Source organism: Saccopteryx leptura, chromosome 1 (assembly GCF_036850995.1).
Source record: "Saccopteryx leptura isolate mSacLep1 chromosome 1, mSacLep1_pri_phased_curated, whole genome shotgun sequence".
Taxonomy (NCBI): domain Eukaryota; kingdom Metazoa; phylum Chordata; class Mammalia; order Chiroptera; family Emballonuridae; genus Saccopteryx; species Saccopteryx leptura.
Window position 1 is genome coordinate 292,892,452 of NC_089503.1, and position 134,137 is coordinate 293,026,588.

Genomic DNA, 134,137 nt, shown 5'->3' on the forward strand with positions numbered 1-134,137 from the left:
TTCTCAAAATTCCCTTTTTGACTTGTATGTCAACATAGAGCTCCATGTTTTATAGGACATATTCCATGCTCCCTGGAGCTCACTCCATGCTCCCTGGAGCTTTAGCACAAGGAAATGCCCTTTTTTTTGTTTGTTTCTTTTTATTTTTCTTTTTTTTTTTTCTTTTGTATTTTTTTGAAGTTGGAAACGGGGAGGCAGTCAGACAGACTCCCGCATGCATCTGACCGAGATCCACCCAGCATGCCTACCAGGGGGGGATGCTCTGCCCATCTGGGGTGTTGCTCTGTTGCAACCAGAGCCATTCTAGAGCCTGAGGCAGAGGCCACGGGCCATCCTTAGTGCCCCGGCCGGCTTTGCCTTTGCTCCAGTGGAGCCTTGGCTGCGGGAGGGGAAGAGAGAGACCAAGAGGAAGGGGAGGAGGAGGAGTGGAGAGGCAGATGGGCGCTTCTTCTGTGTGCTCTGGCTGGGAATTGAAACCAGGAATCCTGCACGCCAGGCCGATGCTCTACCACTGAGCCAACTGGCCAGGGCCTAGGAATGCCCTTGTTGATCAAGCTACCCAAAAGATAATTATTTGGAGCAACCATGACAGATCGAGCAATTCAGTCTCATACTATTCATCACCAGAACGCTGCAGCCCTGTGTAAACAGTTTCACCTTTCTCGGGAAGCAGCACGGCAGATTGGGAAATCCTGTCCAAGGGGTCCTATACTACAATCTGCCCCTTCATTTGAAGTTAACCCTCAAGGACCCCTACCAGGACAACTTTAGCAAATGGATGTTACTCATATACCTTCATTTGGCAAACAGTCCTATGTCCACGTTACAGTGGATACATATTCTGGATTTATAGTAACCTCTGTCAGAACAGGAAAGGCTGCTAAGCATGTTATAGCTCATTGTCTGTATGCATTGTTCTATTATTGGATTTCCTAAACTGGTTAAACTGACAATGCTCCTGCATATGGAGCAAAAGTACTTACTGTATTTTGTCATTCTTACAATCTTTAAAGTCAAGGTATTATTAAAGTGTACCCAGCAAATATTTTAAGGTCAATTTAAAAAAAATTTTTAAAGGGGGTAGTCATATCCTGGAACTCCTACGGGTCTACCATATCATGCTTTTTACTTAAAAAATTTTTTTAATTTCTTCTGAATGCTGATGAACAGGAGATGCCAAATCTTTTTCTCCTGCAAACTACTACCTTTTTTATTTGATCCAGGTAATAACACTGTTTTGTCTTTGTCCAAATAGCTCCAGATATATGGAAAAGATTTATATAGGCGGATGGGGATCCTCAAACCCCTCAGCGAGATCTTCTGAGCATGGCTTTTAAGATACCAAGAGGCAGAAAAAACCCAATAGAGATCAGGGGAACTACCAGCTTTTAGGATACACCCTTAAAGGCTCCAACGCACCAAAGGGGTCTCATAGGATGCCATCTGGGTCCGGCTTCAATAGTGGAAAGGAAGGTCATTGAGCTAAAGCCTGCCAGGCTTACATGCCTCTGTTGTGAGGAAACAGGGACTCTGGAAGGTAGGTTTCCCCCTTGCTCCTCTAAAGGAGGGTTCAGTCTCTTCCAGCCCTGCTCCAGCCACCTAGGACCTAACCTTGCCCAGAAAGCTGGGGTTTGCCACTGAAGGCTGAAGGTGCCCAGGGCCGTTGGTCCCATCTACGACACTGTGGACGAGCCTAGGGTATTTCTTCCAAGAAGCAGGTAAACTGATCTCATTTGCACAAGGGCCACTTAACTATGTCTTGCCTGAATAGTCAGGTTTTTTATTCTTCCCTCGAAGATCTCTGTTGTGGGTGTTGATAGTCCTATTTCCTGCTGCTTTGTTTAATATATAGTGTTTCCTTTATCCCTCCTACCTCAATGCCCCACTCATATTTCAGGCTGGGACCTACTCTTAATTTAGAGCTCTCTTTCCCCCTTTTGCCAACTTCTATTATGAATCTACCTTTGCCACCCAGCTTAGTGTATCCCAAGGTTCTCTTTACCATGCCACAATCGCAGAACTCCTGGGAAAAGCAACCTGGTCTCATCTCTCCAGGCAGAGGAGAACAGAAGCTCCATCTCCACACATGCTGCAGATGGCTTTTTCAGTCTACCTGAATCATTACCAGATAGAAGCAGTGGTCATTGGGACTTGGGCGTGAGCTGCAAAGTATAGAATTGTGACAACAATTCCAGTGCCATGCGGACTTTTCCTGGATGTGGACTTTTCCTGGACTCCTGCTCCTTGTGACAGCTCCTAACAGACTGAACTGGGGTTGGGTTGCATTTTTCAGGGATTTGGCATGGTGTTGGGGCCAACTTGGACTTGGTGAACATGTTAAGGACACTACTCTTTTATGGATTCTTGCTGTATTGGCTAAGAGTTTGCTTAAAGGCCTTAATCACTGTAAAAAAAAATAGAAGACTAGATAAAGAATATGTGGCACATATACACCAAAGTATACTATTCAGCCATAAAAAATGATGACATCGGATCACTCACAACAAAATGGTGGGATCCTGATAACATTATACGAAGTGAAATAAGTGGATCAGAAAAAAACAAGAACTGCAGGATTCCATATATTGGTGGTTACGGGGGGGGGGGGGGGGGGGGAGGGGAGGAGGGGGGGAGGGGCACAAAGAAAACTAGATAGAAGGTGATGGAGGACAATCTGACTTTGGGTGATGGGTATGCAACAGAATAGAATGACAAGATAACCTGGACATGTTTTCTTTGAATATATGTACACTGATTTATTGATGTCACCCCATTAAAATAAAAATTTATTTATTAAAAAAAATTCCCTTTTCATAAATTTTCATGAAATTCTGTGTCCCTTTGAGTTCATGTCTTGCTCTCTTACCCATTCTGAAACAACTAAGACAAAATTACTTTTGTTTCCCATAACAAAAAAAAACACATCACTAACTCATATCTTTTTCTTTTAATCCAAATTACATCTTATCTTTCTTGTATTCAGACTTGTTTCCCTTTTTTATAGTTTTAATTATGTATTTAATATTATTAACCCATTAGCAACTTTGATTTTAGGTTAAACTAAGAACTAAACAGCCCCAGCTGGGGGTGCAGTGGACAGAGCTTGCCCCAGAGTGCCAAGGTTACCAGCTCGATTTGGAGGGCACTAGCTCAACCCAAGGTGGCCACTTTGAGCCCTGGTCAGGGCACATATGAGAAATGATAAATGGGTGCACAACTAAGTGGAACAAGAAGTTAATGCTTCTCTCTCTCTCCTTTCTCCCCTATTCCTCTCTCTCAAATAAATAAAATAATATAAAATAAAAACTAAGAAACAATTGTGAACTGCATGATTCACTGGTGTTCTTTAGATAATTTAAAAATAAGCATTATAATCTTTAGAAATGCATACTTTTTCATAGTACAATCTATGAAAAAGATTGTGTTTCAGTGAGACACAAGAAATGATTACTAACCAATGCAAATTTATTTTAGTTTCTCTGTAATAGGAAGCCAAAAGTGGGTAAATCTATTTTCAGTAATTAATGTTTCATTATTTTATCTCATTTGGAAATTATCTAAATATTCAATGACTACCTATCATTTAATTTAGCTAGCAAAAATTTTAAAGTTTCAAGTTACCAATGAGATTTAGGAAGCCATTCTTAAGTTCACAGAAAATATAGTTATTGCTAAAGAGTTCACCTAAAAATTTTTTATTCTATTTACATTTAATTTACTTGTTAACAATGAAGTCTAGATTATCTACAAGTTTCATTATGCCTTAAACAACATCAGTCAACATCTGAAGCTATTTTTTTCTTGATGACATGAACTTATTTAATCAATAAAGCCAGGTAGAATAAAAGTATTATATTTAATTCTCATAACTCTAAAGACATGTCTGTTTAATTAAACCAACAAACTTAAATTAACATTATTCCAAAATATTTTCCTCAGATCATATGAACCTGAAAAGCATTTGGATTAGTTTCTATCATATTTTTATATGTCTTTGCTTATTTAAGCCAATTAAATGGAGTTCTTTTACAAATTAGCCATACCATCTACAAGTAGAAAATACCACAGAACATACATGAACATGCAGACAGACACAAACAGAGACTTCTTAGCCTTCATTTTAAAATTACTGTCATGAGACGTCCTGGCCGGATGGCTCAGTGGGTGAGAGCATCATACCGAAGCACAGAGAGTGCTAGTTCCATTTCCAGTCAAGGCCACATACAGGAGCAAACTGATGTTCCTGTCTGTCTCTGTCTGTCTGTCTGTCTGTCTCTCTCTCTCTCTCTCTTCATTCCTCTCTCAATAAAATCAATAACTAAAATTTTTTAAAATAAATAAAATTACTGTCGTGAGGCAGGTATGTTAATGTAAAAATTCACTAGTTATAAAAGAATATTTGGAATAAGTTTATCTGTTCATATGGCTAAAGCTTTTTCTTATTAACATTTTTGGAGAAGACAATTAATATTTGTATTTGTCCTTGGCAAGAAAGCCTTGGGCCCAGAGCAGCAGTATGCACTCTCAAAGAAAAGAAAAATAGGGGGGGGGAAACTCTCATTTCCTATTTGTTTCTTCAGTCTTAGGAATTAAGGATGGTCAAGGTAGGAGAGCTTTGAACTGCTTCTAAACCCACAGTTATGGTTTTGCAAAGATTTGTAAGATAAGAACAATTGCTCCCAATTTCCAAAGAACTCCATTGTAACTAAAGTGACATCATAGGTTGATCTACCCATCCAACTACATCATCTCTAATTAGCTTCTTTCCCTCTGAGTACATAGTTTTATTTCTGATCATAGTTATTAAATCCTTTTGAGTGTCTTGTCAGGTTTCAGCCTGACAGTAAATATCTCTGGTGGTATTAAACAATGCCATGGACCCAATAAGGGTGCAAAGGTTACTAGCTGCCAGAGTTATCCCCTCTGACAGCCAGAGAAAGGGCTGACAGCCCACATGTCCCAGGCCGACAGAGAGCCAAGCCAGGCCCTTAGGACACAGACAATAGCTCTCCCTTAAAGAAAAAAGGATCAATAATCAATTGGTTTGGATTTGGGAAAGGAAAGACCATAAAATTTTATTTCCTTCTCTCACTCAGCTCAAGAGATAATCCATTTACAAAAAATTTTGAGGCTCTTCCCTGGGTTTAACAAACCCACTCTAATACAGACTTTAGAGTGGCCTTAGACCAGGAAGTAAAATATATCTAAGGACTATTGCCTGTAAGGGATAATGTCGGTCTTACTGTCTTTTATTTTAGGTATCTAACTATTATCTAATTAGCCTTTTAAAACAAATCTTTCAAAAAAACTATTTTTGAATTTTTGAAGCCTTATAAAGGCCCTTACATGCCAATTTAAAAAAGGACATCTCACCTGACCTGTGGTGGCACAGTGGATAAAGCATCAACCTGTAATGCTGAGGTCACTAGTTCAAAACCTGGGGCTTGCCTGGTCAAGGCACATATGGGAGTTGATGTTTTCTGCTCCTTCCCCTTTCTCTCTTTCTTTCTTTCTTTCTTTCTTTCTTTCTTTCTCTCTCTCTAAATTGAATAAAATAAAGTCTTTAAAAAAAAGTAGTGAAAGCAACTGCTGACTGCTTAGTAATAATACTTTATCACTAATTTATAGTACATGAAAACAGAAAAAAAAAAGGTATCTCATTTCTGTTTATTTGATTTAGAAGCCCTTCCTTTTAAGTGTACTTTTAAATGATCTAATCTAATTGGAATGTTCTTCATAATTGCCATTGTAATCTTAGGTTATACTTTCCCAGTGGGCTGACAGCAGTTTGGTCGGACCCTCGCTGGAAATGGAGTTTATAGCTCACATTTCTATCTGGTCCCATTTTGGAACCTACATCCTGATGATTACCAAGCCAAGTTCTTAGGACATAAAATATATAGGTTGTCTTTAATAAGATTTTGCCATTTTTTTCTTTTTCTTCCTAAGTACAGGACATTGGTACTTCTGATGTCCCGATTTCTTACAATATCTGCAAATATCTGAAGGCAAATTGGAAGGGGTCTGGTTAACTTTGATTTTTGTTCTCATTTCTGTCCTTCCATCTTATGAAAAGAAAAAAAAATTCTTTCTTTTCAATTTAAAAGTTTTTTCAATTCAAAAAATTCATCATTCTGTCTTTGATGAGTAGGATCTTAACAGCAACTCAAACCAATAAACCTTTTTATGGCTTAAACAAAGACAAAACACAAGATCTAGAAAATTCAGTCCTAGAGTTAGGAACAGCCATTCCAAAACATGGGGAATTATGTATTCTCTCCCCCACGCCTACTATATCCCCTTGAGCAGAATAGGGTGTTTAGATTCCCTAAGCTGCCCACCAGATACATGGGCATCCTCTGACTGGCAGAAAACAATAACAAAAGGGCCCTGTTTTACCATCTCTGGAAGAGGTTGGATAAACACGGAAAACTCTCTTGAGAGCCTGGCATTGTCAGACAAAAAGACAAAGAGATGCCCATCACAAGCTCCAGGTAGCATGCTATGCTTCTGACTTACTGGCAACAGCTGACTCAGCCGTAAGCCCCAGGGAAACCCCTGTGCTTCTGTTCCACTGGTTATGGTTGCCCAGAGTCCCCAGTCTATTTGACTGGCCAGCAAGGTGCACCCCAGAAAATGTACCCTCCAAATGGTGAAAGCCAGAGAGAAAATATCCTCACTGTGTACAAAGGCCAAGTTCTCTGCACATGTGACAAGGCAAAAGGGGAGACACCACACAGAAACAGAGAAAAACAGAATTAACAACACCCATTAGTATTCATACCAAGAGTCAGTCAGCCCAAGGAACTATTTCCACTAATATTTTCTTCTGCTAAACCAGGGGTCCCCAAACTTTTTACACAGGGGGACAGTTCACTGTCCCTCAGACCATTGGAGGGCCAGACTATAAAAAAAACTATGAACAAATCCCTATGCACACTGCACAGATCTTATTTTAAAGTAAAAAAAAACAAAACAGGAACAAATACAATATTTAAAATAAAGAACAAGTAAATTTAAATCAACCAACTGACCAGTATTTCAATGGGAACTATGCTCCTCTCACTGACCACCAATGAAAGAGGTGCCCCTTCCGGAAGTGCAGCGGGGGCCGGATAAATTGCCTCAGTGGGCCGCATGTGGCCCGCGGGCCGTAGTTTGGGGACCCCTGTGCTAAACCAAATTTAGTAAAGGATTCCGACTACTCTAATTTTACCAAACTATGCAGGTGTTGGTCCAGAAATCTGACCTGGAAATAATTCTTACCTTTTTTTTTTTCTTTTTGACAGCCTATGTTAGAGTCCCAGGGCAGTGAGCAATGTCCAGACGGTGATGTATCCTGCCTGCGGCACCAACTGTGGGAGAGAAAGAAACTTTCTTCCACCCTTCAGGGTTTTTTCTGCTGGTCTAGTAATTAAATCAACATGAGAGACAGACTAACAAGATAAAATGACCAAATTTAATTCATATGTCTGTTTGGGAATCCCACATACAAGAGAGGTTCTAAGACAGAAAATTAAAATGAGGTATATATGGCATTCTGAGCTAAGGCTGAGGTAAGACTCATTTAGAGCTGCACAGGAGAGAAAGGACATTTGCCAGAAATTAAGAAGAGCAATGTTCAGTAATTCCAAGTTTGCCCTGCTCTGCAGATAGTACATTAAAAGTTATTTCTAGTGATAACTCTTAATATGTCTAAGGCCCCAAATTCAAACTTTTTAAGAGAAAGGTATAAGTTTCAGGTGAGTCCACAGGGTCTCAAGTGTCTTCAGCTCAAAGTCATTCACCCCCTAACCTGGCACATCTTGAGGAGCCCTGTCCCGTACCCTTCACGGCACTCTATCTTACTTGGAAGTTGTCTAATCACCCAATGAGAATCCATGAATTAACTCAATTTAATATCTGTCCTAAAGATCTTGGAAGTGAATCTTTTACCTGACATACTATAAAATATAACTATTGTCAAAATTAAAATTTTGGAATACACCAACACAAGCTTTTAAGCATTAAATATAAAAAATGCTAGCTTACTTGATCAGTAAGTTTAAAAACATACCCAAGTAGAATAAAATCTTTAGCTTCTGTCATATTTTACTACGATAAGCCAGAGAAGAAATACCTTTTGCAGTAAACCAAAAATAACAAACTAGTTTCATGAACAAAATTTTACCTAAGGTATCTGAACTTGGACTCTTAAACCATTTGAGTTAAGAGTCTAGCAGAATATATTTTTAACAAAAGCATTAGTTTGGCTTTCTTAATTTCTGGAATTTTTTTTGAATATTCAATTGATATAAGAACTTATTTGAAATAAATCAATCAGTAAATTCCTTTAAAATTTTTTCTATGATTTTATTTATTCATTTTGGAAAGGAGAGAGAGAGAGAGAGAGAAGGGAGGAGGAGCAGGAAGCATCAACTCCCACTTGTGCCTTGACCATGGAAGCCAGGGTTTCAAACCGTAACTTCAGCGTTCCAGGTCAATGCTTTATCCACTGCACCACCACAAGTCAGGAAATTCCTTTAATCTTGAGAGAAATTTCTGCTCAACAGACCCTCGGAGCACCTTCTCAGTCCATCATTTTCTTTTTTACATAGTTTCTCAGTTTTCTTAGCCAAGACATGGCAGTTCTTTTCCAATGTCCTTTCTGCTTATGATATCTATAACCATCTTTATCAAGAGATTCCATTCTTGGAGTTGAATGACTGAGATGGGAACATCAAAATGTTTTATCTGCAAGGCCATAAATTTATTCAGGTTTCTACTTCATTTTCATCCTAAACTATTTTTCAAATGCTCAGCAGGTGTCAGAGTTCTGGCAGTGGGGTTATTTCCTATTCTAGTCCACACTTATGTATTAAATACTCAACTTCTGGCTTAACACCACTTATTTTTTTACAGAGAGAAAAGAGGTCTCCTGTCTTCTTGATCCCCTCCTGAATGCTGTCTAACGCTGTAATGAGCCTAATCCTAAAGTCTCCAGAATACTCACCCTTCTTTCCTTGCAAATGGATTAGAGTCTAATCTACATTCACAGGGAAGATGTTGGGGAGAGGCTCCAAGAGACCTTATTCAACATTTACAGCTTTTCTAAACCCTTCTGATTTCCCATGAAAGTCTGAGTTCTTTAAATCATCCTTGTGAGCTTCCAACACTATTTTCTCCATTCATTCCTTAGCCTCTCCATCCACCTACTAACACACTGATAGAGACCCATGAGCCCGCATTACACAGTCATAAGATTATTCTAAATTCCTCTGAAAATTTGTCCCCATCCTGCCTGGGCTCTCAGCTTAGAGAGAGACCAGGGCTTGCACCCAGTAGGAAGGGGTTTTGTCTGATCTGAGGGAGTTTTGACTTTAAGAGACAACTGAGTCTAAGAGAATTCTGGTAGGCCAGCAAGAAAGAGGAGCCAATCGGAGGGAGTACGAGGTGCAGGCAAAAGTGGCTTAGAGTTGGGAAAGAGTAGGAAGACAAAGGCTGTGATTAGCATCAAACTGTGAGTCAGGAGGATCTAAAAGAGAGATGGTTCTCTTTTCTACTTTGGCCAAGGAGTCTCTACAGGAAGAGATTTGGAATCTGAATGCGTTTGAGTGCTTCTTTATGCCAATTGAGAAGTATGGACTATTGAAAGTTCAGTATTTGCTCCTTTTTTTTTTTTTTTTTTTTTTTTTTTGTAATTTTCTGAAGCTGGAAATGGGGGAGACAGTCAGACAGACTCCCGCATGCGCCCGACCGGGATCCACCCGGCACTCCCACCAGGGGGCGATGCTCTGCCCACCAGGGGGCGATGCTCTGCCCCTCCGGGGCGTCGCTCTGTTGCGACCAGAGCCACTCTAGCACCTGGGGCAGAGGCGGAGGAGCCATCTCCAGCGCCCGGGCCATCTTTGCTCCAATGGAGCCTCGCTGCAGGAGGGGAAGAGAGAGACAGAGAGGAAGGAGGGGGGAGGGGTGGAGAAGCAGATGGGCGCTTCTCCTGTGTGCCCTGGCTGGGAATCGAACCCGGGACTTCTGCACGCCAGGCTGACGCTCTACCACTATTTGCTCCTTTTTTTTATCTGAACTTCTCAGTCCCCAGACCAGCCTGAGGGAAGGGCTTACTTCAAGGCCTGCACTCTTCTTCTTCCTTATGAACTTCCTCTTGTTGGTAGACAACAAAATAACAAGGAAAGAGACTATCATATGTCCACCAAGGAAATTTAAGCCTTGCCTTTAAAGTAGGCGTTCTTGACCTGTTTTGTGCAATGGACACCCCTGGCAGTCCGGTGAGGACTAGGAGTCACTTCTCAAAATCCTGTTTTTAAATACTTGGAGGGAAAAAATCTACAGAATAATTTTTTTAAACCAATTACATTGAAATATTATCAAAAACATTATATAAAAACAAATTTAAAATATAGCAACAGGTACATGATAATTAACACATTAAATAATACATTCCATTAAGCAGATCTGATCACTATTACAATATAAAGCATATAGCATATTTTGAGATGGCTACAAAAATGTAACCCTATGAAAATATCTGAGAATCTTGCTAATACAACTACGGTTTTTTGTCTATATATTTTTTCATTTTTCTAGATTTTTATTTTTTTAATTTTCAATTACAGTCGACATACATTATTATATTAGTTTCAGGGGTACACCCCAGTAATTAGACATTATATAACTTACTAAGAGATCATCCTAATAAACCTTGTACCTATCTGACACTGTGCACAGTTATTAGCATATTATTGACTATATCTGTCTATAGTCTTAGTCAAAAGACACACTGAATTTCAGTTACAGGTGAGTGATAATCAAGACACAATTATTTTCCCAGTCTAGTTCATGGACCTCCCCTCCTGATTTCTACCCATCGATTTTTAGCAGTTCCCAAGCCCCAGTTAAGAATCCTTGCTCTACAGCCATGGACAGCAATGAGAAATCCAATACATTTTTAAAAATGAACTTAATGTTAGTCAATTAGAAAGCATGTTACACAATAATATACATAAAATAACCTCACTATTATAAAAGCAAAATGTTCTATGTGTTTGAATGAGGAAAAGAAAGTTGTGGAGACATACCTACCAACTGGTCACCTGGCTGGACAAGCAGCAGTTAGAGGAGACAATTAACATTTTCTGTTATAGTTCAATATTTTTTAATCTTTTTATAATAAGTGTTTGCCTTTGTAGTTACCATGGACTGAATTATGTCCTCCCAAATTTCATATTTCAAAGCCCTAATTCTCAATATGACTGTAGTTAGATATAGGGTCTTTAGAGTGAAGTCATAAGAGTGAGCCCATAAACCTATAAGATTGTTCTTATAAAATAAAAGGAAGAGACCCCAAAGATGACTCTCTATCTCTGGGGTCTCTTTATTGCCTCTTGCACAGAGACGATATGAGGACACACAGAAAAAGTGAACATCTACAAGCCAGGAATACAGGTCTCACCAGACATCAACCCTGCTAGCACCTTGATCTTGGACTTCCAGCCTCCAAAACTATGCAAAAATAAATATCTGTTTTTTAAGCCTGAGACATTTTTTTTTATGGTGACTCAAACACAATGCAGTAGTTTGGGAGGAATAAAATATAATAAAACTGATTTTAAAGAATCTCTGTTAAGACAGCTTTGGTGTCATAAGCGAAAGCTTCCAGAAGGCCAGTCTAGCAGAGCCATGGCCTCCACCACCTCAACCCCTCACTCCATGTCAAAGTCAGAAACTTAACTGTTTTACTTCCAGCAATAAGGTTCCAATCAGCAGTTCACCAGCCTTACTGATGGCATCACAGTTATTTCAAAAAACAGCAACCCATTTTTCCCAGAAAAGAAAATAGTGCAAAAACCCTTCCCAACAAAGAGAACAGTGGGGAGAAAAAAAGATTTGCCAAAGAATTTCAAAAAGCCATGAACCTATTGGGTGGTATCATTTAATCTTTGTGTGGTCTCCCCCTTCCCACCCAACTCCTGGCTTTCTGGCCCTAAGTACTCTTGACTTAAGATATCTCGAAGATCACCAGAAAGAGTCCTGGATATCATGCGTGAAGTCTTATCTTTCCTGGTTATGCTTTTATTTCAGAGGTCACCCATCCGCGGCGCTCCGGGGGGTTCGCGGCATTAATGAGTCCCTGGCTGAATTTACAGTAGCAGCTCTCAGCCCACACATTAGCGCCACTTAGAGATCAGATTTCCTTTCTAAGCAGAATCCTCAATAGCACACAGATCAGCCGGCTGAACTCTTCTCTCTCTCTCTCTCTCTCTCTCTCTCTCTCTGACTTACAATTTGAACAGGAAGGGGTCTTAGAGAATGGAAAATAAAAACAAATTCCAACACTTTACACATTTTAAATCGTTCCTAAGAGCAATTGTGAAATAATTTCTGTTTGCTTTGCAAAGGAATGGGGGCTCCAGGTTAAACATAGAAGGCTCTTAGGATGGTTGCAAAAGTGTACGATCCCTTATTTGCAATTAAGTAATGGTTTACTAGCTGAGAGACCTTAGGCGTTTCTTTCTGGGGACATCAATTTTTTCCTGTATAAAACGGGAATAAAAGTACGAAGTCGGGTTACCTCCCAGGATTATTGTAAAGATCAAATGAGATAATAATATACTATATGAAAGAACTGAACTGTCAGCACTGGTGGTGTTTGAGACTCATGAACTATTTTGTTGGTAAACTTAAAGCCATGTAAGGACCTGTTTTAATAATTTGGGGGAATTATGTCAAGTTAATGGTTGAACATGATCCCAAAACACCTGAGTTTCTAATAAGACTAGTACTGGGATTTTTTAAAATCAGATCTGCAACCTGACCTGTGGTGGCGCAGTGGATAAAGCATTGACCTGGAACGCTGAGGTCGCTGGTTCAAAACCCTGCACTTAACTGGTCTAAGGCACATATGGGAGTTGAAGCTCCTGTTCCTCCTCCCTTTCTCTCTCTCTTTCTGTTCTCTAAAATGAAGAAATTTAAAAAAATTTGGCCCTGGTCGGTTGGCTCAGTGGTAGAGCGTTGGCCTGGCATGCAGAAGTCCCGGGTTCGATTTCCGGCCAGGGCACACAGGAGAAGCGCCCATCTGCTTCTCCACCCCTCCCCCTCTCCTTCCTCTCTGTCTCTCTCTTCCCCTCCCGCAGCCAAGGCTCCATTGGAGCAAAGATGGCCCCGGGTGCTGAGGATGGCTCCATGGCCTCTGCCTCAGGCGCTAGAGTGGCTCTGGTCGCAACAGAGCGACGCCCCGGATGGGCAGAGCATCGCCCCCTGGTGGGCGTGCCAGGTGGATCCCGGTCAGGCACATGCGGGAGTCTGTCTGACTGCCTCCCGTTTCCAGCTTCAGAAAAATACAAAAAAAAAAAAAAATCAGATCTGCATGGAGGTAGTAAAGGTGAATGGACAAAAATAATTCGCTGGAGAAATGAACCCAGTCAGCTGCCTTTTTCAGAAAGAGAAGGGGAGAAAATGGCTCCTAACTGGGCCCTTGTTAATGGTAATTCCAAAGATTCCTGGGTCTTTGTGAAGCTTGGGGACAGTCATATATCATATTTCAAATAGGCTGGAGAGCACATGATTTGAGAGCAATTTGAGAGAGGTAGACAGGAATGCCACCATGAGAGAAATGCTTTGCAATGATGAGTTTTGGCTCTGTTATCACTGAGAATTCACATTGGTCCTTGGGAGGGGTGTGTGTGTTTCAGATGGGTATGTGGTGTTTTGGGGTGGGACAAGGTGCCAACAAGAATGAAAGAGTCTAAGCTATAACTCACACTAGATTACCACCAGTACTTCACTTGGATACCCAGGACCATCATGGACTTCACCACGAGGCTTAAAGTGTCAAGACTTGGCTGGCTTTACCATACCCCACTCTTCCTGAGTCTGTATCAGAGACACAGAGCAAAAGGTCCATTTGGAGAGCCTGTTGGGTTTTGCTTTTGTAACATCACCAATGGTTATCAACCTCTTTTTCATTCCAACCTTTTTCTCAGCTGCCCACTTTAGGCTTCATCATTTCACACCTAAACTACTGCAATGTTCTCCCAATGAACTGCCTTTGGCCTCTCCCCATTCTAATTCATCCAATACATCTTAAGGCCAGAATTCCTCAAAGTGCCATTCTACCCACACACACAAAAAATAACTCATCATTGCCTGGGTTCTTAAATGCTTAGTGGGTACTCATTTAACATAGATGGACAGACAGATGGATAGATGGGTAAAAGAAATGGGCTAATTCAGGATAAAACATACTTATTCTTCTACAGTGTTTTTGAATGCAATGGAGAGAGGTTGGGTTGTTTCTTTTAGCATTGTTTGGCTTATAAAGCTATTTTGCATGTTAGTATTCATGATACTCATGTAGGGCTGTCATATGTGCCCTGAACATTTCAGATGAGAAAACTAACCCTTGAGGAGGATAAGAATTTGTCCAAAGACACACAGCTAACAGGGGAAGAGGTAGTAATACAACCAGGTTCACTAGTTCTAGACCTTTCCAACCCTCAGTCCCTCTTACTGTGTTCATTCTATTTAACCTAACCTCTCTCCATTTTCGACATAAGCAACAGATAACCTATTGTTGCTTCCACATTTTTTCTTAACTCATCCCATCAGCAAGGAACGGCCTCACATTTCTCCACTTAGAAGTACTCATAAGCATAACAACTGTCACTTATTGAGAGGAGGGAACACTGGCTCTTAAATGTTTCAGTTGAGAAGTGACACATATCATTGCCATTCATATTACATTGGTTAGAACCCGTTCATGACCCAGGTGAGGGCAAAGCAGCTGGAAAGCACTTGTCCCACGTACTCAGGACAGAGAGCAGAGCCAGACCAGACTGAGCACTAAAAGGCTCTGGCAAGAGACTAAGGCCAAATATTTGCCTTGGAGCCCATGGTGAATGAAATCCAGAGAAGAAATAAAAGAACACTGAAGTACAAAAAGCCAAGGGTAGGTCTCCTATAAGCAAAACAGAGCATGTCAACACAGTGAGCAGGACTCAGCCACTAGCACAGGGGACCAGCGGTCCACAGCTGATACCCACCTCAGGACAGGTGACTTAGATTCTCAGGTAGGGGATCAGGTCATTATTGGGGCACTGCTTCTTTGAGTCAACCAGCAGTGACTATGATTTTTAAATTCCCCAGCTTCTATATGAAAGGTCATCTACACTGTTCCATAGGATAAAAAGACAGTGTGACAGCAACTCAAGCAGACAGCTAGCCTGGGTCCTGGGACAGATGTGTCTCTCCCCATGAATGCACATGCACACACACATGCACACATCCCAGAGAGCAGAAGCCGGGATTTACATATTCTCTGTCTTTAGCTTTCTGCCGGGAGAACCTACAGGAGGGCCTTATTGCAAGGATCTCATCTTTTGTGAGGTCAAAAGCCCAGACAGACCATCAGGTGGTATAATTTAGTAACCAAGCTTACTAATATGGCTTAGCTGGAAGCAGGCTGTATTTAGCTTGGGAATTGGGTTAAGATCACACCTATATGTTGACCAGGTGATATGAGTAGGTGAGAGTTGCTAACATTCATATCCATAACAGACATCCAATAATATTTGTTGACAATGTTGTAGGTCAGGGGTCCCCAAACTACGGCCCGTGGGCCACATGCGGCCCCCACTGCACTTCCAGAAGGGGCACCTCTTTCATTGGTGGTCAGTGAGAAGAGCATAGTTCCCATTGAAATACTGGTCAGTTTGTTGATTTAAATTTACTTGTTCTTTATTTTAAATATTGTATTTGTTCCCGTTTTGTTTTTTTACTTTAAAATTAGATATGTGCAGTGTGCATAGGGATTTGTTCATAGTTTTTTTTTATAGTCCGGCCCTCCAACGGTCTGAGGGACAGTGAACTGGCCCCCTGTGTAAAAAGTTTGGGGACCCCTGCTGTAGGTTGCAGTGACCTTACAATATTTCTGACCTTGAACTTAACATCAAGATACACATGCAGGATAAACCAAAGCCTCCTAGTGTCACCAGACAGCCAGAACATTGTCTGGCCGGCCCCGAAGAAGCCTCCGTGTGCCAGTTCTTAGTCCTACACAGATAAACTTATTTGAAATTGTACTTCAATATTGGGAAGTTAAAGATTTTCAAAATAATTGATTAAGTGAAATGGTTTTAAACCACTGTGTGTGTACAGGTACAACATGTTATCCCCACCCAATGGACAACAGTAATTTGGCAATTTCTAGGTTGAGCCCAGTTATGCATTAGGTACATGAAAATCCTAATATTGATAGAGCCAGTGGTCACAAAATGATGGCATTGAGTGGTCACTTTTACAGTGAGTGGGTACATCTTTGGGATTTCTGGGAGCAAAACTGCATGAATGCTCTGTTGGGCAAGAAGTCAATGACCTTGTAATTTACTGTAATTATTGCTCTAATTTACTGTAATTATTGCTCTAATTAGACCTGACTAGGCTTCTTTCTTTTCATCCATGTAAACCCTTGTTCAACCCTTACATCCTCCAGCCCTCACAACTGGATTCAATTCTATCCCATTTCTATTGACAGGCTACTTACTTACGTTCAGTATAGTATTCATAGCTAAAGCTACAAAGATAATGATAATAATGATAAAGGTCATCTTATCGTATTTATTTTACAGATGAGATAACTGACAAGAGAGGTGACCCAAGCTGTGGCAAAGGAATAAACGGCAGAATCGGGATTTAGAGAAGGGCCGTGTGACCCCACAGTGTCCACATTCCTGCAACCCTGCACACTAGTCCTACCCTCGGAGGACTCGCAGTCTCTTTCTCAGATGGACACACCTCCCGAAGCATCAGCACTACCCATGAGTTAGGTCTGTCGCAGCGGTCCTGTTCCCACCTGGCCCCGCCTCCTCTTCCCTGCCCGACATTCCGGTCCTCTCTGAGAGACGGAGAGCTGACCCCACCCCGTCCCTGATCAGAGCCACTGAGCCTGATTCTAGCCAGCTTCCTGCCACACACCAGACTGCGGCTCCCCCAGAAACCAGGTCCCTCTGCCTGACTTCAAGGCCACCCAGAGCAGTACAGAAAATGCTTCCACGTATGCTCCCTTCCCTGAGGCTCAGCTTCCTCATCCACGAAATGGATGTCATATTAACTCCCCCAAAGTTGAACGCAATGCTCTACGTAAAGTGCTCACTCAGAACAGGGCTCGTCTCCCCCGGACTCCCATCTGCCTTGAATGTCTCAAGACTGTGCTGTGCCCAGAAGATTAGACCTCTCTGCCCACATAGCATTAAGGGGCTTCCCTTGGATGCGTCCAGCCTTGGGTGCTAAGCACTGCCAGGCCCAAGACCTCCCTCTGAAACCAAGCCAGTTTCCCCCAACCCATATCATATTGACCAAGGGGACAGAGCTCTACTGTCACCCCTGACAGCACTGGCAAGCGTCCCAGCATGCCGGCTCCTGCTGCCAGCCACACTTCAGAGCAGCGCTGGTCAACAGAATTTTCTGGGGTGACTGAACTGTCCTATAGCCATGCTGTCCAAACTGTGAATCAGCAGCCACAAGTGGCTACTGAGAATTTGAAATGTGGTTAGTATGACCAAGGAACAGATAGGTTAATTAGTTTTAATTAGTTGTAACTAAATCACCACATGTGGCTGGGGCTAGTGACTATAGCAGGTATAATGCCTGAGCATCCAGGTGTGTCCCCTGTCTCCCTGCTTCACGGCACTTAGGGTCGTTTAGCTGGTCGTGCTGAATGAAGTTCAGCCCCACAAGCAACTCACCACACACCCACTGGCTCCTATAGCTGAGCCTGTGATAACACTGAGTGTATTCACCTCCGCCTTGAGGAACCCAGCTCCCAGGTAAGAAGCTTTTTAGGGGTCACCGGAAGGTAAGGAGGAAACAGACAAGCAATCCAGTGGCGGTGCTGCAGCAGCCAGAGCTGGGAAGGGGTGTATATAATTACATATCTCAGAGCCAGAGAGGATTAGAAGTGCTCCAGAAGTGAACGTCAGGCAACATGATATTCCACAGGTGCGAAAGTAGCATTTCTATAGGGTTGGCCAACACTCTCTAAATCAGAAATATCTGCTGCCGAAAAAGAAAAAAAAAGGGGGGGGGGATGGGGAGTCCCAACGTAGAATGAGATGAGATAGGAGAGACTGCACGGGTTACTGAGGCCAGCATACCACAAACCTGAACGCTCATGAACTGCTCGAAAGACTGAATCCTCTATCAAAGGAATGTATGGCTTAAATTGTAAATAGACATTGGAAAGAAAGCAAAATAGATGTTACAGCTAAAGAAATTGAGACTTAGAAAGGTTGTTAGTGTCTCAAGTTCATGCAGCTTATAAGACCTGAACCAAGCTAAGACAACCAGGCAGTGGGACTCCAAGCCTCATCCTCAGCGACCCAGAATGAACAAGAGGACTGAACCTGCACATAGCAGAAGAGTTTGTTTTAACAATCAAGGCATCAAGAATGGAAATGAAGGCCCTGGTCACTTGGCTTAGTGGTAGTGTGTTGGCCTGGCATATAGATGTCCTGGGTTCAATTCCCAGTCAGGGCACACAGGAGAAGCAACCATCTGCTTCTCCTCTCTCCCCCTTCTCTCTCTCCCACTCCTGTAGCTATGGCTCGATTGATTTGAGTGAGTTGGCCCCAGGCACTAAAAATAGCTCAGTTGCAGAGGAATAGAGCAACACCCCAGATGGGCAGAGCATCACCCCACTGGGCATTTGCCAGGTGGATACCGGTTTGGGTACATGCAGAAATCTGTCTCTCTGCCTCCCCTTCCCTCACTTAATTTTTTAAAAAAGGTGGGGGGGGGGTGGAAATAAAGACGAAACCAATGTAACATGAGCACCCGATGCATGTCTGGGACCCAAAGGCAGTAATGAGGCACTCAGGAATGGGGAGCTGATGTGAAGGTAGAGACCATGAGTAGGGTTTTTGACATGTTGAACTATAAGTGGCAGCGAGAAAACTAAGTGAAATGATCAAAAGTCAGTACAAAACCTGGGACTAAAACTATGAAGAAAGGTTGGGACCAGAGATAGAAATGTAAATTAGAAAATTGTTGCCAAGCAGACAGAATCTCCACAGAACCAAGTATAAAAAAGAAATCAGCAGCCAAAGTATTGCCAGAGAGGAGACATTGGCAGAAAACACATGAACTGTCCAGCATGTTTCACTGTGCCCTCACTATCTCCCCACAAACCTGTGGGAGAACTGCTACGACAGCAATCATTTGTCTTTTGCTTCCCAACATCTATTCTCTCTTTTTCTAGCAACATCTAACAGTTTTGACTTGGGAGCATTACCTCTCACCTTCGGTCCAGGGGAGTCCTACTCCCATTGCAGGCGTGAGTCATGTGATTCCTCTAGCCATAGTGATTGGTTCAGGGATAGGTGCAAGATCCTATCAGCTGCAGTGACACCCAGTAAAACTTTTGCTGGAAATACTGGGAGAAAAGCAGACACACTTCCTTTGGGATAGAAGCTTGCGAGAATGAACCCCTACAGCCATCTTGCTAACACCTGAAGTCTGAGAACAGAGTCAAACCTGAAGAATCAAAAGAGAGAGGAAGACATTGGGTCCTTGGATAGCCTTTGAGTTGTGATTCAAAAGATGCCTGAAAGGCAAACCCCCAGCCTGTCCACTCTGTGAGCCAGTCAATTCTGTTTGGAATGAGTCTTCTAGCATTTGCAACAGAATTCTCACCCAACACAGAAATAATCCCCATTTTCAACGGGGCTCCCAGAGATTAGTTAACTTGCCAAAGTTCACATCTTTATTAAGTAACCAAGCCAAAATTTGAAGTCACTCCTTTGCCTTGCTAAAAGAAGCTGCTGCGGTGAGGGGGGTGTGGGAGGGGAAAAAAACTAGATATTTTTCCTTGAATGAAATGTGACAAATATGAAAAAGACACAAGAGAAAGACAGGAGTGAAAGAAGGACAAAGAGTGAAGGACACTGTAAATGAAGTACAAGGCTCAGTGATTCTGAAGACTCTGAAAATCGGAGAAATTTCTGGTTGTCCCATTATTCCTGGTGGCTCAGCAAGACAGAAGATCATGAAGACTCTGATTACCTGATGGACTATTTTAAACTCCAGCTGTTTATAGGGCACTAACTGGAAATCATTTCAAGCATAACATTTGCTCACTGATTTGCTAAAACACTGAGACTGGCTATCTCTAAGAACAATTTGCATTTCATTGCTAGGAACAGTCATTAGTGCTAAGAAACTGTGGAAAGCAAACCCAGACCCACAAAGGCTCTGTTTCAGAAGGCAAACCACTGTGTGAATCACTCTACTTATTCAACATTCTCCCATCAGAAGAATCCAAAAGGAGCCCACACTCCTTGGGGATCGAAGCATCTCAGCCATCGTAGCTTTCAATATATATTCAATTTTTGAATTTTCATAGTTTCAAATTCACGTCATTTTACATTTTTCTCCATAATATCTGTTTGCATATAAAAATGTTTTTATGTACTTACCAGTTGAAGTCCTTAATGTTTTTCGACAAAGTCTTACTAGGGATATTTATTCTCTAATTTGATAGGCCACATGCATCTTGCAATTTCTCACACATTCAGCTCACCAGTCAACACCTCAGGATGCAGAGAAGCTGGTTAATGTTGCCACAAAATGATGGCCTAGCCTGACCTGTGGTGGCACAGTGGATAAAGTGTCAACCTGGAATGCTGAGGTCGCCAATTCAAAACCCTGGGCTTGTCTGGTCAAGGCACATATGGGAGTTGATGCTTCCTGCTCCCCCCTTCTTTCTCTCTCTCTCCTCTCCCTCTCTCTCTCTCTCTCTCTCTCTCTCTGAATAAATAAATATCTGGGAAAAAAAGGATGGCCTAGGGCTTGCTGCTCACCAGGCACCTGTTCTGGTGCTTTCCATACATTAACTCATTTGTTATTCCAGCCACCTGAACGAAATACTAGTTATAGTATCATTTTATCCTGGAGAAAACTCAATCACAAGAAGTTCAGTGAGTTGCCCAAGTTCACATTAATTGTGGGGAGTAGAATTAAGATTTGAATGCAATATTTGGGTCTTGACCACTAGGATATACTGCTTTTAGTTCATCAGTTCTTGACATGGAACTTACCTGTCATCTGTGGACTATAACCAAGTGTGTTAGAAGACAAAGGGATATAGACGGGCTGTCTTCAGAAGCAAATCAGTAGTATCTGTCAAATTTTTAAATACTCTCCTCCTGTAACCTGGCAAGTCCATTTTTAGGCACACATCCTAGTGAAAGGCTCACTAGAGATGGACACCTTTGCATTGCTGCTTTTGAAAGGGGGAAATTGGAAAAACTCTAAATGTCCATTGACACTGGATTTCATCAATTAACTCTGGTACATCCATACAATCGATTATCATCAGGTCACTCTGAAGAACATAGTCATTTTTTCATGTGGCATGGGAAATTCTCTAAGGTATGTGGTAGTGAAAAGGGCAAAGTACAGAACGCTAGGTATAGAATAAGGCAGGGCTTTAAGCATAGACGTTGAAATCAACATAAAACTATTTTTGTACATGAAGCTAGGCTCCGTGGTAATTAGCAGTAGAGACTTCTGTGTTTAATAATCGTTAATGATGGTCCCAAGAGACTCCTAAGAGGCCAGATCACAAAAAGGAGGACAGGCTCACTGGGAGTGCAGGAAAATGCCCTCCTTTGTCCAAGATGCTAGAGAAACGAGGAAAATGTCCTGCAGGACAGCATGGGGCAAATCAAGAAAGACTTTTGGGGGGACATGGCATGGAACACAGAATAATAATAAACCCTACCCTGGCTCTTTGCTCCTGACTGTTTAAAAGGTTGTCTGCATCCCACAGAGAGATGTCCAACTGGTCGCTCAGTCCCCCAGCTAGTCAGAAGCTGAGCTGCCATCAGACACCAGAGGTCCTGCAAATCCAGCGCTGCCCCACTCCCCACTCAGTTACGTCGGCATTGTTGATCTTTAAGTTGCATTCCAAGTATTTCCAAAGAATGTCTTCCTCTCTGGCACAAATTGTACAAATGAGCTAGGGCCCAGGTCACCTGGCCCTTGGGGCCCCCATGCAGTGCCCAAAGAGAGCAGGTGTGTCGTCTTTAGTGAGAAGCTTTTGTTTTGTATGCTCACCTCAAGTTGGCTTTCTGAACTTTCAATTCTTAGTATTTTCCTCTGTTCTGCCTCACAGCAGCCACCCACCAAGAAACATTCTTTTTTAAAATTCTGCCCATTTTCCTGTGCCATCACATCTCTTCCGCCATTTAGTCACTCTGCTGTGCTTTGTATACCTTGTTTTCTCTGCCCTGAAAGGAAGGCTCCCCGTCACATTAGCCAGGAGTAGTCAGATTACTGCGGAAATACTGCCCTCTGCAGGTCACTGACATGCATGGCCCGGGAAGAGGAAAGCAAGACTAGAATTCAAGCAAACAATAGCAGCTGTTCTGTTCTGACTACTTTACATGGATTTTCTTGTTTAATTCTCTTAGACAATCTCATAAGGTTAAGCATTATTATTATCATCATTTTTTAAAGGAGAAATCTGAGTCGCAAAAGGGTCAGGTAATTTGTTCAGGATTACACAGATAACTAGTAGCAGAAACAGGATGGAGCCCAGGTGGCTTCTTCCCAGTGCCTGCCCTGTCAGCCACTACTTTATACTGCCTCTGAAAGGGAAGATATCTAACAATTTTTTGAGCAATTTAATCATTACAGGCATGGCATACCTTACCTCATTTACTCCATCTGTCAGCCAACGATGAGTCAATTAACTAAAAATAAAACTCATTAACTTACCTGCAGTCATGAAACCTGTAAGCCGAATCTTCCCAGGTCCAGAGCACTGGCTCGATACCTCTGTCACTCGTGCAGGTGAGCTGTTCACATCTTCCTTCGGGAGACACTGGCTGGCAGCGGGCACAGGTCACTGCCAGCCTCCAGCTGCTGCCCCATCAGAACGGCGGCAGGATTTGCACCAGGGTTCTCCCAGCCAGTGACTGATCACGAGGGGCAGACCAGAGCCCGGCCCTTTCTGCCCAGTTCGGGACTCCTCTAACTTTGCTGGGGACTCCTCATCAGCCCGGCCCAGGCTCCCTCATGGGGGCACCGCAGTCAGAGGCTCTTCCAGTCCCCCTTCCTTTCTGCCCTCCCTTTGCTGGTGTCAGACCAGCACTGTGGCCTGAGGGTCTCCACCCACTCCTGCTCCCTCCTCCTTTATCTTCCACAGCTTATCCCAGTGAATGACTGCTATATCTCATCTCGTTTCTCAGAGGACCCCAGCTGACCCCATTAGCAATTCTGATCATCCAAAAGCACTCTTTCCTTCAGTGGAGCCAGCAGTACTAACTATTGGTCATTCCTGTAGACTCTGAAGGGACAGGATCACGAAAAGGAAACATCAAGATTCCATGCACATGTTGGCTCTCTCAGTGTATACTGTAGGAGTTAACGAGGGGCCCGTGGAGCACCCAGGACCAGATCAATCACTCGCGTTACGAGGTGGCCACCGCCTGTAGCCCATCGCCCACTACCTGACATGAGACAGTCCTGGCAAAACTATGAAGCGTGCAGGGTTTGTTTCCACAATCTACTTACCCGAGAGCCCAGTTCCTTTTGCAGTTCCCTCCTGATCAGTTTCCAGATGTGAAATCCCAAGTGGATCTGTCCACCTGGCACAGAAATATACTTCTATCTTCCATTCACCTACCCATGTCACATGGATCAGAAGCCCCAATGGTCAGGCATCAATCTCGGCAATCTGGGGACCCACCTGGGTGAATCAGACACTGACCTAACCTACCTTTGCTTGCACCGAGTGGAAGAGATTAGTTGTGAACACCATGGCTATCTGTCAGGACAAGCATCCAGCAGAAGCAGCAGTATAGAGGGAGGAGTCTGGGATTTCTAAGCAGAAGGCTAACTCACTAACTCCTACAGTACACACTGAGAGAGCCAACATGTGCATGGAATCTTGATGTTTCCTTTTCGTGATCCTGTCCCTTCAGAGTCTACAGGAATGACCAATAGTTAGTACTGCTGACTCCATTGAAGGAAAGAGTGCTTTTGGATGATCAGAATTGCTAATGGGGTCAGCTTGGGCCCTCTGAGAAACGAGATGAGATATAGCAGTCATTCACTGGGATAAGCTGTGGAAGATAAAGGAGGAGGGAGCAGGAGTGGGTGGAGACCCTCAGGCCACAGTGCTGGTCTGACACCCGCAAAGGGAGGGCAGAAAGGAAGGGGGACTGGAAGAGCCTCTGACTGCGGTGCCCCCATGAGGGAGCCCAGGCCGGGCTGATGGGGAGTCCCCAGTAAAGTCCTGCATTTGCCATCTTGGGCAGGTTACTCGTCCTCACTCAGGCTTGGTTTCCACCGCTATAAATGAAGACCAGTAGAACAGCATGTTCTCCCCACAGGCCACATGCTGTGGCAGAAAAGAAGGCTTTGAAGTCAGGCAGACCTGGGCTCAACTCCTGGCCGGATAAATTTGAGCAAGAGCTCTAGCATCTCTGCACCTCAGTTTCTTCATCTGTATAATGGTCACACCCACAGACATCTCATGGTGTTGCTGTGACCACGAAAAGTAATGTGTGTGTAAAGTATCTGTTCTTAGTAAAGATGAAATACAGGGAAGCTATTCGCCACCATCGTTGGGTAAGAACAAGTAAAGATCACATATGGGGAAGTGCAGTATAAGGTAAACTAGCCAGACAGAGGTTAGCGCTGTTGCTGTAAATGCCTCAGAGGGAATGGGATTAAGGGGTCCGGAGTTCCAGGGAAAGGGAGACTTCAGCGAACCAGGCTTTGGGCAGGGAGAGGAGAGGGTTGCAGCAGTGCCGATATGAGGACCAGCAAAAGCGAGAAAGCACTGGACCTGCTTGGAACCTGCCTGAAGCCCCTTCTCTTGGAGGGAGCCTGGTTGGGTGAGGACAAGAGAACCAGAAAAAGGAAGCCAAGACACCATGTCAATGAGAGGAAAGTGTGAAGGAGGCTGGAGAGGTGCCTCCAAGGTCTCAGGCCTCGGACAGCTTAACCAGGAGTTCATAATCACACAGCAGGAAACAAGCTCACGCTGTTGGCACAGTTCAACGACACCCAAGGCTCTGTGCGAAGGAGGAGAGAATGCGAGTGTGGTTACCAAAGCTCCAAAACCACTTCTCCGGGGACAGGAGAAAGGGAACATGCCATTCGACAAGAGAGAGAAGAAAGGGTGACCCAGGCAGAGAGAGCCAAAGGCTGGAGGCGGGCAGAGCCCCAACCAGACAGCTGTTTATACTCGCATCACACTTTCCAGACATTCCCATACATCTGCCTGACCACCAGGCCGCTGAGGTGAGGAACAAGAAAAATGACCATCCCTTCAGCGGGCTCTCCCCACCCCACCCCTTCCCGCCTGCCCGGGTGGGGCTACTGTTGATTGTGCAGCTGGATGGAATTTGAGAGCAACACGTTCCGTGACACCAGTGTTCCTATTTGGGAGCTATAGGGAAGGGCGGTTTCGGGCTGAGGCCACAGTCAGCATTTTTTTATGTCTCCCCGCCCAGCTCCGCATGCTTAACTATGCCACGTGCAGGTGCACATAAATCACTTCACCCCCTCCTCGGGGGACTCGGCTGGCTCCTTCCCTAGACTCCACACTGCTTAAAGCATGCTTTGCACTTGCAAGGTGTTCACATGCAAGATAAAGGAGTAAATAAACCGATGAAGAAATAAATGAGAAATATCACTCCTTCCAGTTGGTCTGTTAAGTTGCAGGCAGACACTGCGCTCCTGTGTCCCAGCTTCCTAAGAGGGACACAGTTCATAGTTAATGAATAAAAGCCCCCTCACGTATTAGCTGTGTGGCCATGGTCAGGATACTCAGCACAGCTAAGCTAATAATGTCTGCCTCATAGGCTGATGTGAGGATGCAGGTGATGCTGATGTAGGTAAAATTCAGCCACCTTCACCACCAAGTCTTGAGGAAATGCCACTAAAATTCACAAATCGTTTGGTGTGAGGGGATCTCCTGTGAAAGCCAGAGAGGGGGCTACGGTTAGCTGTCTTAAACTGACAAGTGAAACAGAGACAGCAAATGTGGACACAGACCACAAGAGTTGATGTCCTCAAAACTGGTGAAACTCTTGGCCCTGGCCAAATGGCTCAGCAGTAGAGCATCAGCCCAGTGTGCAGGAGTCCTGAGTTCGATTCCCGGCCAGGGCACACAGGAGAAGCGCCCATTTGCTTCTCCACCCTTCCTCCTCTCCTTCCTCTCTGTCTCTCTCTTCCCCTCCCACAGCCAAGGTGCCATTAGAGCAAAGTTGGCCCTGACGCTGAGGATGGCTCCATGGCCTCCACCTCAGGTGCTAGAATGGCTCCGGTTGCAATGGAGCAATGGCCCAAATGGGCAGAGCATCGCCCCCTGGTGGGCATGCCGGGTGGATCCCAGTCAGACACATGCAGGAATCTGTCTCTGCCTCCCTGCTTCTCACTTCAGAAAAAAAAAAAAATCTCCCCCCCCAAAACTGGTGAAAATCTTGATAACAGCCGCCTATGTTCAGAGATTGTAGAGGTGGCAGGGGCAGGGGTGGGTGCTAGGGGTGTGGCTGATCAAACTTCAATCTTGGAGAGACAAGAAGGCCCAGGCTACCTGGCCACACCTTTCAGGAACACCATAACTTCTGTGCCCCCTCACTTTCCCTGCAGCCTGACCCGGAAAAATTAATCCAAATGGTCCCAGACAACAGGCTCCTACGTCCCTGGGAAGAGGAGGAAGAGCGTGAGCCCTGCTCAGGCAGCCGGCAAACAGTTTCTTCCACAGACTCAGCTGCTTCAAGGGGCCCCGGGCCCTGGCGTGGGGGCAGTGGCAGGCACCCTTAGGGGCTTTCTGCTCTACTGAGGCGAGAGAGGAGCAAGGACTGCAGAGCAATGCAGAGAGCTTGGCGACAAAGAGCACCTCTTTGCAGGCCCCTCCCTTTACTTACCCACTCGTGCCTGTTGGGTTCGGGGCACTAGACATGGCACCGGGCCCACACTAGCCGAGGAAGACACTGAGCACTGCACTGCTCCTGGGAGAGCCACTTTCATACGAAAGGTTCCTCCCGGGGCTTTGGAAGGAAGGACTGCGCTCTGACAGGAGGGTTACTGAGAAAGGCTGCAGGGCCCACAGCCCAGTGTGTTCTTGATTGTGTGAGAAGTGGAGCAGACCCCGAGGCCTCAGTTTCTGGTTGCGTCAGACCCGTCATCTGTCTTCCCATGTGTCCGAGGCATGGAGGGTGAATCTGGTGTGTCAATTTGGCTAGGCTGGGGTACTAATCCAGACGTTGCTGTGAAAGTATTTAGTTGACGTGATTAACAGCCAAAATTGGCTGACTTGAAGTAAAGGAGATTCCCTTTGATTATGCATGGGCCTCATTGAGTCGGTTGAAAGTGTAAGAGCAAAAAGTGCAGGTTTCTAGAAAAGAAGGAATTCTGCCTTAGAGCTAATACAGAAATCCTGCTTCAGTTTCCAGCCCGCTCTCCAGACTGGAATTGCCAACCTCCACAAATTCCTTAAAGTAAGTGCCTCTGTGTGTACAGACATTCTATTGCTTCTGTCTCCCTGGAGAACCCTGACCGATTCGCAGCAGGTGCGAGGTAAGCAGAGCGTCAGGTCCCGGATAAAGTGGGGAAACCAAGAACACTGCGCTTAGACCCAGGTGCCCCAGGAGGTAGGCTGGGGCTGGAATCAGCCCCACCTTACACATGAAGAAACTGGCACTCATGAATCTTGTGCCCCAAATCTCACACCTTATGAATGGTAGAACAGAACCAAAATCCCAGTCCTCCTCCTTCAAAATGCCTAGCTCTTCTGCTACATCTTGCAACTGCTAGTCACCAGCTCCCTCCTCGTGTCACGGTCACCTTCCAGCACCAGCCGTCAGCCTCACCCTTCACAGTTCCTGCCTGAGGGACTCTGGGGCCAGCTGTGCATACAACACCTCTCCACTCTCCGTGTTGATGGCATGTGAGTTCTCCAGCACCCGATCCCAAAACTACGAAGCCAGTTTTTATGTTCATCGTTTCCTCACTGGGCACTTACGCTCTAGAGAGTCAGCTTCAAAAATGTCTCCGTTATCTGCCTCTTTTTGTTCCTTTCCACAGAGGCCACAGTGCTCAGGCCCATGGTCCTTCTAGTCTACAGGACTAGACCCCAAAAACAGACGACGAGAACAGTTGAGCTCCTATGGGATGTGTAAAAACTAGGAAAAGAGACTGCGTACTGAATTTTGACACCAAAAGCTGGAAAGCCTTGGTCATTTTTAAATGCGTTTACCCCAACAGTTCCCATTCTTACTGTCAAACAACCAACAATTTCTCATTGTCCACATTTAAGACCCTAGGTGGGCTTGTGAGAGCGTTTCTAAATGGGTCCGTTCCCTCCTTCCCCAGGAGGCCTACTGGGAATGTGTAGGGGCATGTTTTTTGTTACAATGTGCTGGAGTGGGGGGAGGGTTGCTACTGGAAATTCGTGACATAGGACAGGTCTGCACAACAAAAATATCCCTGTCCCACACAGCCTGCAACTGTATTGCGGGTGACACGTGTCAATGAAACGCCTGTTCACAAGTTTCCTCGTTATGATTTTGTTTCACAATAAACACCAAGGCACCCATTGTACTTTTTTTTTTTTTTTACATTTTTAACAGGCTTTATTTTTTACATCTACAGAAAAACTAAGTCAGTACTGAGTTCCCACGTACCTGGCATTCATTTCACCAATGATTAACATCTTACACTGGTGTATTTGTTATAGTTAATAAACCAATATTTTAAGTACATTATTATTAACTAAAATCTATTTTCACACTTCAATTGCAATTACATGAACATTCAGAACAAAACAATCTATTTTTCTAGAAACATACAAGGTCAAATATACGTAGAAAACACAGTAAGAGAAACTGCCTATGCAGCTATGAGAGGAGGATGCACGAAATGCAACCACAAGGGGGTAAACAAATCGATGAAACAAGAGCTTTGCAGGAGCAGATCACTGGTTACAAAGTGAAAAGCACAATTAACTAACCCTGAGGTACAATAAAAAAGAAACAGGTTGAAGTGAGAATGAGTTTAGGGCAGTGGTAGTCAACCTGGTCCCTACCGCCCACTAGTGGGTGTTCCAGCTTTCATGGTGGGCAGTAGCGGAGCAACCAAAGTATAAATAAAAAGATAGATTTAACTATAGTAAGTTATTTTATAAAGATTTATTCTGCCAAACTTAGTGAAAATCCGACATAAAGTACTTGGTAAGTAATTATTAGTATATGCTTTAACTTGCTGTAACTCTGCTTTATAAATTTTATAAAGTAAGTTACTTCCCTACTTTACTACTAACAGAGATACAAAAGTGGGCGGTAGGTATAAAAAGGTTGACTACCCCTGGTTTAGGGTAAGGGACTGTTGTCACACTCATGTCTCCATTGTTTAAGTCCCATGGGAAAAGGGGATGAAATCTGGGTTATGAATTACTAGCACCTTAGTGGACCTGTCAATTTGCCCCCATCCTCTTTTACTCTTTTACTTCATGCTGTATTATCTTTAATTAAGTACAGAGACCCTTCAAATCATGTCATTTTTAATAAACACTCAAATCTCTAGAAACATAACAAGTTTAATCCAGGCGATGCTATGCTTAATTTGCTGATTGTTTTTGGAAAATCGCTGACGTCAGTGCCCTCAATAAAGAGCCTAGGATGCATTGCCCCGGGCATTGGCTGCCGCTGTGGCATTCAGAGCAGATGCGGAACTCCCGCCTTGGGTCTCTATGCAGTCCAGTGCCAGCCTTGACACTCTATTTAGTTACAGAGGACTTCCCTATTTTTCTCTTTTATAAAACAGTGATGCTAGTGGGAATGAAAATGGTGCAGGCACTACAGAAAACAGCATGAAAGTTCCTCAGAAAGTTATACAGGGAATTACCGATGGCCCACAATTTCACTTCTGGCTATATACCCAAAAGAATTGACAATGGGACTCGAATAGGTAACTCAAGTTTGTCCACCTATGTTTATAGCAGGGGTCGGGAACCTATGGCTCGCGAGCCAGATGTGGCTCTTTTGATAGCCGCATCTGGCTCACAGACAAATCTTCAATAAAAAAAATAGTGTTAAAAATATAAAACATTCTCATGTATTACAATCCATTCTCATTTCCTACTGCTCATGTTCATGGTTGCAGGTGGCTGGAGCCAATCACAGCTGTCTTCTGGGACAACACCAAATTTTTATTGGATAATGCGTAACGTACATGGGTCGTTGCATGGCTCTCATGGAATTACATTTTAAAATATGTGGCGTTCATGGCTCTCTCAGCCAAAAATATTCCCAACCCCTGGTTTATAGCAACATTAGTCACAGTAGCCAGAAGGTAGAAGCAATCCAAGTGTCCATCCGTAGATGAATGAATAAAATATAGTGCACACATACAGTAGAATAGTATTTAGCTTTAAAGAGGAAGGAAATTCTGACACATGATATAACATGGGTGAACCTTGAGGAAATGGTGCTAAGTAAAATAAGACAGTCACAAAAGGACAAACACTGTGAGATTCTACTTATATGAGGTACCTAGAAAAGTCAAATTCATAGAGATGGAAAGTAAAATGTTGGTTTCCAGAGGTCAGGCGGAGAGGGAATAAGGAATTATTGTTTACTAGACACAGAGTTTCAGTTTGGGAAGATGAGAAAAGTTTTGCAGATGGATGGTGGTGATGGTTTCAGAACACTGTGAATGTGCTCAGCGCCACTGACTCATGTGCTTAAAAATGGTTAAAATGGTAAATTTTGTGTTGTGTTTCTTTAATGACAATATTTTTAGTTATGCATTTTATTAGTTTTTATGTGTGTATCAGCAGGATAGTAAAGAGGGCATTTCAAAATATTTGTTTTTAAAAGGAAACATTACATGAAGAATAAGGTGTCTAGAGTTTTATGCCCTTCGTGTTTTATGGCATATTTTATTTTGTCTGGAGACTTTCTGGCACCCCTTGAAATACGTGGAGACACCTAGGCATCACTAATGAAAGGCTGGGGACTGTTGGGCACAGAATGGAAAACCCCAGGGGACTAAGAAAACATATATTGGAGCTTATGAGGATCAGGGCTGAGCGAGGAGCTACCCAGACTCCACTTCGGTTGGATCTGAGCTCGCACGTCTGGGGCTACAAACATTTTATGTTTATGGAGCTTCTCACACTTTATGATGCAAAAATGCTCTCCATGTATAGTCCATTAGCAGGAGGCAGCACGGCAGAGTGGAAGGGAGCAGGCCTGGAGTCGGAGCTGACTTGGCCACTCGGTCTTTGTGATTTAGGGCAAATGTCTTAACTCATTTGAGTTCCATTTGCCTCCATCTGTAATACATGAATATTTTACCCATCTTATAATGAATGCCCTCTATTTATCGAATACCTGCTCTGGGCCTGGTACTTGTCAGACATTTAATCGTTTTAACATTAATTATTTAACCTTCACAACCGCCCTGTGAGATAGGCATCATCCCCATTATACAAATTGGGAAACCAAAGCAGATGCCATCGGTCTCCCAGACATTTTCTCCTGGCTCACTGGAGGACATCCACTATATGTGGCTTCCTATGTCTCTCTGGCTGACTTAGTTGCTTCTGTGCACATAAAGGCAGCCAGGAAAGGCCAGGGAGTTAACCCAGGAGCAACCTTCAGCCAATGAGGGGTGGGAGCGAAAAACACCCCAGCCCCCTCACCCTGAAGCAGTATAATCCAGGGATGTGTCCTACACAGTCTCCGGGGGCTGATAAGACCCACAACTCACTTTCCTCCCTTTCCTGCCTCACTCCCCACTCTGTTTCCTGCAATCAGCTCCCATATAAATCACATACACTTAGATACTTGTCTCAGGATCTGCTTTTGGGGGAACTTGAAGTAAGACAGCAGCTGAGGCTCAGAAGGCTAAGTCACTTGCCCATGATCCCACAGTTAGAGAGGTTGGCCAAACCACCACTGACAACCCACCGAGTCCCAAGGCCCTCTGCATGGTATCTGCACTGGTTGTTAAAGCACTGAATGGGATCATGCTGACAAAGAGGAGGTTCGCCCTGCAGAGTAAATGATGATCTTCACGGATAGCCCCGTGGGGTAGATGAACAGGTTAGTTTTATACCCACTTTATAGGAAACTCAGAGCCTTGCCCAAAGTGTCTGGCTAAACTAAGCGACAAATGACAAGATGATTCTTTGCCCCTCCAGGTCCATTCTCCACTTTTCTCTGCCTTTCTCTGTGCTCAGGAGGTCAGCGTTCTGGAGTTCATCACCCAAACCCCTCACTCGCTGGCTCCCAGGTGGGTTCAGCCAATGGAAATCACGGGCAGGAAGATCTCTGATGGGCTATAACTTTAGTAGTGGCAGCAGTCCTCCACCTGAGCCACAGTCCCTATTCAACCACCTTAACTTAAACAAACCAACCAACCAACAAACAAAAAACTTGGGTTTGCCTAGGTTTTATGTGAAATCTAGAACCCTGGGAAAGAGGACAAGAAATGAGCTAAGTCTGCTAAGACCTCAAAACACTTTCTCAATGCCAGTATGTGCTCCGACCTGCATCATGGCTGCAGCTCTGACCAGGTGGGGGTGGGCCCACACCCCTGCACTGCCCTGCAGCACAAGCTGTGCCTTCTGGCTCTTGCTGGTCCCAGGGTGGTTCTCCTCCCTGGCCCACACCTCAGTAAATCAAGACCTATTCCTTCTGTCACACTGTCTTCATTAAACACTGTGAGGTACCATTCTCTTCTTGCTGAGACTGACTGGCTGGAAGGACTTAGCCACCAGTAAGAGGGGAGAAAATACAACATTTATGGAGCAAATGTCATTGTCCAGGCAGGACGTGGGCAAAGTCCTTTCCACTCACAAGCCTCACAGTAACACTGCCCAGTGAGTTTTCTTCCGATTCCCATCTCACAATAAACAAACCGAGGCTCGGTCATGGTACAGACACCCATCTCCAGGTCACTTAGCACTGACAGTCCCAGCTTGCTCCCTGTCACCACAAAGACCACACTGTTCTGGAGCCTGACTTGCCATTATTGTAAATAACTATTGGGACCAGAGCTCACCCCCACCCCCCCAAACTTGCCCTGAGCATGTCAGGAAACCTGAGAACACTCTGCCTGTGGCGAGGGTGTAGCATCTTTGTGGCCAATGAGCATTCCATGAATGGAAACAGCCTTTCCCTTCTGTGAGGAGAGGCAGGATTTCATCTGAATGTGTGATGACTGGCAGGGAGCCAAGAATAAGACCAGGAAATGGGAGCCCAAGTGAGATAACTGCCCGAACACTGACGGGCGGGAGCAGGATAAACAGAGGGCTTGCAATTCTGCAAAGTATTCGAGAGCTCCTTGGCTTAAGGACAGTCCCTCGGGGACAGCTGGGAATATTAGGAAAAGGGGTAGACGGTCTTGGCAGGCAGGGAGACTAAGTGCTGGTGGAGCAATTAAAGGGCGGAGCAAATGAGTAGGAAACCGCAGCATAATGCAAAACGCAAAGGCAGGCATCTGAAATCTGCACAAAAAAAAATTATAAGTTGGTGCTTAGTAGCTGAAAATATTCAAAACAACATTTTGAAATGAGAAACATAAGGGATAAAAGGCAGCTGTCGTTCGATTTAGCAGCTTGAGAAATGTGACTTGTCCCCGTGGGGGGCTGGAGGCAAGAATAGTCAGAAAGAGTTCAGAATTCTAAACGAAGATGTGGAGTTAAATGGCCACAGAGGGATTCCCCCAATATTTAACAATTATTCATAAAACCAGACACACTAGATTTCATGGGGTCCATTAGAATATCTAGGTTTTATTCTCCTTACACTACACCAGTCTACCCCTTACCCATTATTAATAATTTCCAGCTATTTAGAACCTACATTCCAGGCACTTTACATATATTACCCCTAAGTCTCCCAACAACCCTACAAGTAGTATTACTGCTTCACTATACAGATTTAGAAACTGAGGCACAGACAGTGTGAGTAACTTGCCCAAGGTCGCATACACAGCACTGGCAAGAGGCCGAGTAAGGAAATATAAACCAAGACCACTCTTTCTCCAAGGCTTTCCATCTGGTCCAGTCCTCTGTTTTCAGAGGGAAAATTGAGAAATAAAGAGGGATCAACATGTCTATGGACATGGTGGCCCTAGGATCTGAGTAAGGTTCTACAGGTTCTGGGAAGAAAAATCTTTAAGATTACTAAACCCCATTCCTGTTATAATGCCATTTTGATCCTCCCACGATCTCAAAACAGGGCAGCATGGATTTTTCAAGCACTGTAGCACATATTCCTACCATTCATATATTCATCCATCCATCCATCCATTCATTAAGCAAACATTTTCCAAGTGTCAAGAACTATGTACAAAGAAAATACTTTTCCAGTAAACAACACAAAAGTGCTTGATTCACATTTTCTTTTGACTTTTTTATTTTTATTTTAGCACATGTCAACGTAATTCACTGCCTGATGTTCTCAAATGCTTCTCCGGAAACTCGGTTCAGCAAATCGTCAGCATACTGCCCTCTTTAGCACATTAATGATCAAACGGCAATCCTTGGTTTCTGCAGTAGTGATTGTTTTCTGTTCCGTAGCACTGGCAGCACTAAAAGCATGTATTTTCTTTAGCAAATATGAATGGTAAAGGCCTCTTATATTCTCCTTTCTGAGCTGAGTTGGATAATTGAAAGGGTGCTTTGTAAAGACTCTGAAAAAAACATGGGTTTGGCTAGAGTTTTACCAGAAATCTAGAAAGCTGGAAAGGTGGAATAAAACTATATAAGTTTGCCAAATCCCAAAAGATTTTCCCCATTTGTTCAGACCAAATGTCAGATTCACACTGGCCCACTCATCAATAAATTTTTGCTCTGTAACAAATGACACCTGAAATTTAGTGGCTAAAAATGATAAACTTATTCTTTCCCATGATCCTTGGGGCCTGTTGGTGGTCCATCTGGGGCTAGGATGACACATTCACATGTCTGGGGCTCCCCTGAGGGGAGCGGGGCCTCTCTCCTCTCCAGTGAGCTAGCCTGGGCTTCTTCACGACCGTGCTGGTGGAAAGTACTAAATAGCAAGAGAACAGCAACCCCGATGGACAAACACTTTTCAAGAGTCTCTTGTATCAAAAATGCTACTGTCCCATTAACCAAAGCCAGTCACAAGGCCACGACAAATTCAAGGGAAGGAAAAACATATTCCACTTCTTGATGAGCAGATCTACACATTACTGTGCCCGTTATTTTTTCTTTATTCCCTCAGCTGCTGGGAGTTTTGCTGGCTGAGGGCCCTGAACAGCCAGCCCTCTCAGAAACTGCTCCTTGAAACTGCTCCTTTTTTCCTAAAAAAAAAAAAAAAAAAAGCCCCCCACCCCACTCAAGGACACTCCGCCTTCCCAGGGCATGCCCACAGTGGTAACTGGTCAATGCTGGGACATCAAGAATTCGCTTCTTGCCCAAACTTGAGACAAGTGTGAGGGGTCCTCCCAGCTTCGGGGCTCCCCAGCAGTCAGCGGAGACCTTCCTTGAACCTGAGGTGCGGTCTCACTTCTTTCTCAGCTCAGCCCTGCTGACGCCCTTCCGCCACAGGTCTCCGTCCTGAGCACACTGCCCATTAGACCTGCTGTGGTCTGAGCTTGTCCCAGCGGCCGCTTCCTGGGGACCCACCCTGCCAGGTGACAGCAGGAGTAGTCTGAGAAAAGAAATGCTTAAACGGAGCTGGAGCTGGACCACCTGCCAGTCGACAGGAAATGAGAACCCTAATACTGTTGATACGTGGAATTTAGAGGACAGTGGTGAGACTGGTAAAACTGCCACCAGCAATAAAATAGAACAGGATGCAGGTAGAAGAAAATGTACATATCAACCTTTTGAAAAATATGGAAGAAATAATCCTTATAAAGGCAACGGAATTGAACAGCTGTTGCTGGAAAACAATGTTCACTTTGGGGCAAGATAACCAAAGACTGAGAGTGACTAATATAGTCAATTAAAAATGAAGTGTAAAAGCACAGTGCCTCTTTGGCCCCATATAAAAAAATTCTCATTGGCCCTGGCTGGTTGGCTCAGTGGTAGAGCGTCGGCCTGGCATGCAGAAGTCCCGGGTTCGATTCCCGGCCAGGGCACATAGGAGAAGCGCCCATCTGCTTCTCCACCCCTCCCCCTCTCCTTCCTCTCTGTCTCTCTCTTCCCCTCCCGCAGCCGAGGCTCCATTAGAGCAAAGATGGCCCGGGCGCTGGGGATGGCTCCTTGGCCTCTGCCCCAGGCGCTAGAGTGGCTCTGATCGCGACAGAGCAACGCCCCGGAGGGGCAGAGCATCGCCCCCTGGTGGGCAGAGCATCGCCCCCTGATGGGCAGAGCGTTGCCCCCTGGTGGGCGTGCCAGGTGGATCCCTGTCGGGCGCATGCAGGAGTCTGTCTGACTGTCTATCCCTGTTTCCAGCTTCAGAAAAATAAAAAATAAAAAATTCTCATTTCCTATAGCCAAAGATTAAATTCTGAACCAAAAATGGAAGAAGCTATTGCTCCTGATGCTTTTGTGAAGCAGAGTCACTACCTCAGCTCCGATTTTTACACGAGAGACATTTCTTTTTTTTTTTTTTTTTTTGATTTTTTTTTTTTTTTCATTTTTCTGAAGCTGGAAACAGGGAGAGACAGTCAGACAGACTCCCGCATGCGCCCGAGCGGGATCCACCCGGCACGCCCACCAGGGGGCGACGCTCTGCCCAACAGGGGGCGATGCTCTGCCCATCCTGGGCGTCGCCATATTGCGACCAGAGCCACTCTAGCGCCTGGGGCAGAGGCCACAGAGCCATCCCCAGCGCCCGGGCCATCTTTGCTCCAATGGAGCCTTGGCTGTGGGAGGGGAAGAGAGAGACAGAGAGGAAAGCGTGGCGGAGGGGTGGAGAAGCAAATGGGCGCTTCTCCTGTGTGCCCTGGCCGGGAATCGAACCCGGGTCCTCCGCACGCTAGGCCGGACATTTCTGATCTAACTTAATATATCATTATTTGGGGTCTATTTCATCTACCCTGCAATAGACTGAATGTTGTGTCCTCAAAAATGCATATGCTGAAGCTTAATCCCTAACGTGATGGTATTATAATGTGGGACTTTGGGGAGGTACTTAGGTCATAAGGATGGAGCCCTCAGGCATGGGATTAGTGCCCTTATAAAAGAGGCCCCAGACAGCTCCCTCATTCCTCCCACCAATGTGAGAACATGGAAAGTCAGCGGTCCTCAAGCTAGAAGAGGGCCCTCATCAGAACTTGACCATGCTGTTCTTGACCATGATCTTGGACTGTAAGCCTCCAGAACTGTGAGAAATAAATCTCCGTTGTGGATAAGCTACCTAGTTTATGGTGTTTCGTTATAGCAGCCCTAGCACACTAAGACATACCCTAACCATCAGCCTTGAGCTTACTTCAAATCAAACTAAAAGGAACAGAGTTGGGGCTTCCAGTATGGCAGGTATGTGGCACTAACAATTTCGGAGTCCGTTGCACACACGTGCACCCAGCTGCAGGACTGGCTGGGAAGTACAGTACAAGCTGCACAGTCTTCAACTTCCTGAATATAAAAGGTTTATAAATGGAAAGACTCTCTTTGCTTCTTAGTAGAATACTTGCCTCACCTGTTTAAGATATGTACTGGATGATTTGCTTGTTGGGTTTAATACCTGACAGCTCTTCTTCTAGGTAATATCTGCATGTTAACAAGAGCCTTCTGCATCATTTTGGGCAAGGTTGGCTATGGCAAGGGTGGGACCTCAAAGCCAATGACTAGGGGCAAAGGAGGCAAGCGGTGGCATGTCTAAGCTGTTTATTTAGCATGCTCCTTTTTCTGTTGGATGACAAGTCATGAGAAGCAGAAAGAGGAGTTCAATAAGGACCAATGCTATCTGCTTTATAGGTTAGAGAACAAAGCTTACACATGAAGCCTAAAGCAGGACTCTACTCCTTCCTACTAAATTAAATTTACACACTCATCCTGTAGCTTTCCCTACATTCCTCCCTCACTCCCACCAATTCCAGGCAACCCCTTCCAGATGCTGGGTCTGCCCTTGCTGCTCAGCTCATGCAGGAGGCAGGTGCAAATGGAACACACACAGCGTGTGGATGAAGCCCACCTCTGGGAGAGGACAGGAGGGGCTATACTACATATGCTCATTTCCCCTGGTCTCAATCTCACCAAGGAGCGAGTAAGAGGAGTGGAGATAAGAACAGAGGTACATCAAAAGAGAGAGAGAGATGGAACTCCCTCCACTCCTTTTTCTCCCAGGAACTCATGGCTGGGTAGGGCAGGTATTCTAAGTTACAGTACTGGCCCTGTGTGAGAAGGTTAAGATCTCTATTAAATAATCATAACATTCACATCTACCATTTGTTGAATACTCACTAGGTGCCAGACATTGTACTAAACACACATATGGCCTAATAAACTTGGGCTCAATCCGGGCTCCTGTCAATATGCCGGGGGCAGGAAAGGGAAGTTGTTAAAAAGATCCAGAAGCCAATTTAAAGAGGCTTCCACTGGCCAAAGGTGATAAAAGTTTGATCATGATTAAATATAATAACTGAAATGAATTGAAACCTATCAAATAAATTTAATTCTATGAGTCTATCAGTTGGGGGTTTTTTTGTTTTGTTTTGTTTTGGTGACAGAGAGAGGGACAGATAGGGACAGACAGGAAGAGAGAGAGATGAGAAGCATCAAGACACCTTCCTTGTGGCACCTTAGTTGTTCATTGATGGCTTTCTCATATGTACCTTCACCAGGGGGCTCCCACTGAGCCAGTGACCCCTTGCTCAAGCCAGCGACCTTGGGCTCAAGCCAACGACCTTGGGCTGGGGCTGAAGCCAGCAACCATGGGGTCATGTCTATGATCCCACGCTCAAGCCAGCGACCCCTTGCTCAAACTGGTAAGCTCACGCTCAAGCCAGATGAGCCCACATTCATGCCGGTGACCTCAGGGTTTCAAACCTGGGTCCTCTAGATCCCAGTCCAATGCTCTATGCACTGCACCACCTCCTGGTCAGGATAATTCTATGAGTTTTAATGATACCACTCAAAAACCCTAATTGCTCAATATTGGAGGATGCTAATAAACTAACTCCATATTCAAAAATATGGTAAATAAAAGGATTCAGTATTTACTGAGCTTTTCTATATGGACTATGTCACTGGGTGACCAAATAATAGATGAGGTGGTCTCTTTTTTAAAAGTATTCTACTTATTAAATGAAAAAGGAATCAGAGAACTCAAGCCTAACCATTTTGTGAGCTCTAATAAATTAATTTCAGCATAAGCATCAACACCTGCTACACCAACAGAAAGGGATAATCAGATATTTCATGTCTCTGGTGGAGAACACAGCATCACCTACAGAGTGGTCTTGCCGAGAGAAATCAAATCTAAATACGATCAAGACTTTCTAATCAAATGCTTATACATGGATGTCCCATCACCAAGTCCCAACTGGGAAACTACATAACAAACAACCCAACTTCTGTGTGTGTGTGTGTGTGTGTGTGTGTGTGTGTGTGTGTGTGTATGTATGTATGTATGTATGTATCAGAGACAGAGACAGAGAGAGAATCAGAACAGATAGGGATAGACAGACAGGAAGGGAGAGAGATGAGAAGGATCAGTTCTTTGTTGCAGCAACTTAGTTGTTCACTGATTGCTTTCTCATATGTGCCTTGACTGGGTGCTACAGCAGAGCAACTGACCCCTTGCTCAAGCCAGCGTCCTTGGGTTTCAAGCCAGTGACCTTGGGGTCAAGCCAGTGACCATGGGGTCGTGTCTATGATCCCACACTCAAGCCAGTGACCTCACTCTCAAGCCTTGACCTCAGGGTTTCAAACTTGGGTCCTCTGCAACCCAGTCCAATGTTCTATCCACTGCACCACTGCCTAGTCAGGCAACTTCTTTAAGAAATAAATTTCAAGGGAAAAAATAGATGTGGGAACAGAAATCTGGGGCTTTTTATTAACAAATCACAATATGTGGACTTTACTTGGATGCTGACTCAGGCAAACTGTTAATGAAAAGAACCTTTAAAACATTTATGAGACAACTGGAAATATAAACACTAGCTAGATTACTTGATGACATGAAGAAATCATTGTTAATATATTTAGGTGTGACTATAGAATTGTGATTATGTTAAAAACAAACAGTTCTAATATTTTAGAGATGTACATTAAAATATTTACAGATGCGATAATGTGATCTGGGGTTTGCTTTAAAATATTAGAAGAGAGATCACATGGAAGTATAGATAAACAAGTTTGGCCATGATTTGATCATTGTTGAGGCTGGGTGATGATCACATAAAGGTTTATTATATGAGTCTCTACATTTTTGTGAATATTTGAAATTTTACATAATGAAAGTTAAAAGAAAAATATGCAAAGGGGCCTGATTTGATGGTTGGGTGGTGGAAGTAAAAGTTGGTGCCTCAGAGCCTTATATTTGGATTAGGGCAGGATATTGGCTAGTGGTCAGGGCCCCACGGCGTGGGGAGGCAGTGCTAGGCAAATGTCCAGGCCCATCAAAGAGGTCTAACGACAACAGTAATATTGGGGTACAATCCCAAGACACAGACACACCTAGCAAGAGGTGGGGGGGGGACCAGCATGGTAGACATATAGACACTTACTGTTTATGATTGCCAGACTAATTTCCAGACCCTACCCCCTGGCAGACACAGGGCACTCAATGTACTGCCAACACTGTGTAGATTAATTCCAGAACTGGGCGAGACTTAGCTTGAAGGTCCCCCTTGCCTACAGCCAAGTTTGGCAGGAGAAAGGCAGACAGTAATCCTGCAGTGCTTTAACCCTCCAGGGAGAACACTGAGACAATTTTTTAGTTTAACGAGGGTGTGGATAATAGAGAGGTTTGGTTGCCTACCTTCCCTTTCTGGGAAAGGTTCTCAAGTCTCTATGTGGTTTAGGTCACCAAGTTGAAACCACACGACTCCACCCCTCCGGCCACAGCTGACTGATCCAAGAATGTACACCTAACCCAAAGGGGGAAAAATCCATAGACTGGGCTTAGTGCATCATAATCCTCCGCAAGACCTGGAACTAGTGAACTAAGAAACCGAGATTCAGAACTGCAACCACACCACCAGAAGTAGAGTCACTGGATTTAGGAGGTCATGGCAATGAACTAAGTTTTTGTCTCCCACCCCCCACACTAAAATTCCTACGTTGAAATCTAACCCACAATGTGATGAATTTTGGAGGTAGGGCCCGTGAGAGGTAATTAGGTCATGAAGGTGGGGTTTTCATAAATGGGATGATGATTATTAAAGGGACCCCAGAGAGCATCTTCACCTCTTTCTGCAATGTGAGGACACAACAAGAAGTTGGCAGTCTGCTACCTGCAAGAGGGTCCTTACCAGAGTCTGACCAGCACCCTGAGTCTGACTTCCAGCCTCTAGAACTATGATAAGTAAACATCTATTACTAAGCCACCTATCTATGGCATTCTGTTCAAGATTCAAGCAGCCTGAACAGACTGAGTCATGTGTTCCCAGAGTTGCAGGTGGACGGTCCCAGTTTACCTGTGTGATTTTGGGTGAGTGACTTAGTCTCCTTGAGCCTCAGTTCCCTAATTGATAATGTGAGGAGAATAAAGGTAACTATATCAATGTGATTTTCTTGAAGAAAACATTTATAAATATTTATATATTTAAAGTGTAATAACTATAAGCTCTTATAATTATTTCTAGTAAAGTTAATACTGCCTTTGACTTTGGCTATGTTTGGTGACAGGAGAGCAAGAGAAACCAGTCACAAGGGACAACAGTACCAGCACAGGCTGAGCACTGCCCAGTATGGTGCCCTGTGCAAAGAAAGGACTCAACAAGTACTGAAACCTCACAAGCCCAGACTCTGGCGATGCTCTCTTCACCAATGAGGAAACTGAGGCACAAAGAGATTTGCCAAAAGTTCAGGAAGTGGCGATGGCGGGAATGAACGTCAGCATTCTGCCTCTCGGATTGCACCCTTAACCACTCTGTGACCACTTCACTGTGCCAATGAGGAGACAGAGGCTCAGAGATCACACAGCCCTGAGAAATGACAGGAGGAGGGGACCCTGCATTGTCTGAAAGCCAGAGTGTGTGATGTCACCACGAAGTCCAATTCCAGTCCCTATGAGACCCCAGCATCTTTGCTTTCCGGTGAAATAGCCTTTGAGTGAGCACCACTCACTTGAACAAAGTTTGCTGTTCTTCGTTCTGACAAGAACAACAGGAATCTTGATGTGCTTTGGTCACCCACATTAAAATCTGTGTACTAGTCCTCTGCTTAAGTGGTCTGGTGCCAGGAAAAACATCGTGTAATGGATATTACAACCCAAATGTCTGCTTATTTTAACGGCAGTTCATTGTGTCCCTGCCCCATCTGACGGCTGCTTCTATACAGCATCCTCATTAACCAGAACAAATTCTCCACTCCCGCAAACAAAGAAGACCTTGACCAAGAGAGTGGTCAACACGTGGCCAGAACAAGATGTGGTGTGGAGAATTGCCTTTTGAGAAAATATCCCTGCAGGCACGAGTCACAAAATAAACAGAGACGGGGAAAAACCACTAACAAGAGAAAATTTGGAAAGCCAAGATGTTAAGAACAGAGTGAAAAGAGCATTTTAAATGAGACCAGACTAAAAAATAAAGACCTTTTCCTTTGCCCTGCCTGTTTTTCCACCCACATCCTCCAACCCTCACATTAAAAAAGTCATTAAAAGAAAAACTATAAAATTTTCCATATGAGACAAAAGTTGTTAAATGGAAAGAGAAACTGTGTTGTCAAATGTCTGCAGCTAACTGGTCAACCTTAGCATCTCCAGTTTGATCCCCAGAGAAACCACCAGGCCAACGCCCACACCCAAGAACCAACAACTGGAAAACTATAGTTTCCCATAAAACTTGGAAAGTTGACATGGATTTTAAAAGACAAAACAAAGAATGATCCTCTTTAAATAAGGCAATCGCTAAGAATAAAGAAGGAATGCTATTTGAGTATATAGAGGGAAATACCTAACTCCAAAATCAGACAGCAACGGGACCATGTCAAGACACTGCCACATAGCAGCTAATGACCTTAAGTTACTTAGCTTCTTGGTGCATCAGTCTCTTCATATGTGTAATGAGGGTGATAAAATAGAACCTACCTCAGAGCATGGCTGTGAAGATTCATGCATGGTGGCATATTGAACACACCCCACAGATGTTCCCTATCATTCTTTGTTGTGTGTATTTTTAAAATTTTTCCATTGATTTGAGAAAGAAAAAGAGAGGAGTAGAAGAGAGAGAGAGAGAGGGAGAGAGAGAGAGAGAGAGAAGCACCAGCTCATTCCATTTAGTTGTCCCATTTAGTTGTGCACTCATTGGTTGCTTCTCATCTGTGCCTTGCTGAGGGATTGAACCTACGACTTCGGCACTCTAGGACAATGCTCTATCCACTGAGCAACCTGACGAGGGTCTAGCACTCCTTATGAGAAATGTAATTCTATAATTATTACTCTGATTATTATGACATGATTATAAGTAAGAAATCCAAAGTTGTCCCCAGAGTTTATGTGACCATAGGTTCTATGGAAAACTTAAAAACAAAATGCGGGGCAATTCCCAGGTCCCCAGATTCCAGAGTGTGGGCACTGGGGAGAGGGAGGTGTGAGCTTTCACTGTCGATCCCTTGGGTGCTTCAGAGAGCACGCCACGGCACTGGTGCTGAAGAAGAGAGTGCCGGAGAAGGGCGGTGAGAGGGCAAGAGTTAATAGTACTGGTTGAGCGCTTCCTCAGTACCAGGAGCTGGGCTGAGCATTGCAAGCACACACGCCCAGATGCAGATGCACCTGCGCACACACAATCTCGTTTAATTCTCCCAATGAACCCTCACAGTGAATCAGGTACTATCATTATCATTCCCATTTCATAGGTGAAGAGGTTGAGATTTTAGAGACATCCTGCGACTTGCTCAGGGTCACATGTCAAATGTGGGGAGGAACAGAGATTTGAACATGAGTAGCCTTCATGACTATACAGAACTGTCTTCTGAAAACACAAAGACATCTTCCTTCTCCTGACCTCAGTTTCCTCTTCCGTAAAAGGGAATTTGCACCTAAGGCCTTTGCAGCGCTTACAGTCCATGCTTCTCTATGGATTGTCAATGTCTTTCTGCCGGAATCACCCTTTTCCAGTCAAGGGAAAAAGGAGATGGCCAGCGTACATTCTCTGGGCCTGATCACAAGCATGACTTTTGTCTCTTGGGCTAATTATAAGTAAAACTGAGTGGAAGATGATATTGTGGCCAGCACAAGGTGTCATGTCCATGTCGCACCCTCAGCTCTCTAAGCAGAGCAGAGAGGCGCGCAAGTCTCAGCAGGAGCACGAATGCTGGCATTGAGCACACTGAGTTACAAAGGCTGATACAGACCCTGAAACCCATGAAGGACCAGGAGAAAACCAAAGACAAAGCAGCTGTCCCCAGCCTGTCCTCAGTCTGTGAGAACAGAGAGCCCCAAGGAGCCTGAGCTGCTGGAACATACTATCAGTGACAGCCAGACATGATGAGAATAAGGAAAATAAGATGTTTGAATTAAGAAAAAGATTTTTAAAAGGCCCCAGTTACCTAGATGCTATCTGCTAGCTAGATTTAAATACATCATCTCAGTTACTCTTCAGGACCAGAAATGGGATAGGTATCATAATCTTCATTTTTCAGATGAGAAGGCTAAAGTTCAGAGATACTAAGCAATGTGCCCAAGGATACACAGTGAGCAGAAAGTAAAGCAGATCAGCTAAGGGCCACCTGATTCCATAACTCCTCACCTAAGTACCACAGCACCCTTCCCCTGGAAGAGGGGAGCTCATTCTGAAAAGGTGAGCTAACTGCTAACAGATCCCAGCAGGGACACAGCTTACAGGGACCACACTCAGAGCTTTAGAAGAGAATGCCTTCTGCAGCAGAGTGAGAGTTAGGTACCGGCAACATCCACCAAGAGTGGCTGATATATTCAGGATGCAGGGCACTACTGGAGGTAGAAATGACCACCAAGACAATTGTACCCAGGATGCCAAAGCTAGGGATGGAGAATAGGAAAGAAGGCTGGGATATTTGAGTAAAGGCTTCACATATGCACCTTCACACTCAGACCCACACAAAGACATACATACACGTGGTTGACATATTTCAAGAGAATGGAGTGTATCAAGCCTCCTCAATATAGACTTTCCTGGAGAAAAGGTAGAGTTTGTTGAATAACTTGTGTTTTTATTGTCACTGAAATCCTGGTTTTAATGATTAGTGCTTTAAATTCCTCCAAGTAGGAAAGCAATGCTTGATGTTGAGTAACCTGCTAAAAGAGGCGTCCCAGAAACCTTCGGTGGGGACTTGGAACAGCAAGTAGCCTCTGTACCATTGCCCTCAGCTTCCAGATGCTGTCCTGGAAACGGGACTGTCATGGCAACGGGCCCTCCTAGTGTTGTGGTTAAATAAGCCAGCTTTGTAATCCCACTACCCTGGGTCAATTCTCTCCTATGTACTGAATAATTTCATGACCTTAAATAAATCACTTCACTTGTCAGAGCCTTAGCGCCCCATCTACCAAATGGCAGTAGTAGTCCTCAACCCCCTGGGATGTGGAGGGCTCAGTGAGATGATGCAGATACTCCACTTAGCTCAGGACCTACCCTAGAGTAAACACTAAGGGCAGCTCTTATTTTCATTGGAAGACACAAAGCCTTTTAGCACAGAAAATGATCAAGCCCATCACAGCCCCAAAAACAAGAACATCAAAAGCAGAAACTTCAAAATCAGTTGGAGAATAGAACCAACACACTTTTCACATTAAAAAAATGTCCAGATGTTGAGGCTATGGTGGGACAAAAGTGCTGATCCTAATGAACATAATATTCCCAACCATCAGAAGTGAGCAACTTAGCAAACATTTCCGGGTGTTCATTAGAACTCAACAGGGTAACTGCCGAAAACTTAGGAGGAAGGACAGAAGTTCATTCAAGTGCCCATGAGTCTGCCAAAAGCCTTTTCCAACAACTTGACTCTCAACCACACATCCGTAATCTAAAAAACACCATTTAAAAAGCCATCTGAGAAGGCATTGGCTGGGAAAGGAAAATCATTTCCATAGATCAGCAAAGACTCTAGTCTCTGTAGCCAAAGCCTCCCTATTACTCCTTTCACCAATTAGTAAAAACACAGCGTTGATCTCAAAGCCAAAGTAAACTGCTTCATCCATATTTTTTAACTTTCTACATATTATTATTATCCTTGCTTCTACTGGAAGGGTTCATCAGTATGGTTACCTAACTCACTTCGTGTTTTCAGTTGTATCAATTCTACTGTATCTCATCTATTTTATAGTCAATGATTTCAACCAATGTATTTTTCAAAACTATTTTTTCCACTTGATTCTGTGTCATGATTTTCTTTTTCTTTTCTATTCTAGTCCTTTATCTAAGTTGGGATCTTTACTGTATTTATTTTAACATATTTGTTTGTTCTAATTATTTTGCTTCATGTGTATGTTTAGTTCCGTTTCTTATCTTTTCTATGGAGGTCATCATACTCCTTAGGCTGTACTCTCTAGATGTCTTCTTACTTTGGTCTATGAGTTATTAGTCCTCAAAGGTATCTGTCATGTTACCCACAAAAGGGCTGAAGGTCAAACCCTAGTGTCAGCCAGGGTGCTTCTAGGAGACAGATTAGACAAGTCCTAGGACAAAGAGCTTGCAATCACTCCTCTTGGTCCCATCCACCAAGACATCACCTTCATACCTTCAAAGACAAACAACATTGGGAAGAGTTTTGAAGAAATGAACGCCCATAAGTCAATCACCCACCTGTCCCCTGAACTCTTTACCCCAACAGGGCTTTTGCTCTGTCCTAATTTACACCTGCACCGTGATTATCCTGAGTCACTGGGGGAACATGAAATGTAATCAGCAGGCAGAAATGTAACAAGGGCAGAAATGTAACCAGCTTGATCTATTTATCTGAGCACATGGCACTCTGGCCCAGGCTACAGCCACCTCCACCACCACTCACCTCTACTCTATCTTCTCCCACCCAAACCTACAGCTCCACTCAGCTCTCCAGCTCCCCAGAACTTTTCTACAGTGTTCTGCTGTTTGTGTTTGCTTGGCTGACTGCTATTGTTTTATTTTTCATTTTTATTTCCTGTATTTCATGCTTCCCTCTATTTTTCCAGAACTTACTGGGGGTCAGGTTACAGGTAGAGCTGGCAGCCTGTGCCAGTTCACCACCTCAGAAGGATATGAGTATCTCTTCTAGGACTGTATGTATATAATAAGAGCCAATTACCAGAATGACTCCAGAGATTATCAATCAAAAAAGATTTCTTAATGATGCATACATACCTCAAGTATTTTAACTTAAAACAACACACACACACACACACATTCCTGAAATATTCTGCTATTGCTACTAAAGGGCAACCAGTTCGTCTTTCTTTCTTTTTCTAATTTCTATAAAAACAGCCTTCTTTATGCACTCATGGTTTAATTTTTAACACTGTAAAAACATATTTTATTGATAGTTTAATTGCACTAAGTTTAATTGGCTGAATAGGTTTGGAAGCAAACTCAACTGTCTGCTGATAACACAATGACTTGGGAGAAAAAGCACCAAGTTCTGTAAAATAGCCCAAGAGCTGTGACTCTTCAGTGTGCTTTGCGCATCAGTCAGGAAGTTTCAGAGAAAGGAACGGGGGGGATGTACTCACTTCCTCCAACCCCTCTAGCAAGACTGTTAAATGGACATTAGTTAGGAGAGAGTTGGCAATACCTCTACCAAGGTATGACTGGAAATCAGTTAATAAGTTAGAGGTCTCAGTTCATAACAGTCATTCCTGTGATTTAAATACCCCCTGTTACGATTCAAGTACTTCTGGAGAAAATAATATATTAGGTGACTATCTTTCAGAAACTTAAATCAAGCATCAGGGGCTGCCCGTGGGTAAATTCTGAAAGCCAACTTCATCTTCTTCATAATGATACACGTCCCCTTTTCCCACTCTGGTCTCACAGATTCCCATCACTTGGTCCAGCGCTCTTACCCTGGGTGCTCCAGTAACATAATGTTGATTCTAAACTACACTGGGCACAACTGCTTCCCTGCCCGAAGGAGGCGTCAACAGAGGGAGCCTGGAAAGCAGGCTTCCCTGCTGAGAGGCAGCGTGAAGAACATGGGTTCCAGCACTGGCCACCCCACTAGCCAGCTGTGTGAGCTTGAGCAAGGTACTTAGCCTTTCTGAGCTTCAATTTCTCCATATTAAATGAGTGTTTATTTATTCAGCAAATGTTAACTAAATGCCTGCTATATGTCAGGCACTGTGTTAGAGTGGGGCAACCACAATTAACATTCCTAGCTTCTGCCACTGTTAGGCTTATGTTCCCATGGGGAGACATATACCATCCCAAATTGAGGCAAATGCTCTGAGGTGATGTTACAGAATATTATATAAGAATATGGGAGAGACTTCTATAGCCTGGAGAGGTCATGGATAAAAACTGCATTGACCTCATAGATTTTTGTGAAGATTAAATGAGATGAGAGCCCGGGTAGTGCCTGGCATGTAACCAGAGCTCTATAAACGGTCCCTACTTCTGTTATTCAGCCCAGTAAGAGGTCAGCCTCAGGGGGTGACAAGTGTACGATGCCATGTTTCCTGCTCAAGTTGCCATTCCCATCCCACATTTCTGTGGTTCATTCTATTTCAGAGCTACTAAGTGGGAAACCAACTCCTCTCAGTGAGCAAATGGAGAGAACATGTGTTTCAATGGAGGAAGGTTTCAGAAAAATCCTGCTACTACTAATGGAAAGAAACCAGTTCATTTTCTTCTTCGTCAAGAGAGAGAGAGGGAAAGAGAGAACTAGTACTGAACAAATGAGCATGTCTGTCCTTAACCAAAGTACTCTTGGTGAGAAGAGCCCTTTGGGCAGCTTGAGTAAGAAGTGGGATAAGTGGGAGGATGTCAATAACCATTTACAGCCCATCCAAAGTTTCTCTGGCCATTTCCTCCCCACCTCGAGCTCCAGTGAATCCATGTCTTCCGGGGTGGGGGGACCTCTTGCCTGGTTTCACAGTTCAGCTGAGAACCAACAGACTGGTTCAAAGGGGAGGACAGAGAAACTGACATTTCCTTCTCCCTGATATTTTTCTTTTTTTTTTTTTTTCCATTCAATTCAGAGAAGGATATTCAAATCTCAAAATGTCAAGGTTAGGAGAGCTTTGAGAGATCATCCAATATAATCATTTTTCAAATAATTTCTAGCAAGAGAACACTTTCGTCAAATGAAATTTTAACCAAAACCTTAATGTAGAAAGTGGGGAGATAAAGTCATATTTTTCACATAAGTATATCATTTTAATTACAAAGTATCCATAATGAGTTTCACTGAGGTTTTTCTGATGGGTTGAACAAATTATAACGTGGAACTCTGCCTAATGGAGAATAGTTCAGTCCTATATTAGCTTCAGCATCTAATTGCTGTTGCCACTGCAGCACAGTTGCAAGAAAACTTTGATTTTCACAACCAGATAATTTGCCAGTAATTATAATTACAATTTTCTTGTAATCTTTATGTTGCAAATGAGAAAAATTCAATTGAACCTAGATTAAGAAAGGGGGTGCAGGGGAAGCAGTTACCAGCCCCCACAAGGGAAAGGCAGGGAATGAAGGGCTTCGGCCGTGGCAGTCTGCCCATCGCCCCCCGCTCACCCCTCAGCTCTGCTCTAAATTGAATTTATTCTCAGAAAGCCACCCTATTATAGAAGGAAGGGTGACCCCAGCAGCTTAATGCTTATATTATAGTCAAAGTTCATAATCCTAGATAAAAAAGAATTATTTTATCTCCCTGAAGTTCTGGAGAAAATCCCAGAGCAGATACTGGTAGGACAGTCTTAGGAACTCTGGCCAGGTTAGGGTCACCTTGCCATCTTGGTGGGAAGGAAGGACATGACGTCAGCCCCTCTCATCCATGAGGAAGGGGTTTCCCACAGGGAAGAGAGCTTCTGTTAGCAGAAGGAAAAGAAAAAGGAAAATGTGCTAGGCAGAAAAAAACCATGGCTGTCACAGCTCACTTAACTTACATAAGTAATTGCGTTTTGAACAGATTTAACAGCTTGCGTTCCAATCTCAGTATAATGGAACAGGTCCAGAGCTTGAGGGACAGCAGGACGTTTGGGCTAATGACGACTACCGCTAACAGTTGTTCACATTTCTTAATTATTAAGTATTACCTTGGGAATGATTTGATGAACAAGGTCTTCATCTAATTTAAAGTTTCCTTCTTTTGGAAAATCAGAATGTTTTTCAAATATATCTTGAAATATTCGATGACATGTTTAATTATTCGACATCTCCATTCCTGTTTGGTCAGATATTCACAAAAGACTTCAAAACTACCTAATTCACTTTGTTTTGAATGTTAAGTCCAAAGTGTAATCTTTCAATTACCTGAAGGAAGCTTTAGCTATTCCTATAGGTATGGCAACTCATGAGCCCCACATTGCCATATTGAAACCATTCTGCTTACTATAGCCAGAACTGTAACAAAAACTTAAAAACATAAATGATCTATGAAATTATATTGTCACAACTCAGCATGTTTTATGTTCTGCTGTTACTCCCCAGCTGATGTATGAAGTTATGACAGAGCCTCACCCAGCCTGTACTTGAGAATGGCCTGCACATGTGTTACAAGAATGTATACATTTGCACAGTTTTAGGCAAGTAGATGAGTGCTAGCCTAAATTATTTCTAAATATTAGCATAACACCCCAGCCCCACAAGTCAATGAGACTTTCACAAGAATTTTAAATATATGCAGAGCTCTGGTCCAAAGTTTGCATAAACCATGCAACTGCATGAAAAAGCTAAATGGGGGTGTTCCCCACTTGCTACATTGGGGTATATAATACATTTGAGTCAGTGTTGTTTCTGGAGCTCTTTTTAATCAGTTTTATTGAGGTATAATTAACATGCAATAAAATGTAACCATTTCAAGAATATATTTTAATGCATAGTATAAATAATTAGAATTAATTTTAAACATTATATCCTAGATTATAATCTTAGTCATTTACAGTGACTCTAATCCTTCCCATTTTAAAATATCCTCCCTGGGATGAATGTGACCAGGCATTTTTAAATATTAGAAAGCTATAATAATTAAAACAGTTTGTTGCCCTGGCCGGATAGCTCAGTTGGTTAAAGCATCGTCCCAAAGCACAGAGGTTGCCAGTTGGATCCTCGGTTAGGGTATCGATGCTCCTCTTTCTCTCCCTTCCTCTCTCTAAAATCAAAAAAATAAACATTTTTAAAAACCCAGCTTATTATTGGAGCATCATAGTAGTTTGGTAGGGCTGCCTTAACACAGTACCTCAACCTGGGAGGAGCTGACTGTGGGACAGCCCTGGAGGGTAGAAGTCTGAAATCGAGGGGCAGGGAGCACTGTGCTGCCTCCAAAGTCTGCTGTGGAAGGACCCGTCCTCGCCTCTCCCTGGCTCTCAGTGGTCTGCGGGCAACCTCTGACACTCCTTGGCTCATAGATGCCTCCAATCATCCTTTTCCATATGTTTGTCTTCCCTCTGTGCATGTCTGCCTGTGTCTAAATTTTCCCTTTTTATAGGGACACCAGTATATTGGATTAAGATTAACCCTAACAACCTCACTTGAACTTGATTACCTCTGTAAAACCCAATACTAAATAAATACGGTCGCACTCTAAGGAATTGGAGATGAGGACTTTATCATCTTTCTTTTATGGGGCAAAATTCAACCCATAACCACCATGAATATCAGCTGGCATAGAATTTTATCAGAAATTCTCTCTCTTTCTCTCTCTCTCTCTCTCTCTCTCTCTCTCTCTCACACACACACACACACACACACACACACAGTATGATAAATGTGGCATTTCAAACAAATTAAGAAAAGACGAATTACTCAATACGTGGTGTTTGAACAAGTAGGTAGCCATCTGCTGTATCCATAACTAAGTTATATTAATACTTTACACATTGGACCTGATCACTTTCCAGTTCCTGGATCTAGACTCTGGGGAGGTCTTCCTGTCCTTGTGAGGGGGGTGTCTAGAAAATACTTCAGTATTTTTTTAAATAAATTCACTTTTTTACAAAGACTGGCTTGAGTTGATTTCTGTAGCTTACAATCATTTCAGAGGTTGATGGCCTCCTAACTGGATATTCCTTCCCATAGAAGCTTATATGTTCTTCATAAAAAATTTAAAAACACCTTTCCTGTCACCCTGCATCCTTCCCAATTACATCTGGTTTCTCACCTCTACTTGGAAGTAGGTTATTTAAAGTCAATTGGTTCCTTCTGCATCGTCCATCACTCTGGGCCGCCCAGGAGAAGTGATCAGTCACAGTAGAAGCTGTCCTTTGAGGGCCCACAACGAAGTCTGCAAAGCTAGCTAAGATTGCAGCTATTTTAAAACCCAGACATCAAAGTATTTGGATAAGATCCAGAGTTTCCTACCTCCCTGCAACCTCCCTTCCAGAAAAGAATCAAATTGTGGGCAGGAGGGAAAACCACCTTAATTGGACCTCCAATTCCCAAATCTGCTATTGCACTCCTTACTCCACAAATGGGGGCTTCTTGGAAGCTTACTTATTAAAATATTTTCCTGAAAATGGGTAAACCGAAGGGCAATGTTACAACCAGACAAAGCGTACCTGGAGCCAGAGACTCTCTCTCTTCCAGGTTTCCTCTTACACTGCCCAGCTTTGCTCTTCAAAGGGTAACAACAGCTCCCATCTACTGGGCATGTATTATGTGTCGTGCATATGTTCAAAAAGACTCATGTGATTACATTATTGCATTCTCACAACATCCCATAAGATAGGTTCTATTATTATTCCCGTTTTACAAACAAGGAAATTGAGGGTCAGGGTAGTTAGCTAAACTACCAAAGACCACCTATTTAAGAAGTGATTTAGCTCACATTTGAACCCGGACTTCAGAGTCTGTTCTCTGGGAGTCTCAAGCCAAAATGTCTAAAGCCGATGGGTGAGAACAGAAATGAGCAGCACAGGTCAGAGGTGAGACCTGGGGAGTAGCAGGCAGAATGGTGAGCTTGCAGTCCCTTTGAAGAAGCCACCAACTTTGCAACATCAGCCAGTCAGAGCTCTGTGGGAACTGGCCCAGTGTGGGAATATTTTCCATTTTCAAGAAGCAGCTTGAAATCTGGATTTTATATGAAATCTCCCAGCTTTAAATGTTAGGAACTGATTCAAATATTTTTAGGAAAAGTTTGCGCTGGCAGAAAAATTGGCATCTGTAGTTCACTCTTAAGGCAGGAACTCTTGCTTAGCCACTCCTCATGTTTCCTTGGGGAGGAACTTTAGCAAGACCATACCCCACCCCTTGTCTTTGTCCTGATTGGTGCATTTCAGAGAAGAAACTGGTTGTGCTCAGCTACTCTACTCCTTCCTCAGGAGCCAACCTGCTGCCCATGGAAAGTGTTTCATAGGCTGGGTGGGAAAGTCCATCTATTCAGGGATGAGGCACCCATAACCCTCTTCATTGCAAACAGAAAGCCATGTTACCCTAGGGTAGTAATTTCTTGTGTCTGTTGTAACAAAGTACTATAAAATGGGTGGCTGAAAACAATAAGTTATTCCCTTACAGTACTAGCAGCCGGACATCCCAAATCACAGTGTTAACAAGACCATACTTCTTCAGAAGGTGTGAGGGAAGAATCCTTCCTTGCCTCTTCCAGATTCTTGTGCCTTCCAACGATCCTTGGTACCACTTGGCTTGTAACTGCATCACCCAATCGCAGCCTCTGTCTGCACATGGCCTTCTTCCTGTGTGTTTCTGGGTGTTTTCTCTTCTTATAAGGACAACAGTGCCAGGCCTGTGGTGGCACAGTGGATAAAGCATCGACCTGGAATGCTGAGGTCACTGGTTCGAAATCCCGGGCTTACCAGGTCAAGGCACATACAAGAAGCAACTACTATAACTTGTTTCCTGCTCCTCCCCCTCCTTCTCACTCTCTCTCTCCTTTCTCTCTGAAATCAAAAAATAAAATCTAAAATAATAATAATAATCTAGTGATACTGGATTAAAGGTTCACTTCATCCTGTATGACTTCATATAAATTAATTACATCTGCAAAAACCCCATTGTTAGTGTCTCCACTTTACAAATCAGGGAACTGAGACATAGAAAAGTAAAGTGCCTAAGATATACAGGCAATAAGAGTGTATAATTATTGTTATGATGTAATAAGCCAGTATATAAACTCCCTGCTATTGTGAAGAAAATGCAGAAGAATCTTGGAATCCACAAATACATTAAAGTAAGATAAGGATTACTCCCACTGGCGATAAGAAGGAAAAATAAAGTTGCTATGAGAAGTTAATTCCACTAGGCAGCAGTAGACTCATGCATTACACAGTCATGACTCTAATCCAAGATACTAAACACTGAATGTTTTAGCACATATTTTACACGATTGTTAAGAAAGAAATATAATCCAAACTACTTTTCCATTTTCCTATTACCTTAAAATGTAGAAGATTGCTATGATAATTAAATATTATATATGTAAAGTGTCTGGTAAACTGTCAAATAGAAGGACTTCATTTCACCAACATTCACTAAACCATTGTTATTCCCTCCTGTGAGCCAGATACTGTACTATTGCTGTACCAGGCATGTACCAGGCATGATGTTCACCAAACAATGAGACAAGGACCCACCACACCACTGAACCAGTCTGCACTCACCCTTGTCTTGTGTGAAAGATCACAGAGATGGTCCAGGCACAAAATGGTGGTAGCAACAGGAACGGAAAGAAGTGGATACGTTCAGTATATATTTGGAGCACCTAGATGAAACTGAATTTGGAAAACAATGTGATAAGTGCTGTATTAGAGCCAAGTGGTGTAAGAGTACAGGAGAGGGAGTGACCAGCTTTGCCTGATGATGACACTGGAACTCAGATTTAAGACAAAAATAAAGCTTGCAAGGAAGATGGAGAGAAATGGGAAGATATTCCAAGAAGAAATACTCTGGACTAAGGTTCCAGAGCATGGGTTGTCCTTTTTCCTTTGGAGAATGAGAAGAAGATACCCAGAAGGCCTGTGGGATACAGTAGAAAGGATAGATCCATCTCCCAACCCCCAAGTATTAAACCCTCAAGACCGGTGGGAAAATAGTTCACTCCTAAAGGACACAACCTCCTTTGATAACACCCTCCCGTTATACCACCCTTGTGTAGGGAATTTGGAAATCCCCAGTTATTGATTTCATTCTTTAGCTCCAAACAGAACTTACATCAGTTGAAAATATGCCTAAAGCCAAAAATTACAATAGACCTAAATAGAGTTTTTAATTTTAATAGACCATCTGCCTAAAACAAAATCAGTATCTCCAAACTCTCTAATCTGTCCCTGTTGGCTTTGTTCCTATGGGAATCTGTGCTTATGAGAACATGGTTATCCTACCCATCTCCTCCTCCTCCTCCTGAATGGAACTTACACAGTACCTCATTCAGGGCTCTCCTGAGTGGTTTCCAGGACACCAAACAATCCTGGCTTTCCTTCCTCTCTAGCTACTCCTTTTAACTATCTTTCACCGGTCCTTCCTCATCTTCTGGACTCCAAACTGAGTGGCCAGGACTCAGCCCTTCAACCTCTTCTGTATCTATTCTGGTGATCCCATCACCCTGTGGCTGTAAATACCATCTGCAACACACACACACACGTAAACATATACATACCAAATTTATATCTCCAGCTCTTACCTCCCTCCAGATAGCTTACCTGCCTATTCTATGTCTCCACTGTGAAGTTAAAGAAGCATCTCAAAGTTAATGTATCTAATCAACTTATTATCCCTCAAACCTGCCCCTCTCATGATCCTTTTCTTCTCAGCAAATGGCGACTACAATCTCCCAGTTCCTCAGCCAATATCCTTGGAGTACGCTTTAATTCTTCTTTTACTCTTATATCCCATATCTCATACTTCAGCAAATTCTATTCACTCCATCTTCAAAATACATCCAGAACCTGACCACTTCCAAAGCTATCACCCTGTTCCAAATTGTCAACTCTTTCCTCGATTATTCTAACCACCTCCCAATGAATGTCCCTGCTTTCATCCTCTTCATGTACAACACAACAACCAGTAATCCAGTTTAAACTCAGATCACACGACTCCTCTGCTGCAAATCATCCAAGGGCATCCCACCACACAGACTGAGAGATAAGATCTACACACAGGCAACAAAAGCAAGGCCAGACAAATGGGACTGCATCAAACTAAACAGCTCCCACACAGCAAAGGGAACAATTAAGAGTGAAGAGATAACCTACAGAATGGGAAAAAGAATTTATAAACCAAACATCTGATAAAGGGTTAATATCCAAAATATATAAAAACCTCAAACTCAATAGCAAGAAAGCAAATAACCCAATCAAAAAATGGGGAAAGAACCAGTACAGACATTTCTCAAAAGAAGATATATTCCGTATTTTCCACTTCATAAGACGCACTTCTTCCCCCCAAAAGTGGAGGGGAAAATGCTCGTGCGTCTTATGGAGGTAAAAATACGGTATTTTATTAAATATTTTAACATACCATTTGGTTCAGAATATTTTCTTATTTTCCTCCTTAAAACCCTAGTTGTGGGCCCTGGCTGGTTGGCTCAGTGGTAGAGTGTCGGCCTGGCGTGCGGGAGTCCTGGGTTCAATTCCAGGCCAGGGCACACAGGAGAAGCGCCCATCTGCTTCTCCACCCCTCCCCCTCTCCTTCCTCTCTCTCTCTTCCCCTCCTGCAGCCAAGGCTCCATTGGAGCAAAGTTGGCCTGGGCGCTGAGGATGGCTCTGTGGCCTCTGCCTCAGGCGCTAGAATGGCTCTGATTGCGGCAGAGTGATGCCCCAGATGGGCAGAGCATCGCCCCCTGGTGGGCATGCCGAGTGGATCCCGGTCGGGTGCATGCGGGAGTCTGTCTGACTGCCTCCCCGTTTCCAACTTCAGAAAAATTTTAAAAAAGAAAAAAAAAAACAAAAAAAAACCCTAGTTGTGTCTTATGGTCAGGCGTGTCTTATGGAGCAAAAAATATGGTAAATGGCCAACATATATACGAAAAGATGATGCTTATCATCATCAACAAAATACAAATCAAAACCACAATGAGGTATCATCACCTCACACCTACTAAAATAGCTATTATCAAAAAGACAAAAGCTAACTGGTGTTGGAGAGGATGCAGAGAAAAGGGCACCACTGTACACTGCTGATGGGAATAGAAAGTAGTAGAGGCATTGTGAGAAACAGCATGGATATTCCTTGAAAAATTAAAAACAGAACTACAGTATGATCTAGCAATCTTACTTCTAGCTATATGTCAAAAAGAAATAAAATAGGTATCTCAAAAAGGTATCGGCGCACACACACACCAGCATGTTCATTACAGCATTTTTCACAGTAGCCAAGATATGGAAGAAATCCAAGTGTCCATCAACAGACGAATGCATAAAGTTATATAATAATACACTATATATAGCATGTTATACTATATATAGTATATGTTATAATATTCCATTATTATTAAAAAGAAATAAACCTTCCCATTTATGGCAACATGAATGAAACTGGAAGACATTTTGCTAAGTAACATAAGCCAAACAGAGAAAGACAAGTACTATATATCACTTAGGTGTGGAATCTTTAAAAAAAAGTCAAACTCACAGAAGTGGAGTTGAATGGTGGTTTCCAGGGGCTGGCACAGTGGTGGGAATGAAGAGATATTTATCAAAAAATACAAAGTTGCAGTTGTATAGGCAAATAAGGCTGGTGATCTAGTACAGGATATGACTAGTTAATACTGCACTGATTACTGGAAATTGCTAAGAGAGTAGATTTCAAGTGATCTTGTCACACAAAAAACATAGCTATATGAGATGATGTGTTAATTAGCTTACCATAGTAATCATTTCACTATGTATATGTGTGTTAAATCATGTTTGTATACTTTAAATATATTTATTTTTAAAATATATTAATTACCATAATTAAAAAGTCAACAGTTATCTCACCAGGCGGTGGTGCAGTGGATAGAGCATCAGACTGGGATGCAGAGGAACCAGATTTGAAGCCCCGAGGTCGCCAGCTTGAGCATGGGCTCACCCAGATTGAGCACAGGGTCACTGGCTTGAACATGGGATCAGACATGACCCCATGGTCGCTGGCTTGAGCCCAAAGGTCACTGGCTTGAGCAAGGGGTCACTCACTCTGCTGTAGCCCCCCAGTCAAGGCACATATGAGAAAGCAATCAATGAACAACAAAGGAGAGTAAGGAGCTGCAACAAAGAATTGAGGCTTCTCATCTCTCCCTTCCTGCCTGTCTGTCCCTATCTGTCCCTCTGTTTCTCTCTCACTCTGTCACCAAAAAAAAAAAAAAAAAAAAGCCAATAGTCAACAGTAGACCTAATCTTCTAAAATGTCCTCCCCAGCACAATTCTGGCCTCTTCTATTACTCTCCCATTTGTAATCTTTGTCCAGCCACACTGAATTCTTTGCTGTTCTTCAAATATGCAAACATGCTCCTGCATGAGGCACTTTAACTTGTCCCTTCTCCTTAAAACATTCTCCCGCAGGATAACCACATGGGTAGCTATTCTCCTCTAGTCTTTGCTTTCAAGTGTCATCTTTTCAATGAGTAATCCCTGATTGCCCTGTTAAGAATTAAATTGCAATTAAATTGTTAAAAATCTCCCAACTAGCTCTCCTTCTTCTCTGGCATAGTTCTCCCCACAGAACTTGTCTCTCTCACAACCACATATATACTACAATAGTTGTTTAGTGTGTTCCCCCTCTGTATAGAATAAGCCCCATGATTGCAAAAACTATTTTCTGATTTGTTTACTGCTGTATCTCCAATGCCTAAAACAGTAAATAGATAATCAGGAAATAATTGCTGGATCAACGAGTCAATGAATGAATGATTTCTACTAACAATCGTAGAAGAGAATTAGATTTTGTCTCATTCAATGAAAATTTCCAAGGTGCCCAAAAGCCAAATGAATTGCCAAAGGTATTAAACATTGTCCCAAAGATATTACCACTCTAGAGAAGAAGTCTTTTTGCCCCAGAAGTCTATCCTGCTCTGGGAGAGTCACAAATTCCTTTGCTTTCATACCAACCTAAGGCTATGTCTTCACTTTGGTTCCCTGGACTCAATTCTAAGAAGAGTAGAAAAGAGTATATAAGGCACCTGCCTTCTGAGTACACAGTACTTTATATTAAATATTTAGAAAATACATAAAATATGTAATTGAGTGCTAGTTTATCTAAGTGTCAGATTCCACTGGGGAAAGAAGTTTGTCTTCATTTAATGGAATGGTTTTGTGGAGAAAGAAATGAGAGAAATATGTAATCAACAGGGTGGTCTTTATATTATCAAGAATTTACTTCCTAAGCACACAGTCAGACCTGCTGCTGGGAGACATGGCCCTGCCCTAATGGAATGTTTCATTTGGAACATTTTCCTCTGTTTCTTCATTCCCCTTGACTCTCTGTGTTGGTTTCTGTGCACTACAGAAAACAGCCAGCTCTCCCGGTCGTGAAGGTGTACTCTTGTGTAGGAGATGAACTGTATCATTCAACTCTGCCCTAGTTCTTGCTTGTTTCTCACACTTTTCACAAATTACAGTGTGTCTGGAAACCCCAGGTATGTGTATCACAGATTATATGGGAATGCCCCACCTGCACAAACTAGAACGGCATTAGTCATGCCTCCTACAGAGACCAGCAAACCAGGACTTAGAAGAGATGGTAAGAGCAAACTTTCCGATGGCCCCAGATGGCGGGCACCTGGAGACCCAGCACATAGGCTGCACAACTGCTTCACTCCCTGACGGCTTCCCGCAGACTTCCAAAGTCCAGCATGGCCCACGGAGCTCTTAATCATAAGACAAATCCAAATTAAGGGAAATACCTTAAAATATCAACCAGGAGGCTTCAAAAGTATCAAGGTCATGAAAAACAAGGAAAAATTTAAAAATCACCAGGAAAAGAAGACTAAGAATGACCACATGCAACAGAATGCAATGGAATCTCGGATTGGGTCCTGGAACAGGAGGACATGAAAAAACTGACAGAATCCAAGTAAAGGTTGTAGTTTAGTTTATAGCACTGTACCAATGGTCAATTCCTTAGTTTTGACAAATAAACTATATTTATGTAAGATGTTAAGATTAGGGAAAGCTGGGGGAAGGGTATACAGGAACTCTCTATACTACCTTTATATTCCTCTGTAAATTTAAAGTATTTTAAAACTAAAAGTTTTCAAAAGTGACTCTATTCGATATCCCTAATGGGATAAACTGCTGCTGATGGTCCACCCAAATACCATAAAGGACTTGTAGATATGGGACAGGCATACATGCATCATAATCATTTCCTAGTGATTCTTACCTTTGATATTTTTTATCAATTTGATGTCCCTATGGTGGTCATATGGACCAAATATATAAGATCATGCTTTTCTTCTTGGGAAAATTTTTATCATGATAATCTGTGTATTTATACATTCTTTATATATTGATATAGTGTATCTATATATCACAATCCCATGTATGACTTCCTTGAAAATGTTCTTTTGAAAAGTAATTAAGAAATCCAGGTAAAGAGGGATAAAAATATTTTAATTGTTGAAATTCATTGGTAAATTGAGTAATTTACATTGCAGTACTAAGTGGATATACATGGTCATTATCATATTAAAAACTTGCCAAATAACTCCAGTAACCATCAGTCACAAGTCCTTGAAATAATATAGAATTAACATGATGAGCTGCTGTGACCATTCGAAAGTAGAATAGGAGACTCAGTGGCCAGGAAGTGTTTGTAGTTACAGAGCCTTGGACTAAAAAAAACAGGAAGTTAATCAAAATACATATATCCATGACATGCCAATTTCAATGGTTTATTTTTAAATATTGCAATGTCATACATTGTTCCTAATAAAGGAAATTCTCCGATATTTAAATAAAGCTGAAAACCAAACAGTAAAAAAAGGGAGAGAGGTAACAGTAAGAATCAATTTAACAATTCTACAACTAATAATTAACATGAAGTAGAAATAGTGAAAGGTAACAAATATATTACTCTAGGTAACTCATTTATAGTGCCTTATTATCTTCAGTTACAAATACAATAAGGATTCTAATATATAAAAACTATTAAAAAAGTATCAGTGAAAAGACATCATCTTCACAAACTTGTTGCATGGCCAGTGACTGCTGCTAGAACAGAGCGGCTGGCCAGGCAACACCAGTCGGCCTGTCTTCCGCAGGTGGATTGCAGAGAGCTCCACATCCAAGGGTCCTGTTTAACCAACTCCTTTCCAGTACCACACACTCAATATGCACCCATGCTTTTAACTACTGACTTAAGTGTTTGGGGGAGATTCGAGGTAGGGCAGGTGACTATTTAGAATTTACTTAGAAAGGTCTGTGCACATTACAACATCCCATGGAGCAAAATACCTTCTAAATCTTGATGAGCAAGCTACAAAGAAAACAGACAAAGGGAAAATAATTAGCAAACGTGAAGAGGTACAACTTCAATAAAAATCGATCAGCTTTAAGCTTATACATTATTTTCTTTTTAGTGAAACACACATTCAACATTCTCTTAACTATTTATTTAAGACTTAATACATGGTCAATACAGCACTAACTACTGACATATAAAGAGACAATGTCGGGTAGAAAAAAGAGACTTAAAAACTTACAATTAGAACACGACATCATAATGCCCAAACCTAGCTGCGGGTCAGCATCACTCAGCCTAAAGGTATACAGATTGTTCAGCCACAACCCCATCCCCTCTCTACTCGGGAGACTCTGCTGGGCGGGGTCTAGCCACCCATCCGCATTCTGTCGAGGGGGGTTCTGATGGAGCTAGCCTGTCCACTGGCATTTGAGAGCCAGCCCTTTGGTCTCCTGTGTTGGCAGTACTCCACACACCTACATGGGCACAACTTTCCCCCTCGCGTCAGCTGTACAAGGAACTACACATTTCTATCATGATATAAATAATTTTAAAAGAATCTGAAATCACTCCTTAATTTGCTTCAAAAAGTAACCAAATCAACTTTAAACACTAATCACTGAGTGAGTTCAGTGGCATTTTTCAAAAGAGATTTTACATGGTAGGCCAAAAAAGGTGTCTTCACTCCTTTCCATAAAATGTCTTTTTTTCCAAAGGATAGTCTTCTCATCAGGGTTTCTGCCAGATAATTTAAACCCAGAATGCCATGAGTTCAGATGTATTACAGATAAGCACCAAAGGCACACTTAGCAACTAGAGAAAATGGACAGCTTTTCAACTTAGAAAGCTTCGCATTTAATTCAAAGGAAGCAAAAGAAAGATCAGGATTAAATTGATTGTGTCAAAACAGGGAAAATTGAGAAGAGAGAGGGATGGCAATAAAATAAGACATTTATAGCTATGAGTGATGAGGAAATATTCTAGCCAGCTGCCTAAAGGTATGTGGGCTGGCTGACCAGCAATATCGCTAAATTATTGTCAGGGAATTTTAGATCCACACACAAAATTTAGCAATCACCTTGACTTCCATGAAAAAACTAGAACTGTGAGAAGCCAAGAAAAAGTAAAGGATTCACTTAAGGTCCTATGTCAACAAAGCTACTGAGTCTCCTGGTATCTGTCTACATGGCACCTTTTTCCACCCCATTCCCCTGCTTTCTGAAATATACTGTGTTTTCAGAAAGGTGAACAGTAACATATGCTTTCAACTCAACTGTCTTTTCAATTTGATGAGAATAAAAAAAGTACTACTGCAATCAGGGGAAAGTGGCAGTGAATTTAGAAATCTACATGGAGGGTTAGAACTCTATTAAAAATACGAGAAATATGATTGACCGGTGGTGGCACAGTGGATTGAACGTCAGGCTCACACACTGAGGGCCCCAGTTTGAAACCTGAAGGTCACTGGCTAGAGCACAGGCTTGCCAACTTGAGTGCAGGGTCACCAGCTTGTAAACAGGATCATAGACATGATCCCAAGGTCACTGGCTTGAGCAAGGGGTCACTGGCTCAGCTTGAGCCCCCTGGTCAAGGCACGTATGAGAAACAATCATTGAATAACTAAAGTGATGTAACTACGAGTTGATACTTTTCATTTCTCTCCTTTCCCCACCCTCTTCCTTCCTGTCTCTCAAAAGATAAAAAGGAAGGAAGGGAGGAAGGAGGGAAGGGAGGAAGAAGAGAAAGGAGGGAGGAAGGAAAAACTAGAAATAGAAAATCTCCATCAAATTCCTAAAGAGAACTCAACGCCCTAATGTGGCCATGGGCACTAGGGAATAAAGTTCCATGATGCTGGTGCCCTGACAAGAAAATCTTCAAAGAAGTGGCTACCCAAGATTGTTATGTTTTTTATCAGGAAGAAATTATTTACAGTTTCTGTGCCCCATCCCCTGTTGGGAAAGCTTATTTGTCTCCACCTATGAGCTTATTTTGTGATTCCCTTCCAACCAAACGCCACCTCCAGTACTGTCCCTTCAGCAAGAAGTTGGCTCATTATCAAATCAGTTCAGTATCACCCAAAATCAAATCTTGCTTTGGGTCTGCCAAGGACTAAGTGATGATGATGGTGATGATGATGATGATGATAGCAGAAGCTACCATTTATTTCATATCAAATCCTAACAACCCTTCAAGCTAAGCATTAGTTCCATTTTATAGATTAAAAAATGGAGGCAACAAAGGGGAAGTAATTTGCCCAGCCCATAAGTGAAAGAGCTGAATTCAAATCCAAGGCTGTATGGCTCCCAAAAGAGAATGGGCTATCTCAGGAATCTCAGGAGATAGAGCATTACTGATCAAGCAAGGTTCAAAAAAGGCAGATGTAATTTAGCAAAACTGAAAGTGGGGATCCAAGCATTAAATGTGTTGCTGAAGCTCTCTGCCTCTGTGGAAAGGCTGCTTGATATCTTTTAGAGACTAGGGTAGTTAATAAATGAAAGCTGTCCGTTTCTTGTTCTTGTTCATCATATTATAATTCTAACTCCCAGCTCTTCACCAGGATCCCAAGTCCACAGTGTGTCTTTTAGATGTTTTCTTCTGTCCACATTGAACATGTTTTATGATATCCAACCAGTAAACTTGGCCTCTGATTTTACTATTCCTTCCTGCCAAACTGAGCAGTGATGTATGCCCATCTCCACTGGGGTTTCGGTACTGATACATATACTCTATGTCAGTGGTCCCCAACCTTTTTTGGGCCATGGACCAGTTTAATGTCAGAAAATATTTTCATGGACCAGCCTTTAGGGTAGGATAGATAAACGTATCACATGACTGAGACAAGCGTCAAGAGTGAGTCTTAGGCCCTGGCCGGTTGGCTCAGTGGTAGAGCATCGGCCTGGCGTGCAAGGGGTCCTGGGTTCGATTCCCGGCCAAGGCACACAAGAGAAGCGCCCATCTGCTTCTCCACCCCTCCCCCTCTCCTTCCTCTCTGTCTCTCTCTTCCCCTCCCGCAGCGAAGCTCCATTGGAGCAAAGATGGCCCGGGTGCTGGGGATGGCTCCTTGGCCTCTGCCCCAGGCGCTAGAGTGGCTCTGGTCGCAATAGAGCGACGCCCCGGAGGGGCAGAGCATCGCCCCCTGGTGGGCAGAGCGTCGCCCCCTGGTGGGCGTGCCGGGTGGATCCTGGTCAGGCGCATGCGGGAGTCTGTCTGACTGTCTCTCCCTGTTTCCAGCTTCGGAAAAATAAAAAAAAAAAAAAAAAAAAAAAAGAGTGAGGAGTGAGTCTTAGACAGATGTAACAAGAGGGAATCTGGTCATTTTTTAAAAGTAAAACATCGTTCAGACTTAAATATAAATAAGACAGAAATAATGTAAGTTATTTATTCTTTCTCTGCAGACCGGTACCAAATGGCCCACAGACCGGTACCGGTCCATGGCCCGGGGGTTGGGGACCACTGCTCTATGTACATTAACAAACTCCTGGCTAATGTCAAACAATGTTGATCCTAATCTCATTCCCAGCCACAGCCTCTCTAGTCTCTCCCTGTCATTTCTAAGATCGAAGCCCCTTTAAGTTTTAGCCAATGAAGAGTGAAACCTCATGTTTTTGGTAAACACTTGGCTTGCTCTTATAAATTGCATTTGAAAATAAAAATGTTTTAAAACCTGCAAAGAACATTTATCTGATTATTAAAGACCTCTTTACAATAAAACATGTTCTGTTCCATACATTTAACCACAAGATGAAACCCCCTCCTAATCTTGAAGTCCAAGATTTCTTAGAAATACATGGCAAAATAATATCTACAGTTCATTCATCATACAGGCTAAATAAATCCAATTATTTAGAAAATATACAGTACCTCTTGATTACTGAGTCATGATATTTTCTTCTAATCTTAAAGAGAAAATTAAGAAAAGGTAAATGTTCAGATTATAAACATTCTAGTGCCTTATAAAACCACAAGTAATCATGACATACATTATTTGCTAATCAAGTCTTTATAAAGCAGAGAAACAGTAATGAGGAACAAATAGCTAACGTATTCTAAAATTAATGTACTACAACCTTGTGTGCACATTAAACATATTACTAGTTTTTTAATAAAACTAAATATGAGACAACTAACTGCACAGCACTTAGTAAATCAGTGTCTTTACCACAAGCCTCACTTAAAAATTTATTGCCTGGCTTGTGGTGGCGCGGTGGATAAAGTGTTGACCTGGAACGCTGAGGTTGTCAGTTGGAAACCCTGGGCTTGCTGGGTCAAGATACATATGACAAGCAACCAATGAACAGCTAGAGTGAAGGAGTAAAGCAATTATAAGTTGATACTTCTTGCCCTTCCCTTCTCTCTCTGTAAAATCAACAAGTAAAATCTTTTTTAAAAAATTTACTTAAGCAAGAAGCTATCTATAAGGTTGCAGTCATACCTATTATCAAAAGGACTTCATTCACCCACAATTACTATTAAAACTCAGACAAAGGAGCCTCACTTCATTTAATTACACAACAGGTAGGTACTCTTCCTCCAATCACCAAACTGATTATCAGTTAGTCATCCTTATAATATACGATAGGAATATGCCTTTATGTTCTACAAAAACTCCATAAACTGAGTGAAACATTAGCCTTCCTTTTCACACGAATCATCACTAAACTTAATAAAAAAAATTAAATACCCATACCCATGAAGCATAACTACAATGAGAAGCACAATTATGACTTTCATCATATGGGTGGTAATTTCAACAAATGATTACAAAGGACAGATATGATTTTCTGCCACTCAGTAATATGGAAGTTGAGTCAAGCAAGCTAAAATACAAGTTTCATATTTTTTCACAAAACCTAAAATAAATCTTTAGAGAAAAATATCACATGATATTACTTACTTTTTCGAACAGTCTTTGTTTGACTGGATACCATATTCACAGCTTCAGATGGGAGACCAACATACACTCCACCATAGTTTCTTAATAAAAAAAAAAAAAGCAGATATAGAAAAAGCAGACTAACTTAAATAATACTATATACCGTATTTCCCCATGTATAAGGTACACCTTTTTTTGAAATATTTGGGGTCTAAAAACGGGGTGCATTTTTAGACCCCAAATATTTATACAATGGTTATAGGGTTTTTTTACTTGCATTTGCCGCTTTTTCATGCTTGTTTTGTGCTCATTGTTGAAGACAGTAATTTGTCATCAGACACAGATAATAACAAGCTAATGGATGGGAGTTTTGACAGTGATGAGGAGTTGTATGAATTTTATGATGAATAAAACTTGAGTTCAATAACTTTATGCAATACTTTTTTTTTTCAAATTTCGGGCCCCAAAATTAAAGTGCCTCTTATACATGGGAGTGTCTTATACATGGGAAATACAGTATTTGAAGAAAGCATCAGAAGCATGGAGTATGTCAAACAATTATAAGATTATTAAAAATAACTCATGAGTTTTCAAAAGTAGAATTCAGATTATGGCCCTTGAAAATATAATTATTTTTCTGTTTAAAAGAAGCCATATATCTATATATTGTGTTTGTAAAATTTTTAGATACTTTACTTACAAAAAGAAGAAAAGTTCAAATATTATAATTTAGTATTTTAATAAATATTAGTGGAGTGACATGTGATATTTATTAGAAATTCAGAGTGGCTAAAGTGATACTCAATGGTATGGACATACAAAAACATTTCCGCTATAGGTAGCTATAAATATTGTATAAAAGACTGAAAGAGCGCGCTCAGTGGTAACAAGAGCAGAGAGCAGTGCACCAGAGGAGGAAGGGGGGAAGGGAGAAGGATGAGGACTGAAGAGAAGGCATCAAGTTAGGGAGAAGAGCACACCCTAAGGCCACAAGATGGAAACTACTACAGACCACATGTACGGGACAAAAAACAAACTTGTTTGGATAAAACGAAGATAATAAACCCTGGGCAAGTTCTTTTTCAGATCACATATTCTGTGCCAAGTTTTCCTGGTGGAATCTCTATTGTTTGGTAGTGTGCCACAGTGTTAAATTAAATTTGTGATTCAAATCAATCTATGTCAAATTAAATGCGATGTGGCCAAATTTATACAAATTAAAGCCAGCTTCAATATCAAACATACCTCCTCTTATCATCTTCTGTTATCGATTCTTCTGTTCTAAAAGGTCAAAAAACATTTGCTATGAGACATTTGGTTATGTAGTCAGAGACTTATTTTTGTTTATGAGAAAAAGGACTCTGAGTTAAAGTCTATTTTATTTCAAGCTCTTCCACCAGGTATTTCTGTAACACAGTATTGTCTCACTACAATCACTCATGCACTAAAAAATTGGTAATTTTCTACTTATCAAAATGTGTAAACCCAGCCAATGACATAAAGCCCAACTACAAACAAAATGAAAAATTGAGGGCAGCCACAAATGGGAAGAGCATGGAAATTAGGCGTCAGCAAGTCTGGGTTCTTCTCTTGGCTGTGCCATCCACTCTCTTGTGTGACAGGTTGTGGACAAGTGACCTACCTGAATCTAATCTGCAAAATAAGGTTGAGCAGATAACTCCAAAGATCTTTTCTAGTCCTAACATGCTGATTTTGTGTCTCTTTTTTTTTTATTTTACTGTATTTAGAAAATTGAATTTAATGAGGTGACATAGATCAATAAAAGTACACAGGTTTCAGGTAAACATTTCTATAGCATTTGAACTGTTGGTTGTGTTGTGTGCTCATCACCTAAAGTCACATCATTTTCCATCACCATATATTTATCCCTCTTTACTCCCCTCTCCCCACCAACCTCCCCAAAACCTCCTGCCCCTAGTAACCACTTCATTCTTATCTATATCCATGACTCTCAGTTTTATGTCCCATCTACATGTGCAATCGTATAATTTCTTAGCTTTTTTTTCAATAAATAAATTTTTATTAATTTTAATGGGGAGACATCAATAAATCAGGGTACATATATTCAAAGAAAACATGTCCAGGTTATCTTGTCATTCAATTCTGTTGCATACCCATCACCAAAAGTCAGATTGTCCTCCATCACCTTCTATCTAGTTTTCTTTGTGCCTCTCCCCCTCCCCTTCCCCCTCCTCCTCCTTTCCTTCCCCATCCCCCGTAACCACCACACTCTTGTCCATGTCTCTTAGTCTCGTTTTTATGTCCCACCAATGTACGGAATCCTGCAGTTCTTGTTTTTTTCTGATTTACTTATTTCACTCCATATAATGTTATCAAGATCCCACCATTTGTGTAAGTGATCCGATGTCATAATTTTTCTTTTTTTTTTTTTTTTTTTGTATTTTTCTGAAGCTGGAAATGGGGAGAGACAGTCAGACAGACTACCGCATGCACCCGACCAGGATCCACCCAGCACGCCCACCAGGGGGCGACGCTCTGCCCACCACGGGGCAATGCTCTGCCCCTCCCGGGCGTCGCTCTGTCGCGACCAGAGCCGCTCTAGCGCCTGGGGCAGAGGCCAAGGAGCCATCCCCAGCGCCCGGGCCATCTTTGCTCCAATGGAGCCTCAGCTGCGGGAGGGGAAGAGAGAGACAGAGAGGAAGGAGAGGGGGAGGGGTGGAGAAGCAGATGGGCGCTTCTCCTGTGTGCCCTGGCCGGGAATCGAACCCGGGACCTCTACACGCCAGATTGATGCTCTACCACTGAGCCAACCAGCCAGGGATCATTTATTATGGCTGAATAGTATACCATGGTGTATATGTGCCACATCTTCTATATCCAGTCTTCATTTTTTTTTTTCACAGTGATTAAAGCCTTTAAGCAAACTCTTGGCCAATACAGCAAGAATCCATAAAAGAGTAGTGTCCTTAACATGTTCACCAAGTCCAAGTTGGCCCCAACACCATGCCAAATCCCTGAAAAATGCAACCCAACCCCAGTTCAGTCTGTTAGGAGCTGTCACAAGGAGCAGGAGTCCAGGAAAAGTCCACATCCAGGAAAAGCCCACATGGCACTGGAATTGTCACAATTCTATACTTTGTAGCTCACGTCCAAGTCCCAATGACCGCTGCTTCTAGCTGGTAATGATTCAGGTAGACTGGAAATGCCATCTGCAGCATGTGTGGAGATGGAGCTTCTGTTCTCCTCTGCCTGGAGAGATGAGACCAGGTTGCTTTTCCCTGGAGCTCTGCAATTGTGGCTTGGTAAAGAGAACCTTGGGATACACTAAGCTGGGTGGCAAAGGTAGATTCATAATAGAAGTTGGCAAAAGGGGGAAAGAGAGCTCTAAATTAGGAGTAGGTCCCAGCCTGAAATATGAGTGGGGCATTGAGGTAGGAGGAATAAAGGAAACACTATATATTAAACAAAGCAGCAGGAAATAGGACTATCAACACCCACAACAGAGATCTTTGAGGGAAGAATAAAAAACCTGACTATTCAGGCAAGACATAGTTAAGTGGCCCTTGTGCAAATGAGATCAGTTTACCTGCTTCTTGGAAGAAATACCCTAGGCTCGTCCACAGTGTCGTAGATGGGGCCGATGGCCCTGGGCACCTTCAGCCTTCAGTGGCAAACCCCAGCTTTCTGGGCAAGGTTAGGTCCTAGGTGGCTGGAGCAGGGCTGGAAGAGACTGAACCCTCCCTTAGAGGAGCGAGGGAGAAGCCTACCTTCCAGTGTCCCTGTTTCCTCACAGCAGAGGCATGTAAGCCTGGCAGGCTTTAGTTCAATGACCTTCCTTTCCACTATTGAAGCAGGACCCAGATGGCATCCTATGAGACCCCTTTGGGGCATTGGAGCCTTTAAGGGTGTATCCTAAAAGCTGGTAGTTCCCCTGATCTCTATTGGGCTTTTTCTGCCTCTTGGTATCTTAAAAGCCATGCTCAGAAGATCTCGCTGAGGGGTTTGAGGATCCCCATCCGCCTATATAAATCTTTTCCATATATCTGGAGCTATTTGAAAAAAGACAAAACAGTGTTATTACCTGGATCAAATAAAAAAGGTAATAGTTTGCAGGAGAAAAGGATTTGGCGCCTCCTGTTCATCAGCATTCAAAAGAAATTTTAAAAAATTTTTAAGTAAAAAGCATGATATGGTAGATCCATAGGAGTTCCAGGATATGACTCCCCCCTTTTAAATTTTTTTAAATTGACCTTAAAATATTTGCTGGATACACTTTAATAATACCTTGACTTTAAAGATTGTAGAAATACACATAATTCGATAGGTTTGACAAAATACAGTAAATGCTTTTGCTCTATATGCAGGAGCATTGTCAGTTTAACCAGTTTAGGAAATCCAATAATAGAACAATGAATACAGACAATGAGCTATAACATGCTTAGCAGCCTCTCCTGTTCTGACAGAGGTTACTATAAATCCAGAATATGTACTCACTATAACGTGGAAATAGGACTGTTTGCCAAATGAAGGTATACGAGTAACATCCATTTGCCAAAGTTGCCCTGGTAGGGGTCCTTGAGGGTGAACTCCGAATGAAGGGGCACATTGTAGTATAGGACCCCTTGGACAGGATTTCCCAATCTGCTGTGCTGCTTCCCGAGAAAGTTGAAACTGTTTACACAGGGCTGCAGCGTTCTGGTGATGAATAGTATGAGACTGAATTGCTCGATCTGTCATGGTTGCTCCAAATAATTTTCTTTTGGGTAGCTTGATCAACAAGGGCATTCCTAGGCCCTGGCCGGTTGGCTCAGTGGTAGAGCGTCACCATGGCGTGCAGGAGTCCCAGGTTCGATTCTCGGCCAGGGCATACAGTAGAAGCACCCATCTGCTTCTCCACCCCTCCCCCTCTCCTTCCTCTCTGTCTCTCTCTTCCCCTCCCGCAGCCAAGGCTCCATTGGAGCAAAGTTGGCCTGGGCGCTGAGGATGGTTCTGTGGCCTCTGCCTCAGGTGCTAGAATGGCTCTGGTTGCAACAGAGCAACACCCCAGATGGGCAGAGCATCCCCCCCTGGTAGGCGTGCCGGGTGGATCCCGGTTGGGCGCATGCGGGAGTCTGTCTGACTGCCTCCCCGTATCCAACTTCAGAAAAATACAAAAAAAAAAAAAGGCATTCCCTTGCGCTAAAGCTCCAGGGAGCATGGAGTGAGCTTGAGTATGTCCTATGAAACATGGAGCTCTATGTTGACATACAAGTCTTTGAAGAAGGAGGAACTGCTGAAATAGTTCATCAGCATTTGTCCCTAAGACAGCAGTCTTTATAGTGGAAACACCATAAGTAAATATTTGCTGTCTGTATATAGATTAAAGGGGAAATATGGCAAATGCTGAAAAGCCATGATAATAGCATATAATTCTAGACTTTGAGCTGATTTAAGTTGACTGTTTCAGTATAAAGTTGTCCATTGATTTGCAAAAGCGATTTGCCATTTAGTGGAAGTTTCCCAGAGCCATTGTTGTTGATCCTTTCAAAAAAGGAAAAATAATTTTGAGGCTCAAAACCTATAAGCTGTAAGGGTCGCCTATGCCCCTTGATAATCCAGGAGGCAACAAGATCAAAATATGAAAGTGTATTTCATGGGCTATTAGATGGTTCAATGTGCCCAAGCTGTAGCTGCTCTTGTACCAATTGAGCAGCTGCCCTAAGTTTCTCCTGAGAAAGGGGCCATTGGTCTACCCATACAGGATTATCTGATTTCCAAGTAATTGGGTCTACACAATGCATTATTGAGGTAGCAGGAGCTCCCAAGGCCCTATGCTAAATTTTGATATCCTAATCCACACCTTCTGGTATTGGGTGCTACTTCTATGGGGGTGAGAATTCCTCGCTGTTCTTTTCCTAGTCCCTTGGTGGGCAAAAATCCCCGATCAAGCATCTGAGTACTGACTAAACCATTAGGACTGATAAGCAACGCTCCCATATTTTTCAAAACATCTCTACCCCACAAATAAACTGGCCATCCAGGGAGCACATAAGGCTTAAAAAATCCAGAATGACCTTCTTAATCTTCCCAATGTAGAAAACTAGAACTTTGTTGAGGGGATTTACTCTGCCCTATACCTTGTAATTCTGTGGCTGCTGCATGAGTGGGCCAGGAAGGAGGCCAATGTAGCTTAGCAATAACAGATACATCAGCTCCAGTATCTAAAAGTCCTTTAAATTTATGCTCATGTATTGTTAGTTCCATTTCAGGGTGTTCCTGACCTATTTTTTAAAAATCCAATTGGCAAAATCAGAGGAGCCAAATCACCAATTTGTTTGGGGTCCCTTTAGCAGAATATGGCCTGAGTAGTAGAATTAGCATCCTTATACTATTCTTCTAAATGCCTGAATTAGCTGTGAGACACATTCTTTTTTGTTGTTGTTGTTGTTTTGATTAATTTTGATGGGGTGACATTGATAAAATTGTCTTCTGTCAACTTCTAACTGGTTTTCTTTGTGCCCAACCCCCTCTCTCTCCTCTCCCCCATCCTGTAACCCCAACACTGTTGTCCATGTCTCTGAGTCTCATTTTTATGTCCCACCTATGTATGGAATCATATAGTTCTTAGTTTTTTCTGATTTACTTATTTAGCTCAGTATAATGTTATCAAGGTCCATCCATGTTGTTGTAAAAGATCCAATGTCATCATTTCTTATGGCTGAGTAGTATTTCATACACATGCACACACACACACACACACACCAAAGCTTTTTAATTCACTCATCCTCTGATGGACACTTGGGCCATTTCCAGATCTTTGCTATTGTGAACAATGCTGCCATAAACATGGGGTGCATTTCTTCTTTTCAAACAGTGCTATGGTGTTCTTGGGGTATATTCCTAACAGTGGTATAGCTGGGTCAAAAGGCAGTTCGATTTTTAATTTCTTGAGGAATCTCCATACTGTTTTCCACAGTGGCTGCACCAGTCTGCATTCCCACCAGCAGTGCAGGAGGGTTCCCTTTTCTCCACATCCTCGCCAGCACTTATTCTGTGTTGTTTTGTTGATGAGCACCATTCTGACTGGTGTGAGGTGATATCTCATTGTGGTTTTAATTTGCATTTCTCTAATGATTAGTGATGTTGAGCATTTTTTCATATGCCTATTGGCCATCTGTATGTCCTCTTTGGAGAAGTGTCTATTCATTTCTTTTGCCCATTTTTGGATTGGATTGTTTGTCTTCCTGGTATTAAGTTTTACAAGTTCTTTATAAATTTTGGTTATTAACCCCTTATCAGACGCATTGTCAAATATAGTGTCCCATTGTGTAGTATGTCTTTTTATTCTGTTCTTATTGTCTTTAGCTGTGCAGAAGCTTTTTAGTTTGATAAAGTCCCATTTGTTTATCCTGTCTTTTATTTCACTTGCCTGTGGAGACAAATAGGCAAATATATTGCTGCGAGAGATGTCAGAGAGCTTACTGCCTATGTTTTCTTCTAAGATGCTTATGGTTTTACTGCTTACATTTAAGTCTTTTATCCATTTTGAGTTTATTTTTGTGAATGGTGTAAGTTGGTGGTCTAGTTTCATTTTTTTGCAGGTAGCTGTCCAATTTTCCCAACACCATTTGTTGAAGAGGCTGTCTTTACTCCAATGTATGCTCTTACCTCCTTTGTCAAATATCAGTTGTCCATAAAAGTGTGGGTTTATTTCTGGGTTCTCAGTTCTGTTCCATTGATCTATATGCCTGTTCTTATGCCAGTACCAGGCTGTTTTGAGTACAATGGCCTTGTAGTATAACTTGATATCCGGAAGTGTGATACCTCCCACTTTAATTCTTCCTTTTCAAGATTGCTGAGGCTATTCGTGTTCTCTTTTGGTTCCATATAAATTTTTGGAATATGTGTTCTATATCTTTGAAGTAAGTCATTGGTATTTTAATCAGTATTGCATTGAATTTATAAATTGCTTTGGATAATATAGACATTTTAATGATGTTTATTCTTCCTAACCATGAGCACGGTATATGCTTCCACTTGTTTGTATCTTCCCTGATTTCTTTTATCAATGTTTTATAATTTTCCAAGTACAAGTCTTTAATCTCCCTGGTTAAATTTATTCCTAGGTACTTTATTTTTTTGGTTGCAATGGTAAAGGGATTGATTCCTTAATTTCTCTTTCTGACAGTTAATTGTTAGTGTATAAAAATGCCTCTGATTTCTGAGTATTGATTTTATATCCTGCCACCTTGCTGAATTTATTTATCAGGTCCAATAGTTTTTTGACTGAGACTTTAGGGTTTTCTATATACAATATCATATCATCTGCAAATAATGATAGTTTTACTTCTTCTTTTCCAATTTGGATGCCTTTTATTTCTTTTTCTTGTCTGATTGCTGTGGCTAGGACTTCCAGAACTATGTTGAATAAGAGTGGTGAAAGGGGGCACCCCTGCCTTGTTCCTGATCTTAAGGGGATTGCTTTTAATTTTTGCCCATTGAGTATGATGTTGGCTGTGGGTTTGTCATAGATGGCCTTTATCATGTTGAGGTATGTTCCCTGTATTCCCACTTTGCTGAGAGTTTTGATCATGAATGGGTGCTGGATTTTATCAAATGCTTTTTCTGCATCTATTGAAATTATCATGTGGTTTTTCTCCTTCCTTTTGTTTATGTGATGAATCACATTGATTGATTTGCAAATATTGTACCAGCCTTGCCTCCCAAGAATAAATCCCACTTGATCATGGTGTATGATTTTTTTCATATATTGCTGGATCCGGTTTGCTAATATTTTGTTGAGGATTTTAGCATCTAAATTCATCAGGGATATTGGCCTATAATTTTCTTTCTTTGTGTTGTCTTTGCCTGGTTTTGGAATCAGAATTATGCTCGCCTCATAAAAGGAGCTTGGAAGTCTTCCTTCCTCTTGAATTTTTTGAAATAGCTTGAGAAGGATAGGAGTTAGTTCTTCTTTGAATATTTGGTAGAATTCACTTGTGAAGCCATCAGGCCCAGGACTTTTCTTTTTGGGAGTTTTTTGATAACTGTTTCAATCTCATTTGTTGTAATTGGTCTGTTTAGGTTTTCTGATTCTTCCAGATTAATTTTTGGAAGATTATATGTTTCAAGGAATTTGTCCATTTCATCTAGGTTGTCTAGTTTTTTGGCGTACAGTTCTTCATAGTATTTTCTTACAATATTTTGTATTTCTGTTGTGTCAGTTGTTATTTCTCCACTCTCGTTTCTAATTTTATTTATTTGAGTCCTCTCTCTTTTTTTCTTGGTGAGTCTGGTTAAAGGTTCATCGATCTTGTTTACCTTTTCAAAGAACCAGCTCCTGGTTTCATTGATCCTCTGTATTGTTTCTTTAGCCTCTATGTCATTTATTTCTGCTCTGATCTTTATTATTTCCATCCTTCTACTATTACTGGGTTTTACTTGCTGTTCTTTTTCTAGTTCTTCTAGATGTAGGGTCAAGTTGTTTATTTGAGCTTTTTCTAGCTTCTTGAGGTATGCCTGTAATGCTATAAACTTCCCTCTCAGGACTGCTTTTGCTGTGTCCCATAAATTTTGAGTTGATGTATGCTCATTATCATTTGTTTCTAGGAATTTTTAAATTTCTTCTTTGATCTCATTGCTTACCCATTCATTATTTAATAACATGCTATTTAGTTTCCAAGTGTTTGAGTATTTTTCAGTTTTTCTGTTGTGGTTGATTTCTAGTTTCATGCCATTGTGATCAGAGAAAGTGCTTAATATGATTTCAATCTTCTTAAATTTGTTGAGACCGCTTTTGTGCCCTAACATGTGGTCTATTCTAGAGAATGTACCATGAGCTCTTGAAAAGAATGTATATTCTGCTGTTTTAGGGTGAAAGGTTCTGAAGATATCTATTAAATCGAGTTGATCTAATATGTCCTTTAAGTCTGCTGTTTCTTTGTTAATTTTCTTTCTTGAGGATCTATCTAGTGATGTTAATGGGGTATTGAAATCCTCTACTATTATAGTATTGCTGTTGATCTTGCCCTTTAAATCCATCAAAGTCTGCTTTATATATTTAGGTGCTCCTATATTAGGTGTATAGATATTTATAATAGTTATATCTTCCTGTTGGATTGCTCCCTTTATCATTATGTAGTGACCTTCTTTATCTCTAACTATAGTCTTTGTTTTAAAGTCCATTTTGTCTGATATAAGTATTGCTACCCCAGCTTTTTTTTCATTTCCATTTGCGTGAAATATTTTTTTCCATCCTTTTATCTTCAGTCTATGTGCATCTTTTGATTTAAGGTGTGTCTCTTGTAGACAGCATATGTATGGGTCCTGTTTTCTTATCCACGCAGCTACCCTATGTCTTTTGATTGGATCATTTAATCCATTTACATTAAGGTTATTATTGATATGTAATTGTTTATTGCCATTTTATTCTTTAAAGCTGTATTCCTCTTTTGCTATATTCTTTTTCTCCTTTGATCTGTTTACAACAGGCCCCTTAGCATTTCTTGCAGCCTTGGTTTGGTTGTAGTGAATTCCTTGAGTTTTTTTGTCTGTAAAGCTTTTTATTTCTCCTTCAATTTTAAATGATATCCTTGCTGGATAAAGTAGTCTTGGTTGTAGGCTCTTGTTCTGCATTACTTTGAATATTTCTTGCCATTCCCTTCTGGCCTCAAGTGTTTCTGTTGAGAAGTCAGAAGTCATCCTTATGGGGGCTCCTTTGTAGGTGATAGTCTTTTTTTCTCTAGCAGCTTTTAATATTTTCTCTTTATCACTTAGCTTTGGTATTTTAATTATGATGTGATGATGTGTCTTGGTGTTGATTTCTTTGGGTTTCTCCTTAATGGAGTTCTCTGTGCTTTCTGAACATGTGAGATGTTTTCCTGCCTTAATTGAGGGAAGTTTTCAGCTATGATATGCTTGAACAAAGTCTCTATCCCTTGTTCTTTCTCTTCTTCTTCAGGAACCCCTATGATGCGGATGTTATTTCTCTTCATGTTGTCACAGAGCTCTCTTAGAGTTTCCTCAGACTTTTTGAGTCTCTTTTCTTTTCTCTGCTCTGCTTCTGTGTGTTTATTTATTGTGTCCTCTAACTTGCTGATTTGATTCTCCACTTCATCCATTCTGCTTTTAATTCCTTCCATTGTGTTCTTTATTTCAGATATTGTATATGTCATTTCTGACTGATTCTTTTTTATTATTTCAATGTCCTTTTTTATATTTCCTATCTCTTTAGGTGTTCATAATGACCATCTATTGTTGTTCTAATATCTTTGAGCATCCTAAGAATCGTTATTTTAAACTCTGTATCTGGTAATTTGGTTATTTCTGATTCATTTAGGTCCTTTTCTGGGGGTTTCTCTTGGTTCATTTGTGTTGCATTTCTCTGCCTTCGCATTTTCATTGTGTAAAGGAAGGTTTTGGCCACTGGAGTCCACTGGGTATGGCCTCTGTTCCCTAGGTATGGTCTGTCTGCAGGCCCCACCCCCTCTGCTGTTGCTTCCTAGGCATTTGGTATGATCATTGCTGGTGTCTGCCCACTGGAGCTGTTGCTGTGGTTTCAGCCTCTCCTTCACATTAGTGTGTGTGATCACGTGCTCAGGTGTACAAGCCTTGGTGGCCTTGGCCTTTGCCCTGCCCCCATCAGTGGCGTTATGCTCGTACCTGAGGGCAGTGGCGAAGCCCTTTGCTCAGCTGCGGGTCTCCGCCTGTTTCAGGCTTTCACCCTGCCCTTGCAGGAGGAGCCTTGCTCGTGGACGTCTGCAAGCCTTGGCTCCACAGGCCTAGGTGGACTGTGTGCCCACGCTCAGCTCAGCAGGACTCTGCCTGTTCTCGGCTTTTGGCTCCACCCCCGCAGGAGGAACCGGCTCCCAAGTCAAGCCACAAGCCTAAGTTCTGCAGGCGAAGCAAGGCTGTGCTTCTGTGCACTTGCTCAAGGGCTGTCTCCACCCCTTTTGGGGTTCCTGCCCTTCTCCCGCAGGCCAGATTACAGGCTGCCTACCGCTAGACTTGACCGCTTTTGCACGCCCCCTCCTCCCCAGCCGGGCAAGACTGAGCTCACACCTGGGCCTCGGTGGTGGCCAGCCGGCTTTCGCCCCTGCTGACAGAACATGCCTCCATGTCCCACCACTGCCCACCCTAGGGCTAGCCCTCAGCCATGTGTGGTGTGGGCGCTGTAGCTCAGACCCTAAGACTCACTACTGTAGTCCTAAAAGCTCCTCCTTCTAAGCAACTCTGCTCTGAGTGCCGTGGAGAGCTTGTCTGGCTGGTGTCCTGCTTCCCTTTGCTGGTATTGCTGTTTCCAGGGGAAATATTCACTTCAAATTTGGGGAGTGACTCTTCCCAGGGGTTAGGGTGGCTGTCTCTCAAAATGTTTCTCCCTGTGCCTCCTAGATTACACTCTCTTCCTGCTACTATGGTATTCTCCTCTCTCCCCATCCCCCGGAGCCCCGGGTGAGTGGTTGTGAGAGAGGTGTTCTGCGTGGTCCCTTTAAGAAGAATCCTGGGTCTGAGAAATCAGTCTCTTTCTCACAAACAGTATCCTGACTTGTTTCCAGCTAAATACTGTCCTTACGCCTCTTCTGGGCTCTGGGGCTGCAGGCTGGGGCTTTGTTCCTGGGGCTCAGGACCCTCCCCTCTCTGCTAAACTCACTTCCTGCCACGCGAGTCTCTCCCAGCTGCCGTTCACTCCATGGAGCTGGGCAGCCCTCTCCGCATTTCCTACCAATCTTGGTGTGGCTTCTTCAGTGTTCCTTGGTTGAAGAGTCCTCTTAGTTTAGTCCAAAGTTGGTTTTTCCAGATGATAGTTCTTAAAATTATTTTGTAATCCACTTTGGTTCTGGGAGGTGGATGTTGGTATGTCCGCCTACTCCAGCGCCATCTTGTCTTCCCTCTTAGCTTTTTCTGACTTACTTATTTCACTTAGTATAATGTTCTCAAGGTCCATCCATATTGTCGTAAATAGCAATATGTCATCATTTCTATGGCTGAGTAGTATTCCACTGTATATATGTACCACATCTTCTTTATCCAATCCTCTATCAAGGGACACTTTGGTTGTTTACGTCTTGGCCACTATCAATAATGCTGTGATGAAAATGAGGATGCATGTGTCTTTGCAGACCAACGTTTTTTAATTTTGGGGGGTAGATACCCAGCAGATGAATACCTGGGTCACATGGTAGTTCTATTCTTAATTTTTTGAGGAACCACCATACTTTCTTCTATAATGGTTGTACTAGTTTGCATTCCCACCAGCAGTGAATGAGGGTTCCTTTTTCTCCACAGCCTCCCCAACACATGTTATTACCTGTCTTGTTGATAATAGTCAATCTAACAGGTAGTTTGATTTGCATTGTAGTTTTGATTTGAATTTCTTGAATAGATAGTGAAGATGAGCATCTTTTCATATACCTGTTGGCCACTTGTATATCTTCTTGGGCAAAGTGTCTTGTTCAGGTCCTCTCCCCATTTACTATTTGGATTTTTTTTGCTTATTTGTTGCTGAACTTTGTGAGTTCTTTATGTATTTTGAATATTAATCCCTTACTGGAGCTGTTGTTTATAAATATCATCTCCCATTTGGTTGGCTGCCTTTTTCTTTTGTTGTCAGTTTCTTTTGCCATGCAGAAGCTTTCTAGTTTTTTTGTTTGTTTGTTTTTTAACCACTCAGACTGTGCTCTCTCCCTCTTAGTCTCCCAAAGGAAGAGAAGAACGATCATCAATGGCAAAGGCAGTTGCACAAGCAACACCAAGAGCCGGCTTCACGCTCAGGAAAGAACACTGCAACTCCTCCTCGTGGTTTCGGGTACTCTACACGATCAGAGAAACTTCTCTAGTAACAAACTATAGAAATGATCCCTGAAAGTATAGTCTTAGAAGCTTTCTAGTTTAATATAGTACCATTCATTTGTGTTTTTCTTGCCAGTTTAATAGCACTACTTCAGGTACAAACGATTTCTTTAGTACAAAAAAAAATTATGTCAATTAAATTTTTTTATATAAAACAAAACTTCAACTATTTTATACATTACCTACTGCAAAAAGAGGAGGAACTGTTGAAAGGGAAGTTCACAGAGGGAACCACTACTATAAATGTACAGTCCCTTTCCTTGCATAAGAGGACCAAAGAATTCCTTGGCATATTTCTGAGAAGATCAGGAAGCTTTCCTTGAAGCACTAGTTAGCAGATTTGAGTTACTTTTCTGAAATAGAATAAAAATTCAACAAGATCCAAATCTATCTGGCTGAACTCAATGTGCAATTCTTAGAAGCTTTAGACAAGAAGAAAAGCAAACTAAAACCATTTAAATAGCTTCACTGAATCTTCTAATTCTAGGGCCTGTCTAACTGTAGTTTCACTCATTTGTAAACATTTCAAATGTATATGTACATGAGATGTGGCTTCAGTGTAACAGCCAGTAAGCCCAGGTCTATAAAGAAAGGGAGTATAAAAGTGGCAATTATCAGTTGAACACTGGCCATCCACACAGCTAACACTCCAATAGAGTGCAAAATCCCCTTGAGATCTAATTGATCCAAACTGAGCATATAAGCTAAACTGGCCAGATAATTATCAACTTCATTTCTCTCTTGCTAAAGTTGGGTCTTTTTTTTTAATTTAAAGGCGTCAAAGTAATACTGTATTAAAAATGGTGTTATGCTTACTGCAGTGGTATAACAAAGTGTTGTCTAGTACTTGTAATTAAAATAGATTTATAAGCTGTTGGTACAGATAATAGGAAAATGATTGTGATACACTCAAGAAAGATTATTAGAACAGTTTCCTTTGGACTTGAGTGACTAATGTTATCATGACTGAAGCTGTATGTAACTGGTAGATTTTTATATATATATGCACAAAGCTCCTATTTTCTGCCACAGCTATACTTTTCATATCCAATTACAAATCTGTTTAATTCTTTCCCTTTTTAATCTGCTTAAGGATATAGTCAAGGTTTTAACATACATTTAACTTCCCTAAATATAAGAAAACCATAAATTATCTTAATCTATTATGTCTTATTAATGATTAAATATCCTAAAACCCAATCTGTTCTCCACTATAAAATTAATCAATAATCTTATACATCTAATTGGCAGGAAATAATAATATAGCTGCTATATTTATTGAATAATAAATTAAGCTTCAGATATAATGCAAAATGTTTTAAAGTATCATTTATAAGGACTTATAAGATGTCTATTCTTTAAAACCTTCAAATAATTTATAATGCCTGCCTTGGTACACAGGCCCCCATGTATCAGACTGCTGCTTCACCCATTCTTTCCACAAACAATTATTCTACAATACAATGACTGGAGACCAAAGACCACATGGGTAAAAATAGCATCATCAGTGAGTCCCTCCTGTGTGTCAGATATTGCGCAGGGCACCTCACACCCATCAGTGCTATTCCTCACAACACCTCTGAGAATTTGAACCTGAGGAAATAGTCAAAGAGCCATGCAATTAATACACATACAAGACCAATAAGCAAGATCAACATTTACCCCAATCATCTGACACCAAAGCCGTGCTCCACATCCTAATCCACCACTCTGCCTCTAAAATAGGAAGCTCCTAAAGTGGGAGCTGCCTCCACTCCACCCTTACAAAAGCTTTCAGCATCACTCTGGCTCACACCTGCTGTGTAACTGCACCCAGCACTTTGTTAGTGCCACCATATCATTTCCTTTCGTCCTTACCACTGTCCTGCAAGACAGGGATAATCTGAGCACCCCTTAATCTACCATAGGTGAAGACACCTTGGGAATAAGGCTTCTACCAAGAGAACCAAAATAACAGGGTTGTAGGAGGTGAGGGACCAGGTACCATAAACCATATCATCTAAAAACAAAAAGGGAAAGGTAACTTTTACCTGTTTTCCTCGCTGCTCCCCTGCCCTGACTCCAATTAGGGAATCACCATTAGGGAGCCAAAGACGAGGGTCAATGATGGGAATGGAAACTAGCACAAATTACCAAAGGGTCTAGGGTGATCTGGAAACCACTATGTGGCAGAGAAAGACATAATCTACTCTCTCTAGGGGGCCCATACTGGACATTAAACTACTATATCGCATCACCAAATCCCTGCCCCCTACTCTGTGATGCTGGGATTAGGACTCTGAAAACCACATTCTCCTTAAGATGCTGGAGATAAAATGCAAAAGGAGGAAAAGGGCTACTCTTTCCAGCTTTGGGTGCTGATCTGTCAGCATCACCCCAGCATCTGGTTCCAGTGTCCAGAAAAGGACCCATTACTCCCCTTTTCTGTTCACTACAACTCAAGGGGAGGAGAGTGAGGGCAGTGGCTCTTGAGTGGCCTGCAGCTGTGATCACTGATGGATTTCAAAAGTCAGGTGTGACAACACCAGCCTGGCACTGCCCTGGCTTCCAAGACCCTGAGACACTAGCAGCAGCCAGGCAACACTCTCCTCAGAAGCCTTCCTCCAGCTCCTAGATTTTGATAACCCCGACCCTTTCCTTTGTCACTCCAGCCCTACCCAGGCAGCTACTTCCTGCTATTACTGTTCTATTCATCTCAGTCCCCCTGGCTTACATTCTCAATCCGCCTACACCTGTTTAACCAATTCCCAACAGAAAATTCTGCTAAAACAGTTAATGTGATTTCCTTCACCCTGACTGGACACTGACTGATACACTACTTGGTAGCAAAAGTAAGGCTAATATCACCCACTGAACCCATCTTACTGAAGCAAAGTACTGTTCCCTTCTGTTCTTGTGTCCAATCACTACAAAGTCATCCATATATTGTCCCAGTGTGATGTGCTGTGGGATATCAATAAAATGAAGATATGGCAGAACAGAGCCTGTGAGAAAGCAGGGGATATATAACACAGAGGCAAGACTGCAGTGGTATCCTGCTGGCCATGCCAGGAACAGCACACCGCTTCGGGTGATCCTTACAAACTGGCACCAAGATAAAGAACAGACCAAAGGTGGCATAAACAGGAGCTAAAGCTACCACATCTTGGGCCCTGCCAGGTTGGCTCAGCGGTAGAGCATAGGTATGGCATGTGGAAGTCTCAGGTTCAATTCCTGGCCAGGGTACACAGGAGAAGTGACCATCTGCTTCTCCACCCCTCCCCTTCTCCCTTCTATCTCTCTAACTCTCGCTTCCCCTCCTGTAGCCATGGCTCAAGCAGTTTGAGCGAGTTGGCCCAGAGTGCTGAGGATGGCTCCATGGCCTCCACCTCAGGCGCTAATAAGAGCTTGATTGCTGAGCAATGGAGCAAAACCCTAGATGGGCAGAGCATCGTCTCCTAGTGGGCATTCCAGGTTGATTCCGGGCAGGGCACATGCAAGAGTCTGTCTCTGCCTCCCTGCCTCTTACATTAAAAAAAAAAAAAAAGATGCCACATCTTGAACCGCAGCTCAATTGGAATCACCTCTTCATGGGGTGTACAATAATCCTAAATCACTCCCTAAAATAAATCTGCCTCTGCACAGGCCAAACAGGCAAGTTCCATATGAGAGGTATCACCATGCCTTCATTTTCTCAAGTCTTTTGTGAGGACACTAACTTCTGAAATCCCCCACCTCAGGGATGCAGTATTCCTTTTGTTTATTATCCTGGTAGGGAAGGGAGATTCCATGGGCTTCCACTTGGCACCTCCTACCAAGACAGCCTTCCTTCACAGGTCAGAGGCCCATGTAGGGATTCCACCAGTTACCAAACATGTCTAATCCAATTATGAATTCAGGAACTAAGAAAATAACCAGAGCATGGGTCTGAAGAGTACTGGACCCACTGTAATTCTGAACATCAGCCAAAATTCCATTTTTTACCTGACTACCATAAGCCCACACATGGACTAGTGGACCACAGTGGCATTTTTGGGACCTCATATATTAGCGCCAACTCAGAGCTAGTGTCTAGAAATCTCTAAAAAGTCCAGGTACTTCCTTTAGTTCCAGGCACAGTTGCTCTAGTAAATGGACATGAGTCTGTTGGGGAAGACATGGAGGATTATCTGCAGTACATGCCTGTGGCCATGTTGAATGTTCCCTGGGGGAGCAGGGCCTCCCCTTCGATCAAGGGGCTCAGAGACTAACTTGTGTCTGGAAACTAGGTTAAGGCTATGCCTTTCCATTGTGTCCAGGTTCTGGACTCCCAGACCAGAAGTCTTCCTCTTATAGAAATACACAGAGGGAGCACGTGACCTGTGGTGGTACAGTGGGTAGAGCATCAACCTGGAATGCTGAAGTCACCGGTTGAAAACCTCAGGCTTGGCCAGTCAAGGCACATATGACAAGCAGAAGCAACTACTATGAGTCAGTGCTTCCCACTCCTCCCCACTCCACCTTTCTCTCTCTCCTCTCCCTAAAATCAATAAATAAAATTTTAAAAAGAAGAAAGTAATATACAGAGAGAGAAAATTAGCCTTTAAAAGACCATCCATCTAATTTATCCCTAGGGAGCCTGTGACCAACTAGCTATGACCAAAGATCCTTCCCGGATAAAACACTTGAATTGCCTCTTCATCCCTGCTGTCCACTATGGTAAGTGTGCCCACCACATCTCAGGTGGTTAAGTTCTGCCACCACTAGGCCTCTGCTCCTAAGAGCCCATCTCAGGGACAGTTTTTCCCACTATCATAGTCACCTTACAGAGGACAGCCGCCTTAGAGCTTGTCAGGGATACTCGGTCAGAGGAGTTCTGACACACTCCTCCCGGGTCAGGGAGATTCTGACACACTCCTCCCCGGTCAGGGGGATTCTGACACACTCCTCCCCGGTCAGGGGGGTTCTGACACACTCCTCCCCGGTCAGGGGAGTTCTGACAAACTCCTCCCCCATCAGGGGGGGTTCTGACACACTCCTCCCCGGTCAGGGGGGGGTTCTGACACACTCCTCCCCCGTCAGGGGGGTTCTGACACACTCCTCCCCGTCAGGGGAGTTCTGACACACTCCTCCCCGGTCAGGGGGGGGTTCTGACACACTCCTCCCCCGTCAGGGGGTTCTGACACACTCCTCCCCTGTCAGGGGGTTCTGACACACTCCTCCCCGGTCATGGGGGTTCTGACACACTCCTCCCCCATCAGGGGGGGGTTCTGACACACTCCTCCCTGGTCAGGGGGGGGTTCTGACACACTCCTCCCCCGTCAGGGGGGTTCTGACACACTCCTCCCCGTCAGGGGAGTTCTGACACACTCCTCCCCGGTCAGGGGGGGGTTCTGACACACTCCTCCCCCGTCAGGGGGGTTCTGACACACTCCTCCCCGTCAGGGGAGTTCTGACACACTCCTCCCCGGTCAGGGGGGGGTTCTGAAACACTCCTCCCCCGTCAGGGGGTTCTGACACACTCCTCCCCTGTCAGGGGGTTCTGACACACTCCTCCCCGGTCAGGGGGATTCTGACACACTCCTCCCCCATCAGGGGGGGTTCTGACACACTCCTCCCCCATCATGGGGGGGTTCTGACACACTCCTCCCCCATCAGGGGAGTTCTGACACACTCCTCCCCGGTCAGGGGGGGGTTCTGACACACTCCTCCCCGTCAGGGGAGTTCTGACACACTCCTCCCCGGTCAGGGGAGTTCTGACACACTCCTCCCCCGTCAGGGGGGGTTCTGACACACTCCTCCCCCATCAGGGGGGGTTCTGACACACTCCTCCCCCATCAGGGGGGGGGTTCTGACACACTCCTCCCCGGTCATGGGGGTTCTGACACACTCCTCCCCCATCAGGGGGGGTTCTGACACACTCCTCCCCCATCAGGGGGGTTCTGACACACTCCTCCCCCATCAGGGGGGGGTTCTGACACACTCCTCCCCGGTCAGGGGGGGTTCTGACACACTCCTCCCCCGTCGGGGGGGGTTCTGACACACTCCTCCCCCATCAGGGGGGGGTTCTGACACACTCCTCCCCCGTCAGGGGGGTTCTGACACACTCCTCCCCCGTCGGGGGGGGTTCTGACACACTCCTCCCCGGTCAGGGGGGTTCTGACACACCCCTCCCCCGTCAGGGGGGTTCTGACACACCCCTCCCCCGTCAGGGGGGTTCTGACACACTCCTCCCCCATCAGGGGGGTTCTGACACACTCCTCCCCGGTCAGGGGGGGTTCTGACACACTCCTCCCCCGTCAGGGGAGTTCTGACACACTCCTCCCCGGTCAGGGGGGGGTTCTGACACACTCCTCCCCGGTCAGGGGGGTTCTGACACACTCCTCCCCGGTCAGGGGGGTTCTGACACACTCCTCCCCCATCAGGGGGGTTCTGACACACCCCTCCCCCATCAGGGGGGTCTGACACACTCCTCCCCCGTCAGGGGGGTTCTGACACACTCCTCCCCGGTCAGGGGGGGTTCTGACACACTCCTCCCCCGCCAGGGGAGTTCTGACACACTCCTCCCCGGTCAGGGGGGGTTTCTGACACACTCCTCCCCAGTCAGGGGGATTCTGACACACTCCTCCCCGGTCAGGGGGATTCTGACACACTCCTCCCCGGTCAGGGGGGTTCTGACACACTCCTCCCAGTCAGGGGGGGTTCTGACACACTCCTCCCCCATCGAGGGGGGGTTCTGACACACTCCTCCCCGGTCAGGGGGGTCTGACACACTCCTCCCCCGTCAGGGGGTTTCTGACACACTCCTCCCCTGTCAGGGGGGTCTGACACACTCCTCCCCCATCAGGGGGGGGTTCTGACACACTCCTCCCCGGTCAGGGGGGGGTTCTGACACACTCCTCCCCCGTCAGGGGGGTTCTGACACACTCCTCCCCGTCAGGGGAGTTCTGACACACTCCTCCCCGGTCAGGGGGGGGTTCTGACACACTCCTCCCCGTCAGGGGAGTTCTGACACACTCCTCCCCGGTCAGGGGGGGGTTCTGACACACTCCTCCCCCGTCAGGGGGTTCTGACACACTCCTCCCCTGTCAGGGGGTTCTGACACACTCCTCCCCGGTCAGGGGGATTCTGACACACTCCTCCCCCATCAGGGGGGGGTTCTGACACACTCCTCCCTGGTCAGGGGGGGGTTCTGACACACTCCTCCCCCGTCAGGGGGGTTCTGACACACTCCTCCCCGTCAGGGGAGTTCTGACACACTCCTCCCCGGTCAGGGGGGGGTTCTGACACACTCCTCCCCCGTCAGGGGGGTTCTGACACACTCCTCCCCGTCAGGGGAGTTCTGACACACTCCTCCCCAGTCAGGGGGGGGTTCTGACACACTCCTCCCCCGTCAGGGGGGTTCTGACACACTCCTCCCCGTCAGGGGAGTTCTGACACACTCCTCCCCGGTCAGGGGGGGGTTCTGACACACTCCTCCCCCGTCAGGGGGTTCTGACACACTCCTCCCCTGTCAGGGGGTTCTGACACACTCCTCCCCGGTCAGGGGGATTCTGACACACTCCTCCCCCATCAGGGGGGGTTCTGACACACTCCTCCCCCATCATGGGGGGGTTCTGACACACTCCTCCCCCATCAGGGGAGTTCTGACACACTCCTCCCCGGTCAGGGGGGGGTTCTGACACACTCCTCCCCCGTCAGGGGGGTTCTGACACACTCCTCCCCGTCAGGGGAGTTCTGACACACTCCTCCCCGGTCAGGGGAGTTCTGACACACTCCTCCCCGGTCAGGGGGGTTCTGACACACTCCTCCCCCATCAGGGGGGGTTCTGACACACTCCTCCCCCATCAGGGGGGGGTTCTGACACACTCCTCCCCGGTCATGGGGGTTCTGACACACTCCTCCCCCATCAGGGGGGGTTCTGACACACTCCTCCCCCATCAGGGGGGTTCTGACACACTCCTCCCCCATCAGGGGGGGGTTCTGACACACTCCTCCCCGGTCAGGGGGGGTTCTGACACACTCCTCCCCCGTCAGGGGGGTTCTGACACACTCCTCCCCCGTCAGGGGGGTTCTGACACACTCCTCCCCCGTCAGGGGGGTTCTGACACACTCCTCCCCGGTCAGGGGGGGTTCTGACACACTCCTCCCCCATCAGGGGGGGTTCTGACACACTCCTCCCCGGTCAGGGGGGTCTGACACACTCCTCCCCCATCAGGGGGGGGTTCTGACACACTCCTCCCCCGTCAGGGGGGTTCTGACACACTCCTCCCCCGTCGGGGGGGGTTCTGACACACTCCTCCCCAGTCAGGGGGGTTCTGACACACCCCTCCCCCGTCAGGGGGGTTCTGACACACCCCTCCCCCATCAGGGGGTTTCTGACACACTCCTCCCCCGTCAGGGGGGTTCTGACACACTCCTCCCCGGTCAGGGGGGGTTCTGACACACTCCTCCCCCGTCAGGGGAGTTCTGACACACTCCTCCCCGGTCAGGGGGGGGTTCTGACACACTCCTCCCCGGTCAGGGGGGTTCTGACACACTCCTCCCCGGTCAGGGGGGTTCTGACACACTCCTCCCCCATCAGGGGGGTTCTGACACACCCCTCCCCCATCAGGGGGGTCTGACACACTCCTCCCCCGTCAGGGGGGTTCTGACACACTCCTCCCCGGTCAGGGGGGGGTTCTGACACACTCCTCCCCCGCCAGGGGAGTTCTGACACACTCCTCCCCGGTCAGGGGGGGTTTCTGACACACTCCTCCCCGGTCAGGGGGATTCTGACACACTCCTCCCCGGTCAGGGGGATTCTGACACACTCCTCCCCGGTCAGGGGGGTTCTGACACACTCCTCCCAGTCAGGGGGGGTTCTGACACACTCCTCCCCCATCGGGGGGGGGTTCTGACACACTCCTCCCCGGTCAGGGGGGTCTGACACACTCCTCCCCCGTCAGGGGGTTTCTGACACACTCCTCCCCGGTCAGGGGGTTCTGACACACTCCTCCCCCATCAGGGGGGGGTTCTGACACACTCCTCCCCGGTCAGGGGGGGGTTCTGACACACTCCTCCCCCGTCAGGGGGGTTCTGACACACTCCTCCCCGTCAGGGGAGTTCTGATACACTCCTCCCCGGTCAGGGGGGGGTTCTGACACACTCCTCCCCCGTCAGGGGGGTTCTGACACACTCCTCCCCGTCAGGGGAGTTCTGACACACTCCTCCCCGGTCAGGGGGGGGTTCTGACACACTCCTCCCCCGTCAGGGGGTTCTGACACACTCCTCCCCTGTCAGGGGGTTCTGACACACTCCTCCCCCATCAGGGGGGGTTCTGACACACTCCTCCCCGGTCAGGGGGGTCTGACACACTCCTCCCCCATCAGGGGGGGGTTCTGACACACTCCTCCCCCGTCAGGGGGGTTCTGACACACTCCTCCCCCGTCGGGGGGGGTTCTGACACACTCCTCCCCGGTCAGGGGGGTTCTGACACACCCCTCCCCCGTCAGGGGGGTTCTGACACACCCCTCCCCCATCAGGGGGGTTCTGACACACTCCTCCCCCGTCAGGGGGGTTCTGACACACTCCTCCCCGGTCAGGGGGGGTTCTGACACACTCCTCCCCCGTCAGGGGAGTTCTGACACACTCCTCCCCGGTCAGGGGGGGGTTCTGACACACTCCTCCCCGGTCAGGGGGGTTCTGACACACTCCTCCCCGGTCAGGGGGGTTCTGACACACTCCTCCCCCATCAGGGGGGTTCTGACACACCCCTCCCCCATCAGGGGGGTCTGACACACTCCTCCCCCGTCAGGGGGGTTCTGACACACTCCTCCCCGGTCAGGGGGGGTTCTGACACACTCCTCCCCCGCCAGGGGAGTTCTGACACACTCCTCCCCAGTCAGGGGGGGTTTCTGACACACTCCTCCCCGGTCAGGGGGATTCTGACACACTCCTCCCCGGTCAGGGGGATTCTGACACACTCCTCCCCGGTCAGGGGGGTTCTGACACACTCCTCCCAGTCAGGGGGGGTTCTGACACACTCCTCCCCCATCGGGGGGGGGGGTTCTGACACACTCCTCCCCGGTCAGGGGGGTCTGACACACTCCTCCCCCATCAGGGGGTTTCTGACACACTCCTCCCCGGTCAGGGGGGTCTGACACACTCCTCCCCCATCAGGGGGGGGTTCTGACACACTCCTCCCCAGTCAGGGGGGGGTTCTGACACACTCCTCCCCCGTCAGGGGGGTTCTGACACACTCCTCCCCGTCAGGGGAGTTCTGACACACTCCTCCCCGGTCAGGGGGGGGTTCTGACACACTCCTCCCCCGTCAGGGGGGTTCTGACACACTCCTCCCCGTCAGGGGAGTTCTGACACACTCCTCCCCGGTCAGGGGGGGGTTCTGACACACTCCTCCCCCGTCAGGGGGTTCTGACACACTCCTCCCCCGTCAGGGGGTTCTGACACACTCCTCCCCGGTCAGGGGGATTCTGACACACTCCTCCCCCATCAGGGGGGGTTCTGACACACTCCTCCCCCATCAGGGGGGGGTTCTGACACACTCCTCCCCCATCAGGGGAGTTCTGACACACTCCTCCCCGGTCAGGGGGGGGTTCTGACACACTCCTCCCCCGTCAGGGGGGTTCTGACACACTCCTCCCCGTCAGGGGAGTTCTGACACACTCCTCCCCGGTCAGGGGGGGTTCTGACACACTCCTCCCCCATCAGGGGGGGTTCTGACACACTCCTCCCCGGTCATGGGGGTTCTGACACACTCCTCCCCCATCAGGGGGGGTTCTGACACACTCCTCCCCCATCAGGGGGGTTCTGACACACTCCTCCCCGGTCAGGGGGGGTTCTGACACACTCCTCCCCCATCAGGGGGGGGTCTGACACACTCCTCCCCGGTCAGGGGGGGTTCTGACACACTCCTCCCCCGTCAGGGGGGTTCTGACACACTCCTCCCCCATCAGGGGGGTTCTGACACACTCCTCCCCCGTCAGGGGGGTTCTGACACACTCCTCCCCGGTCAGGGGGGGTTCTGACACACTCCTCCCCCATCAGGGGGGGTTCTGACACACTCCTCCCCGGTCAGGGGGGTCTGACACACTCCTCCCCCATCAGGGGGGGTTCTGACACACTCCTCCCCGGTCAGGGGGGTTCTGACATCTCCTCCCCCGTCGGGGGGGGTTCTGACACACTCCTCCCCGGTCAGGGGGGTTCTGACACACCCCTCCCCCATCAGGGGGGTTCTGACACACCCCTCCCCCATCAGGGGGGTTCTGACACACTCCTCCCCCGTCAGGGGGGTTCTGACACACTCCTCCCCGGTCAGGGGGGGTTCTGACACACTCCTCCCCCGTCAGGGGAGTTCTGACACACTCCTCCCCGGTCAGGGGGGGGTTCTGACACACTCCTCCCCGGTCAGGGGGATTCTGACACACTCCTCCCCGGTCAGGGGGGTTCTGACACACTCCTCCCCCATCAGGGGGGTTCTGACACACCCCTCCCCCATCAGGGGGGTTCTGACACACTCCTCCCCGGTCAGGGGGGGTTCTGACACACTCCTCCCCCGCCAGGGGAGTTCTGACACACTCCTCCCCGGTCAGGGGGGGTTTCTGACACACTCCTCCCCGGTCAGGGGGATTCTGACACACTCCTCCCCGGTCAGGGGGATTCTGACACACTCCTCCCCGGTCAGGGGGGTTCTGACACACTCCTCCCAGTCAGGGGGGGTTCTGACACACTCCTCCCCCATCGGGGGGGGGGTTCTGACACACTCCTCCCCGGTCAGGGGGGTCTGACACACTCCTCCCCCGTCAGGGGGTTTCTGACACACTCCTCCCCGGTCAGGGGGGTCTGACACACTCCTCCCCCATCAGGGGGGGTTCTGACACACTCCTCCCCGGTCAGGGGGGTCTGACACACTCCTCCGCCATCAGGGGGGGGTTCTGACACACTCCTCCCCGGTCAGGGGGGGTTCTGACACACTCCTCCCCGGTCAGGGGGTTCTGACACACCCCTCCCCCGTCAGGGGAGTTCTGACACACTCCTTCCCCCTACAGGGGGGGGTTCTGACACACTCCTCCCCGGTCAGGGGGGGTTCTGACACACTCCTCCCTGGTCAGGGGGTTCTGACACACCCCTCCCCCGTCAGGGGAGTTCTGACACACTCCTCCCCCGTCAGGGGAGTTCTGACACACTCCTTCCCCCGTCAGGGGAGTTCTGACACACTCCTTCCCCCGTCAGGGGGGGGTTCTGACACACTCCTCCCCCGTCAGGGGGGTTCTGACACACCCCTCCCCCGTCAGGGGAGTTCTGACACACTCCTCCCCCGTCAGGGGGGTTCTGATACACCCCTCCCCCGTCAGGGGAGTTCTGACACACTCCTCCCCCGTCAGGGGGGTTCTGACACTCTCCTCCCCCGTCAGGGGGGTTCCGACACACTCCTCCCCCGTCAGGGGATCTGACACACTCCTCCCTGCTCAGAGTGTAACTTTGATCAACCAAGTTAATTGAACCGTTAAGAGTCCTAGCCTTGCACCTAAATTACTGAATCTAGAATCTCTTTAAATATAACAATAAATTCAGTCTAATTCAGTATATATTCCTTCCTCTTTGCCCTCATACCTTTAGAATCCATTCCCACACACATTCTCTAAATGTCTAGGACTACAAACTACAAAATCCTGCTTCACTCTGTAGTATAAGCTCATTCCCCCCAGGTCAGACTGTGCACTTGTCCCTTGGGGCACACTGAGGTCTGACTCTATTTGTGGGTCTAGTGATAATCAGGTGACTAGTAGGTCTCACAGAGGACAAGCACCCCCTAACAAGGCAACCACCCAGGTCAGGGGACTAATTCCACGCCTCCCACCTAGCGGGCCTACCCCTTTCTCAAAGGCACTGCCAGGAAAACAGAAAGTTCCTGCCTGGCGAAGAAAGTCCACTCTTTGTCATTAGTTTCACCTCAGTTCTAATCTAGGCCAGCCTTGTGCTCTCAAGAGAGGAAACGGGAAACAGAAGAAGCTACAGCAGCCATCTCTAATCTAACCAGGGACTAAACAGCCACAAAATTCTCCCTGCAATATGGAACTGAATCTAAAACTATACAGAGGAAGCCCTTCGGTTTACCACGGTTTTAATGCCCTAAGGGTGGTAAGGAGAGGTATAAAGAAGCAGGTAGGTTGACTATTTTTATTCAAAGGTATAAGCAACCAACTATTTGAATAATTTTAGGAGTCTAAAAAGGATGAGCTTAAGTATAGTTTAACTGTACTTGTTGGCTCAAGTTACAAATTCGAGTTTTCTATTATCAGTTATGTGTGCTTCAGTGCCAATGAAGAGAGAGGCGGGGGGGGGGGGGGCAGAGAAGGGGCTAGACCCGGGTTCAACACTGTCCATTTTACAGTTGTACCCAGGATCAATTCCAGAAGCAAGACTTACTTCTGTTGTCCGGAGAGCAAAGGAGCAAGGAAGTACAATACTAAAGGACTGCATTAATGTTAACGAGTAGTCACTGCATTTTCTAGTTGTGTGTGAGCCACTACTCTACAGAGTAAGCCTGTGCGACACATTTACTTTTTCCAGAGGGAGCATGACCAAAAGCCTAATGATAAATTGCTTTTTCTGACATCAAAATAATGTTTTATTTCTGACCATATACATCAAATGAAAAGTTGTGGAAAGTGATGTAGTACTTGAAAAAAAATGTAAGTATAATTATTTTTTTAATCATAAGCTCAAATTCCAGCTATAAAGAAAATTTTAAAACCACAGGAACATTTCCTAAGAACTGTGAAACATGTATTAGCAATTTTGGATCAGGTTTAAAAAATAAACTGAGTATTTAAGTAAAATTTGGTCTCTTTTGGTTAGCAGAGATTTAGCTCCTTTTATCAAAGAACAAGTCAGGTATTCAAGTAGAAAGACTGTGTCAAGGCCAAAGTGACCCACTGGTTATTATAATAATCTCCCAGAGTGAGACCACAGCTCACAGGCTCTGACTGAAATTCTTGGTCACAGGACCAGTAAAAATGTTTGAGGTGGACCGCTAACATTACCTCCACTTTGGAGAGTGTTAAAAAGATACGGTAAATCCTCAGTTGATAGTTTAAAAATGACATACTCTTGTTGAGTGATATCTATCTTACCAAAGTTGTCCCAACACTTAGCCCTCAAACAGCACGTCAGAAAAAGAAAGAAATAAATAAGCAACCAACCATCGACAACCACAACTAAGCTTACAGTTGGATACCTTCAAGTTTCAAAACTGCTTTCTTATATCTCAGAGTTTCCACCAAATACTTATAGCCTACTTCCTGTGAACTTGCTAACATCAGCCTGGGCCCCTTAACCGTTCTCAGATTGTCTGTACTGGTCCATATTCTCTAGGTAACTACAGACCCATCCCCTTAGCTTTGTAGACCTTTCCTAAATGAACCAGAAAGACTGGATTTTTCTCTAACCATAACTCTGACTTCTTTTAAGTCAAGGTTCCAGGAAGTGGGCTGCCTCAAAACCAGGTTCGTGTCTGTGGTGGCTTTTTGGGGCAAGAGGACTTTCCTCTGCCTGTCCTATGTATCAATGTATTTTGTACAAACCTATCTAAAACCAAATATCCATACAGAACACTTAAACCTTTCAGTCAGTTTATATCACCACAACCTCTAGCTTATCAATAACTAGCACTTTAATTAAGAGAAACCTTAACTAAAGTTACTATATCAAATACACACAAACCACAACTTTTTTCTTCCTCAGTCATACATGGTAGTCAAAATATTTCCATCACTATATTTTAGTTTCTGGGTTGTATAAAATAGCAATCTGAAGTGGCCTAAAAAGGGGTTTCCAAGGTAAAATGAGGAACCACAGCATGGGATACATTACACGCACTCTCTAGGACAGATACAGATGACAAATGCTAGACAGCAGTCCCCGCCTCTGTCCCCAGTTGGCATCTCCTAACTCATCCTGGCTATAGCCACCTTAAAATGCACAAAGTTCTCACTTCCCCAGCTCTCCAGACCTAACATAGTTATGTAGCCAAAAAAAAGAGAGAAAGATTTATTTTTTTACTTATTCATCAAGAAAAATGTTCTAAATTTAGAGCTATCTTATTAGTGATGATCTAAGAAGCACAAAAACAGCCTGTAGTCTTTTCTTTTTCCATATTTGCAGTGCCACTAACTTCGTTTGATTTGTAAACAGAAAAAACTTAATATGGGAACCTCTGGAGACCTTATGTGTAGCTAACTATCTACTCTTAGTGAGTAATCTTCTGAACAGTAATCTTCCGAACAGGTTTATTCACTGACAGTGCTGACTTCTGGTCACAGGGCACTTCTCCAGATAAAGTATAATTATTTCATTTTCTTTATAATGTTTTTATGACTGCTCCAGCTTTTTAATTACACTTGTTTCAGGGCGGAATTCATGCTTTACCATGGATTATTTTGACCTATAATACAACCTTGTTCATTTCTTCACAATTTCAAAACTTTTTAAAACAGTTATCTTTAAATCCCCCTCCTTGGATGAGCCCCTTGACCAGTACTGGTCCCTTTCTTTCTTCCAGAACGTGCTGCTGGAGAACTTGAGTGGCGTCACTCTCTTTACGGGGCAAATGGGGCAAGAGTGAAATTACAGTTTCGCTCCCTGTTTACTGCTCTCCACCTAAGAAGCACACAGTGTCGGGGGTGTTCATCATTGGCTGTAAAAGTATCATTTGCTCTAAGTCGGGAATGTTCTCTTCACCTCTCTACCTAACGAAAACTTGTTTTTCCGGGATGGTACCACTTTTCCCGCAGCACAGCTGGTTTTCTCATACCCACAGCCTCCGGCAGGAGATGGGGGCCGCCCTCCCACAGAGCTCTCTCGCCCCGGCCAAGTTCACCTTCACTCAAAGCCTCTCCCCTCTGGCCTCGGACCCCAGCTGTAACAGCCTCAATGCCCTGAAGATTCTGGCTTTCCTCCTAAGCATCATGATCTTAGACAATTTTAAAATCCACAAAAATCACCAAATCAATTTCTTGTTTCACATTTTGCTGACTCTCTCCATCCCGACCACTTGAACTGCTGTTCTAAAACTGACTCCCATGGCTGCTCAGTAGAGCTTAGTCCCTGGAACTGCTTCACTTTTGACACTGCAGAGCAGAAAATCCCACTCCTTGGGGGGGAAAAGCCTTCCTTCTGATGTTTCCATTCCCAATGCGCTGCTTTCTTGTTGAGCCTTCACCTCTAGTCCATCCACCCTCCCTGTCCCCAGTCATCAGCCCCTAGGGTGTCCCTCCCCCTCTCTCTCCAGCAGGTGCCTAGCAGTCAAGCATTTTAGCAACACTTGCTGGTCACCCTCTCCCTCTCTGTCCCTGGACAAACCCGCCAGCTACTTTACTTTCCCTCTACCTGCTCCTCTTCCACTGGGTCCTACCCCAAGGAAAATCTATCCGTGTACTGATGGACAACCCCTGGGACTGTCTGATTTCTAACGAAGGCCAGGCCCTCAATGCGACGGGTCTTCTGCCATAAGGTATCATGACGGAGGCTCTGCTAAATCTTTTCAACAATGCTAAAACCACCTAATACTTCTATAGCACTTACTGGGTGGCAGTCAAGTGTATACCTAGTATTATCCTAGGATACTGAATCTACTGAACCCATTGTAACCCCCAAGCAGTTACTTAAGTGCTCTAGGCCTCATTCATTTGTAAAATGAAACAGCATTATTGCCCCATCAGACTGTCATGGGTACGGAATGAGATAATGCACTTGAAATGCTAGAATCACTATGTAGCATATAGTCCTCAGTCAAGAGGAGCTACTAACTGAGAATGATGATGATAATGAAGGTGGTTACTCTGCACAGTTCCCATATCCCAATTTTGCTAATAAGGACACAATATTACATGGCTAGTAAATGGTAGGTCTCTCTGTTTCCAAAATGCATGTTTTCCCAATCCTACCCTCACCCCACCTTCCGCACCCTGCCTGCTACTTCACAGAGGAGAAATGAGTCCATGAGATACCCTCGGCTGTGAAACAAGGAACAGAGAGGGCTCAGCTGACACAAGTGCTTTAGAAACGAAAATTAATAAAGAATTCCAAGGAAACTCAAGATTAGAGATTCATAATTTTATTTTTTAAAAAAACAGAACTTCCATGTGTTTTATGCAAACTCATTTCAAAATAATTCTCTCCATAGCTGCCACCTTCCATATTAATAAAATTGCTTTGTTAAAAATGAAATATTAATGAAATGCCACTTTACAAGTTTTAAGTGCAAGAAGCATTTGAATTATCTTGCTTACAGTGAGTGGCTATGGTCTTTTGAATTAACAGCAAATATTAAACTTGAGTCAAGCTGTATAGTACTGTCTCATCTGAAACATATTTATAATATTCTTATAAATACTGCTTAAAATTTTAAGTTGAAATCTTTTTTTAAGACATGAACACTGACCCACATGGAGAACAGGCCTTATTTCTGCCTGCTCAGATAGAACTGCCCTCGTTCTGGTAACAGCATTCCAATTCTTCTTTGGGGTGGGAACTGCCCCTCTCCCCCTTTTTGGCCATGTAGTCATGTGGAGCTAATGGCACTGACAGGCTCCGGCAGTGGGCACATGACCTAGGCCTGGTCATTAAGCAGCTCCCACTCCCCCTGGCCCACTGACTAATTCAGAGGCATATGACCCCATGTCCTGACCAGGGAGAGCCGAGCCCTGGGACTTTTCATCAAATCACAGGGAAAGAGAAGCCCTTTTTCTACAGGAATTATTAAGCTGCTAAGATATAAACTGGCATCTCCATCACCACTTGGGGAAAGCTGCCTGAGAATGAAGCCAAAAACAGGAAGGCAGAGATGGGGGAGCTTCTTCCTGTCACTTGATTACCTGGGCCCAGCTGTCACGATGGCCCAACCCATGCAGCTTTTCCATCACACGGGCCCATGAATTCCTTTTTTTTGTTTAAGCCAGTTTAAGCTGGGCTTCTGCCATTTCCAACCAAAAATATCTCAACACAACCTATTTGTGCCAAATAGTTAAAGATCATTCACTGAAATAAATTTTAATTTAATTTAAAAAAAGCATGGCTGATATTTGCAGATTTGTAAAAACAGCCAAATGTCATCATGTTGAATTAACTTCTATTTTTTTCTGCATGTCACTGTACTGTGGTTTAATTTTGAAGAGACAGAAAAAGAAAGGCTCATTCCCTGATGTGCATGCTAGTCTGTCTTAATTAAATTTCTAGGTAACTTCACCTGTGCGTTCCTTCCTATCTCAAGTTTCTAAGGTTAAGCTTCAACGTTTTTAATCCTTGTTGCCTGTTCTATCATCTGTTTCTTTTTTTTTCTTTTCTTTTTTTTTTTAAGTGAGAGAGAGGGACAGACAGGGACTGGCAGGAAGAGAGAGAGATGAGAAGCATATATTCTTCATTGCAGAACCTTAGTTGTTCATTGATTGCTTTCTCAGATGTGTCTGATCGGGGGACTCCAGCAGAGTCAGTGACCCCTTGCTCAAGCCAGCGACCTTTGGTCTCAAGCAAGTGACCATGCAGTCCTATCTATGATTCCACGCTCAAGCCAGTGACCTCAGGGTTTTGAACTTGGGTCTTCAGTATCCCAGGCCGGTGCTCTATCCACTGCGCCACCGCCTGGTCAGGCCATCTATTTCTATCAATTATTTTCTCCCTCACCACAGATAACACCATCCCCAAACTACCCTCAACTTTTCTGATCCTACTGGTCACTATCCTTTAGCCTATAAGTACACCTATAACTCCTCCATGCAAAAATTAAAGAGTAACAGACTTCAACATACAAAAGTGTCTATACACACAATCAAGCAGAAGTAATTAGAAAAATATGGAATAATGTAAGCTACTAATGATAGTTGTCACCAGTAGTAGGATGATAGCTATTTTTACTCTTTTGTAAAAAAGTAGTTTTCTGTACTCTCCAAATTTTCTTGGTATTATTACTTTTATGAGAGAAATATACACTTTTTAAAAATGTGCTTCTTCTTGTGAAAGACCACACACACGTCCTGGCTCCTTGCTCACTTCCTCTTTAACTCACGCCACTCAACTGAAACTACTGTCCCCAGGAAACCAGTGTGGTCATCATGCCACAGCCAATGGCTTCCCATTAACCCATTTGACCTCTGAATTATCAGCCATCCCTTTCCTTGGCTAAAGTTTTTTGTTTGTTTTTGTTTTTTTAATGAGAGAGACAGAGAGAGAGAGAGAAACAGAGAGATAGGAAGGGAGAGAAATGAGAACATCAAACACATAGTTGTGGCACCCCAGTTGTTCACTGATTGCTTCTCATGCATGCCTTGACCAGGGGGGCTCTAGCAGAGCCAGTGACCCCTTGCTCAAGGCAGTGACCCCTTGCTCAAGCCAGCAACCTTGAGCTTCAAGCCAGTAACGTTTGGGCTCAAGCCAGAGACCATGGGGTCATGTCTGTGATCCCACGCTCAAGCCGGCAAGGCTACACTCAAGCTGTAAGCCCGCGCTCAAGCCAGAACGGCCCATACTCAAGCCAACAACCTTGGGGTTTCGAACCTGGGTCCTCGGTATCCCAGGTCAATGCTCTATCTACCACATCACCACCTGGTCAAGTTTGACTCAAGTTTGAATTTTCCTTTCCCTTACCTTCCCTGCTCAGTGGTTCAACAAATCTTATCAATTCTACTTCCAAGTGTACCTTGACCCCATCACCTATTCAGCTTTCCCACAGTGACTGTCAACTGTCTGACCCTCCTGCGGCCTTACCCCCATCACTCCTCTGTGCCTCACCCCTCCCCCATCTCACATAGGGCACTGCTTTGGGATTTATCGCCCTAAAGCTCAAACATGATCACGCAATTCTCCACCTTAAAATTTCGTATGGCTCTTGAATGCATACAAAATCAAGTACAATTCATTACCAGCCTGGCATCAGAGGCCATGCACAGGCCAGGCCTGCGCCTCGACCGCATCTTCACCTCTGTGGAAACAGACAGGCTTTCCCAGGAAAGTGGCGGCCATCCTGCTGCCACGGACCAAGTGCCTCTTTACGGGCTCTTGCCTCTGCCCGCTGTCACTCCTCCCCTTCCCGCACAACCTCTTGCTCACCCTCCAAAACCAGAGTAGCGCTAAATTCTTACTACTTTAATAATTAATACTTATCACACTGGACTTTAGTCCCCAGTAGACAGTGATCTACTTACAGAAAGAAATATCACTTTTATTCTACCCTGGCTTCTTGCCTATAAATAAATAGGAAAGGGGAGATATAGTAAAAATTGCAGAACTTCCCTAAAGAACTGATTTTTTTATTATACACTAAGGGGTCAATTATAGCATTTCTGACTTCTAAAAATAACCATAATTCTCCCAAAAGATTTTCTGTGGTCTGTATAACATGGTGGCGGCCCTATTTAAAGTTCTTACTCTTAACATCCATTATATGATTTTGGCTACTCCTTTTGGTTCGGAATCAATTTCTTTAAATTAAAAAAAAAATTAATCTTCATTATAAAAGGTTTAAATTGTCTTAATTTCTTAGCTTCTTGTTCACTCATAGCATCACCTAATGCTATAGTCAAGGTTTATAAATCTATAGCTTCTACTTTAGAAAAAAGAACGTTTGAATATATCTTTTGTGTAAAGTAATACTATAATATTCTTTCACTTTTTCCAATTAAATTCACTACATTAATTTTTAAAAGGGTCATTTATTCAATAAAATTATATCTTTTTTAGTTACAGGACATACACTGAGCTACATTATAGCCACAGAAAAATTAAATCTGGAGAACTCAGGATTTTAGAAAGTAGGTAAATGGGATCTCACATCCTGAAATAAATTTTGTTGACAAAATATCCACAAGGCACCACTAAATTTTATTAGAAATTTCCATGCCTCTAAAAGAAAGAGGAAATCATGAATTCAATGTCTGCTTGAAGAGAACTGATAGAATTCATTCAATATATATTCATCGAACACTATGTTCAAAGCACAATAGTAATAACTACAGGGGACACAGAGATGGGCAGGACATTTCACGTCCCTCAGTTTTCAAGGGGACAAGACAAGAAGATATAAGCCAATATAAGCCAAAAATGATGTATCATAAGAGCGGTGTGAAAACTGGTATACAAGTTCAGAAGAGAAAGACATATTATATCCAGTTGATTACATCAAATTCTTTTCACAAGAATGAGATGTAAATCCTAAAAAAAATTGAATTTATATAAACAGAATTGGAGAAAATTCCATTCCAGGTAGAAGGAATAGCAAAAATCTAGGAACAGAGACAGAAAGCATGCAGTCAGTCTGGGCCCCCTGAGAGTCATCTCACTGAAGGGGACATCAGCTCCACTCTCTGTCTTTGGCCTTGCTCAATCCTGGTGCACTGTTTCCTGCGACCTCATGCAGAGTCGGTCAGATAAAGGCTAAAACATAAACTGTCTTCTTATTCACAAAGGATTCTGGGTTCAATACAGTGGGCAATGAAAAATAATTGAACATTTCTGAACAGAGGTTATAAAAGGGCAGGAGAGTGTTTGAGGAAATTAATCTGGCAACACCATATAAAAATGAAAGGGAAGGAGTGAGGAGAGACCAAGACACTGCAATAACAGGAAGAGGGAGAGGATACTGAACTCACTGTAGCTAATTTTTTTTTTTTTTTTGTATATTTCTGAAGTTAGACGCAAGGAGGCAGTCAGATAGACTCCAGCATGCACCCGACTGAAATCCACCTGCGTACCCACCAGGGGGCGATGCTCTGCCCATCTGGGCTATTGCTCTGTTGCAGAAGCCATTCTAGCGCCTGAGGCAGAGGCCATGGAGCCATCCTCAGCGCCAGGGCCAACTTTGCTCCAATGGAGCCTTGGCTGCAGGAGGGGAAGAAAGAGATACAAAGGAAGGACAGGGAGAAAGATGGAGAAGCAGATGGGCACTTCTCCTGTGTGCCTTGGCTGGGAATCGAACTCGGGACTTCCACATACCGGGCCAACGCTCTACCGCTGAGCCAAGTGGCCAGGGCCTGGCTAATGTTTTTGTAATAAACTCAAACACTACAACCAGGAATTTGAGGCAAACTATACTGCTTCCTTTGTACCTAAAGTCCCATATAAAATGCACATTTAAGTCCCCAAAAACTATACAACTCCATTCTAATCTTCTCTGAATTCTTCCTTGTAATGAAAAAAAAGTCTATTTTGGGTGTTTGACCACTGACAGTTTCCATGTTGCCCAGGTCTGGGCCAGCTGGTGAGAAAGCTGGGGACTCCTTCCTCTGTGCTGGTGGGAAGAGCGGATCAGGCAACCTTCTGCCTGTGCACGGGAGTCCTCACCCACGCCACTCCCCAACCCCCATTAAAATCAAAGCCACACGTCTGTCTTCCTTCATTCAAGCTGAATGATTGGTTTGGGTGCCTCTCCTGCCCTCCCGAAAAAGCCTCATTATGTGATCAATAGACCTTTCCATACCCTCTTGATGTGTGTGCAGCACCATCAGTCTTCATATCAAACCAGTTTGTGGTGCATGGGGCAGGGGTTGATGCCACCCTCCACGGAGTAACCGCAAATACTCTTAAATAGTGAACTAATGCAAAGCCTTGACTAGACTTCAGTTGAAGGTAGGAAGATGCAGAAAAGGGGCATATGGAAATACTGAAAGGGTTCCTGAGTTCCAGAAACCTCTCACAGAGAGAAGCCCTTTTATTAAATATGCTACAGTCTAAAGATCAACTCAGAATTGACTGGCTATGCTGAATGATCATATGCCTTCACTTAAATATCTAATTATCAATTTTTAAATGACTGACTGTAGCCTGACCAGGCGGTGGCACAGCAGATAGAGCGTCGAACTGGGATGCGGAGGACCCTGGATCGAGACCCCAAGGTTGCCAGCTTGAGCACAGGCTCATCTGGTTTGAGCAAAGCTCACCAGCTTGGACCCAAGGTCGCTGGCTCAAGCAAGGGGTTACTTGGTCTGCTGAAGGCCCATGGTCAAGCACATATGAGAAAGCAATCAATGAACACCTAAGGTGTTGCACTGAAAAACTGATGACTGATGCTTCTCATCTCTCTCCGTTCCTGTCTGTCTGTCCCTATCTATCCCTCTCTCTGACTCTCTCTCTGTCTCTGTAAAAAAAAATAATAAATAACTGTACACTTGGTGAAGGCTGGGCTCCAGCTGTTCGCCACCGTCTAACCGTAAGACACTGCACAGGAGCTCGGGGCTTAAGTCTCCAATGGTCACTGCTTTTAAATAGAAGAAGTCTCTACAGAAGTTGGGATGGAAACACAAATTTCCCTTTCTTAAAGTTCCAAATTAAAGTCCAAGGGCAACTGAAAGGCTAATGAGAAAAGTTACAAATAATCACATTCTTCAACTAACACTTTCCTCATAAACCAAATGATAAACTTGATTTGTTCATACTACAGAAAGTATTTCCATGTCTTTCAGTCATACCTACATATATCTAAAGGTCATAATCATAAAAAGCAGTGTCTCTCTCAGAAAGAGTTTGGCAAATCATAATGTTAAGTACTTACACATCTTTAGCTGCTCCTGCAGAACCTGGAAAACAAAGAAGATAAGTTCATCATTAGTATGCTAGTATTGCTATGAAAGTTTAAGCCCAATACCCAATTAAAATAATATTCTACAAGAGACAACTTGAGGATATGGTTTTTAAAAGATTATTTCAGAAAAAGGAGGGCAAGACAATCATAAAATTTGAATCTTAAATTAAGAAATTATTCTGCCCATTTTTAACAATTCCTGTATATTACACAGTGTTGGTTCTTAAAGGGTTTTACAGATCACCTAATTCAATCTTCTCATTTTACAGATAAATCAATTGAAAGATTTGAGAAATACCTTTCTTCTAAGCCTTTTAAACTGGTGTCTACATGTCACTGTCATAAGCCACACTCTGCATTAGTCACAAAATAAAGCAAAGTCGTGAGACAAAATGGAGGTGATAGTTAAGTGAATTAGGACATGTCAAGGACGCCAGCCAGGCTCCAAAAGCAGGTACATACATTTATAACTGTGCTCCTGTTTGCTACTGAACTTTCTGCTTCCCACTCACATGCCATAAACAACACATCTCGTTTGGACCTGGTTCTGGTTCTTATCACTTATCACAGGTTCTGTACCCACAACATAGTCTGACCTGCACACTTTCTCCTCCTAATATCCATATCTATCCAGAGAACCTGGTTCCAACTTTACCATCTATGCCACATTCAGTGCCCCTTCACCTCTTAAAACCTCACTTCCCTCATGTATCAAATGAAGGTAATAAGGTCTTTTTTCAAGTGAAGATTAAAAAAATTAAAAACCACCCTGGCCGGTTGGCTCAGTGGTAGAGTGTCGGCCTGGAGTGCAGAAGTCCCAGGTTCGATTCCCGGCCAGGGCACACAGGAGAGGCGCCCAGCTGCTTCTCCACCCCTCCCACTCTCCTTCCTCTCTTTCTCTTCCCCTCCCGCAGCCAAGGCTCCATTGGAGCAAAGTTTGCCCGGACACTGAGGATGGCTCTGTGGCCTCTGCCTCAGGCACTAGAATGGCTCTGGTTGCAACAGAGCAATGCCCAGATGGGCAGAGCATCGCCCCCTGGTGGGCATGCCGGAGTCATGTCGGGCGCATGTGGGAGTCTGTCTGACTGCCTCCCCGTTTCCAACTTCGGAAAAATACAAAAAATAAAAAAACTAAAAAACATATATATATATATTAAAAATATATATATATTTAAAAAAATAAAAAACCATACATGTAAACACAGCACTAAGTCTCGCCATAAAAATAGTTCAGTTACTATTAGCAGTCACATTTAACTTAATATCTCAATTTCCATATCTATAAAATGGCCTGGCCTGTGATGGTGTGGTGGATAAAGTGCTGACCTGGAATGCTGAGGTCGCCAGTTCGAAACCCTGGGCTCACCCTGGTCAAGGCACATTTGACAAGCAACCAATGAACAACTAAAGTGAAGCTACTATGAGTTAATAGTTCTTGCTCCTCCAACCCTCCTCTTTCTATAAAATCAATAAATAAAATCTTTAAAAAAATAAAAAGAAACTTCTGCAAAAGTCACAGAAATATGAAAATAAAGGAAGATGTGCTCCAAAATAAGCAAGCAAGTCTGCAAGAAAAGTTATTGTCAAGACTGCAAGGCCTGACCAGGTGGTGGCGCAGTGGATGGAGCATCAACCTGGGACACTGAGGACCCAGGTTCAAAACCCTAAGGTCACCAGCTTGAGTGTGGGGTCATGGGCATGACCCCACGATCGCTAGCTTGAGCCCAAGTTCGCTGGCTTGAGCAAAGCGTCACTCGCTCTGCTATAGCCCCTTGGTCAAGGCACGTATGAGAAAGCAATCAATGAACAACTAAGGTGCCACAACTATGAGTTGATGCTTCTCATCTCTCTCCCTCCCTGTCTGTCTCTCTCTCTCACTATTAAAAAAATAAAAAGACTGCAAAAACTACCCCCCAGTGATGCCAAGTTAGGATCTGTCATACTGCAAATTCAAAGCAGAACGTAAAGATAATCAAGATATGTCTCAAACAAATACTTTAGAGGCTTTTACCAAACCTGAATTTTGTAACAAACTCAGTTCTTCCTTCAGGGAAGAATAATATTTCTGTGTCAAGGCTATCAATTCACTTATATAAATAGAAACTGCTTCGGAATCCGAGATCATAAAAACAAAAAATTCTAACTTAAAAAAAAAAAAAACATAGCCTAAGAAACTCTGCCAACAGTGGGGTATCTGGATAGAAAAAAAATAAACAAATGATTAGTGCCACCAAAAACCCGTGAAAATGAACATTTTACTTCAAAGTCAAAACAAGTATGAGAATCTGGAAGACAGTCTAGAATGAAAATTACATCCGCATTTTCTCATTTTTTTATTTTAATAGAAGAGAATAGGGAACATTTGAGGATTCTGTTGTGGTCAGGGGAGTGGAGAACCAGGCATAATCAGAAACTTCAACTCAGGGAAGTCTTCCAGGGAAAAGAAAGCAGAGATCACAATGTGGGCTGCAAGTCCATTTAGTAATGAAGGGCCATCTAGTACAAGCCACAGGGGGAGCAGAGGGGACAGGAGCCATCCCCCTTCATCTCAGGGATGGCAGTAGGGTGGCAGGAATAGAATGCCATAAAACTGGAAGGCAGAAGGCCCCAATAAAGTCCTATTCCAATATCTGTCTAACAGCCAATAAATCCCTCTGCTTCAGTTTCTAACACTGGGCCAATAAAGGCAGCTGAGGAGACAAAGCACAGTAATGTTTGTGAAATGAGTTTCAAAACAGCCCCGCCTTGTCTCATCAGTGCTCATTTTAATCAGGCACCAGGAACTCTCCATCCACTTGACCTAGAGTGCTCTGTGCTCCAGGAACCCACGCGGCTCTTCCCAGTTGGGTTCAGCATCTAACATCCCAGTAGGTCCCAGGCCTGGTGTTACCTTCCAAAAGGAAGTCAGACATCATTTCTTTGTTCTCAAATGTCCCTCACATCACCATCTATTTAATAATGGTGGGGAGGACAAAGAAGTCAGAAACACTACATCAAGTTCATGATTATAATAGGTGCCTTATTTTGTTTATTTAACTTATTCTGTTTACATGGATTCAAGTGTCCCACTGAATATAACTCCCTCACCCCCTACCCATGTCTCTTTTTACACCCCCTTTGCCCCCTTCCCCCTAACTCCCTCCCCTCTTCCCTCTAGAATTTGCAAAAACATGCATCTTTTTTTTTTAAGCCCGTCAAATTTAGCAGTTGGTTGTATACCAACTTTAGTGACACTAAGTTAATAGGTTCTGATAACCCACTACCATCGGACCAGCCGAAAACATGCATCTTTGAAGCAAGGTAACATGGTGTTAATAAGTTTACAAGGGCAGGAAGAACATGAACCCCCAACACACAATTTCTCAAATTAAAAAAAAGTAATAATGTAATTATTGGAAACCCTCACCAAACCCTCAGAATATCTAGGAATATAAAATGTGAAATACCTTTGTTCAGCAAAACTATAAAATCCTACAATTATTACAAATAGAAGAAAAAATATCATTACCATCCACTGCAACATTTTAATCACATTTTACCTAAATACAAATCATAATTAACCAGATGGAAATCTCTAATTCATGCAAAACCTACTTTGATTAGAACTATTCAAATAGTAGCAAAATCCCATTTGCATTAAATTGTGTTTATGGTTCATGTGATTTGTCATTTATTAAACAAATGTTTACAGTGGTGTGTCCACCTCTTTGTAGGCCCTGGGGACAGAGCAATCATCCCTGTTAGCACCTCTTCACTTCCTGCCAAAATAACTTTTTACTTTTTAAACATAGCCTTGGTGCATTAACATAACGACCTGAGGGGAAATAGAGATGGGGAGAAAAAAAAGATAACCATGTTTCTTGTGGAATAAAAGTACCACAAAATATACAGACCATTAGAATTTTTGTTGGTGAAAAGAGTTAATGCCAATTTTCTAACTGTATAAACAATTATCATAATTTTAAGTATCTTCCTAAAAAGTAGGAGAGAGGGAGTTTTTGCTTTCATAAAAGTATCATATGCAGTTCTAGTGACAAAAAATAATTACAAATAGTTAGAGTATGTAAGGAAGAGCATTTCCTTCTGAAAACAGGGAAATGGTGTTTCACCTGTCCAGGGTGGACAAAAGTAGGTTTACAGTTGTGAGTATGTGAAACACAGAGTATAGCAATTAGACAATAAGACTATGTAAATAATGAAAGCCAGCAACTTGAGCACTTAGAAGATTATATCTAAGTGCCACTGTGGCATTCATTTGAGTTAATAAAGCTATTGTAATAAGCATAACCTACATGTCTTTTTCCATACAAATAACTGTAAACCTACTTTTGCCCACGTGTTGGTTCTTCACAATATCTCATTTCACTGTGATTGTGTATACATTTCACTTTACACACTTCAAAAGATTTCCATATTTTATACGAGTCTCAAAGTCAAAGTCTCAGTTACTTAAGAACGCATAGCAAATTCAATGTGTTCAAACATTCAAAAAACCTAATCTGATATTGTAAAATCACACAAAGGTATTTGGTCTTTAGGCCCCATTCCTGGCTCAGAGCTTCTAAAGCTCTTGGCATTTCCTGAATGATACTCTTATCATTTTTCCTTCTAACGAGGTGATTCTGGGCAAGCCCTCCAATTGCTCTTGGGTGGGATTGGTCATCAGAAAAGCTTGGAACTTTCAACCTGTTCCTCAATCTCCAGGGAGAAGGGAGAGAGAGGCTAAAGACTGAATCACCAATGGCCATTCATTTAATCAGCTGTGCCTACCTAATGAAACTTCCATAAAAAACACCAAACAACAGGGTTCAGATTCTCTGAGTTGGCAAACATGTCCATGTGCCAGGAGGGTGGCATATCCAACTCTGAGGGAGGGGGCCGTAGAAACCCCTCAAAAGTGGTAACCTGGGAACCCAATACTTGTGACTGGAGTCTGCTGTATGGGCACTGAGCCCTTAAACCTGTGGCGGTTGACACTGCATGAAGTTAGTGTCAGGTCTGAGCTGGACTGTGGGACACCCGACTGGTGTCGGAGAAATGGAGAGCTGCATAGTATCAGGGGAGAATCTCATGTATTCTTCATGTTTTATAACATGTTCTATAAAAATCTGGTATCTTAATAAATGAGGCCCTGACAATCCTGAGGTGCTTTATGAATCATATCAAGATTGAATCGTGCTGTTTATGTCAACAAATAATTATTTACATTCCAGGTATAGGGTTAATATTTTCTTATTTTCTAATTTTGTCCCATTCCCAAACAATGACAGAAAAACCTTCTGTATTAGTTCCCCATGGTCACTGTAACAAATAACCACAAATTGGGCAGTGATCAGTTATGCCTTTGGAACTCTGGAGGCCAGAAGAACAAAATCAAGGTGTCAGTGGGTCCACACTCCCTACCGAGGCTTTAGGGAAGAATCCATCCATGCCTCATGGCATCTGGTAGCCATGGGCATTCCTTGGCATTCCCTGGCTTAGGCCATTCACTCTGTCCTAACACCATTTTACCCTCTCTTTATCTGTCTTCCCTTCAGTTTCTTATGGAACACTTAGCATTGGATTTAGGTACCTAACCAGATAATCTAAAATAACCTCCCAATCTCTAAATCTTTAACTTACATAACAAAGGCCCTGTTTTCCATATAAGATAACATTCACCATGTCCTAACAGTAGGATTAGGACAGGGTCTAACTTTTTAGAGATTATCATTCAGTCTACTGCACCTTCTTATCACTGTCTACACCAGGGGTCCCCAAACTTTTTACACAGGGGGCCAGTTCACTGTCCCTCAGACCACTAGAGGGCCGGACTATAAAAAAAACTATGACCTGACCTGTGGTGGCGCAGTGGATAAAGCGTCGACCTGGAAATGCTGAGGTCGCCGGTTCGAAACCCTGGGCTTGCCTGGTCAAGGCACATATGGGAGTTGATGCTTCCAGCTCCTCCCCCCCTTCTCTCTCTCTCTCTCTCCTCTCTCTCTCTCTCTCCATCTCTCCCTTTCCTCTCTAAAATGAATTTTAAAAAAAATTTATAAAAAAAAAAAAACTATGAACAAATCCCTATGCACACTGCACATATCTTATTTTAAAGTAAAAAAACAAAACAGAAACAAATACAATATTTAAAATAAAGACCAAGTAAAATTAAATCAACAACTGACCAGTATTTCAATGGGAACTATGGGCCTGCTTTTGGCTAATGAGATGGTCAATGTCCGATTCCATATTTGTCACTGCTATCTGTAACAAGTGATATGACGCGCTTCCAGAGCTGTGATGGGTGCGTCCCACGTCACCGGAAGTAGTACTGTACGTGAGCGACGCCCACTTTGCGGTGCCGCCACATACTGTGCTCCTCTCACTGACCACCAATGAAAGAGGTACCCCTTCCGGAAGTACAGTGGGGGCCGGATAAATGGCCTCAGGGGGCCGCATGTGGCCCGCGGGCCATAGTTTGGGGACCCCTGGTCTACACCAACCCTCCAAAACCAGAAATCTCTTTTGAAAAGAAATATGTAGCAAAGTTAAAATCTGAGGGAGAATTAAATTTATATAACATATCATACATTCCACAAGCACAAACAAAATTGTATTCCTAATGAATGATAAAGCAAGCCAGCTGCAAGATACTACTACATCAGTTCAGTAATTTTGATCTTGGTTCCTACAGACAGATGTCCCTTTTAAATCTTATCAGTCTCATAAGTTAAGAAGAGTGAGCCATAGTGCCCACCATGTTTTAAATATTTTTCAGATTCATATACTTATTGTTATGAGTTCCCCAAACATGCCAAGTTCTAATATAAAGAAAATATTTCTTTTTTAAAGGAAGGTCACATACATTTTTACATTTGAAAAAAAATAATCTATTAATGCCTTTTTTCATCACTAGTCTATATGCACCTTACAGAGTTTATGTAACATACTGGAAAGAGTCACACAAGTAAATGAATTATTAAATTACATGTTAAATAATATTTCTTCAGACTAAGTGATGATTCTTTAAAAACACACACCAAAAAAATACAAGTATATACATAATTTCTAAAAAGTACGAAGGATTTATAAATCAGTCTTCTTTCACCATAAATGGTAAGAAACAAAAGATTATGGCTCTTATGGGAAATCGTAAAAATATGCAGGAATGTTTTACTCTTTATTTGCTTTATAAAAAAGCCCCTCTGAGAACTGTAGAAGCATGACTACAGAAAAACAAACAAAATTCTCTTAATTTTGACAGCTTGCTAAATCTATTCTGACCCACAACAGTTCTAAATCTATGTCATAGTCTCTCTCAGTCTGGCCCAAAGAACTAGAATAATAGTTGTTCAGTTCATCCAGAGCACTATTTATTTTTCAAGATGCCAACAAAAGACACAGATTCCTAAGACATTTCTTCAATAATGTAAAAAAAACATGCAGGTCAATGTATCCTAGAAATATCAAATTATATTAATGAACGCAGATCTCTTGCTTACAGGTTTCCTGGTTCAGTAGGTACGCCTAGGTAGAGAAATATTAATGAAGGTAGCCATGTAAGTACACAACTAAAGTACCACATTACCACATTGACATTTAGTTGCTATAATTTAAGCTATGTCTATACTGAGCTAGCTATATGAACTATGCATAGTTCATGGCAGAACTGCATAATTTACTTTGGTCATCTTTATGAACCACTCATGTGATTGCAAGGTCAATTGGGGGAAGCTGGAACAAGTAAACTTGCTGATTCTGTCAGACCAGTGGTGATGGCTGAGAGCGGTATCTCCACATCTTCGCCATTCACCCTCACTCAAAGGAGCTCCATCCAAGAGTATATTGATCACCTGCATCTTCCTGCCTGCCCTTTAGAGGTAGTAGCATCTCCTTCCAGTTACCCAGGCTTTACCAGTTTGAGTTTACTTTCACTTCCCCCTCCTCCTCCCTCCTTGACTTGAAGTTCACCCTCAGCCTGGCTGTCTTCCAGGGGTCTCTGAAATCAACACGTCCACCATCCGGGCCCTTGTCACTCCACTGATGCCAGAAAACAGCAGCTCTAATTTATGTCTAATTTATGCTCGTTCTTTCCTCTACACCAGCTATGAATGTCTTATTTAATAATAAATAGTATATTAAGCATTTAACAATATACAAAGCACTGTACATACATTAACTCAGTAAATCTCGAGTCAGTTCCATAATTACTCCCCCATGACAGTTGAGGAAACTAAGGCACAGTTTAAACAAGTTACCCAAGGTCATGCAGCCAATCAAGACAAAAGCAGGATTTGCTATGACAAAATGACAAAAGTCTCTCTGTCCTCCCCACCCCCATCCTAACCATTCCTACCTCCTTCGCAACACCCTGGGACCAATATGAACTACAAAAGCAGGTCAGGCCAGGCTTCTCCCTGCCTTGGAAAGCAGCAAGCCCATTTCTGTCCCTCTGATTTCACACAGTACTAAAAAAGCCCTCCCTCCTGTTCTCTCAAAAATTGCCACGCCAGTCACAGTGTTCCCACATAATTTACACTTACTTACATTTGTATCATCTCATTTCCCCAAATATACTCATTCATTCAACAAAAATGTTTTTGAGGGCCAAAAAAATTCCTTTGAACGTTTGGATACTGATCTGGAGCTGAGGGCACAGCTGTGAACAGGATGCCTGGGGCTTGCATCAGGCCCACATTTGGGGGGTGGGAGGACAACAGAGACAACAAACACCAGCTCTCCAGCAGAGTGTTTGGGATGGGGGGGAACAGGAGAGGTCAGCATGTTTAAAGAACAGAAAGAAGGCTGGTGGGGCTAGGGCCTAAGTAAGCTGAGGAGCACAAGACAACACGACTTCTTGATGATATCAACAAAATTGTCTAGTATTGGCCCTGGCCAGTTGGCCCAGCGGTAGAGCATCGGCCCAGCGTGTGGATGTCCGGGTTCAATTCCCAGCCAGGGCACACAGGAGAAGTACCAGTCTGCTTCTCTACCCCTCCCCCTCTCATTTCTCTCTCTAGCTCACTCTCTTCTCTTCCCCTCCTGCAGCAGCCATGGCTCAACTGGAGTGAGTTAGACCTGGGTGTTGAGGACAGCTTCATGGTCTCCACCTCAGGTGCTAAAACATGGCTGCGGTTGCAACAGAGCAAGGCCCCCAATGGGCAGAGCATCGCCCCCTAGTGGGCTTGCTGGATGAATCCCGGTTAGGACACATGCAGGAGTCTGTCTCTGCCTCCCCTCCTCTCACTAAAATTTTAAATAAATAAATAAATAAATAATTGTATAGTATCTCCCCAGTATTCAGCCTGGACTAATGCTAAGCACAGGGGCAGCATTTCAATACTACCAAAGCATTTGTAAATACAGACTGGACTAGACAGCTATAAAAGAGAATGTAGTAATCTATCTAACTGGGAATGAGAATAACTAATCTAAGTAACTGGACCCAAAAGAATTATAGAAATTCCCTAGGCTAACTTATAAAATGGAAAAAAAAATTATTAAACGTCTCCTCCTCCTGACTATTGTTATATAAATAGCAGTGGAACCATGATAGAAGCAGTCTGGTAATAAACTGCTCACAAAGTTATGGTTAGATAGTTGCCAGTTACATACCTCTGCTAGAAAAACTACAACTAACCAATTCAATCAACTATCATAAGCAGAATACTTCTGAAATAACTGTGCTGCTACAAGTAATTTCTACAGCCTTTGCCTGCACTGAAATATGCTTTAGTAGATAGATATCTGGAACCATCCAAACTCTTAAGGGACTTTCTGGATTACATTACGGACTCACTTAACAATCTATGTGTACAACCGTGTAAGAGGGAATGACTGACCTGTTTGAAATCACTGCCTTGAATGCAGGCTTGCTCATTTCTCTGCCTGCTTAGGGAATATGTTCAAAGAAAAACGAAGGGAGAGAGAATCTGATGGCTGAGAGGGAGAGGTGGGGGTTGGGGAACAGAGACAGAAAGCAAAAGCTCCCTGCCTTACAGCAGATGCAACCCTTTAAAATAAACTATTTAATTCACATATTTCTCTATAGCAGCGGTTCTCAACCTGTGAGTCGCGACCCCGGCAGGGGTCGAACGACCAAAACACAGGGGTCGCCTAAAGCCATCGGAAATACACATTTTAAAATGTATTGTATAATAAATATGTATTTTCCGATGGCTTTAGGCGACCCCTGTGTTTTGGTCGTTCAACTCCTGCCGGGGTCGCGACCCACACGTTGAGAACCGCTGCTCTATAGTTTAGGGTCTAGACCAGGCATGGCCAACAGTTTTTGTCCCCGGGCCAGATTAGAAAGAAAACTTTTTTCACGGGCCGGATGAAATATTAAAATTAAAAAATGTTAAATACAAAAACGATTCATTTAAGTAAACAAAATTTTATTATGTAATTTGTTTATGAATAAATGTAAGTGAGTGAAAAAAATTTTAATATACAATATTATTTTAATAAAAATATAATTACATACCGTATAAATATCCAAACTGTATCGCAATCAATCAAAACAATATATAATTAATAGAATGAGCTTGAAGGGGTTATATCACAAATAAAACAATTACTTCGTTTTACAAACAGCCTGGGCGCATTTTCAGTTATCAACTGCAGCTATTGTCTATGCTACAATGCCACTTGATTCAGCACATTTGACCACAAAAATAACGAATTGTTTGACCTTGGGTGTGCACTGGCAAACTCCGCCTAAAAGAATGTGGGTTTCACATTGCTGCTAAACGTCTAACAGTTCATATCGAGTACATATGAGTACAAAAGTTGTAAATCTTTATAATGGAATTTTTTAAAAAAATAAAGAAGTATCATGAATCCATTTGACCAATTATTGGAAGTTAACCCTAGATTAGTCACACGCAGAATTCTTTTCCGCATATCACTGTCTTCTTAAATATCTCGATTTGCAATAATCAAAGATGCTTCCGCTTCTGAGTAGCTGAGATTTTAAAGTAGCGGAGAATATTAAAAATTTAATCACGGGCCGCATAAACTTATTACGCGGGCGGGATCCAGCCCAAGGGCCGTATGTTAGCCATGCCTGGTCTAGACTGCAGAAGATGCAGGAAAAATGTACTGAATCATCGCTGAATGAAAAATACAAGAAGCCGTCCTTTTACTATAGCTCTCGGTAGGGAAAAATCAAATTCCTCCATTGAGAAAGGGATCTTCCTAGAACATTAAAATGGAGAAAGCTCTTGTGTAATCGAAATGGTTCTCATGATACCGTGTACCAGGCATCCCCAAACTACGGCCCGCGGGCCACATGCAGCCCCCTCAGACCATTTATCCGGCCCCCTGCCACACTTCCAGAAGAGGCACCTCTTTCATTGGTGGTCAGTGAGAGGAGCACTGTATGTGGCAGCCCTCCAACAGTCTGAGGGACAGTGAACTGGCCCCCTGTGTAAAAAGTTTGGGGACCCCTGGTAGACTGACAGCTGAGCTCCTCCTCCAGAAGCCTTCTCTGATTGAACTACATCATTCAAAACGTCCTGGCCACATGGATGTTCAATGTGAATTCTATCTGCTTTGCAGTTGTTCTCAAAGGTTAACCTTCCTACCTAGACTATTGACTTCTCAGGAGCAAGAAAGTTTGATTTCATTCTGCAACCACCATTACTGGCTGCCCCAACCCTTCTCCTAACTTCCTAGTACAGTGCTCTGCACCTAGAGGAGGTGTGTTGACATTAGACAGCTCCTGTGAAGGAAATCTAACTGAATGATTTAGAGCCTGGCTGATGATCTAAGGCCGATTTCTTCTGACCATTGACCATTTTACTGCATATCAGTTTCTCCACATAGGGGACATACTGAATCAAATTTACTCAAGTACACTACTAAATACCAATGTGTCATATTAACCAATTCCACCAGACAAAAGCCAAGAAAAGCAGTTGTCCAGATAACTCAGGGAAAGGAGAAACAATGATCTGGTTTTACCTGAATTACTTAGGGAGTAAAACAGGGCTTATAATGGAGATTTCAGGTTTGGGAGCATTATGATAATGGGCCAATGTTTCCTTTGAAAGTGGATTTGCCATGTTCTTACAGAAAAATACTAAGGAAAAGCCATTTCACCTCCACATGGTAATATTCCACTACTCTATAATAAATACAATACAGAGTGCTCTCACTCTGGAACTCAAAAAAAAGTGCAACTGAAATGGCCACAGCAACCAGCACAGTGCCAAAGTCCAGATTAAGCCTCACTCTCTAGGCTCAAGTTCAGCATCCTTCCCATTACCTCTCTCTGCACTTTTGTTGCTGAAAAGCTTAAATATGGCTATTGAACTGTATGGTCCTGGGACATTTCAGAAGTTGAACATTGTAAGTACCTGGAACACAGGAACAGCATCTATTTAATGCATTTCATTGCCCCCGGGTTCAGTACTATAAGTTTGCAGCTCGGTCAATAGCATAGTTGACACTGATGTTAAAGTTCACAATTGAAAGAAATTTAAAAACCTTTGAACCCTGGTTTTTGTTTTTTGTTTTTGTTTTTTTTGCCCTGTCATCTTTCATCCCTATGCATGACCTTTCTGAAACTAAAGTCTTACCACCAGATTACAGAAAACTTCAAAATAACCACGACCAAATCCCCAAGTGAGCCAGTTGGACTCACCAGCAGGGAAATGTTTGGGGAATGACTTCTCAAAGACAAGGGCAGATCCCTCAAAGAGGTGATGCAGTAACTCCCTGTTCGTGATGTTTTCTTTTCCTTAATGTTTCACAGTCTGCAGGCTATCTTGCTCTTCCCTGAACATAAAGTAATTTTTAGCAAAGAGCAAGCTAGAGGAGAGAACAGCATGCTCTTGCATGAGCTGTCCTTCATAAACAAAAGGATACTCATCAAGAAGACATGAGTTCTGCATGGTTTTCTTCAACATAACTGTACCTCCCTTCATGTACTAAAGGATGTACTCCTGGGGGGTAAACAAATAAAAAGATCAACCAGATACATGTAAAGAGAATCATATTTTCCCATTTTCTTACATTACCACTTCAGAGCCACCTTATCATCATTCTGAATTAGCAATGGGGCTCCTCCCCCCATCCCCACAGCTCATAAGCAGTTCAGTAATAAAAATGCAAATGAACTAAACTGCCTCCACTTTAAAGAAAATCTGTTACAAATCCTTCTTACCTTTTTTTTTTAACATGGATAACTGTCCTTAACTTTTTGTTAAGTAGGGTGGGTGTACATACAGTGGCTGACATAGGGCCACAGGGCATGTTAGACTGAGAAATATAATTCATGGTGTGGGATGTGGCCTTGACATTGTTCCACGTCTCCATGCAGAGCTCTCAGGCCACTCTCAAGAATTTTGTTCTTGCCCTCCTTAGCATAAGGCTCTAACTAAGGTGTGTCACTATTATCTGAATTGAAAAGATTTGTTCCCTAGTGGCTCTCTGTACACATTACACGGATAGGAATTTAATTCAAGATAATAAAGGTTACCTGGAAGAGATAAACTTTTGAATAAATCATTACCTGGGCTCATTCACAGCTCTAGGACTAGAATCCCACATATTTTAGCACCTTCTCTTAATATATTCCACATATGAGGCCACCGACAACCAAGGATGAAAAACAAACTTGGCCAACTAACTGAGCAGATTTCCACAGCTGATCCAGTCTATGAGCGTCAAAATAAACTTTAAAATAAACAAGCAAATAAGTCTTGGGTTTTAAAACTGCATTTTCCACCGTGATTTGAGTTAAAGAAAGTGACACCTCAAGGTCACAAAGTCATTGACAGGGTAGCCACCCCCACCTAGGAAATACTGCAGCATCAGACCGCTGTTTACATTTGCTGGTTGGGATGGGATGTGGCATCTGATTGATCTCGGTTGGAGGAGATACAAGTTCTTTATCCTAACAGAGACTAAAATAGGTCAGCAGATAATACTCAAAACAGATCCAGACTCTTAAATCAGGAGGCACTAGCTGGGTTCAAGGGAAGGATTGGATTTTTTAAATAAGTCACTTGATACAAAGCCTGGTGACTAGGGGAATCCAGAAAAAACTCGCTGCCAATCAACAAAATGAAGTGATGTAAAAAGAAGTTTCGGTATGTTTTTTTTTTTAAAGAAAAATATAGGAACAGATCACTGCTAACACTAAAACTCCATCAGATACCTGAAGCTTCCTGTGTACTGCAACCTCTCAGAGAAATCCCACAAAAGGACCAGCAGGTCTTAAACATCAAGACTGACTAGGATGAATATTTAGAGCCTGTCTGCAGTTCTCAACCCCACTCGCATCCCCACAGCAGCACCACCAAATAAAAGTCCTGAACTGTTGTGCTACACTTTTCCAGGTGCAGCGCCTGGGTTCCGAGGGGCTGGGGGCGAGGCTCAGGGGGTGCGAGTGTAGGAGCGCAGGGCACGGACACACACCACCACTAGGAACCCTCTCCCCTAGGAGAATGCCCAGCCTACACGCTGCAGGGGAGCCCCGCCGCCAGTCCTTCCAGCGCTCCCTCTGCAGGATCACCCTGCAGGCTCTCCTCGTCCAGGCGTGTCCGCCCCCGCGCGGGGGAAATGCCCTGCTTTCAATGGTTCCAAAAGCGGGCGGTGTGCTCCAGTCCCGAAAAAGAGGACGGGCACGGGGGCTGCACGCCCTCCCTCTCCGGCTCCCTCCATCCTACCGCCTTTCTCCTGGTCTCTCTCGCCCAGGTGGTCCGCCCTGCTGACTCCCCATCGCCCCCGCGTCGCCGCCCCACGCCCCCCGGCAGCCGGTTGAGCTCACCTCGGCCCGAGCCCGCGCTGGTGGCAGTGGAGTTCCCGCAGCCCATCGCGCCGCTGGCCGGAGAAGCGGCGCTTACAGCTGGCGGCCGCAGGTCCTGGGGGCGGAGACGGAGGAGGGCGGCGCGCCCCGAGCAGGAGGCCGGCGGCCGTGGGGGGTGGGGGAGCGGTGCGCGGGACTGGGGGTGCGAGGGCCCTTCCCGCCACCCACGCGCGCGGGCCAGGGCGCGGCGGAAAGCGCCGGGCACCCTAGCCCACGCCCTGCTCCTGGACCCCGCCGGGTCCACCCGTCACCTCGGCAACCACAACGCCGGCCAATCCGCAGCCTCCTGCGGACTCCCCGGCCGGACATTGGTCGTCATTAAGAGGGGGCGGGAGTTTAAACTGGGTTTGGGGCATGGGCGAGGCTGAGGGGCGTGGCCGGTGTGGGCGCGGGGCTGCGACCAAGGTGTAGATATCTGCCCACTCTTTACAGGCTCTTTCCCTTATTTTTTTTTTCTTTTCCACTTCTCCTCCCTTCTCCAGGGTGTGGGGAGCAGAGGAAGTGGCAGGGAACACCTGTTTTGCGCACAGTGGGAGCCTAATAAATGTTATTGACTGTATGATGTTCATATCTGAAGCCAAACCAAAATTCATTTCTGCTTTAACAGAAAGCTAATGCATCTCAGTTCGCCCATCCACACTGGCCAATAAAGAACAGAAATATTCCCCACATTGGTCATATTAACTTATTCCACTTTGAGTTAATGATAGAACTGTGAATTCACATGGCACCTTTCAACCTAATAGTTGGGAGATTGTCACTGGAGTCAGGTTGTCTGGGCTAAAATCCCCGCTCTGCCCCTACTGACCTCAGCAAAGTTGCTTAACCCATCAGTGTATCAGTTGTTTTACCTGTAAAATGGGAATAACTCAGATACACGGGTAAAGCACCTAACACAGCATCTGCTCCCAAATAAATGTCAGCTATTCTTCTTGTCTTTAAGTCTATTACAAAGGAATACTAATTCCCTGAAGGTAAGGACTAGCTGATTTATCACAATGTCCTGGCTCATATGACAGACTTAGTAAATGTTTTGTGAGATGAATTCAAGCCAGGAATTAAATCTCCATTTTAAATCCATTTAATATTTATAGAGAGCCTAGCCTGTGCCAAGTCCTTTGTTAAAATTAAGTTCCAAGGATACAATTATGTGGGAGCCAGTCTAACCAGCCAGACTGATTATAAACAAATTAATTACAATATAGCAGGGATGTTACCAGAGGAACACAGGGTACTATGGGAGCCCAGAGGGTACTGGCATACTGGTGAAAAGACTTTCCTGAAACCATAAAGTTGTGTTTAGAGAACACGTTGAAGCAAAGCCAAGGCCTTAGTGGACTTCAAGGCAATAGTGAGGACTGGGTAATCCTATCAACTCATTATACAAAAGATACGCCATCCACCATTTGAAAATTAGGTATGCCTGGACATGTGCTGAGATGGTAGTTAATTCTTGGACAAATAAAGGTGTTTTTGAGTTGTTTAACTTCTAGAAGCATTGTTTCTTTACCTGGGCCTCCACTATCTTGGTTCATTGGCCAGTTCCATGCAAATCCAGTATCAGTGGGAAGGAAGGGGGACTATCAAACAGCCCAAAGAATTACTCTTGTTTATTTCTGGGCTGTCTGACACTGGACTCCAGACCTAGGACACTTATAAAAAAAAAAAAAGAAGAAGAAGAAAAAAAATCCTGACATCCAGAAACTAGCCTGACACTCACAACTAAGCCTCCGTGTTCTCCCATTAAACACAGTTGTGCAGACACCAGTATCAGTCAAGGCCACTTTATAACTGTGCTAAAGTAAGACCAAAAAAAAAAGAGCACTCAGTCATCCTGTGTAGGTATGACAAAAACAAGGTCACTGGTAAACCACAAAACACCAAAGACCACACAATCCTGGCTGATCTAAATGACTGTTACCTGCTTACTGGTTATACTTTCAGCCCCATGGCAGTCTTCCTGCCTATTAGATGAGATTTATTAAGAATATTCCATCACAGGCTCTGGCTGGTTTGCTCAGTGGATAGAACAACCATCTGCTTCTCTCCCCCTTTTCTTCCTCTTCCCCTCTTGCCACCAGCGGCTTGATTGGTTCAAGCATCGGTCCCAGGCACTAAAGATAGCTCGGTTAATTTGAGCATCGGCTCCAGACAGGGGTTGCTGGGTGGATTCTGGTCAGGGCTTAGGCAGGAGTCTATCTCCCCTCCTCTCACTTAAAAAAAGAAAAAGAAAAAGATAATTTCAGACACTATAAACTCAATGGGAGATAAAATAAGGTAGAGCACTAGAAAAGGTGACTAGAGGAAGAAGAAGGGATGTTATTTTAGGCAGGATAGTCAGGAAAGGCCTTCCAGAGGAAGGGGTATTTTAGCTGAGGTCTGATTGATGAGAACAGATTAGACATGTAAAGACTAAGAAAAGAGTATTTCAGGCAGAGGTAATGGAAAATGCAAGAGCCCTGAAGCAGGAATATGCTGGGTATGTTGCATAAACAGGAAAAGGTCAGGATGCCTAGGCTAAGACAGCGATAAAGGAGGGTAGTTGGAAAGGTAGGTCAGATCACACTGAGTATGATGGGCTTTGTAAGGAGCTAAAATTTTATTTAAAGGGCAATGTAGGGCCCTGGCCAGTTGGCTCAGTGGTAGAGCGTTGGCCTGGCATGCAGGAGTCCCGGGTTCGATTCCCGGCCAGGGCACACAGGAGGGGCACCAGTCTGCTTCTCCACCCCTCCCCCTTTCCTTCCTCTCTGTCTCTCTCTTTCCCTCCTGCAGCCAAGGCTCCATTGGAGCAGCGTTTGCCCGGGCGCTGAGGATGGCTCTGTGGCCTCTGCCTCAGGCGCTAGAATGGCTCTGATTGCAGCAGAGTGACGCCCCAAGATGGGCAGAGCATTGCCTCCTGGTGGGCGTGCGGGGTGGATCCCGGTCGGGCGCATGCGGGAGTCTGTCTGACTGCCTGCCCGTTTCTGGCTTCGGAAAAATACAAAAAAAAAAAAAAATAAAAAAAAAAAAAAAAAAATAAATAAAGGGCAATGTAGTCATTTGATGAGACAGTGTATGATAAGTTCTTAATAAAGTGACAAGCATATAAGTGCCCCATAAATGTCAGTCATCTCCCTAATGTGGAGTAAAGGAGTAGCCCAGTGTTTCCTTTTTCCTTTTTAGGAATTTGTTTCATTTGATAGACAATGGTTGATTGCATTTGGATGTTTTTTAAATACAATGAGTCAAAAGAAAATTATTTCTACGGGAAATGTCTGAGATTTTACTGCTTATATTTTCTTCTGGGATTTTTATGGTTTCAAGTCTAACATTTAAATCTTTAATCCATTTTGAGTTTATTCTTGTGTATGGTGTAACAAGGTGCTCTAGTTTCATTTTTTTGCATGTTTCTGTCCAATTATCCCAACATCATTTATTGAATAGGCTCTTTACCTCATTCTTTTGTGTGTTTTGCCTCCTTTATCAAATATTAATTGACCATAAAGAGGTGGATTTATTTTGGAGCTCTCTATTCTGTTCCATTGATCTATATGTCTGTTCTTATGCAAGTACCATGCTGTTTTGATTACTATCATTTTGTAGTGTAGTTTAATATCAGGTATCATGATTCCTCCAACTTTGTTCTTCTTTCTCAAGATTGTTGTGACCCTCAGGATTAAGGGTATTTTGTGATTCCATGTAAATTTTTGGAATATTTGTTCTAGTTCTGTAAAATATGTTATTGGTATCTTCATAAGAACTATGTTGAGGCCCTGGCCAGTGGCTCAGTGGATAGAGCATTGGCCTGGTGTATGGACATCCCAGGTTCAATTCCAAGTCAGGGCACACAAGAGAAGTGACCATCTGCTTCTCTCCCTCTTTCCTCCCTGCAGCCAATGACTTGGTTGTTTCAAGCAACATCCCTGGGTGCCGAGGACAGCTCGGTTGGTCCAAGTGTATTTTCTTGAGGTGCTAAAAATAGCTCAGTTGATTCGAGCATCAGCCCCAGGCAGGGCATGCCAGGTGGATCCCGGCTGGGGTGCATGAGGGAGTCTGCTTCACTATCTCCCCTCCTCACACTTAAAAAGAAAAAGGAAAAAAATTGTGTTAATCTATAGATCGCTTTGGGTAGTATGCACATGGGTTTTTGGGGGTTTTTTTTGTATTTTTCTAAAGTTAGAAGTGGGGAGACAGACAGACTCCTGCAAGCACCCAACCAGGATCCACCCGGCATGCCCACCAGGGGCGATGCTCTGTCCATCTGGGGTGTTGCTTTGTTGTGGCTGGAGCCATTCTAGCACCTGAGGTGGAGGCCATGGAGCCGACCTCAGTGCCCAGGCCAACTTTGCTCCAATGAAGCCTTGGCTGCAGGAGAGGAAGAGAGAGACAAAGAAGGAGAGGGGAAAGGGTGAAAAAGCAGACGGGCACTTCTCCTGTGTGTCCTGACCAGGAATCGAACCCAGGACTTCCACACACTGGGCCAATGTTCTACCACTGAGCCAACCGGCCAGGGCTGTAGTATGCACATTTTAATTATGTTAATTTTCCTATTAATGAACATGGTATATGCTTCCACTTATTTGTATCTTCTTCAATTTCTTTCTTCAGTATCTTATCATTTTCTAAGTAGAGGTCTTTTACATCCTGGGTTAAATTTATTCTTAAGTATTTTTTAAATGCAATTGTAAATGAGATTTTTTTTTTTTTAGTTTCTCTTTCTGATAGTTTATTATTGGTGTATAAAAAAACATCTGATTTCTAGATATTTATTTTGTTTCCTGCCACTTTACTAAATTTAGTTATCAGTTCTAGTATTTTTTATGGAATCTTTGGTGTTCTCTATCTACAGCATCATGTTATCTGCAAATAAAGACAATTGCACTTCTTCCTTTCCAATTTGGGTGCCTTTTATTTTATCTTCTTGCCTAATTGCTGTATCTAGACCTTCCAGTACTATATTGAATAAGAGTGGTGAAGGTGGACATCCTTGTCTTATTCCTGATCTTAAGAAAAACGTTTTTAGCTTTTGCTCATTGAGTATAATGTTGTTTGTGGGTTTGTCATATATGGCCTTTATTACGTTGAAGTATGCACAAAGGGAACCGTCAACAAAAACAAAAGATAACCCACTGAATAGGAAACCATATTCACCAATGATACCTCTGATAAGGAGTTAATATCCAAAAATTATAAACAACTTATAAAACTCAACACCAAAAAAACAGACACTCCAATTAAAAAACTGGTCAAAGGACTTGAATGGATACTTCTCCAAAGAAGACATACAGATGGCCGATAGACACATGAAAAGATGTTCGATGTCACTGATCATCAGAGAAATGCAAATTAAAACCATAATGAGATATTATCTCACACCTGTCAGAATGGCTTTCAACAATAAATCAACAAACAACAAGTATTGTCAAGAATGTAGAGAAAAGGGAACCCTTGTGAACTGTTGGTGGGAATGCAGATTGGTGCAGACACTGTGGAAGGCAGTATGGAGTTACTTAAAAAAATTAAAAATGAAACTGCCTTATGATCCAGCAATCCCACCCACTACTGGGACTGTGTCTGAAGAAACCCAAAATACTAATTCCAAAGACTATATCCACCCCTATGTCCACTGCACCATTATTTATAATAGTGAAGAGTTGAAAGCAGCCCACTGTCCATCAATAGATGATTGGATAAAAAGTTGTGGTACATTTACACAATGGAATACTACTCAGCCATAAAAAAGAAGAAAGTCTAGCCCTGCCGGTTGGCTCAGTGGTAGAGTGTCAGCCTGGCATGTGGAAGTCCCGAGTTCGATTCCTGGCCAGGCACACAGGAGAAGTGCCCATCTGCTTCTTCACCTTTCCCTTCTCTATCTCTCTCTTCCCCTCCTGCAGCCAAGGCTCCATTGGAGCAAAGTTGGCCTGGGTGCTGAGGATGGCTCTGTGGCCTCCACATCAGGCACTAGGATGTCTCTGGTTGCAACGAAGCAACACCCCAAATGAGCAGAGCATTGCCCCCTGGTGGGCTTGCCAGGTGGATCCCAGCCAGGGGCATGTGGGAATCTGTCTCTCTGATCCCCTGCTTCAGAAAATTTTTTTAAAAAGAAAAGAAAAAAAAAGAAGGAAGTCTTACCTTTTGCAATATTGTGGATGGATCTGGAAAGCATTATGCTAAGAGAAATAAGCCAGTCAGAGAAAGACAAGTACCATATGATTTCACTTACATGTGAAATCTAGTGAACAAAATAAACTAACAAAATATTAATAGATTCATAGATACAGAGAACAGACTGACAGCTGTCAGAGGGAATGGGGGTTGGAGGACTAGGTGAAAAAGGTGAAGGGATTAAGCAAATTAAAAAAAAAAAAAAACACCTCATAGCCCTGGTCAGAGAGCTCAGTTGGTTAGAGCATCATCCCAAAGCACAGAGGTTACTGGTTCAATTCCAGGTCATGGCACATACAGGAACAGATGTTCCTATCTCTCATGCTGTTCTTTCCTCTCTCTAAAATTAATAAAATAAACATTAAAAAAACTGATAGACACAGACAACAGTATGATGATTACTAGAGGGAAAGAGGGGAAGGGAGGTAGAGGAGCGTAAAGGGGGATAAATGGCGATGGAGGGAGACTTGGCTTGGAGTGCTGGACACACAATGCAGTGTACAGATGATGTGTTATAAAACTGTACTCCTGAGACCGATATAAATTCATTAACCAATTTCACCTCAATAAATTCAATTTAAAAAATTTTTAAAGAAAATTATTAATGCATGCCTCATTTTCTGACTGGTCAATTTTAGCTTCTTTCTCGGTGCCAGCTGAATCATATTGTTCAGCTGTTGTTTTCATTTTTCAAACAAGAACTGATGTGGTGTGAAGGAAGAGATGTGTGACTAAAATTGATCTGATAAGAAAAAGCAAGAGGCAGGAGAACTTGGAGCTAAATAAGTTTCAACTTTCATAGTGTATCTTCCATAAAAGGCTCCCCACATAAGTTTGCCAGCCTGACTTTTATTTCTGTTTTTTCTTTTTCCCTGTTGACAGGCTGCGAGATGACTGCCTCAGCTGTGAGTCGCACATCCACGCACAACAATCTCAGCAACAAAACGGGGGCGTTCCCCCCTTCCCTTCCCTTTTTAAAGCTGGGGCACTTCCTCTCTCATTTCATTGGCCAGAACTGGGCCATAAACCCTGTCTTGATCCAGCCACTGAGAAGGTAAATAGGATGATTGTAACTGGCTCTGATAAGTTACAATTTACCCCTGAGTCTGTGGAATAGATTCCTAAACAAAACTGAGGCTTTGCTGGCAAAAAAAAAAAGGGGGTGGGGTGGGGTGGGGATAATTACTAGCTCTTTAATCTGTAATTGTGATAGATATTATAAATGTGCCCCAATATCTAGTTGTGTTCTGGGTTAGGCTTCTTACATCCCTTGATGGGCATGGACATATGACTAGCTTCGGGCAATGAAATAAGAGTAAAAGTGAAGTATGACTTAGAGGCCCTATGACTTCCCATCTGCTCAGAATCAGGAGTCAGAAATGCAAGAGATTTATTATGGGTAATGCTCGAAAGATATAGGGGAAATGAATCAGAAGTAGAGGGGGAAAGACTTCAGGCTGCGTTGCAGGTCTGACACCAGAGTGGGAAATAAGAAGGAAGACATGTAAGGAGGCCTGAGTAGGAAGAAGTTCTGACCACGGTGCAGCTCCAAGAAAGTCTTGACCAAGACCAAAGGGAACTTCAAATGCAGGTTGCCTGTAAGGGTACTCCCAGGCTGGGCAGAGATGGCCAGGCACTAGGAACCATGCTGGGTTGCCAGCTGCCCAGAGAGATCGTGGCCTCTGCTTAAACACATCAGCCGATCCTGAGAGTTCCAGTACTGGGGCTGTCAGCCAACTTTGTTGCTCACAGCAGGATCTCTCTCAAAGGGAGATCTGAGCAGCATGTCTCCACACCTGGTGCACAAGAAGCAGCTCTAGATCCTGAGTGCTAGATTTTCCAGCTGCGAGGAACTGGAAGCAGGTGCAGAGGAATTCACATCCTCCATCAGCCTGCAATCCTAAATCACTATTCAGGAGGATCCCCACCCAAAACCACACTGGTTCTGCAGCATAAGCAAGAAACTTTTGCTACGTTTAAGCCACTGGGATGTTAGGATTGTATTGTAACATACTATATCATATCAAATCAGAACATAACATTTCATAGTGTATCATGGCATGGACACAGCAACTACCTGTGTCTGCTACAGTAATACATGTTCAAATACATTGACATAAAATTGATCAACAGTGGCCCTGGCCGGTTGGCTCAGTGGTAGAGCGTTGGCCTGGCGTGCAGGGGTCCCGGGGTTCGATTCCTGGCCAGGGCACATAGGAGAAGCGCCCATCTGCTTCTCCACCCCTCCCCCTCTCCTTCCTCTCTGTCTCTCTCTTCCCCTCCCGCAGCCGAGGCTCCATTGAAGCAAAGATGGCCCTGGCGCTGGGGATGGCTGCTTGTCCTCTGCCTCAGGCGCTGGAGTGGCTCTGGTCGCAACATGGTGACGCCCAGGATGGGCAGAGCATCGCCCCCTGGTGGGCAGAGCGTAGCCCCTGGTGGGCGTGCCGGGTGGATCCCGGTCGGGCGCGTGCGGGAGTCTGTCTGACTGTCTCTCCCCGTTTCCAGCTTCAGAAAAAAAAAAAAAAAAATGATCAACAGTATTTTCCTGGGGCGATTTTGATCTCTTTTTTTTTTTCCCATCTGTGGCTATGCCTCTTTTTGCCTTCCTAGAGTGTTTAGTTGCACTTTTTTTTTTCTTTATTTCTTGAATAGTCTTACATTTAGATTGTGCATTTTATTGGAGTTTTCAGAGTCCGCTTTTAATTTTATTCCTACCTTTTTTGTTTTGTTTTCAATTCATTTATTTCCACTTCTCATCTTTATTAATTTCTTCTTTCTAATTTCTTTGAGTTTACACTGTTATATAATTTTTTGAATTAAACACTAGCTCATTTAAATCTTTTTTCTTTTTTTGTATTTTTTTTTGTATTTTTTTCCGAAGTGAGAAGCAGGGAGGCAGTCAGATAGACTCCTGCATGCGCCCAACAGGGATCCACCTGGCATGCCCACCAGGGGGCAATGCTCTGCCCATCTGGGGCGTCACTCTGTTGCAACCAGAGCCATTCTAGCGCCTGAGGCAGAGGCCATGGAGCCATCCTCAGTGCCCGGGCCAACTTTGCTCCAGTGAAGCCTTGGCTGTGGGAGGGGAAGAGAGAGACAGAGAGGAAGGAGAGGGGGAGGGGTGGAGAAGCAGATGGGCGCTTCTCCTGTGTGCCCTGACCAGGAATCAAACCGAGGACTTCCACACACCCGGCCGATGCTCTTCCGCTGAGCCAACTGGCCAGGGCTTTTTTCTTCTTTTCTTTCTTCTGAATAGTGCTTGTGCTACACCTCCAAAGTTTTGATATTTTGAATTTTCAGTGTTGTCCAATTGTAAATACTTTGCAACTTCTGATACCTGTTAATCCAGGAATCATTGTGAACTATTTTGTTTGCAAATGCATTTCTTTTTCAAATATATTAATATTTTTATGATTGATTTTAATTTGTCTTGGAGGGATTATCACTATGAAAGTGGTGATTTGAAATATATTGGGATTTCCTTCATTTAATATTGGAACATGTTTCAAAACTGTTTTTATGGTATATGCTATTTTTTCGGCCCATAAATGACATTTTTAGACAGACAACTTTGAATATATGTATTGTGTATCTCTCTGATTACAGTGTTAGCTCCCTGAGGACAGGGACACTATCCACACTTTTTATTTCTTTACTGTACCGTGAGAGCACAATATCTTTGTTTGAGTGCAAATGGGTTGTGGTGAGGGGAAGAGAAAGAAAATCACTGTAAAAACATTTTTTAAGTCCAACTGCCATTATTAATCCTAGAGTTGGCTTTTCAAAACAACATACATAATCTTTCTGAGAACAATAATAATATGTTGTTGAGCTCTTACTATGGGTCAGGCACAACGCCAAGCACTTTGCATGGAATACCTCATTTAACCCTCATGAAAGCTTTAAAGGGTAGGTTTTGTTGGGTGGTTCACAGACTTAATAGAAAGCCTGGGAACCCAACCTGGGAAGCAGTCAGGAAGCAAGGGACACAGGACAATGGGGACCAATGCCACCACGGCACACTAGTGCCTGTTCATCATCCCATTATTCCTGCCCTGTCTCCACCTACTGCTGCTGTTGTCACAAACCCAACACACCCCTCACTTACCTATGTGCCCCTCTGTCTAGATTCAAAGCCCCAGCAGGGAAGATCCAAGGTCAAATGCTGTGTAGGGTTAGACAGAGAAAGAACCTGTCCTTTTTTTCAGTTGAGAAAGGGGTGCGGGAAATCCCATCATGACTTAAACAACAGGTGACTTTTCCTAAAACTTGAGAAAGGGTTCATTTTCTGAGTAGTTTAATAAGGCAGTTATCCACTATAACATGTATAGTATTTGATTTAAGAACATCGAATCTAGCCTGACCAGCCAGTGACACGATGGATAGTGCGTCAGCCTGTGACAAGAGGACCCAAGTTCAAAACCCTAAGGTCATCTGCTTGAGCACATCCTCATCCATTTTGAGTGAGGGCTCACCAGCTTAAGTGTGGGGTTGTCAGCTTGAGCGTAGGGTTGTCAGCTTGAGTGTAGGATCACAGACATGACCCCTGGGGCTGGCTTGATCCCAAAGGTCACTGGCTTGAGCAAGGGGCCACTGGCTCTGCTGGAGCCCCCCAGGTCAAAGCACATATGAGAAAGCAACCAATGAACAATTAAGGTGCCGCAACGAAGAACTGATGCTTCTCATTTCTCTCACTTCCTGTCTGTCTGTCCCTATCTGTCTCTCTCCCTGTCTCTCTCTCTGTGTCTCTGTCCCTCTCACTAGGAAGAAAAGAAAAAAAATGAACATCGAATCCAAAGCTCTCACTCGACAGTGAAGAACAGAATGAAGCAATCTAGCTCACCACTGTTTTATTAGTTAACAGAGCAAGAACTGAACCCGTGGCTTCTCATTTCCTGTCAAACTCTCTCGATGAGACTGTTCCGCCCTTTTCATCCCAAAAGGCAGATTGGAGTGCTGCTGTCTCCCTGCCTTTCCCTCCATGTGGGCATTATATTCCTCCTCTGGGAGAATGAGAAGTGCCAACTTTTGGGCCTCAAATAATCAACAGATTTGGGAGGCAGCTTTGGTTCTGAAAACCTAGAGAGTTTACTAAGGCTTCCAGAGTTGCTGGCTGGGGAAACTGGGCTGGAAGGTACTTCGCAGGGAGCCTCATCACGGGTAGTAGAGAAGGATAGTCAACGTTTTTCCTAGTCCCTGGAGCTGGAGCTTGGCCTCCGTGACTGCCACACACCTGCTCCTCCACCTAGAGCTCCCAGGGCATTCTGACCTCTCTGGAACCCTGGTTCCCTCCCCTTCCTGTTCAGGTCAGCCAAGAGCAGACCTGAGCTTCCAAGAGAGACTGTGCTAGGAAACGAAGAGACGATAGCACCCACACAGTATAGACAAGGATGAATTTACACAACCTATTCTAACTAGACGAGATTAACATGCACCCAAAAACACATCTTCCCAGGCCAACGGCCGTTTTCTTCCTGCCCCCGCCCCACCCTCTGCTTGGCAGGAGGAAGTAGCTGAAACAGGGATCCTTGCCCTCCACTGTCCTCATGCAGCAGATGGGCATGCCCAGATGGAGACTACTTCCAGGCTCCCCTGTTTCCTATCAACCTCTCTTGGGTGAGATTTGGCAAAAGAGCAAAGCAAGAAAGCATTGGCTTACAGAACTGCAATTTACATCAGCCAGGACAACTTCAGCTGTGCTTTGACAAGATTCGGAAAGTCATCAGGACTCAGCTTTGCACCATCTCTCAGCTCAGCCCCATTCTTGGGTCCCACCTGGTGAGTCCTGGTAGCATCAGACTCCCCACATTGTGGTAACAAGATGGCTACAGCAGCTCCTCATGTGTACCCAAGTTCAAAACCAAAGAAAAAGCCCATGCATCTTTTCTGGCAATTCCTGTTAAATTCCTGGTAGTCTCCCTGAGAGAGCCAGCTTTTTATCACATGCTCATCAAGGAATCAGTCACTGAGGATAAAAGAGGGTGTGGTTGGCCCTGGCTGGTTGGCTCAGTGGTAGAGCGTTGGCCTGGCGTGCAGGAGTCCCGGGTTCGATTCCCGGCCAGGACACACAGGAGAAGCGCCCATCTGCTTCTCCACCCCTCCCCCTCTCCTTCTTCTCTGTCTCTCTCTTCCCTTCCCGCAGCCGAGGTTCCATTGGAGCAAAGTTGGCCCGGGTGCTGAGGATGGCTCTGTGGCCTCTGCCTCAGGTGCTAGAATGGCTCTGGTTGCAACAGAGCAACGCCCCAGATGGGCAGAGCATCGCTCCCTGGTGGGCGTGCTGGGTGGATCCCTGTCGGGTGCATGCGGGAGTCTGTCTGACTGCCTCCCCGTTTCCAACTTCAGAAAAATACAAAAAAAAAAAAAAAAAGAGGGTGTGGCAATTTGATTGGCCAGGTGTGCTCCACCCCTATCCCTCCATTCAGACTGCAGGGTCTAAGGGGGAAGAGGAGAGGTTGGTCAGGCACAAGGCAGGCTCCCCTTTCCTGTCCGGTCCCTGCACTAGAGAGTGCCTTTCAGAATGTAAATCTGCTCTGATCAGCCTGCCCATCTTCCTGAGGATCTTCAATAGCTAGCTTCCCATTATTCTCATAATAAAGACAAAAGTCCAAACTGTGGCTGGCTTGGCCTGACCTCCATCCGTCTCTCCTTTGGTCTCTCGTTCATGTCGTGTCCCTCTTACCACGACGCCCTCGCACTAGCTGCCCTTGATCAGGAGCACTCTATTCTCTTCTCTTTGCCTAATTAACTCCTGCTTGGCTTTCAAACTGACAAAGTATCACTACTTCAGAGCAGCCTTGTCTCACCTCCCCTGATGAGCTTCAATTTCCCTGTCACACAACCTCTCTGTCCTCAAAGCAGTTGTCACGGTTGCAGCTCTAGGTTTCCATGTGATTCTCAGCTTAACATCTGTCTCTCCTACTGGACTGTCGGTTCATTAACACAGAGATCAGGCCCCGTTTGGCTTCCCTGTTGATTCTCCAACATCTAGTTCAGTGTTTGGACCAAAACAGGAATTCAGGAATATGTGTGTTCATCCATCTATACACCCATGTTGCTGACCTTCTAGAGAAGGAGACAAAAAAAAAAAAAGCCCCCAAAACATCCGTTTGGCTAAGTGCAATGAAGATAGACATTCAGCTGACATAACAGTCTGAGACTAAAAAGCACAAGTGAAGAGCTTGGCCTCTGGTGGTACAGTGGATAAAACATTGACCTGGAACACTGAGGTCGCTGGTTCGAAGCCCTGGGCTTGCCAGGTCTACGCACATATGACAAGCAAGCAATGAACAACTACAGTGAAGCAACTATGACTTGGTACTTCTCGCTCCCTCTTCCCTCTCTCTCCTCTCTCTGTGTAAAATCAATAAATAAAATCTTTAAAAAAAAACCCACAAGTGGAGAAGCTACTTAGATGGTGATGTGACAATTGAGGTCACACCTGAGGATAGAAAGATGCTGGGCTCTTAAAGCTTCTTGGCTTTGTGTTTCAGATACGGCCACCTCAGGGCACCAGGACTCAGGGTTTAGAATTAATGAAGAGTCACAGCCTCAAGAGTGGAGAGAAAAGTGTGCTAAGCAAATTTCCTAGGATTTCAGAGCAAGAAGGGGTCTTCCAGAGCGAGGGAAGGAAACGTGGTCTGGTGCTCTACCATCAAGCATTGGGCGGGACCCATCTCAGAGCTCACACAACATATCTACATCATTTCCTCTAGGTTAATGTCTAATTAATTTGTCATTTTTAAATTGAAGGGGTTGGGCCAAGGCCAAAAATAGGCATATGACTGCAATCTCCTCCTAAAGCATCCTTTTCCCTTACCAGCCTTCACAATGTTATTACATTTATGTTATTACGTTTTTTTAAATTGACATAAAATTCACATAATGTAAACATACAGTTTTAAACTGTCCGATTCGGTGGCGTTTTGTGTCCACAACATTGTGCAGCTATCTCCACTACCTAGTTCTAAACCCTTTTCGTCGCCCCCTCAAAAAAGTTTGCACCCATTAAACAGTTGTTTCCCGCCCTCATTCTCAGTCCCTAGCAACCACTAATCTGCTTTCCATCTCTGTGGGTCCGCCTGTTCTGAGCATTTCATACAAATGGAGATGTTGTTGCATTTTAAATTGGGTGTCTGGTCTACAATATTTTTACATTATCAAAGCTCGTGCATTGTTTCATGCTCCCATGAACTTATAGACTAAACAGGTCTAACTGAAACCAAGAATAAAAGGTTTTACTAGAAGTCAATGGTTATTTACCAGAAGGAGGAGAAACTGGGAACAATTTCCAGCAGGCAGGTGACAACCCTGTTGCTTAGTGCCTAATGAGCACCATGATGAACGTTTAATGCACATGTAAAATAAATAATGTCATGTTCTTTTCTCTGAAGCAAACTATTAAGCAAATATCCTCATTTCCTTCAGAGAACAGTGAGCATTTTTCTTGGGTATCTGAACATTCAGGATCTGAAAAACATCTATTACCCTGTGCAGAGTGGACGAGCTTGCCCTGACGAATTGCGAGATTGAGCTAGAATTCAAAACATAAGCAGGAAGTAACTTGCCTGAAATTCTTCTTTGTTTAAGTGGGTTATTTTACATATTGTTTTTGAAAATTTGAAACATGGTTGAATCATCCCTGATGGCTTCAAAAAAACACACAGAAAGACTCTTTGTATATTACATATTTGTTTAGAAATTTAATTTTAAACTTGCAAATGCCCTTTCACTTGAATCACATTTCAGATCACATATTTTAAATTATAAAACACTATAAAACCTGCCCTGGTCGGTTGGCTCAGTGGTAGAGCATCGGCCTGGCGTGCAGGAGTCCTGGGTTCGATTCCCGGCCAGGGCACACAGGAGAAGCGCTCATCTGCTTCTCCACCCCTCCCTGTCTCCTTCCTCTCTGTCTCTCTCTCTTCCTCTCCCGCAGCCAAGGCTCCATTGGAGCAAAGTTGGGTCAGGCGCTGAGGATGGCTCCATGGCCTCTGCCTCAGGTGCTAGAATGGCTCTGGTTGCAACAGAACAACGTCCCAGATGGGAAGAGCATTGCCCCCTGGTGGGCATGCCTGGTGGATCCCAGTCGGGCGCATGCAGGAGTCTGTCTACTGCCTGCCCGTTTCCAACTTCAGAAAAATAAAAAATAAAAAACACTATCAAACCTTAGGGAAAACTGAAAATGACAGTTTTGCTGCATATATGATGCCTTCATTGCTACAGACTGCCAGTTACAAGTTTAATTTTTAAAGGTGGGATTTTAACAATTCTATACTTGTTTCTCTAAAGAGGAAAATAAAAGGAAGCTTAATATTGAAATACTGGAATCCACATTTCTTTTAAAAAATCCTTTTTCTTCAGGCTTGAGCAAGGGGTCATTAGTTTGGCTGGA

At 44.0% G+C, this 134,137-nt stretch overlaps 1 protein-coding gene and 1 non-coding gene across 2 annotated transcripts; both read right to left on the reverse strand.

The window, feature by feature from the left end:
* Positions 1–60,725: 60,725 nt before the first annotated feature.
* Positions 60,726–118,753, reverse strand: C1H12orf75 (chromosome 1 C12orf75 homolog). The gene is made up of 6 exons (XM_066361210.1): positions 118,564–118,753; positions 103,776–103,800; positions 67,715–67,750; positions 66,491–66,570; positions 65,458–65,492; positions 60,726–61,611 (listed from the first exon to the last, which is right to left on the reverse strand). The coding sequence occupies exons 1-5, from the start codon at positions 118,607–118,609 to the stop codon at positions 65,488–65,490; spliced, it is 192 nt and encodes a 63-aa protein (XP_066217307.1). The 5' UTR covers positions 118,610–118,753; the 3' UTR covers positions 60,726–61,611; positions 65,458–65,487.
* LOC136390104 (small nucleolar RNA U3) lies at positions 80,091–80,303 on the reverse strand. The gene has a single exon (XR_010748589.1). It is a non-coding gene; the product is annotated as a small nucleolar RNA U3 (small nucleolar RNA).
* Positions 118,754–134,137: the final 15,384 nt, after the last annotated feature.

Coding starts and splice junctions, on each gene's coding strand:
- C1H12orf75 (XM_066361210.1), bottom strand. CDS start 118,609: ATGGGCTGCGGGAACTCCACTGCCACCAGCGCGGGCTCGGGCCGAG. Junction 103,801..118,563: donor CAGCGCGGGCTCGGGCCGAG/GTGAGCTCAACC, acceptor TTTGTTTTCCAG/GTTCTGCAGGAGCAGCTAAA. Junction 66,571..67,714: donor ACAGAAGATGATAAGAGGAG/GTATGTTTGATA, acceptor TTTTTTATTAAG/AAACTATGGTGGAGTGTATG.